This window comes from Enhydra lutris, unplaced genomic scaffold (genome assembly GCF_002288905.1).
Source record: "Enhydra lutris kenyoni isolate GAN:26980312 unplaced genomic scaffold, ASM228890v2 scaffoldscaffold16, whole genome shotgun sequence".
Taxonomy (NCBI): Eukaryota; Metazoa; Chordata; class Mammalia; order Carnivora; family Mustelidae; genus Enhydra; species Enhydra lutris.
In genome coordinates this window covers 6,455,473-6,577,368 of record NW_019154100.1, presented here as the reverse complement: position 1 = coordinate 6,577,368, position 121,896 = coordinate 6,455,473, and the positions used below count along the sequence as shown (strand labels likewise).

At 37.0% G+C, this 121,896-nt stretch overlaps 1 protein-coding gene across 1 annotated transcript; it reads right to left on the bottom strand.

The window, feature by feature from the left end:
* Positions 1–8,472: 8,472 nt before the first annotated feature.
* Positions 8,473–64,492, bottom strand: LOC111147385 (CAS1 domain containing 1). The gene is made up of 18 exons (XM_022503389.1): positions 64,191–64,492; positions 56,556–56,652; positions 55,862–55,982; positions 41,569–41,613; positions 40,512–40,574; positions 35,291–35,335; positions 34,739–34,862; positions 33,406–33,620; positions 31,360–31,782; positions 30,026–30,115; positions 24,287–24,406; positions 23,154–23,310; positions 21,678–21,757; positions 19,278–19,379; positions 16,594–16,734; positions 15,987–16,064; positions 11,617–11,709; positions 8,473–9,979 (listed from the first exon to the last, which is right to left on the bottom strand). Exons 1-18 carry the CDS (start codon positions 64,321–64,323, stop codon positions 9,713–9,715), a joined length of 2,394 nt encoding a protein of 797 aa, XP_022359097.1. The 5' UTR covers positions 64,324–64,492; the 3' UTR covers positions 8,473–9,712.
* Between the last annotated feature and the right edge of the window lie 57,404 nt (positions 64,493–121,896).

Here is a 121,896-nt window from a genome sequence, read left to right as displayed (position 1 = left end):
TGCTGGAGGAGGGAGATCGGACTATCGGTTGTGTCTAGAAGACTCACAGCACAGACATGGACCGTAGCTTGTCTTTTGCCCTGGTTAAGACTTATCTTCAGAAAGAGGCCCATGAAAATCATGGAGGACAAATTCCCTGAAGATGTGTGGATGTGTGCCCAAGACCAGGGGTGAGTGGTGACAGGTGCAGAAGTGCCCTGTTCCCATCTCCCTGTAAGAGAAGCTGACCTGAGAGGGGAATAGACAGTCTGCAGATACGGCACTGTTGTATCTGCCTCACTGTTGATGTCAAGGTCTCAATCTCCCTGGGCTGCTCCCAGCCAGCAATGAGGGGGGCCAGGGTCCATTGACCAGGTTATTCCTCTCTGACTCCAGACTCCTCTGAATCTGTCATTTTGCTCAAGGGCATCTCACAGCCTGCCGGAGACTTTGTCAGAGTTTCACTCGAGAAGAAGCCCCTCTGACTCAAATTTCCATCCTTTCCTCTCTCCTTTCACAGGTGTCCCCAGAGTCTCATGCTTTGAGGGGAATAGAGTAATCAAAATGACCAATACATTTTGAGCTTGAACATTTTTATGTAAAAAAAACCCAAAACTATAAGCAGTCAAAACAAAAGACAAATGGAAACTGGGGGAAGGATTTGCAACATTTGAGAAGGAGGCTAATAAAAATATTGAAGGCCAAAGTGCCCTGATTTTAGGGATGAAGCACAAACTTGGCTCTAGCTTTTTATCAGCAAATGTGTAAAGCCAACTCACAGTGTCCGTAAGATAGTAGCAGATGAACTGTTCAGGAGAAGCACAAATATTCCAGTACTAGGGCCAGGATGAAATAACTCTCGAGAGTCCACATAAAAAGACCATTGTGTAACATAATCAACAACATTCTTACAGTTGTCACAATGATGAATTTCATGTAACTGTTTTGTAGGGTGTCCTGCAAGGCTGACCAACAGCCTCAAACTAAAGAGATTCTAGGGTTACATAGGGAAAATGTTGTACAGGTGGTCTTTGCTAGATACTTGCCTGACTTAGCTCTGGGGTACATTTAAAGGATCTGAGGATGTGACAAAGAGCAAATTCTTAATGTTCCTTTATAAATACTGTACTGCATACCCATAGCTAACAGATATTAGGTAGCTGGGAGTTCAATGCTGCATATCCCATACGTTAAGTTAGGCTGTTCTAGGGATCTAGGAAAAAAAGTGGTCTCAGTAGGACACTGAACTAGTGTAGGAGCGACATCTTTTGGGGAAATTTAAATCTAATGATCAGGAGTTTCTGAGGGAATACTATAGAGTTTGGCCAAGATTCTCTTTAGGAAAGAAACAACATTGAATATGAACTCTCATGCAGGCAGATGGGCCATTATGTTCCAAATTTCTGCTCAATATAACCTAGTCTTAATTAATATTAGTCTGGAAAATGTGTAAAGAAGGCATAGCTAGACATAGTGGCCATTAAACCCACCCCCTGACTCCCAAAAAGCATCCATAGAAAGCCTAGCTTTGAGTACTGTGATTTCCTGATGTTCTTCCAAGCTAAATTATTTGAGTAATGTACGTCAAGGTAGCTGAATGAAGTGACCTTCTGTATAGAATTAATCAGGAACCAACTGAAACTTGGAAAATATTTTGTTTTTTCTAAATTTCAGAAGCTCTCTATATACTCAGGATATTACTTTTCTGTCAAATACTCATGTTCTAAAAATTTCGAGCCTGTATTTTTCCTATTTATGTCTTTTGGTATATTGGTTTTAAATTTTTATGTAACGGGATGAAGCGATTCTTGTTTTTATCCTTTACTTTATTCTTAATGGGTCTTTTCTCATCTTGAGATATTCACTTACACTTTCTACTTATTTTATGTCTCTAAACCCATTACTCATCTTAAATGTCTTCTGGTATATAGAGTAAGAATGAGTGTACTCTTCCCATACCCATGGTTAAGCAATCATCTTGGGGCTATTTAAAGGATATTTCTACCTTTCCCTAGAAAGTGAAATCAAACTCTTACCTTACCCAAGTATCTCCTGAATTAAAAATCTGTTTCTGTGTTTGCTATTCTGTCCATTAATCTATATATTGTGGCGTCTACTATACCACACTGATATAGCTATAAACTTAATCATGTGTCTAAACATCAAATTGTCCAAGTTCTACCCTTCTCATTAGTCTATTTAAATTTTTTTCTTGGCTATTCTTGTCCATGTATTCCTTCTTTATAGGTTCCAAGTTAAATTTTGTAGTCTCTGAGAAAGGGCTCCAGCTCCATGTCCTCTGTGTGTGTGTGGGGGGGGGGGTGTTTTCAAAGTGCTGGGCCCCTCAGACTTCAACTACATGTTTTCTTTTTCTTTTTTAAAGATTTTATTTATTTGACAGACAGAGATCACAAGTAGGCAGACAGGCAGGCAGAGAGAGAGGGGGAAGCAGGCTCCCTGCTGAGCAGAGAGCCCGGTGCGGGGCGCCATCCCAGGGCCCGGGGATCATGACCCGAGCCGAAGGCAGAGGCTTAACCCACTGAGCCACCCAGGCGCCCCAACTACATGTCTTCTATCACAGGCGGAGATGAGATGGCAGGAGGTAAAGAAGAGATGGCTTCTTAGTTCTAGGTTGCTCTTTCTAGACCAGAGCTGGCTGTCACTGCTCTTCTCCTGAATTAGGCAAGAGAAACACATCTTGCCCCTCCAGACATTAACTATCTTCTGAAACCAACCTCATGTATTCTCACAGAGGAGGATCTACTTCTTTTATAAGCAGGACTTTGATCTGATGACTTGTCGAACAAAACAAAACAAAACAAAACAAAAAACATAACTGGCTTGTTTAGGAAAAAGCTATCGTCAAAATGAAGTACTTACTGTGATGACAGGTCTATGAAGAGGACTAAGAATGAAAAAAACAAACAAAACCCCACAAAACTGCCAGATACCGAATAGAGCTTTGTTTTTACTGTATGATAAGACTTTAATATGACAAACATTTATAAAATTGGATATTTTAAATTTGAAAAATTTAAAAAGGGAAAATAACTTTAATTAGGACATTTTTCTCTCTTGAGATAAGAATCTTGATACCATCTTTTTACTAAGATGTAAATGTCAGGTTTTTCATTGTGATACTAAGTATAATTTTACCTTTGACTCCTTTAGAGACAAAGGATATGTGATTTCATTCAGTTTTATAGTTTCCCAAATTCTTCAGAATTGTTACTTCTGAACATGGATAAAATATCTGCATACTAGTATTTATATTCTAAGGCCACTATTCCTAAAGTCTACGCAGAGTTCAGGTATTCCAATTTTGTCATGTTATTAATTATAACTTGATTAATATTAATATTAGCCTATATCAAACTTTTAAGATTTTTTTTCAAGCAAATTGATCAGTAATGAATCTGACATAGGTATGGTTCTGAATCACTTGGTAACCTTAGAATTTTCTCTGAAAGTATACATAAATATAGCCAAGTAGGTGGTATTATTGATACCTGGGCTCTCAACTATAATAGAAAATGTCACAAATGAACTTTTCATAAATTTTTCTGTAAGTTCTCTAGTGTACCTTGATATACTGAGGAAGATAAGAGTTTTCCCAGTTATCCTATTTTCAAAAGCTTACTTCTTCTTGGCATGTGATTTCTGCTTATTTCTTTGGGCATGTAATTTTTGCTACATTCAGTAGATATGCTTTTAAAAGTTACCATCTGTTAAATGTTTTGATGAAATTTTTTCACTTAATATATATCTGAATTTCATAGCATTATTATTTTTAAATTTTTTTATTTAAAATCAAGTCCTGTTGAAATGTCAGGCTCATTTAATTCATTAATCTTATTTTATTTATACTGGCACATATACGTTTCTAAGTACTGGCAATGGGTTTTAGCTTAGTTTATTTCATAATGAATTTTTAAGTTGTGTTCTTTGACACAGTTAATTTTGCCTATTAAACACAGAGGAATATTTTTGACTTTCACAAAAAGCACAATCTCTCTCTCTTTTTAAAATACATGGCTTTCTTACTTCCAATAGAGATAGGAGTCCAAATAAATAATTCTCTATTACAAGAAAAATAATCACGTAAGTGCAACGGCAAAATGGCGGTTGACATATGGCCTCAGCATAAAGCAAGAAAATGAGGAATGACAGGATGGACCCACAGTGAGTAAAAGACTATATGGTATGGCTGGGGTTCAGTTCCACAGGCGGTTGCAATGGAGGGCAGAAAGACCCCTACCCTGCTGTCAACTCACTATTTACCTGGCTGCATGAGTGAGTTACATTTTTTTTAAAAATAACATTATGCAAATCAACATTCTAACAGTCAAAGACAGTATATCTTTAGCCTCTTGTCCAAATGGCTAAGGAAAAGTTTTTTTCCCAGCTGCCTCACCCTTGCATGACTGCCTACCTGTCTCAAGTGGGGTTAGCACTTGACACCATTTCCTGTGGAGTTCATGAATTCACCTAGCAAATAATAGGCATTGTTCTAAGAATTGGGGATACCATGGTGAATAAAATGGAAAAATCCCTGTCCTCAGAAAAATCAGGTTCTCATGGGGAGGGATAGAAAATAAAAAAAAAGGTAAGCAAAGGTATAAATGGGTCATAACTATGGGGCAAAAAAAAGAAGCCATTACAGTATTCCAGGAAAGAGCTGGTGATCACATCGGAGGTGACGAAAAGTGGCTGAATTACTGAATTATGGATGTATTTTGAAAATGAAGCTGCCAAGATGTACTAAAAGTTATGGTGTTAAGGTGTAAGAAAAGAGGAGTTAAAATTGTTTATCTGAACAAGCTGAAGGATGTAGCTACCATTTACCGAAAAGAGGAAGTTTGTGGTGTTTTTATTATCAGTATTGGGAAGCTTAGTTTTGGTTTTGACTTGTTATGTTTGATATGTCTTTTAGATATTCAAATGAAGATGTTAAGTAGGCAGTTGGATATTTGAGTCTAAATTGTAGAGAAGAGGTTTAGACTGAAAATATAAATTTGGTAGTCCTCAGAATATAGGTAATAAAGACATGTGACGAGGTGGTATCTCTAAGAAGTGAGTGTGGAGGTCTAAGGTCTGAGTTTTGGGGGACTGCAATTTAGAGGTTGACGGTGTGAAGAGGACCCAAGGAACAAGACTGGAGGAATGGCTACTGAGGGGGGAAGACAACAAGAGATGATGACGTCCTGGAAGCATAGAGAAGGTGGCTGGACAGGCATGCAGTAAATCAACTGTGTCAAGTACTACTTCTAGGTCAAGTAGGGTGAAGATTGAGAACTGATCATTGGATTTGGCAATATGGAGGTTCTTGTTGATCTTGACAAGAGCAGCTTGGGTCTGTAAGAGAAAATAAATGAGGCAGTAGCTCTGGGAACACAAGAGATAAAGAGGAGTTTTGTTTTTAAGATGGGAGAAATAAAGCCAGAATCCCTTGGCTGATGGTTAAGCCTCTATATGTCCACTTTGTGTCTAGCTCCTTATTAAACCCGTAAGAAATACCCTCTTGACCCTAGAGTTGTAACCTTACTGAAGATTGGTGCTAGAATAGTTTTTAAAAAAGATAATGAAAGTATTGTTTTCACAGAGATGGTGGAGTTCAAATTCTTAAATTCTTAATTCTTGAAATAAGTTGGATTTAGGTAGATGAAAAGAGTGGGAACAAAAGAAGAGTATGGTATTTGGGAATAGTAAGATTGTCCTGGCTGGAATTCATATTAAGAAGAGATGGGGTGATAAACAGAGAGAGCTTTTACCAGTAGTTAACTCCAGCTTTGTTATTTTGGCAATGGAGAGCAAAAGAATTAAATAATCCATCTGCAGCAGCTTTAGAATTAAAAAATAAAATCTTGTTAATAGTTTTCTTTTTAGTGACTTTATTATTAGAAAATTCTCAAATGTTTTCTCAATAAGGAATACAAGCCAATAAAACTAGCTGAATTTTAAAATATTGTAATAATTACTTTTAAGTATGAAGCTTTTGCCCTCTGGAAGACAAAAATACCTCTAGGTAACCACAAATTTCTTTTTAAAATGTTCATCTATCCCATTTTTATGCTCTGGAATGGTATTTTAAAAATAAGAAACAAGTAAGTCATTTCTAATTAAACCATAGATATTTTACAGTTCATGATATCAACTCTACTTTTGGAAAACAGTCTCTTGTTTATATAACTTTATAGATCTAACTTTTAAGTGAGTTGGGGGAAATCAGAGGCAGAGACAAACCATGAGAGACTGTGGACTCTGAGAAAAAACTTAGGGTTTCTTGGGGGGTTGGGTGAACCTGGTGGTGGGTATTAAGGAGGGCACATATTGCATGGAGCGCTGGGTGTGGGTCATAAACATTGAATTTTGGATCACTGAAAAAAAAACTTAAATTAAAAAATATATAAAATACTTCTAATCTGCACAAGACACTAGAAGGGATTTCATTAGAAGAAAGACAAATCTAGATTTAATGGAGCTTTTCAAACGGGCATATTTTAAGTTTTCGCCAATCGTCAAAATCACTCTTAATAAAACCAGACTTAGTTTTTGGAATGTCTGAAGTAAGTTCTGAAGATAACTACCTGAGTTATCTTTTACAAAAGGGAAGCAGTGAGGTTGAGTCATATGAAACTGCCATTATTTTATTTTTTAAAGATTTTTAAAAATTTATTTATTTGACAGAGATCACAAGTAGGCAGAGAGGCAGGCAGAGAGGGAGGAGGAAGCAGGCTCCCTGCTGAGCAGAGAGCCCGATGTGGGGCTCGATCCCAGGATCCTGGGATCATGACCTGAGCTGAAGGCAGCTTTAACCCACTGAGCCACCTAGGCGCCCTGAAACTGCCATTTTTATAGGCTAAAAATGAGTGTTGTAATTAACAGCTCAACATAAAATTCCAACTTGACTCTCCCAGGGTTTGTTAAAAGTCCCAAGCTCAAGGTGGAGGGACAATCTAAAGGAAGCCATGCATTGTCCTAGAAATTGCACATTCTTTGGAGAACTGGCTTTTATTGAGTATCCATTACATGAAGGTTCTGCCTTTGGTCCTATAGTTTATTTATTTACATTAATTATAATCTAGTAAAAAAATTAAATATAAACACAGATACACATTAAATTTTACTATACTTACAAGCTTCCTATGCTAACATTTGAAATAATAAGGCACTCGTGGAGAAAAAAATCACTCACCTTTAAAAAAACTGTAACTGGTTAACTTACCTTACAAGGGAATGGTAGGGTGCAAATGTTATTTTATACCAGGACCTAAAACAAATCATAGGATCTAGCTTAGAGGTACAGTGAATGGTTTTAGGTCAAGGCTATGAATTTTTAGGCTGTGTTGGCTATCCACAGAAATGGGAAGGTGTGGCAAAGGAAACGGAAGGATCGAGGTAGGTTTGAGTCAAGCAAGTCCCTTCTGGGACCAGATGGTAGATGTCTCAGTGCAATCTACCGTAGAGAAAATCTGAGTTTAGAGAGCCTCTGTGGCTTTATCTCAATTTTAGAGTGTCGAAATATCCTGCTAAACATCTTTTTCTGAAGAATGGTATGAATGAGCAATGCCAGTCAGAATCTGAATCAATGCAGAAAGGGTATTAAAACCTATACCATAAAGAGATGCTATCCTTATGGCAACTTCTACCACAATCACCTCTTACCCATAAGACTCATTAAGAAAACTAAATGTAAACAGAATATACTTTAATTACAAAAGGACTGTCTTGCAATTATTATATATAATAAAACTGTGGGGCATATTAAATGAGAGCACGTGATGAAGAAAGGGCTTGCTAGTTAAGTTTTAGGGTTGAATTCGAATAGGAGAGAAAACATATTCATTGGGCATCACTACTGGAAGACGTAAGTGCTTCCAAAAAACAGAAATGCTGGTCATCTTTCTTTTTCAATTGTTTCATCAGGAAGAATCTTTTTTAGGCGATAAAACTTACAAGCTAAATTAAAATGCACTCTACTCATTGGCAAGCCACACCAGCAAGGATAATGTGATTATGGTACTTGGAAGTTTTTGATTTATAACTATACTATCCTCTACTTATAAGGCTGCAGTCTAGGAGGCAGAGCAATGAATCATTACAATTGTCTATCTGGGAAATGTCAAAAGATTAAGTAAGGGCAGAAGAAGAGAGAAAAAGAAAGAACACACATTTCTATCTGAGAATTATTCCACAATTAATGGGAAGAGATCACTGGCACATAAATCCAGTGCTGAAGAAATAATAATTAAAATTTTAAGATCTTCAAGTAAGACTACTAATAAACTACAGTGCTTGAACTTCCTGGGTGGAAAGGCAGATTATCCTCTGACACCCTGATAACTAAATCATTCCTTATTCAACTATCACAGTGACCTCTCCCTATGCACAAAGAGTTTGGAAAAGCAAATTCAAGCTGAAGAAATAAATTAGAAATTTGAACCAATCATGAATGGATCCAGATTTTTTAAAAAAAGGACACATACAGTTTAATCGATACTTTGCCCATACAAAAATAAGCATCCACAGAACGTTTATTTACTGTTTAAATTACTCCATATATTCATATACCATGAACAGAAAATATATTTTATCCCACACACAATAAGAGCAAACAAGTGCAATCTTTCAAACATTAAACGTTATAATCAAATCTGTACAACAGATAAATAAATTTATACCTCTAACAGTTAGCTTGTAATAAAACAAGACAAAAAAACATATATTGCCAAAGTCACCGGTTTACTTAAAATTCTACTTATGGTTATATGTCGCAGTCAAAACAGCTTGAATCTTTACTACACTGCACCAGTTAGATTGATAAATATATATTTTTTTAAAAACGGGGGGGGGGGGGGGGGAGGTAATAGAAAATACCAAAATGATTATAAAGAGCTTTCCAAACACTGGAAGTACTAGACAGAAATTAATTAGTTGGAGGAAAACATATTAACTGGATCCACAGGGTAACTGGTATCACACTGGTATAGCTTAAGGAAAGGAAACAAATGGATGAAGGTTTCAACTGGAAAGAAAATTTGGCCTTTTTATAAAAGAAGTGACAACAACATCGACAGTGACAAAACCCTGTCATGAGCCTAAAACAACTCTGTGAGACAAAGTGTACAAAGATTTAGGAATACCTGAAAACCACAGTCCGGAAGAAAAACCATGTCAAAAACAGGTAACATCAGCACGTGAACACATATAAATTAAAGGCATACTGTTCATCGTTCCACATCATTGCACATACGGTAAGAAAACAATACTGCAGTCATTCTGGAGTAAGAAAGTTTTCAGTGAAGTAGGAACTTCCATGATGAATACAGGTGTAGACAATCTAATTACCACAAATTTAGTAAAGATCAAAACACTCAGCGGTGCCACTAAGCTAATTAAATTATGTTTTTACTGGAAAGGTAATTATTTCCCTGCCTTTGTGTTAACTTAAAATCATTTATAAATGGAAATACACAGATCCAGTAGAAAAGACGTTTCACATGCAATCCTATACAATGCACTCTGCTTCAACTGGTTTTCAGTATTTCACATTGGAGACGTACATTTCCGATAAATACAACCACACATGTTCAACAGACGCCACCGAGCTGTCCTCTTGCCACACGCGTTTTTAATTTACATATACATTTATATCTCCAGATAGACGCTTTTCTCCTCTAGGTAGACACAAAATTAGCCTGAAGAGTTTTAAGTTTCTTAGGATTTTAGGAACCTAATGCCTTGACTTATCTTGAATCGACGATAAGATGAGGAGTCCACAGAAAAATGCAGCTATACATGCCAACCTTTTCAAGAGAGATGAGTTATCTTTAGGAATAATAATCTGTGCAAGATCATTAGTGATCTGAGAAATTTCGTGCGCCACACAAACAAATATGAAAGTGCTGACAATGATGTTGAGCATAGGGTTTCCAGGTATGAGTACCAAGATGCCTCTGGTGTCGGCGGCCAGCCATATGTGATATTGGCAAATAAAGAGCTGGAAGGAGAGTATTTAAAGTTAGATATATACAGAGGGTCAATGACTACATCACAATTTTGCCTAATTTAAACATTTACTAGCATAATTATGTTAGAAGGCTTTTTCCAAACCATTTCCTTCCATTTCACTCTTGGTCCTGAAAAGCTGACTGTAGTCTGCTCTTCAGAACTCCTACTTGCTGAAGCATGGCTTCAAAGTCCCCAAGAAATCACACAGGGACCTTACAACTGGAAAACACACACACACTCATATATATATATATATATATATATATTTTAAATTTTTTTCTTTTTTGCATGACATAGAAGACAGCTGACAGAAGGATTTCTGGACTCTGGTCTTTAGACCCCAAATAAAGAGTTACTGTGGGTCTGTGCACATATGTGCATACTGCATATTTACACATATTTGTGAATATATTTCTTATGTGGATATATGAACAGGAAGTGATACGGGCATTATGATATCATTAAGTTTACTCTGCACGGCCAAATGTTTCCAACTACATTTGCCTGTTCCTAAAGTATACTGCAACTTCCATGTGAGTATACATATTAGTTGACACCACTACAACTTTCTTTTTCTTTCTTTTGAAGAGTGGTGGGCAGCAAAGCAAAGTTTATTGAGCCGTACTACAAAGCTCTGGAAGACGGAAGGGACCTCAGAGGGTTGCCCTACAACTTCCAATGTGGTTACAAATGTGGTTCTTTCATCACATTGTTTCAAAATATCAGAGAGTAGAAAAATGCAAGCTACCTCTCAAATATGAGACTATACAATTTTGATATTTTTAATAGAAATACCAAATTATAAATTCATTCATTAAATAAAAATGCTCATGCTCCCAATATTAAGGGGATAGCAAAACAAATATTCTTTTATTTACTGAATGACTTGGTAAGTCATTCTTGGTTAATAATTCTAAATTCTATTCAGTCTCACTTATGAGACAAAAAAACAATAGAACATTTATTAAGGAACTCAAAAATTTATTTTCCCTATTTTAAGGACAACTTAATAAATCTTATACTCTAAAATATATCTTTTATTAAACAGATTAAAATCTGTTCTGTTTCCTCATTAAAATGTTCTACTTTGAATAGAGTGCAGAATATTCAGAATTTTTTTTAAACCTACTTTAAGGTTTTAAGTCATAGTATTTCATATAAAATGTAGTAAGTTTAAAAAATTTTCCCAAATTTCCAATCATAATGGTGAATTTTATTAGGATAAGTATTGATAAACTAAATTCCAGTAATATTTAATTATGGAGATGAAGAACAAATCAAAATCCCTTCAGCTCGATTTCATTTATATCTATTTATAAACTTCATTTCAATCTATTTAACTTTTTTCTTTTCTGATCTCAGCAATTTAGTGCTTAAAAGCTTAAGACAATATAAAGAATATTTGAAAGTCATCTATGTCTAGTCATTTAAATAAGCTTTTAGAAATATACTACTTTATTGCTATTGAAAGTTCTGAGTTTCTTCTCTGTATTTCCATAAAGAACACAGCTTTGATTTTTTAAAAAAATGTATTTCGGATTTACACACACACACACACACACATACAAAAACACACACACGTAACACTTGGCTGTGTAAGGTTAAACAAAATATTAATGTACCAACCTCTAATGAAATTTTTCCAAACCAAGCAAAAAATGAGCTATAAACTGATCGGGCATATCCAGGGATATTCCTTATTAGGATGAAGGCTAAAATCTAAGGAAAAACCACAAAGGCAAAATAAATAAAAAATAAAAGCATTTGCTTTCCTTCAAGTGATAACTTTATTATCTATGTTCTTGAATTTGATATATACACAATGTTGTTTTTTTTTTTCGATAGGGAAAGTTTTAGCAAGTTATTTATTTTTTTAAAGATTTTTTATTTATTTATTTGACAGATGGAGATCACAAGTAGGCAGAGAAGCAGGCAGAGAGAGGAGGAAGCAGGCTCCCCGCTGAGCAGAGAGCCCGATGTGGGGCTTGATCCCAGGACTCTGGGATCATGACCTGAGCCGAAGGCAGAGGCTTTAACCCACTGAACCACCCAGGCGCTCCAGCAAGTTATTTTTGTTCTAGATTCCGTCCAAGCTAGATTTCTCAACATGTGGTCTGTATACCGGGCATTAGTGCAGATTTTAGGTAGCACATGGCTGAACAATTTTAGGTACATTTGAAAAATTATAAATCCACCTGAGGCCCTTTGTGTAGAAAGAAATGAGATATTTTGTGTAGGCAAATTTAAAAAATCCCATTATACAATTTGGCTTCTTCCATAAAGTATCTGCCTGATTGGCAGCAACATATTCCCCTCTTGCACTCCTCAAAAGCCCCTTCCATTAACAGCCATGTAAATATGCTTTGAGAAATGGCACGACTTTGAAGGTGTCCTCATGTTTGCACTATGTGGCCAGGCAGATGACATACTGAACTGCATTCACATGTCATGTATTTTGCCCTTTCAATCTCTTCTCCCTAAAGACAACCTCCAGCTTTTGGGCACCTGGCCTTCACCGTTCTCCTACATCCTTTTGTACCAGATGGAACAATCCTGAGTTTTCTAAACCTCTCATTCAATGTCACATTTAGTAACTAGTTTATCAAGCAAAGAACTCTCTTTAGAATCTACTGTACTTATAAAGAAGCAAGAAATTGTAAAGAAAAAACTGTTTTTGCCTTCACAGATACCTTTCAAAAACCTTTTCTCATAAAAAGATTGAAAAATCTATATTTCAGAGAAAAACCTCATATTCGGTGTTGATCACTCTGGGCATCTGGTCAAAGGATCTCGGAATAGGCCTCTGGGATGCATACAGGATGAGCAAGGAGGAGATCTGTGGGTCACTCTATCATTGGGAAAAAGGAACCAAAGTGAACTCCTCAGGTACTGTTAAGCTGAGTGATCTTCATGGGCAGTAGCGTCAAAGAGACTCAAGTTTGAATCTGGCGTTTGCCTTGTATTAGTTCTGGGATTGAAGGTGAGGTGCTTTATTTACTCCCTTAGGTCTGTTTCCTCATCCACATGAATAGGGATAAGATTTACTTTGAAGGTGGATGGAAACATTAGATGGGAAAACATATATAAGGTACTTATCATAACATGCATTGTGAGCCATTTAAAGAAACATATTAGGTAATTAACAGCACAGGTGGTATATATAAATGGTAAAAATCATAAAGGTGAGACCTACATAAAGCCCTCACACATGAAAGCCTTCAATGAGTTATTATTGTATTAATTATTATATTGTATTAATTAAAGTATTAATAATACTTTATTATTATAATGTATCGCACAAACTGTAAAATGCTAGAAGAATGACACAGATAAATACAAATCACTAGTCTGAGGATCAGAAAATCCAGGAAGAGCCCCAAGCAAATCACTTCCCTTTTTTCTAACTTTAATCTAGCCTTTCTCAATGTGTACTCATCTCTTTTCATATTCCAGTCTGTGTTTCGTCATACACTTAGTAAACGATGTGATCAGGGGAATAGAAAAATCAAAGATATGATAGCCATGAAGAAGACAACTGGGGCCTAGGGAGTCATCATTATTAGCTTGATAATGAAATAATAATAACACTTAGAATTTGTTCAGCAGTTGTAACTTGCTAGATACTATGCTAGCACTTAATATATATTACTTATAGTTAACCACCTGTATGCTGTTTTACAGCAAGCCTTTCTGGAAATTTCTATCCAGACTGATGGGCAAAACTAAAAGGTCAGGATTCAAGGACTGATCTATAAGAGTGAAACAGATAAAAGCGATTAAGAGTACACTATCTTTTTTTTTTTAAGATTTTATTTATTTATTTGACAGAGAAAGATCACAAGTAGGCAGAGAGGCAGGCAGAGAGAGAGAGAGGAAGGGAAGCAGGATCCCTGCTGAGCAAAGAACCCGATGCGGGGCTCAATCCCAGAACCCTGAGATCACGACCTGAACCAAAGGCAGTGGCTTAACCCACTGAGCCACCCAGGTGCTCCAAGAGTACACTATCTTGATGAGCACTGAGAAATATATAGAATTGTTAAACTATTATATTACACACCTGAAACTAATATAACACTATTAACTGTATTTGAATAAAAAAAAAAAAAAAAGGATTGATCCACAAGCAGGGCCAGGCTGAGAAAATACTTTCTAACAAAACACTGGGAATCAAAAAAAAAACCAAACAAACAAACAAACAAAAAAAAAACACTGGGAATCTTGTGCATGTTAAACTTCTAAGCCCCCTCAGATAAGTATGCTAAGGACATATAATTGTATATGAATTTTTAATAATCACATCCATACCTACACCCCCACACCTACCTCACCTGTTGGTGTCTGAGAATAAGAGTGAAACGTGATAAGGATGTAAAATTTGGGGCTCCCTGGATACCCTGCTTTTTACAACAGGGGACTAGCACTCTTGAGAAGAAGTAGCTGCCGATAAAATCAGTACTTGCTTCATTCAATTTGTGCTCCCAGTCCATTCTTTTATTCTGCAACAGAGGACCTGAAGCCCTCACTGGAAAAGTACTAAGGAAATAGGAGTGTGCGGAGGGCAATGACTGGAAAGGAAGGTGATAAGGCTCAGGAGTGCTTGTGAGTTCTTCTATAGCCACTCTTTCCCTTAGATCTCTTTATATCGTTCTGTACTGGTGCACTGTGAATGGTAACACCTCCCTTCCATCAGGAGTAACAGAGATGATATCACATGTGTTATGCAAAAAGTTATTGGTGAGCACTACTACTGTCTATAGAAGTCATGAAAACACTACATGAATACAGTACAGTGTTTAAAATTTCATTATCAATTGTATTTGAAGAGTCTGTCACGTGCTTGGTTCTACAGACTAAACAGAGGTTTAAGGGAATAAGAGTTCTGCAGTGCAGAGAACTTGAGACCTCAGAGCAGATCCTCTAGAAATCATCCTTGCTCCTCTTTACTGCTCAGTTTTTAGGTCTTGGCTTAGACACTGCTTTGTCCAGGAACCCTGCTCTGACACCAGGGCAGGTTGGAAAGAAGTCCCACGTGTTACCAAAGCACCCGGTACTTAACTATCGCCACACTACCACCATGTCCCATAATGAGCCACAACCAGAGGGACCTCTGCAAAATGCCAGGCTGATTTGAGCTGCTCTTTGCCTCTGGCCACCTCCCCAGTCACTAACACAGACTTCTCTAGACTCTGGCTCTTGGAGCTGTAGCCCAAACGGCCTTCTTCAAATTCCCTGAATGCAAATATGCTCCCTTCCCCAACGGAGCCTGAATTCCTGCTGTCTGCCTTCATCCCTCCATTCTCCACTTAATTTTCCCAGGGAAATAATTTCTGCCCCTGACCACACCTTGCTTCAACTCCAACTAGGTTGGATCCCCATATTAGATTCTCTTGTAATATCATGTCCTATTAATCATTACACATGATTCTATGATTACTACTTAGAAGAATGGAGGCTCTGGGAGGACAGGAACTAGGTCTGATTTGGTTACCACTGTATCCCCCCAGCCTGATATCTAGTGCATAGTAGGTATCAAATGTTTGTTAAATGAATAAAAAATGTCTGATGAATGAATGTTGACAGGTCCATATCTTTGTTAGAATGTAAATTCCATGAGGGCAGGAGCTGTACGCATCTTAACACTGAACTTCTTACACATGTATGTACATGTACATACAGCATGGGACTTAATACATCAATAGTTATATTTAAATAAGTAAATGAAGAAATAGGAGTAAATGAGGACAAAGCAAATATGAGGAGAACTAACATTTTTGAAGTGCCTCCTAAGTGACCAACACCAATCATTTCCATACATTTAATATAACAATCCTTTAAAAGAGATTTTAACATCCCAGGACAGTAAAGGAAGGTAGGGCTTAGGAAGATTAAGTAATATACCCACATTTTATAGTTTGATCTCAAATCTCACTGCCTCTAAAGACTGCATTCTTATCAAGAATAAAGAAAAAATTTATTTTTTAAATCAAGACAATTACCTGCACCACAGACACAGATGGATGGAGTTCATTGCACTCTGCTTTGTTTTTACAACTGCTAGCCCAGATGGAATAGGTCTAAACCAAAAAAAAAAAAAAAAAAGGATCAGTTCAAGAAAACAGGCCTTCACAAGGTAGTTTTCTCAGCATCTTTACATAGTTTTTTCTGCTTGTTACATGATACTCCATGATGCTTTTTAAAAACTTCAGTAAAAACTGCCCACACGTTTGGTGATCACTTGGTTTGTTCAACTGCTCAAATAAAAGAAAGCAGAGAAAGAGGAGCATAGGTCTGTGCTTTTCTGGAAAGAGTGATCATGACACAGTGATGGCTCTTCCTGTCAAATATCTTACATTATATTTTTCCCCAAATTTATTACAACTTTAAAAATTTCTATTTCACTGAATCCTCAGTTATTCTTCATATTTAACTTATACATACATTCTCTTGGCGTTTTTGTTCAATTAGAAAACTACAGAGTAAAAGGATCTTTAAAAAGTAAAGATTTTCTATATTAAAAAATTGATTAAATTCCTATTTCTTAAAGTTAATTTTCTGTACCATTTAGGACTTTGAAAAATTACCAGATTACATTTTGAAACTTACCAAGAAAGAAACTACTGAAATAAACAATAGAAAATTGGAAATTTTGTTTGAAAAAAGAGGTTCACCCTTTCCTTCGGAAAGTACTTGACGCTTCTGTAAAGCCAGATAGATGAAAGCAAACAACATTCCATGAAAGACTACCTGAAAAATAGGAAGAGAAAATTTGTTTTAAATGGCTATTTTTCAGTAAGTGGCATAAATATTTGGTAAATGGGGACAATATGTACAAAAATAAGTAAGTTAAAAGCTTAAAGTTTCTTTCTTTCTTTTTTTTTTTTAAGATTTTATTTATTTGACAGAGAGAGAGAGATCACCAGTAGGCAGAGAGTCAGGCAGGGTTGTGGGTGGGGGGGAAGCAGGCTTCCTGCTGAGCAGAGAGCCCGATGCGGGACTCGATCCCAGGACCCTGAGATCATGACCTGAGCCGAAGGCAGCGGCTTAATCCACTGAGCCACCCAGGTGCCCCGAAGCTGAAAGTTTCTATGAGAGACTTAAACTTCAAGAAATGACATAAAGTCAATGACTTTTGGAAACTATCTGCAATAGGACAGCAAACGGCTCTTGCAACATATGAGATAAGCTGCTTCACTTGAGCAGTCTCAGCAGCAAGTGAAGAAATAAAGATAATTTCAAAAAAATGATAAAAACACAAGAAACAACAAGTGTTGGGAAGGAAAAGGAGAAAAAGGAACCCTTGTGCACTGCTGGTGGGAAAGCAGACAGCGCAGCTGCAGTGGAAAATAGCACTGAGCTTCCGCGAAAAAATTAAAACTAGGACTTTTATCCAGTAATTCCACTACTGATACCTATCTGCAGAACACAAAAACACTAACTCAAAAAGATATATGCACCCCAATGTTTATAGCAGCATTATCTACAATAGCCAAATTACGGAAACAGTCCAAGTGTCCATTGACTGATAAATGGATAAAGAAGATATGTATATATATAAAATGGAATATTGCTCAGGCATAAAAAATGCATTTGTAATAGCATGGATGGATCTAGAGGGTATAATGCTAAGTGAAATTTAGTCAATCAGAAAAGACAGATACCATATGACTTCATTCATGTGGGTAATTTAAGAAACAAAACAAATGAACAAAGAAAAAAGGAGATAAACCAAAAAACAGACTCTTAACTACAGAGAACAAACTGGTGGTTACCAGAGGGGAAGTGAGTTAGGTGAGACAAGTGATGGGGATTAATAGCACACTTATGATGAGCACTGAGCAATGTATAAAACTGTTAACTACTATATATCAATTATACTGGAATTAAAATGAATAAAAGAACAACAACAAAAACAATAAATAAAACTATTATGGAGATGTATGATAAAATTTAAATGCTAACCCAAAATAAAACACATTTTAGGTTGATCCTTTCAATCAAATAAATCAATACTACCACCACCAAGATCATGCTTTTAAGAAGGAGCACACATACACAAGAATGGAAAAAAAATAAGATGGGCTAGATAGTCCATAAAGCTTCTTTTTCTTCTTCTTCTTTTTTTAGGATTTAGTTATTTTTCGAGGGGCGCATATGCGCACGGGTGTGGTGGGAGGGGCAGAGGGAGAGAATCTCCCAGCGGCATCCCGGCCTCCCTGCTGAGGGTGGAGCCCTCCCATGACCCGAGATCATAACCTGAGCAGAAAACCAAGAGTCCAACGCTTAACTGACTGAGCCCCCCAGGCACCCCAAAGCTTTTTTTTTTTTTTTTAAACAAGGTCGTAAAGCAAACTATCGTATCATAGTACAGTGATAAAGTTGAGAATTTAAAATTATTTGATATCAAGCCTTTAGCAAAACTTTTTCTCATCTGTGGTTTTGAAATGCCCTGTAGTACACTGGCAAGTACACACATATTAGAAACCAGAAATGGCACAGAACAGGCATTAAGAAAACATTTGTTGAATGAAAAAAAGGATGAGTGAAATATGGCAGACGAAGGGGAAAGAGAGAGGAGAGGTAATTAATATTTATTCAGTGTCCATTATTTTCCAAATGCTGTGCTAGATGTTTTACATTTTCTTGGCCAAGTGAATCTTCACTTCCCTTTAAGATTAAATTCACAGAAACACCTATGACACTGGTCTCTCTTCTTTGCATGTTTCTATCACAAAATCCACATTGCATAATTTAGCACCTAATTGTATGTAGTAATCTTGGGTTTTAAAACTGATTGTAAGGCTTAGAAACCTGCTGGTATGTCTTCTTTCTCTACTATATTCCTCACAAAACCAACATCTAGAGCTTATATCGGGGCTCAATAAATATTGTGTTGAATGGCTGAAGCATATACATGAGGGATTTTTTTTTTTAAGTGTATTTATTTAAGTGATCTCTATGCCTGACGTGGGGCTCCAACTCATGACCCGGAGATCACTTCACCAACTGAGCCAGCCAGGCACCCCTATGAGGGATCATTTATAAGTCAAAATTAGGACTCAAACAAAGGCCCCTTTATAGACAACATTTTTACAGTATTTTCCTGCTGATATACACACCCATGAACACACTTTCTCTGCTATAAAAAGAGACAGGAGAGCAGGGCTGCTTTAATTTGCCAAGTCAACATGTTTCCTTATTCTAAAACTAAAAAAAAAAAATAATAATTTTCCAAATAATTTTTTTAAGTATAATTTGAAATGGCAAAAGATCACAAGGTAAATACATACGTAACGGTCTAACCTCCATCTGAACCACCATTCATATACATTCCCTTTCAGTTCAAAACACTTGGACAATGGCCAAAGAGAAAAGATCTTCTCAAATGCACCCTAGGAAAAGGAATCCAGAACACAGATTAAGATGGTATGAGTCAATACTTATTTTCTAAATCGATTATAAATTAGTTTTCTAAAGTTAGGATTATATGAGAGTCATTTACAATTTAAAAATTCTCTTTCATTTGAAAAGAAGTTTATTTTACTAAAGGCTAACAAAGATGACTTAAAACTTTTTGTTAATTTACTTTCACTGCACATGAAAGGCTACTGAGACTGCAAAATAAAAAAAAAAAGCAAGCTAGTAACTGGAAAATTCTTCCATTTAAGGTTTTTAATCTAGTATACGAACAGCTAATATTTACTGATCAAAACACCAAAATACAAAAGACCTTAGCCAATATAATATCAATATCCTAGAGAATGATGGTTAAGGTTAAAATAGGCTTTTTTCCCCTCTAAATGTTAATAATCTATAATTAACCATTTGAGTTAAAAGAATGCTCTGAATTAGTCACCTTACTCAATCAGCCATACCCAAATGCCATTACTAGCCTTTGAAACAAAGTTTACAATTTTACTGTGGTCAACTTAGTGAATGGTACCCTCTTACTAATCTGACAAGCCTAGAAAATCTGGGAATGAAGGGGCAGAAGTCTTGGGAGCATTCCTGCACATTAATGAAGTCTTTCAAAGCAGAGAACAAAAACCTCAATTTCCAGACTAAAGAATGCAACAAACTCTATTAAGGAGTGCTCCATTATTAGACCTAATGCCACAGCATTAAAAAATGTAACATAACAGTTTTTTAAAAAGGCTATTAAAAGAAAAAAAAAAAAAACAGCATTGTATTTTAGGTAATGCTGAATCCATAGAAGTTTCTTATTTTAAATTCTCCATTAACCATTTAAGAATTTAAAATACTTATACCTTATTACATAGAGGTTCTATCAAAATCTATGCCTCAGAAAATGGAGGATGATTCTTACCAAGAGTTGTAATATTAAGAACTTACAGATCATATATATGATATGTATGTGAAATACAGAAATATAAAATATAAAATCAATATGAAACAGAAATATATAGTATCTGTTAGAGATATATGGTCTTATAGATCGGATATATGTGACACACTTATCATTTAAAATATTATTTCTGATTAAAAATTTGTTTCTTATGTGATCAATGGGCAAGTATTTAGTGAGCACCCATTTTGTGCAAGACACTGGGCTATACCAGGCCATGACTTTTCTCTTTTTTTCCAGTGATCCAAAGCTGGGGAAACCTTCTTAGTCTCGTTATTGAACCCCTGGTTCACCTTCCCTTCTCTCCCTCAGATGCACCTCAGTGTCTGGAATTTTAATGAGTAAATGTCAAGCAGCTGTTGCAGTTACCTGGCTATTTCTTCATACGTTTGCTGTCATTTCCTTATTACTTTATAAATCTCCTGTAAAAAACCTTGGAGGTCAGGCTGAAATAAAAATGCTTTATTTCTAAGTATGAAAATAAAGTATGAAAGCCTACAAAACAAACCAACAAAAACCAGCTAATAAGATCACATACGCACGCACAGACACACACACACACACACACACACACACATTCACACACGTGATGCTCATGTGGCATTTGCCCCTGACACAGTGAAGCCCAAGACAGGAAATGCTGGGGATGGGAGCCAACTGCAGAATATGTCATAACCTATAGGCATTCAAATGAAAATATTTTATGATAAATATCATGCTGCCCAAATAATCTGTTTGCCTGGTGGACTGACCAGCAGGTAGCAGCTGGCCATCTTGCTTAAGTAGCTGAGAAAACCTCAACCATCATACTAGGGGGATAAGACAGCAGAGATGCGAAAATGACCCAAAGTTTTATTAAATTAAACATACTACATCTATACCAACCCATTTGCTCTTAAGCTGGTTTTGCTAACGGCCCAAATTTTACTCTATGCAGTTATGGAAAAATCAAGTAACACTCTGATGCAATGAATAATGCACAAACCAAGCTGCAAATTCTGTCAGGAGAATTTTGATCTCCACTTAGAGTAGTGTCGTATAAGAGGCGTTCAATAAACGTCTGATTGATCAAAGTCAAGTAAAATGGATTCTGAACAATTGCCAGAGGAAGAGCTTTAAATTGCTCTTACAACAAAAACAGTGGTAACAAAAGTAGATAGGTCTCAAAAGAACTACACTGAGTAGTCAACTACAGAGTGACACTTTTATTACAGTCATTAAAAAATGAAGCTCAAAAAAAGCTCTGACTCTTCTCACATACTTTAATAGACTTGAACTTTAAAATAAAATAGAACAAAATATAAACTGAAAAGACTGTACAAACCTGAGAATATGCCAAAAAACATATACATAACAGCAAGAAGGCTAGTTTCAACAGTAAGCCAAAATGCCAGAAACAATTTCCTAAGAGAGAAAATACTTAATTTACTAAAAGGTATAAATTTACATTAGAAAACATATTAAGAGTCTCTGGTTAACATATGAACACCCTGCATAGTTCTTAAAAATCACTGAAGGCTGCCCACAGGATACATAAACTATATGTAAGTGGTATAAATTATAAGAAGGGCCAGAAGGAAAAGCTGGAGCCTCCTTGCTAGGAAGAGGCCACAACCTACGCCTGACACCCTCTGTATCTCCTGTTCATCCACTGTAAACACATCAGAAAATACCTCCTGGGTTCCATTATACCTATTTATTATTCGAGGGCACAACAAAATTTGGAACAATATGTTCAACATCATTCTAATATTCATGTTGAATATAGCTTAGGTAATATGGCTGAAACATTAGAGTTCCTAGGAGAGAGCTTAAGAACTCCCTAAAGGATCAGGGTTTAACCTTAAGATGTATTTTAACACATGCATATTTTAAGTTATGTGTTCACAGTTCATATGTATTGATTTCATTTGATTCATACGCTAGGTTTGTATCGAGGTGTTCAGTGACAGAGGCTGTTCAAAGACATTCATGGGCTTGATGAAAGGCTGGAATTCAAATCTTACCTGAAAAAATTATTTGACATTATAATGGAAGTCAGTGGAAACTATTTCTAATATACAGTTTTTTGGTTAAGTTAAAAATTATTAAAAACAACAACTTTCAATTTTTCCAAAAGAGGGAAGCTTTTATTTCAACGATATGATCTTGAGGGAAAGAAGCATTATGATAGATGCGCACGACCTCACTGTGAACATCATCAGTAACTGTCTATGAGGAGCTTGAAGGTGACGACCTTCCGGGCACTTAGGTTTCCTTGTATGTACAACAGGTTGAGAGTAACTGTGTTAAGGGTGGTCTAGAAGATAAATTATATCAGTGCTCTTTAAACCTAGCTAACACAAAAAGCCTTTTTGCAAATGAATGCTCCTCCAAAATTCCCGATATAGGTAAAAAATCAAATAAAGCAGAGCTGCCAAAGACTGGGGAAGGATGGAGGGGCCTGGAGCCCTATTTGGCTGGCTCTTCTCTCTTCTAGTGCTCTTCACTCTGGCTCTGTATAAGACGGTTTGAAAACTGTTGCATTAGCTGATATGTAAAATGACTTTGAAAATTTTAGATTAAAAAAAAAAAAAGAACACACACAGACAGTATACATGCAAACTATTGATCTGCCCTGTTATATCACTTGAATTAGCTAGCTGTAACATTTTAAAAAAGACTGTTTACGAACAAAGTTTCAAATGTCAACACTACACATAAATTTAAATTCTGTCTCAATAAAAAATAGCCTTTAACAACTAAAAAGAAATTCAGTACATTAAAAGAATATTTATTAACACTAAGAGATTATATTTACCATTTGCTTTTTTTTGGATTATTTGTGGCCATAGGGCTAAAGTAACATATATGACCATGAACCATACAGTGACCAAGGGGACGAAATAATAGAATTGATAAGGCCGATCCATCACTATGCATAACACCACGACCAGGAAATTGAGACGAAATAAGACCTATTAAAAAGGAGAAGAGAATGGTTTTCGTTCCAGGTATGCATGAAGAGTAAAGACAGATTCTCTCTGACAGAGTATAAACATTTATTTAAGACTAAAGTAATAACTGTACAAGTATATTTTACTAATCCTTAAAATTACATTTGTTCTACAATCATTGTAAAGAGTTGAATATAAAATATTTATGCATCATTATATTAACTAAATCCAAGCAAAGCACCAGCCTGAGCTGTCCTCTGGCTATAACTGCCATCTTGTTAAATGCTGGGGAAGAATCATAAGCCTCCTTCCTAGGGCTACAGTTTATAAGCAGAGATTAGATTACCTCAACAAAAGGGTGTCCGTTTCATCTCTGTTTGATGTTGATTTACCCCACTTAGGATTAAATTGAGAGTTGTCATAGATACAAAGTAATATTACTCAAATTAAAAAGTGGCTTTGGGACCCCTGTAACAGTTATTTCAGACAGTGTGATGTCATTCAAAGAACACAGGATCTGAGCAGATTGATATTAGAGCTGTACCATTACTATGTGACCATAGGCAAATTATTTAGCTTCTCTGAGCCTCAGTGTCCTTTCTGTAAACACGAAAACCACAACTCTGGGTTGTAATGTGGGGTAAATGAAATAATATTCAGACAGTGCCCAGCACAAGGTAGAAACATAATAAATATTAATCCTCTTCAAAAAGAAAACATATTATAATAATCCCAGGTAGCTGTACATTTCTACAAAACTGAACCGAATTAGCAATGTTGTCCCTTGTGTACTAGTGCCTTTATTAGGCACTCATCTAAATTACATTTTCCCTTCCCTCAGTAATAAATTATTTATCTCAAATTATTAACCACAGAACACAGAAATAACACAACTTTAAAGTGTAATTTCATAAATTCAAATTAGTCGTGCCCTTATAATGACCATATTTATATTTTCATGCCAAAATGAAAGAAAAAGAGCTGAATACATTCCTACCTGACAGACTCTATAAATCCCAAAGTCTCCTTTGATCCAAAAGTATGAGAAATGCCCGTACCCTGTCTGAAAGAGGTATGCAGCAACCAGGACCCGGATGTGCATGTACACAGGCAAAAACTGTTGACAAGAATAAATAGGAAAAATAAATAGGAAAAATAACTATACTTTGAATTATCATAGCCAATACATTTAATCAAGACAATGGATCACCGTTACCAGTTGGCATGAGCTCAATGAAAAGATTTATTTTTAAAACTTACGCAACATAGCAAGAGTTAAAAAAAAATGTAGACTTTGGAATCAGACCTCATTCAAATTCTGATTTCACCACTTACTAGCTATGAGACTTTAAGTGAGTTTTTAAAACCGCAAAACAAGGTTCTTATGAGGAATGCAAGAGTTAATAAACGTGAAACACTCTGTACATTTCCTCCACTTGGAATTAAATATATGGTATCCATAATTATTAATCACCAGATACACTGAATACAAGGTAACTATAGATTTCCCATTTTCCCAATAAGATAAAAAAACAAAACAGAAGTCCCACATTTTCGGCCCCCTCAAATACACAGACTTTAGATTTGTAAATTGTCATATAACTACTCACAATATATAATATTTAGCAAAAAATTTATATTAAAAACATATGCAAACATAATTTAGAAATATTTTCCTCCCACCTTTAACTTATCAATCGATTTTATTTTACACTCCCACATCAATGTTTCACCATGACCAAGGCCCTTAGAGTCATTTATGATGGTTTTTCAGAGTATCCTAGCTCCATTTGTAAAGTTAAATGAAATGTAACACATCTCTGATCTATATTTTATGGGAACCACTGACAATATCATCTGATTCATAAGTCCTAACTCTCATAGCTCTCGAACACTGTGGTTCACCCTGTTCATCAGCCATTGGTCCTTTATGTGGATATTCATGATCGCCACAATACAAACCAGTACTCTGTTTTTTAAAATGATCTTTAAAAGCCTTATTTAGTGACAACCAACCATTGCAATTGTAAGATCATTCTTTCAGGGATAATCCCTTAGTTCACATAAAGATGTTTTGGCTTCCATTTTATAGATTCATCTGATCACCTCTGTAACCATCCAGCACTGACACTGCTTATGGCCACTTCCAGCTACTGTGTCTTCCCCAAGTGATACTTTGTAGGAAAAAATAACTAAGTAGACACCTAGATAGATTTTACAAGTCCCTGAATATATGTATCTTTTACATATATCCTTGAATGCACCCTTGAACGCATCTTTTTTCTTTCTTGAGAAGGCAAAAATCCCTGAATTTAGACTAGGTCATCAATTCTTCACTACCGCCTACATTCTAGCCAAATTCTTAAGATTCTCTGTCTCCCATACTGGCCCTTCTTGTGTCTCCCTGTCACCTTTCCTTTGTTTATCTCTTTCTTCTACCCTGGAATGTTCTTGTGACCACATTTTGCTTATTCAAATCCTGTTTTTATTTTTATCCTATTTACTCAAATCCCATTCTTCTTTAGAGCCCTGTTCAAAATTCCCTATCTTTTTTTTTTTTTTTTAAGATTTTATTTATTTATTTGACAGAGAGAGTGATCACAAGTAGGCAGAGAGGCAGGCAGAGAGAGAGGGGGAAGCAGGCTCCCCGCTGATCAGAGAGCCCAATGCGGGGCTCAATCCCAGGACCCTGAGATCATGACCCGAGCTGAAGGCAGAGGCTTTAACCCACTGAGCCATCCAGGTGCCCCCAAAATTCCCTATCTTTACTCTCAGATGAAAGTCATTGTTCCTTCCGTGGCGTTCTTAAAGCACTCACAGTCTCTATACCAAACATAGTTTTTATTTATTGCCCTTTATCATTAGTTCTTTTTAAATGTCTAATCTCATCATTAAATCAGAAATTTTTCAGTGAAGGAGTAACATACTAGAATCAGAGTGATGATGAAAGTACAAATGTCATCTTAAAATAACCTCAAATCTAAACCTATTACCTTATTTTTGAAAGTACTCTAAAATATTCCCTTCAAGTATCTGAACTATTTTCTTTTCTTTTCTTCTTCTTCTTCTTTTTTTTTTTTTTTTTTTTTTTAAGAAGGTAGGGAAGGATGGAGCAGAGGGATTAGCAGGTTCCATAACGTAGCGTGGAGCCCTACACGAGGCTTGATCTCACAACCCTGAGATCATGACCAAAATCAAGAGTTGGATACTTAACCAACTGAGCCACGAAGGCGCCCCCTTGAACACTTTTTAATAGCAGAAAACATACAAATTCCCAAGGCAATCCATTCCATTTTCAGCTGATCATTTACTACCATAAAGTTCCTTTTCAAGAAAAGCTGAAATCTAACTGCATAAAAGCTACCAACTTCAGCTCTGTAGGACAGTGCTATGCAACTGAGATAAAATGCGAGCCACATAGTACCTTTTTAATATGGTTACCAGAATATTTAAAAAACTAAAAAAATCAAATAAAACTAATTTTAAAAATACAATGTATTTAAATATTTTTAAAATATTATCTTTTCAATATGTAATAAGCATGTAGTAAGAAATTTCATATTGTTTACACAAAGTTTTTAAACTTAGCATGCATTTATCACAATGAATCATACTTAATTGATATATCTTTTCACGTTCACAGAACATCTCAATTCCAACCAACTATACTTCAAGGGCTCAATAGCCACATGTGGCTAGTAGTTTCCATAATGGAGAGTCTAGCTCTAGAGCCATTTGTACACAGTCAATCATTTATCTGATTGTTCTGTAAGTATCTGAAAACATCTGTCCAACCTAGGCTAACTATTCCCAGTTACTTTAACCACTGTCCATAAAACATGCTTTGAAATCCCTTCAGGACTGGGGCTGGGCCTACAGAGTCGAGACTTGGTTATTACATTTAAAACAGTAAATGCTATTCATTTAAATTAAACACCATCACAATAATCTACCAAGTACTTGCCAATGTCGAATTATTACAAATTTCACATACTACTTCTCTCAAGTTTTTATTTTAACATATTTTCAGACAACAGAAAAACTGTATGAACAGTACAATGGGTACCCATCTACCATGCTGACCCATTTTAAAGAATGTTGTAGACTATATGACATTATCCTTTAACATTTTAGCAAGTATCTTTTAAGAAGAAAGAATAGTTTCTTAAATGACCATATTATCATTATCATAACCAAGATTTAATATGAATATAGCAGCATCTATTGTACAATCTGCATTCAAATATCTGATTGTCCCAGTAGCATCCTTTGTGGTTTAAAAAAAATTTTTTTTAGCAATCTTGAATCAAGGATCACACATTGCACTTAGTTGTCATTCCTCTGTATTCTCCTTTAATCCAAATTATTTTTCTTTTTATCTTTTAGGAGTCAAGTATTACAACAAAATTTTAGTATTAAAATATATTTGGAATTCCAATGGCATTATAATGAATAGCTAGACTAGCTTTTGATTCTATTCTTTTTCTAGTCCCACAAATTTTTCTTCAAGATCTTTTATTCAGATTCCTTCATGAAAGTTACTTATAAACTCTCAAAGGAAAAAAACCCACAGTGGAACACAAAATCTTCTACTGTATAAACCCAACTTGCTGTACTCTCCATATTAAATTCACAGTATTTTATCCATATTTCCTATAAATTATGTCTTAAAGGGATGTTTATACCAACAACTGCAATCTGCCAGACCATCTGGATTATTTTAATAATGCTCTGTAATTTTTTATGGTTTCTATTTTAGTATAAAAACATGGCACAGCTAAAGTTTGACATATTTTACTCAAAATAAAAACATTAAGATTAGCTAATTAAAATAACTGTGGCAGTTAAGAAGAGTTTTTAATGAGGGTAATCCCTCAAATATCCAAGAATCAAGTCCCCAAAATACATTATAACCCATGCTAATAATGCTTTGCCGATGTAGATACAGGTAATTTTTAACCACAAAATCCTATTATATAAAAGAACAGGAATATGTTAATTAACCATAACAAATGGTCTGTTAATGAAAAGTATGTCCTTCCAGAACAGGAATTTTTAAAAACTGTAGTTTAGAATATATTGGGATGTAGTCTAAGCTATATTAGAATTAGAATGCTAGCTTGGCAAATGATTATAACAGAATGCCAAATTGCCTTCATCTTTTTATGATCCAAATTCTTTCTGGAATCACTGAATTGAGGAACTTAATCTGCCATTAATTCTTTCTATCTGATTTTTTTAAATAGGAGTATCACCCTTTAATATGTCAGCAATTAATTATGTCTCTAAGTGGCATTTTCTTAAAACAAAGCCTTTTTTCCCTCTCCAATTAATCTAATCTTTATTCATATGTCAGATATTTCTAGGATTCAATATTCATCTCTACTTACTTTTAAGAGAATTTGACAGATATATCCTGCAAATTCTGAACTGGGCTTATACACTAAATCTTACTATCCTCACATCTCTTCTACTGTCTGGGATCTTCTGTAACCACGTGAACACACAGGTCCCCCTCAGCCGCTGTGTCACGGGAATTTCACTGCTGCCACAAATACACTTATCAGAGCCATACAATTTCAGTATAAATTATACTTCATTCTTTTACCTTCTGCCCTTCAAACAAACCATCCATAAAATCACTGACAATTTTTGAAAATGATGAAAAGACTCGATGAAGAATAATATTACTTTCAAATTGTTAGAGATATCTGTTAGAGAAAAATTTTTAGAGAAAATATCCTCAGTACTATTTACCTTCATAACTGCTGCTATGGAAATTTCAAAATATTTCTGTCTAGACAACACTCCCCCTCTTACCTCAATCTATCATTGATTCAAATACTATTTACAGTTGTGTGCTTATGTAAGCAATAAAAAACAGTTTGGTAGTTCTCTAATTATGAAAGAGTTTCTCAAATTTTCAAAACCCATTTTACAGAAATTAGTTTGGTGTTGTCACTATAAGACTTGTGTGAAAAGTGGTTATTAGATAGCAGGGCTCACCCTCAAAAGCTTATTTTAACTGCAATGTGGCTGGAATGTTACAACTCGAAATACATTTTTTCTACCCCTGACAAATCCGAGGTATTCCGAGACCATGAGAAACCTGTCTTTTAAGACACCTAGGGAGAAGGAAAAATGATCTTGTTCAGGTACAGAAGGCACTAGGTGAGCAAAGAAAAGGTCCTCCGGCTCATGGAGGAGGTGATACTCAGACAGCAGGGCACATCAATGGTGCAATGGTAGTCCATTAGGACCTGAGTTCTTTGAATACTGGGGCAAAGGGTTCTAAGGTTTTTAAACTTTAAAGGAGTAAAAACAGTTGGCCAAACTTCCTAAAATGCAAGTAAGGGTAGAATATAGATATAAACATCTAACTTGATTTCTTCTGATTGTAACTTGTCTATTTGGAATCCTTTGCATCTATACAGTTTCTTCCTAAGTTAAAATGAGCTGCCCAACAGGGTGGCATGAAATAATGTCTTTAGGTTATCAGCTGTTTCTACTAAATTAAGATCAAGGCCAAGTATTACAAATAAATTATTGCCTTAAAACTATACCTTCTCAAAGAGGTGGTAGGAGAAGAATGGGAAAGCATAAAGGTTGGGGGGGGGAAATAAAACAGGTCTCTAAATAATGGAGAATATAAAACACAAAACAGGTGATGCCCTGAAAGAAACAGTACAGTCCCACCGTTTCCCATGTCTTCTGTAAGTAAATTCAAAATACTTACTGTACTTGCTCCAGAGATATGGTAAATCAGAATCACAAGTTGCATCCAGCCTTTCCATTCATCTGTTTGTTCTCTATTTAACACTTTAGTCTGTGGAAAAGAACCAAAATCTGTTTTAAAATTCATTATGAAGCTATTATTAAGTAAATTTTTCTTACAGGATATAAAGAACCTGTCAAAAGAACCTTGGGGGGAAAAACAATTAAAGACTGGCATTTGATTTGATAAAAGATATAATAAAACTATTTAAAATACGAAATTTGAAAATTTCATAAAATATGAATTTGCAACTTAATATAAACTAAAAGAGAGTTTAAATATTTAAGTTGCTACTCAAGGTTTTATATTAAGATTACATTTATACTATGACAGATAAGTTTGTAAAGCTGTAAAATGGCATTTTATAATTTTAAGAAAATCTTAGAGTTTCAGCTAGAAAAGACCTTATAGTTCTCTTATACTTTATTGTGAAAAAAGGGTCTATTGGTATAGTTTATTTTCCCAACGATATTCTCACTGGAGATGAAAAAACTGATTAGTCATCCTCGTATGAGAGTTATTTCTTACTATAGAGTTTATTAATTCAAATAAATCATGCCTTATAAAGAAGTTGCACTAATACTCTAAGCAATTACAGTAATTCTAAATAGGAAATTCAGAATATTGTAAGCAGTGCCCACATTATTATGTACATTTGAATTTGTGCGTGTACATATCTGACTGTATAAATATGTAAATATAAAATGTGCATATAGGCCTTTGCTAATTATATATATATATATTTTTTTTTTAAGATTTTATTTATTTATTTGAGAGAGAGAGTATGAGAAGGGGGAGGGTCAGAGGGAGAAGCAGACTCCCCGCCAAGCAGGGAGCCCGATGCGGGACTCGATCCCAAGACTCCAGGATCATGACCTGAGCCGAAGGCAGTCGCTTAACCAACTGAGCCACCCAGGTGCCCCATGCTAATTATATTTTTCAGTTACATTTTTTTCATAACAGTATCTCATGTTTGCAGACCATTATAAAATTGGGAGCACCTCCACTTTCTCCATCCCCAAACAGGCAAAATAACACTAAGTTATGACATCTTTTTCACAGATCATTATTTACCGACTTTTCAACAATCTTCTTGGGAGTTTTTGAACTTTCTCCGAACTGTTTCAAAAATGCAACTGTCAAGAGTCCACCAGGCAAACTACAACTACATTATCCCTTTGTCTTCTATATACATGCTAGAATATTCTGGCATGATAAGTGATACTATTTATTTAATTCGGAGTTTATAGTGAGATAAAAAGGATAACATTAGCTAAAAAGAAAATGACTCTTACCTCCTTAGTATTTTCATTGTAAAATACTCCCAAAACCAGGATGTAGATAATTGGAATAAAGAAAGTTGAATGGGTATAAAATTTGTTTTCCTTCATAAATAGATTTGCACGGTCACACATATAGAAGTAAGCCATTATCAGGCCAAGTTTGCAGAAAGACTGTAAAAGTATTTCTAACGGAGACACAGGGGTATTGATAATATTTTTCTTTTCCTCTCCACTTTCCAAATCAGTACATGGCTTATTCTTCCGGTGAGCATTACGATGGATTATATAAAAAATTAAATATCCGATAATAGATAAAGTGAAAAAACAAGCAGCTAGCTTCTGTATGAGAGTAAGAGGAGGCCGAGGTTGACAACAGGAACCATCTACAGGCTTCAAAATCTTATTGCAATATACGTTCATAAGAATCATTGCACTCTGTGAACAAATCAAGTTATTTGGTTATTATCTTGTCAGTAATATATCTCACATTAGATTTTCTCTTGTGAATACTACTGACTTTTCAGCACTGAAACCAAAATGCCTTTGTACTTTTTGCTACCATTTCCCAAACACTCATGCTAATAATGGTATTCCTTCAAGCTATAATAGCCAGTTTAGGGTTTTTCTAACTTCTTGGACTAGGATCCAAAATGAAGATTCATTTTATAATGTGACCCAGAACACATATATAAGAAATAATACCTCTCCTTACTATTTGGAATGCATACTGACATTTTCCTATTCTATTCTTTTAAAAAAAAGAAACAGCCATTTCTTGGCGGTTAATGGACCATGACCTTCAGTGAAAAAAATACTGACAGATATCAAAGTCCAAAGAATTTTAATTAGCAGACTTTTAATATGGAAGATACCAGGATACTTAAGATACAGTCCCAGCCTTTAGATGTAAAAAAAAGATATAAAATTACTGGCACCAAAAGAATCACTTATTCCTAGCTAACAATATTTGTAATTTGCTTTTCATTTGGTTTACAGTTTATGGAACACTTAGGATGCTAATGTTTTAAGATTTCTAACGTTAAATAAAATGTGGAATCTTCAATGTGGTATCATTATAATAAAAATCTTCTAGACAAGCTGCCAATATTCTGCCAAGTTGAAGTTCAGTCAAATCTAGTTTCATAAAAATTTTATAGTTTAGGCAATTTTGGAACTTAAAATAATTATATGTTTTAAGCCTAAGCATTCAAAAAGACTCAACTATTTAGAAAACTCATTCTTTTAGCCCTGTGACTTCAGGAAGTTCTATACCTGGTACTCTTGAAGATACTAGCCTACAAACTCCAACCTAAGGTTCTTAATCAGTTCCAGGGGGTCCACAAAACCCCTTTAAAGTATACGGAGAACCCAGCGGCTGTATATGCAAAAACACATTTTTCTGTAAGACAGGAACAGAATCATTGCCTTTTATTGAATACTCAGGGTTATGTGATCCTCAGAAAAGATTCTGCTTTATAAGAAAACAGTAACTAAATAATATCTGTTGTACTTTGTGTGAAAATTTACAATTATGCTGTTCTCTTTCTTATTTAACCTAAAATCCCCTTCGATCCGTCAATCTGGATTTGTTCAGTAACTACTATGTACTTTGGATAATACTTAGGGTTTAAGAATTATAAGGAAATAATAAAAATGATTCTACATATTTTTAAAATGTGCTCTTCATAGAAGCTTAATCTTATAAATTCAAGGTTTAAGGCAAAGAGAACATAAAGTAATAGTTTTTAAACATGAGCGTGCTGAGAACTTATAAGCTTCTTAGGAGATAAGGTATATTAAGAGTGACTAACACTCAATAAATGAAGCTTCATTTCCTCCCTTGCATAACTACTTCCCCTTTTTACTAAAACTCTCACTAATATATTCAGCGAGGTAATGGAGAGCAAAATTATGTGTAGATATATGTTTAGACAGAATAACTAGAAGTAATTAAGATTGCAATAAAATAAATTATTTGTTACCATATTATAGTGATGTATAGCTATAACCGATTAGCTATCACAGTCTCGATTTTCTGACAGATACAAGAATTCTTACAGTTTCTCTGCTTGATTCAGGGAGATGTAAGCCATCCAATGATTCCATGATGGTTTCTTGAGCAATTAATTTGGAAACACTAAACATCTTAACATTTGATTTAGAGTTTCTGGTGCTACTATTCAAAATACTGACTGCAGCTTCATTGTAGGCATCTATCTTCTCATTAGTGATCATTTTCCTATTTTCACTTAATAGATCTTCATAAACAGGATCTGCACATGAAACACATGTTTTTAAAAACACATTTTAAAAATCCCTCTTGGTAGAAATTGTGATCATGCAAGTTAGTTGACTGCATTTCATATTTTGTTGTTAAAGTTCAGATGCTTTCAATCAATCAATAGCTCCTTCAAATTTAAAGAAGTTTTATCCCTTTTCTCTCTTATGTACATAGTTTTCAGGAAACATTTTTATGTTCTAGCGTGTCTTAAGAGTTTAAAATTTGGGGATGCTGAGTTCTACTGGGCAATGGAAATTTAAAACTGGATTGGGGAAGACTCTCTACTTAAGAGTAGCAGTCAATCTTTTTTTTTTCTCCTGTCACTGCTTTGTTGACACAATTAGGAAGTAATATTATTGAGGACCAAGGTCCTTATCACTTATCATAAATAATTTTTTCTCATTTTAGTAAGAGAAAGGTTAACAATGAGTCTATCAATAGTATAGATTGCAGAACAGACTATTGCCACCCTTGTTGTTCCACTCAACTTGACATTCAATTTGGAAATAATCATAAGAATTTCTGACAAGCAGGTCGAACTGCTAAAATATCAAAGGCAATTTCATATTATGCTACACATTAAATAATGGACATTCAATAAACTCCTGAAATGACTTGAACTAATGTCAACGTTCTCTTAAAGAATTTCATTACCAAGTATAAACTAGATGGTATGATTTAAATATATTTTGACAATTCCAAAATACATTTATTTCCAGTGAGTCTAATATTATGAAACAGACTTAATAATTTTTTCTATATTTCCCAATTATAATAAATATACTCTGTAAGAAATGAAATCAGAGCTAAACATCTTATTTGCCTTTGAGAACTTATTCTCTTTGTTATACTCTACAGCCATTTTGTATGTGGAGGCTCCTTGGAGGATATTTTTGTTTATTTATTATTTATTTTTATTTATTATATTTGTCTGTCTGTTCCTTAAGTTCAAAAAGGAAAGCAAATAACTCAAATTATTCTAATTTTACAAACCTTACTTCAAGATTTATTCTCACGAAAGGGTAATTTTGTCTCTTGAAACATGAGACAATAAAAATCCATGCCTCAAAATATATACAAAATGACATTTGTTCATTACTCATTCCTTACCTTGTAAGACCCAATAAACATCACTAGTCTTTGCCAGTTTTTCTAAAAGTGGTGCTATGGAGGTAATGTTCATTTTATATTGGGAAAGCGCTTCATTGCTACCATTGTGAATCTTGATAGACCACTAAGAAGTAAAAATTAAGCATTAGTTCAGTATTTATCATAGAAAAATTGTAATTTACTCTATTGTAACAGAAGTTATTATTTTAAGAAAATTCCCACTTTTATTCAACATTAGACTAAAGTTTGGTCAAATTATTTCATGAATTCTATGAAGGCAATTAGAAAAAGATAATATAAAATTAGACAATGTATAACATTCAAGAAGAATGTATTTTCAGGTATAAAATAATATTGACTTTTTAACACCAAGTTTACGAAGTTCACTCATTTTTTTTCATGAAAATTCATCAGCCTCACTAATTATAATAGAAATGGGAACTGAAATATAAGTACAATCAAGAATTCTATTTAACATAAATTAACTTTTTCTTAGCATGTCCTTAAGAATGAAAGAAAAATCATTATGTAAGAATATAGATAACAACTTACTGTGGCAGCTCCTGCTACAATCACATGGGGCTTTGCAACAGAATCCTAAGGAAAGAAAATCTTTATAACAGTGTTCTTTTTTTTTTTTTTTTTAGATTTTATTTATTTATTTGACAGACAGAGATCACAAGCAGGCAGAGAGGCAGGCAGAGAGGCAGGCAGAGAGACAGGAGGAAGCAGGCTCCCTGCTGAGCAGAGAGCCCGATGCGGGACTCGATCCCAGGACTCCGAGATCATGACCTGAGCCGAAGGCAGCGGCTTAACCCACTGAGCCACCCAGGCGCCCCTATAATAGTGTTCTATCCAGTTAAGGGAATTAATACAAGTAACATCACTTACTTTTTGCCTTAAATTTAAGTTTTTTCTTCCAAATGCATTTTAATTTTCTAGAGTTCCTTACTGTATTCTTGTTATATAACAAGATGCAACATCCAATGCCTAAAGCCTTTACATGGTTATGTGGTTAACAGAATGGCATGAAGCTGATACGTTTAATTCTTTGATGTGCTTAAAAAAAAAACAAAACACATCACTAAAATCTAATGTGTCCTAATATTACTCTGAATTCTGAGTAAACTGTTACAGAGTAAAGCTCTAGTAATATTATGGCAGCAAATTGAAAAAATATTCATGGAAGCTATAGGGTACATGGTGTAAATGTTAATTAAGATACAAGAAATGTCATCTTTGAGAAAAATAAATCCAATATGTATTTAACAAAATAAACTGCTAATTATTATAGATCACAATGTGAAAAAAAAAAAAAAAAAAAAACCCGTATAGGGAGAAATTTGGTAGAAATCCTCACCAAATACAAATTGTCGTATTACTAATACTACCAATTATATAGTACTTAGTAATTTATTAAGTTACCTTAAATTAGCTCATTTTAATATAGATCCTTGCCACTTGTGACATAGGGAAGAAGAAACACATATCTTATAAAATTAAGCATACAGACTAGAAAAGTTTATAGGGTATTGCTGAGGCCTGGTAGGGACAAAGCCAAAACTTAGGTCTTGTGACTCCTGAAGTGTACTTTCCACAACATCAAAGACCTGATATTATAATCATGTGCACAAGGAACAATTAAAAATAAGCAAGACATTTAATTAGAAAAAAATCTGAATCATCCATAAAATAAAAACAATAGGTATTGTCTCTTTATAAAGGTAATACATGCTGGTGTAGAAGACTATGAAAGTGGAGAAACAGTAACAAAACTTCCTTCATAGATATTCTTATTTCAGTCTAGTGTGCTTCACTTTACACTGTTATTTTAGTGGAACTTTTCCTTTAGCTCTATATGGCTCCCTTTCTCGTTCCTCACACTGGTTATCCCAAATCTTATTTCCCTTCTACAGGTCCCTCTTGCCTTCCTTCTTACTTTTAATATAAAATTTAATTCTCAAACTTCCTAGAAAAAACAGAATTCATCTGGATTGTGTGCTCTAGCCATCTTTCCTCCATTCTTATAACCTCACCAGCCCATCTTCTTGGACAACAGAATCAAGAAATATCTCCCTATTCCTCCTCATGGCTACTCCTTACTCTGTGTTTCTATAGTCCCCCTCTTTACACACAGGGCTATACCCATGAATGATCCATGTCCAACTTTCATCAATCTTGTCTTCATTCTCTAGTCTCTTTCATTCCCCCATCTATAAAATGCTAACTCATCTTTATCCTCAAAAACCTGTTCCTTCAACCCTGCCTCCTTCTCAAATCCTTCCCCCCTCACACCTTTAACCAACAGATTACACAGAAGAGCATTTTGCCCTTGCTATGATAATTTCTTTTATCTCTCATTTATTTCTTAATTGGTCATGTTCTGATTTGGGGCTTGACCTTCCCATTAAGGAACTATGGATTGCCACATTCTGTTAGCTTTATTCTACCCTCTAGTTCCTTAAGTGACACTTCTGACTGTCCACTTTTTAAAACTCTTTCCTCCCCTGTGTGTTACAATTATTCTTCTGCTTTTCCTCTTACTCCCTTTACTGCCCCTTCTCACAAGTTTCTGATCACCCATCATAAGCCCTCTTCTTTAGTCTCTAAACTCTCGCTGCCTATTCAATGTCTTCTATTCAAGTAACTTCAAGTATCACCTCACACTGTACCCAGATTCCCCAAATCCACCTGAGTAGCTCAGACTTCTTAATGACTATCACCCACTTAGAGTATTAAATCTAAATTTTTGGTTTTTTCACAGGTGAGCCTAATTTTCCCACAACTGCCCCACTATATGCCATCATTTTCTTGTTTAAATCTTTCAGAGGTTCTCCATTATGCTCAAGAAAAATTCAATCCAATATCCTTATTTTTAGTAAATAGACCATGAAGTATTTAAAGTAATCAAAAATTGATAGATGGATAAAGTGAATCTATACCACACCAAAGAGAGCTTAGGATATTATTCATGAACTAATATCTGCGTACCTCACTTCTTATCAACTCTCACTCCAGAGGAGGTACATGAAATTAATAGCCAAAACCAAACATAATAAAAGGAGCACTTTGAATTCAAGCTCCAGCCAGATTAAAACTGCTGGTAAGGTTCTCTGAATAGGTGGGGCACCTGGGTGGCTCAGTCAGTTGGGCCCCTGCCTTGGCTCAGGTCATGATCCCAGAGTCCTGGGATCGAGCCACGTGCCAGGCTCCCTGCTTACCGGGGAGCCTGCTTCTCCTTCTCTCCCCTGCTTGTGCTCTCTCTCTCTCAAATAAATAAATTAAAAAAAAAAAAAAAAAAGATTCCCTGAATATGCTACACTCTATCTTCAGTATCTTTGGATATACTACTTCCTATGCATGAAACAACCCTCCTTTATCACACCAGGCCCTTACCCTCACCACCCCCCCCTTTTAAAGATTTTATTTATTTATGAGAGAGAGAGAGAGAGAGCACATAAGCAAGTAGAGTGGTAGGCATAGTGAGAGGGAGAAGCAAGTTCCCTCCTAAGCAGGGAGCCTGATGTGGGGCACAATCCCAGGACCCTGTGATTACGAAATTGAACCGAAGGCAGACACTTAACTGACTGAATCACCCAGGAGACCCTGGACCCTCACCCTGAAGATCACTTTATCTGAAAACAAGTTTTGAAAACTTACAGTTAGTGCCTATTCTATGTAATTGTCCTACACCCTATTTTTCCCCTATTCTGGTACTTGTCACATCACTTTCTTAATTAACTCTATCTGCCACTCATCTGGAAGCTCTTTGAGGAAAGGAACTCTATTATGTTAACCAAGGTATCAGCAGTTTTTAGCCCAGTACCTAGATAATGGCTGGTGATTAATAAATATCTGTTGAATCATAGTAAAGTTGTCTAAATTCAACTTTGCTTTTATGCCTGTAGGCTTCAATAACCCTATTTTAGTTAATAAGTGTAGCTTTCTGGCCCCACAGTTCTTCTGGAAATATTATCTTCTCTGTAAAGCTTTCTTAAACCATCACCTATATCTAACCAACCCGCATACTCAGTGCCCCTATCCATGGTGCTTTCATGGTCCTTTGTGCTCAATTCTGTAGTTACTCTTCATATTACCTTATTGTTATTCATCACAAAGTGACTATCTACTAGATACTGCAAATTCTTTGAGGGCGGAGACAAGAGGCTAATTTCTAGCCACACTCATAATACCCAGTATAAAGCTACCAATACTACATAAATCATAAAAATATGGATCGCTGTATTCTTAGGATCTAGCAGCTTACTACGAAAACTGCCAAAATAAATACATTAATACATGCACGCATACATACTCTTTAAACAAATGAAATCAATCAACTAATCAATCTTAGGTAAAGACACTGCCATCTCCCTAAATAAGCTGAATCTTTCCTTTCCCCCAATAGTCACATGGAGTTTTACAAGAGAAGTTAATGTTCCAAAAATCTAGTTTTAGCAAATTATAAGAACTGAAAATCTGGATACGCAATGTATCTCTACGTTAGTAAATTACAAACGTCTTCTGTTATTTTGCAGGACTTATACATTATACCACGCTGATATTTATTTAACTGTGAATTTCTACTACTTTAATGGCTACACTTTAGGTCCAGTACAGATATAAAACATGTTTAAATCATTTGAAATATACACGTAACATTATTCTATACTTGTGCAATAAATGTATCAACAAAAACAAAATACAATTATGTGAGGCTGCAATTTATCAGAAAATTGAATTCTAGAAGTTGTTTGTATGTTTTGTTTTTTGAAAACTTAAACACATTTTGTCAAAGACACAAAGTTAGAAATGTTGACTACAAAAGCTTGTTCAGTGTATGAAGTGGCTGCCGTACTAAACATGTAATGTGAAAAGAAGCAAAGAAAAATACCATTGCAGCAGAAGTAATTAAGCAAAACAAGGTCAACAAAATTGAATATTGCTTTATCCATCCTGAATGCAAACACGCATGGGAAAGAATACAGGTTTAATTAGAGGACAGCCCCAGAGCTACATGGAGACTACTATGGAGAGTCAAGAGTGGACTTGTGAGGACTTACGGGTTTTCGAGGTTAATAGCATGTTTGTCCTTATATCTAATTTATCTCTGAACATTATGAGCCAAAATACGCCAGGCTCAACTCCTGGGTCACAAGGGTAATGACAAAAGGGAAGAAAACAGGCTGTTTAACAAAAAATAGGTTCCTAAAGAACGTGGGTATGAGTCAGAAGAAAGTGGGAAAACACTCAAAAGAATGTATGTTATGCTGGGAAGAGGCCCTGGGTTTGAATGAACTGAGCTACAGCAGTAACAGAAGATTCTGTCTGGAAAGTGTGGCATAAGCATAATGGCTGTAAGGTCAGAGTGGTGGCAGCAGAAGTCTTGGATCAAAACTCCCTCCTCTCAGTAAAGTGACAGGATCAATCCAGCACAATTCAGTTGCTACTAAGAAATCGGCATACGGACACCTGGGTGGCTCAGCTGGTTAAGCATCTGCCTTCAGCTCAGCTCATGATCCCAGGGTCCTGGAGTCTAGTCCCACATCAGGCTCCTTGCTCAGTGGGGAGCCTGCTTCTCCCACTGCCTGCTGCTCCCTCTGCTTGTGCTCTCTTTCTCTAATATATAAATAAAATCTTAAAAAAAAAAAAGTTGGCATAAAGTACAAAAGAGTGGGACAGGTGAGTAAGGGGGAGCAAAACAATGCGTGTTCATGAGCTTTTAAAATTTGGTTGCTTAAAACCAGAAAGGCCTGTATTTTCAAATACACACCTCAGTCCACACTTTGATACACTGTTTCATAGAACCATTAACTTCTGGGTGCCACAGAAAATCCTAAAAAAAGAAACATGAGAAAAGAAAAAGTTAAACTTATATCCTCTATTCAAAATAAACACGCACGGGTCTTACAGGGTAAGATGTACACCACCACAGGTCCACAACACCTTCACTCCCCTCACTTTCCCAATGTCTCATGACATTTTTTGTATCCACTTCTGCTTTCCTCTGAATTACTCTCTGTAGTAATCTTTTCAAAATCTAAATCTGATCTTGCCACATTCTTGCTTAAATATTCAAGGACTTTCAATGGCCCTCAAATAAATTCCAAAGTCCTTAAAACTGCTAAGGAGGCGCAGGATCTGGCCTCTACCAAGACATTCTGCCTGTTCTCCTGCCACTCTCCCCCTCACACTAAGTACCCTTTTGGTTCTCCTTCAGCTCCTAGGATGCTCTTTGTGCTTCTTTTTCTCCAGGACTTTGCACGTACTGTTCTGTCCACGATGCTCATAAAACTCTTCCACTGAGCCTGACTTGCTCCTACGGATCCTTGAAGCTTCAGTTAAAACATCTCTTTCTCAAGGGAGAAACTTTTTAATTCCTTGTTTTGTACATTCCCAATGTCCCACTTTTTCCTTTTTACCACCTTACTCCACATTTAATGCTTGTACAATGACTTGCAAAATCTATTAGGTCTAGGACATCTTTGTCTTGATCCCCACTGCATTCTCAGTACCTAGAAGTCACTGCAACTAGAAATTCAGAAAATCCACATATATTCTTTTACTGGTATTAATCCCGAACACCTACTGTTTCAAATTAACATACAAGATTATTTTTTTTTCTGGATTAAAAAAAAATCTGAGAGACCAAATTTTCCATTTTATTATATAAAACAGTGCATCCATTTATTCAATCATTTTAGCTATTCTTATCTACTCTAAATACATTGAAATAAATTTAGTATACACAAAGCATTAGCTGATCTACAAATAAATTAACCAATGAATAGTTTCCACACAACATTTAGCTTACTATTACATGAACTTACTACTTTAACTGCTGCAATCTTGTCTTCAAAAGGAATGTTTCCATGCTGTCATTAAAAAAACACAGAACAGAGAAATAAATATTCATGTATAAATTAGTTTTATGTCAATAATTCTCCCTTTAGCTGCTTTTATAATTTATGCACCACATCTCAATTAACTATATTCAACCTGAAGGGAAAAAGATCTGCATAGAATACCAAAAAATAAGTGATACCACATTGTTTCTATGTGATTTTTAACACTTAAGATATAATTCAAAGATAAAACCTCAACTACGAATAAGAAAATAAATATGTAAACATACCTACATAAATTACCTTTCTGCCAAGGATGCCACATTCCAGTTTAGTCCTAGTATCATTATCTATGGCAGGGATGGTTTGCTCCTCTGCATTTCCTGAGTCCCATCTCAGTCCCCGAACCCCATCCCCGGCCCTGATCCCTGTTAGAAAGAGCCACATGACTAGTTCTGGCCAATGTTATGTGCTTAGATGTGATGTGGGTCACTTTCCACTTCCCAGGGCAATTCTCTAGTCTCTGGCTTAACCTAATGCTGAGACTGCAGAGGCAGAATGTTTCAAATGGTAAAACTAGAAGAAAGTACAAATTCCAACAAGCAGGCATCCCTGATTGAGGATATAGAGCAAAGCCTCTTGCCAGCCCACCTACCACACTTAGCACTAAGTGAGAAAAGCATTTGTTAAGACTGTAGAGTGGTTTGTTGCTGCAGCAACAACTAGTCTGTTCTCACCAGTGTACTAGTACCAGCTCTGTCTGAACAGAAGTACACATCTAGGACTCTAGGTTATTTTGGGTTTCCAGTTGAAGACTGGATGTTAAGTGGTCCAATTGAAGAAAAAAAATAAAGTTTGGAGACACCTTCTTATAACCAAGCTGTTCCATATAAAGAATAGAAATCCTTTCAGAGTTAAAAATCCCGGGTGGGGTGGGGTGGAGGTGATAAAATAAAGAAGCTAATTCTCTTCCTAAAACTAAGGTTGAAATGTTTTCATTAATTTAAGCAGACAAATAGAATTTATATTTATATCTCTGTGAACTAAAGCTTGCTTTCATCTGCAGGCTAACATTTAAAATTCAAGCATCATTTCCCAAAAGGACTCTTGGGACCAATGACACTTGAAGGTGTGTTCTATGAAAGAGGTTCCTTGGTCCCATACATCTTGGAAATACTGGGTCAGACAAAATCACACGTGTGTTTTCCTCCTACTATCCCATTCCAACCTTGTTGAGGTTTTTCTTCAGAGAACTAATATGTCATGAACTTTCTTTTTCCTCCTTTTGCATAGCTCAGTTAATTCAACTCAACCTCTCTCTTTTTTCCTTTACCATTTTAATGGAACATTTGATATATACAAAAGAATGTGTCACAAATGTAATCACAAAGCACAGTAAACAAATAAGCACTCATGAGCCCATGGCACAAATCAGAGCATTATCAACACAGAGTGATCTACATGAACCTCTCCTTTTAATTCCTTGTTTCACCCAAGGGAATCACTACTTTGAATTTTATATATATTTTGCTTTCTCTTTTATCATATTGTTTTGTCACATGGATATACATCCTTAAATGATATATTGTTTCATGTAACTGGCTTGCTCTCCAACTTTTAATTTTGAAAAATGTCAAACTTAAAAATGTCAAACTGAGAGCAAAAGTGACAAAATTATAATGAGCACCCCAATCACCCTTTATCAACTGTTTATATTTTCTGTACTAGGTTTTTTGTCTTTCTCTGCACAGACATATACATTGCTTTTCTCTTACTGAACCATATGAAAGTAAACTACAGACATAGCATCTCACCTTTAAAAATTTTTTTTAAAGGGACGCCTGGGTGGCTCAGTTGGTTAAGCAGCTGCCTTCGGCTCAGGTCATGATCCCAGTGTCCTGGGATCGAGTCCCACATCGGGCTCCTTGCTCGGCAGGGAGTCTGCTTCTCCCTCTGCCTCTGCCTGCCACTCTGGCTGCCTGTGCCTGCTCTCTCTCTCTCTCTGACAAATAAATAAACAAAATCTTTAAAAATTTTTTTAAAATTTTCATTTTTATTTATTTGACAGACAGAAATCACAAGTAGGCAGAGAGGCAGGCAGAGAAAGAGAGAGAGGAAGGGAAGCAGGCTCCCTGCTGAGCAGATAGCCTGATGTGGGGTTCCATCCCAGGACCCTGGGATCATGACCTGAGCCGAAGGCAGAGGCTTTAACCCACTGAGCCACCCAGGTGCCCCAGCATTTCACCTTTAAATACATAAAGCATGCGTTTCCTAAGAACATAAATATTCTCTTATATAAGCACAATACTATAATCCCACCTAAGAAACTTGACATTGATAAAACATTAATATATGGTCCACGTTCAAATTTCCCTAATTTCACAATAATGTCCTTTCTACCACTCTTCTATTTTAATCTAGAATTCAATTAAAATAAGGTATTTAGTTATCATGTCTCTTTAATCTTTTATAATCTAGAGCAACTCCTGGCCTTTTAAAACCTTCCTACATTGAGTGGAGGGCAAGCAAGATGGTGGAGGAGTAGGAGACCTAAATTTCGTCTGGTCCCAATTTTCAACCAGATAGTTATCAAACTATTCTGAACACCTACAAACTCAACAGGAGATCAAAGAAAAGAAGAGCAGCAATTCTATGAACGGAAAAGCAACCACTTTCTGGAAGGTAGGACATGTGGAGAAGTGGATCTGAGGTGCTATATGGGAAGATAGACTGCGGGGAAGGCAGTCTCCAGTCAGCTGGCTCCCAGCAAGTGATAGAGCAGTGGAGCACAAAAGTAGAACTTTTAGAAGTCTGCTCCAGTGAGGGATGTCACTCTAGTGGCTAAGCTGGGGATGGAAACCTTGTGGGGAAAGTATGGTCTCACATCCTCAGTGTCACAGAAAGACCGCGGTGCCTAAATGTGGCAGAGCTCCCAGGGATCAGAGCCAGGAAGCCAGATGCAGAGACGGAGCCGAGGAGTGGGCTCTCAGCCCAGAGTTGCCATAAACTGTGATCTGTGGCTCAGTCGTGACACTACTCGTCAAGCAGGGACCCCACAAGTGGTAGATCTGGGAAGACCTCCCCCTTCCTTCCTCATCTGGGAGGAGTGGCACAGGAGTGTGCTGCAGGAATCTGCTGGGTTTGGAGATTCCAAACGGGGCTGTGCACCAGAGATAGAAAAACTTGGTTACAGGCTGGGTGAGCACGGACAGCAGCCAGAGACCAGGGAGATAGGAGTGATTGACTGCTTTTCTCTAAGGTTGCACTAAGGATCAGGGCCCTGAGTTCTTGTTTCCTCCAGGGCTGGAGACTGGGAGGCCACTATCTTCATTCTCATCCTCCACCGCTGTGTGGGAAGCCTTCAGGGAACAAAAGCTACCGAGAGCAAACCTGAGTAGATTGCTTAGCCTGGCCCCTGGCAAATACGATGCAATACTACTATCCAGCTAGGCAGTCACTGAAAATAGAAGGAGAGATAAAAAGGTTCTAGGACAAACAGAATCTAAAATAATTTGCAATCACCAAACCAGCCCTACAAAAAATGCTGAAAGGAGTCCTCTAAGCAAAGAGAGAGCCTATAGGTAACATAGAACAGAAAGGAACAGAGACAATATACAGTACACACACACACACACAGTCACCTTATAGGGAATACAATGGCACTAAATTTGTATCTTTCAGTAGTTACCCTGAATGTAAATGGGCTCAATACCCTAATCAGAAGACACAGGGTATCAAACTGCATAAAAACACAAGACCCATTGATATGCTGTCTGCAAGAGACTCATTTTAGACCCAAAGACACCTCCAGATTGAAAGTGAGGGGGAAGAAAAGAATTTACCATGCTAATGGACATCAAAAGAAAGCTGGGGTGGCAATCCTTTTATCACACAAATTAGATTTTAAATCAAAGACTATAATAAGAGATGAGGAAGGATACCATATAATAATTAAAAGGTCTATCCAACAAGCTCTAACAGTTGTAAATATTTAGGCCCTTAACATGGAGCAGCCAATTATATAAGCCAATTAATAACAAAACCAAAGAAACACATCGACAATAATACAATAATAGTAGGGGACTTTAACACTGCCCTTACTGAAATGGACAAATCATCTAAGCAAAAGATCAACAAAGAAATAAGGACTTTAAATGACACACAGGATCAGATGGACTTCACAGATATATTCAGAATATTCCATCCCGAAGGAACAGAATACACATACTTCCCTGGTGCATATGGAACATTCTCCAGAGTAGATCACATCCTGGGTCACACATCAGATCTCAACTGGTACCAAAATATGTAGGATCATTCCCTGCATATTTTCAGACCACACTGTTTTGAAACTTGAACTCAATCACAAGAGGAAAGTTGGAAAGAACTCAAATACATGGAGGCTAAAGAGCATCCTACTAAAGAATGAATGGGTCAAACAGGAAATTAAAAAAGAATTTTAAAAATTCATGGAAACAAATGAAAACGAAAACAACTGTTCAAAATCTTTGTGATACAGCAAAGGCAGTCCTAAGAGGAAAGTATGTAGCATTACCAGCCTTTCTCAAAAAACGAGAAAGGTATCAAATACACAACCTAATCCTACACCTAAAGGAGCTGGAGAAAGAACAGCAAATAAAGCCTAAACCCAGCAGGAGAAGGGAAATAAAAAAGATTAGAGCAAAAATCAATGAAAGAGAAACCAAAAAAAAGTAGAACAGATCAACGAAACTAGGAGCTGATTCTTTGAAAGATTTACTAAGATTGATAAACCCCTGGCCAGACTTATCAAAAAGAGAAAGGACTTAATAAATAAAATCATGAATGAAAGAGATCACAACCAACACTGAAGAAATACAAACAATATATGAGAACATATTATGAGCAACTCTATGCCAACAAATTAGACAATCTGGAAGAAATAGATGCATTTCTAAAACTGAACCAGGAAGAAATACCTGAACAGACCCATAACCAGCAAGGAAATTGAAGCAGTAATCAAAAATCTCCCAACAAACAAGAGCCCGGGGCCAGGTGGCTTCCTAGGGGAATTCCACCAAACATTTAAAGAAGAATTAATACTTATTCTTCTGAAACTGTTCCAAAAAAGAGAAATGGAAGTAAAACTTCCAGACACATTTTATGAGGCCAGCATTACCTTGATCCCAAAACCAGACAAAGACCCACACCAAAAAGAATTACACATCAATGTCCCTGATGAACATAGATGCAAAAATTCTCACCAAGATACTAGTCAATAGGATCCAACAGTACATTAAATGGATTATTCACCAAGACCAAGTGGGATTTATTCCTGGGATGCAAGGGTGGTTCAACACCTGCAAATCAATGCGATACACTACATTAATAAAAGAAAGGATAAGAACCATATGATCCTCTCAATAGATGCAGAAAAATTATTTGACAAAGTACAGTATCCTTTCTTGATTAAAACTCTTCACAGGGGTGCTTGGGTGGCTCAGTGGGTTAAGCCTCTGCCTTTGGCTCGGGTCATGATCCCAGGGTCCTGGGATCGAGCCCAGCATTGGGCTCTCTGCTCAGCGGGGAGCCTGCTTCCTCCTCTCTCTCTGTCTGCCTCTCTGCCTACTTGCGATCTCTGTCTGTCAAATAAGTGGATAAAATCTTTAAAAAAAAAACAAAAAACAAAAAACTCTTCACAGTGTAGGGATTGAGGGTACATACCTCAATATCATAAAAGCCATCTATGAAAAGCACACAATGAATATCCTTCTCAATGGAGAAAAACTGAAAGCTTTTCTCCTAAGGTCAGGAACATGGCAGGGCTGTCCACAATCACCACTGCTCTTCAACATAGTACTACAAGTCCTAGCCTCAGCAATCAGACAACAAGAAGACATAAAAGGCATCCAAATTGGCAAAGAAGAAAGCAAACTCTCACTCTTTGCAGGTGATATGATAATTTATGTGGAAAATCCAAAAAGACTCTATCCCAAAACTGCTAGAACTCATACAGGAATACAGTAAGGTGTTAGGATATAAAAACAATGCACAGAAATCAGTTGCATTTCTATACACCAACGGAGAGACAGAAGAAAGAGAAATTAAGAAGTCAATCCCATTTACAATTGCACCCAAAACCATAAGATACCTAGGAATAAATCTAACCAAAGAGACAAAGTATCCATATTCAGAAAACTATAGAATACTCATGAAAGAACTGAAAGACACAAAGCAATGGAAAAGCATTCCATGTCCATAGATTGAAAAAACAAATATTATAAATGTCTATGCTACCTAGAGCAATCTACACATTCAATGCAATCCCTATCAAAATATCATCAACTTCTTTCACAGAAATGGAACAAATAATCCTAAAATGTGTATGGAACCAGAAAAGACCCTGCATAGTCAGATGAATATTGAAAAAGAAAAGCAAAGCTGGTGGCATCACAATTCTGTACATCAAGCTCTATTACAAAGCTGTAATCATCAAGACGGTATGGTACCAGCAGAAAAACAGACACATAGATCAATGGAATAGAGAGCCCAGAAATGGACCCTCAACTCTATGGTCAACTAATCTTTGACAAAGCAGGAAAAAATGTCCAATGGGGAAAAAAAAACCAAAATGGTTGTTTCAACAAATGGTGTTAGGAAAATTGGACAGCCACATGCAGAAGAATGAAAATGGACCATTTCCTGACACCACACACAAAAACAGACTCAAAATAGATGAAAGACATAAATGTGAGACAGGAATCCATCAAAATTCTTGAGGAGATTACAGGCAGGAACCTCTTCGACCTCAGCCACAACAAATTCTTCCTAGAAACATCACCAAAGGCAAGAGAAACAAGGGCAAAAATGAACTACTGGGACTTCATCAAGATCAAAAGCTTTTGCACAGCAAAGGAAACAGTCAACAAAACCAGAAGACAAATGACAGAATGGGAGAAGATATTTGCAAATGGCATATCAGATAAGGGGCTAGTATCCAAAATCCATAAAGGATTTATCAAACTCAACACCCAAAGAACAAATAATCCAGTCAAGAAATGGGCAGAAGACATGAACAGACATTTCTCCAAAGAAGACATCCAAATGATCAGCAGACACATGAAAAAGTGTTCAACATCACTTGGCATCATGGAAATACAAATCAAAACCACAATGAGATACCACCTCATATCAGTTAGAATGGCTAAAACTAACAAGTCAGGAAACAACAGATGTTAGCAAAGATGAGGAATCCTCCTACACTCTTGGTGGGAATGCAAGCTGGTGCAGCCACCCTGGAAAACCATATGGAGGTTCCTCAAAAAGTTAAAAACAGAGCTACCTTATGACCCAGCAATTACACTTACTGGGTATTTACCCCAAAGATACAAATGTAGTGACCTGAGGGGGCATATGAACCCCAATGTTTATAGCAGCAATGTCCACAATAGCCAAACTATGGAAACAGGTTAGATGTCCATAGATAGATGAATGGATAAAGATAAAAATATAGGGGTGCCTGGGTGGCTCAATTGGTTAAGCAACTGCCTTTGCCTCAGGTCATGATCCTAGAGGCCCAAGATCGAGTCCCACATCGGGCTCCCTGCTTGGTGGGGAGTCTGCTCTCCCTCTGACCTCTCCACTCTCTCTCTCTCAAATAAATAAATAAAATTTAAAAAAAAAATCTACATATAATGGAATATTATGCAGCCATAAAAAATGAAATCTCGCTGTTTGCAACAATGTGGATGAAATTAGAGGGTATTATGCTAAGCAAAATAAGTCAACCAGAGAAAGACAATTATCATATGATCTCTCTAATCTGTGGAGTTTGAGAAACAAGTCAGAGGATCACAGAGGAAGAGAAGAAAAAATGAAATAAGACAAAACCAGAGAGGGAGACAAACCATAAGAGACTCTTAGTCTCAGGAAACTAACTGAGGGTGGCTAGAGTGGAGGGTGATGGGAGAAAGAGGGAGGCTGGGTGATGGACATTGGGGAGGGTATGTGCTATGGAAGTGCTGTGAATTGTGTAAGACTGATAAATCAGAGTCCGGTACCCGAAACAAATAATACTTTATATGTTAATAAAAAAAAATAAAACCCTTGTACATCAATTTATTGTATTTATATATATCAAATATTATGTTTATTATTTTTGTAGAGTCTAGGCCAGTTGCTACAATGCACCAAATCTAGATTATAAACAGCACTGATAGTTACCTTCCTGCATATGTTTCTTAATAAATGAATAATTAAGAGTTTCCCTAATAATAGTTCTATAGGTTCACAGGCTATACAAATGTACACCCTCACATGATAATGGACGTTATTTTCTGAAGTGTTTCTAACAATTTATACTCTCACCAGCAGTTTGAGATACAGAATCTTTAATAAATCTTGACAAACTTCATATTTTTTGCCACTGTAAAATTTAATTTGTCACTAAAGTAGGTATATGATGGTATCTCACTATGGTCTTCATTTGAAATTTCCAAATTACAAATGTTTAAACACCTTTCAGATTTACACTAGGATTTATGTTTCCTCTTCTTTGAAATGCCTGGTCATGTTTTTCTTCTTTTGTTTTCTACTGGATTGTCTTTTTTTTTTTTTTTCTGAATCCTTGTATCTCTTGGATGTATATTATAAATATCTTCTAGTTCGTAGCTTGCTTTTTCTTCTATAAGGTATCTTTTTTTTTTTAAGATTTTATTTATTTATTTGACAGAGAGATCACAAGTAGGCAGAGAGGTAGACAGAGAGCGAGATGGGGAAGCAGAGAGCCTGATGTGGGGCTCAATCCCAGGAGCCTGGGATCATGACCTGAGCTGAAGACAGAGGCTTTAACCCACTGAGCCACCCAGGCACCCCTGTAAGGTATCTTTTGATGAACAGATTCTCTTAATCATAAGGTATGGGAATTTATCCATCTTTCATTTTATGGTTAGCGCTTTTTGTTTCTTATGTAAGAAACTTTTCCCTACTTGAAGTACTGAAGATATTCCCTGAATTTTTTTTTTTTTTTTGCTAAAGGTTTAAAATATTTAGCTTCCATATTTAAGTCTAAATTTATCTAGAAATTATTTTACTTGATGATGTGAAGGTAGGGGTTCCAATTTCACCTTTTTCCATCTACATAACCAATTGCCTCAGCATCCTTAATTGGACAGACTTCTTTTTCACCAGGGATCTTTAATGGCATCTCTGTTATTTATTAAGTCTTTTTATACTCACGTATTTATTTTATGTTTTTTAAATACTTATTTAGTTGGGGGAGGCGGAGAAATCTCAAGCAGACTCCCTACTGAGCATAGAGCTTGATGCAGGGCTCAGTCTCGGGACCCTGAGATCACAACCTGAGCTGAAATCAAGAGCCAGACACTTGACTGGGCCACCCAGGTGCCCCACACATGTTTATTTTAAAGCTCTAGATCACGTTCCATTGGTTTCTTTGTTTAGCTCTACCAATACCACACTGCCTTAATTATGACAGAGTTAAAATAAATCTTGATATTGGAAAATAAGACTTTTCTGCCTTTTTCTTCAGACCTGTTGTGGTTATTCTTGGTCCACTGCTCTTCCACACAAAATTTAGAATCAGCTGGTAAAGTTCCACAACATATCCTGTCAGAATTTTATTCAAATTACATTAGATCTATAGGTCAATTTAGAAATAACTGGCATCTCTACACTATTGATTCTTCCCATTCCAGAATACAGTACATATCTCCCATTTATCATTTTAAATTATGCTAGCATAAAGTTTTATGATAATTCTACATACAGACCTTCCACATTGCTAGGCTTATTCCTATGTACCATATGGTTTTGTTAATATTATACACAGTAATTTTTAAATGAGTTTGAACTCTATGTTCCTGGTATATAGACAAGCACTTCATTTTTAACAGCTTTATTGAGTTACTACAATTAATTTTTGTATGTTCATCATGGTATCAGTTATCTAGTTAAAATTTTTAATGTATCTAGTAATTTTCTATAGATTCTTCAAAGTTTTCTTTGTAGATAATTGTATCATATGAAATTCTGAGTCTATCTCTTTCCAATCCTTACATCTTTATCTTTCCTCGGGTAAGACCTCTAATACAATTTTGAATATAAGCAGAAATAATGGACATCCTTGTATTCTCTTTGAATATAACACAAGTATGTCTGACATTTCACCATTCAGAACATTTACGGTGGGCTTCTAGAATTTTTATCAGGTTAAGTTATAAAATAAAGGAACTTATCTAGTAGAGAAAGAATGATACCACTTCTCTGATACTGTTGTGGCTTGGTTAATGGCCCAATATGTTGTCATAAAGATTCCACGTGTGCTTTGAAAAAATATATTCTCTGATTTTTTAGTGTATTCTTTAAGTATTGACCTGTTAAGTTCATAAAATCAGCATGTTACTAGTCAACTATATGCTTAGTAATTTCACTTGTTCTATCATTAAATGCATGAGCAGTGAGCAATTCTCTCACTTTGATGGAGGATTTGTCAACTCTTCACTGTAATCATATTAATTTTGCTTTATACATTAAGGTTAATTTATTTCATGCCCACGAGTTTAAAATCTTAGTGATTTGAAACTTTTGTCATTAAAAAGTATCTGTATTCTTAATAACACTTTTGCCTTACAATCTATTGTCTTATATTAATATGCCTTATCTTTCTTTAGTATTTGTCTAGTAAATCTTTTCTCATTTTTAATTAAAACCTTCCATAGCTTTTTGTTTTAGATATGTCTTTTTAAGCAGCTGAAAATTCTTTTTTTTTTTTTTTAAAGATTTTATTTATTTATTTGACAGAGAGAGATCACAAGTAGGCAGAGAGGCAGGCAGAGAGAGAGGAGGAAGCAGGCTTCCTGCCGAGCAGAGAGCCCGATGTGGGGCTCGATCCCAGGACCCTGGGATCATGACCTGAGCCGAAGGCAGAGGCTTCAACCCACTGAGCCACCCAGGCGCCGCTGAAAATTCTTTTTAAAGCCAATCAGAAAATCCGTGTTTACTTGACAAGGTTAGACTACTTGCACTTATTTTGATTATAAATGTTTTTATCGTTGTACTTTTTGATTTCTATCTCCCTCACACAGTTTTTTTTTTAATATATGTGGAATATATATAAAAATGATTTTTACATTTATGGTTTTTTACATATATGGTTTTGTATAGGTAGATACGAACACATGTGTATGAGCATATACATGTGTGCGCATGTTATGTATGTGTAGGACATATATTTGGCATTAGAGGAGTTTGGTTTCAAATTTTTTCTTCTTCTGGTTTGGAATTCATACATCCTAATTCTATCCTTTTAGCCCTTGCTCTTGATATTTTACTACCATCTTTAACTTAAGTTCTAAAGTAAGATAATACCTAAAAGAACAAAGAGGAACTTTAGAAAACTTTGTGATCATATCCCTCTGAACTTACATGCTATTATTAGCCAGTTCTTTAATACTGTCTTTTTATAAAGTGTAAAAAGATATTATCATTTTATACACTTTCGATTTACATATCTCCTTAGGATTTTCTTTAACCATTGCTTTTTATATTTCAGATCATTTTTTCTGAATTATTTCCCTTCTTCCATTTATGCTTTAGAAAATCCTTTATTATAAATCTATCCAGCAGTAAACCCTTATTGCTTTTGTTTATCTGAAAATGTTCTAAATTTTGAGAATAGACATTTGTATGCTAGGTACACAATTCTAGATAGAAATTTCCTTTGTCTTAGAAGTTTAAAGTTACTATTCTAGTGTCCTCTGGCTTCCAATATTACCACTGAGAAATCTGCTGGCCCAAAGCTTCGCCTTCTACATACAAAGCATTGCAGCCTTTGGCATCTGTCTTCAGGCCAGCCTGAACCTCCACTGAGTGCCTGCTATTATTGTTCCCAACTCTGGTTTTGACTCATGGTTTTTCCTTTTCTGGAGAGTGTCTCCCATTTCCTCAAAGTCTAGAAATACATCAACAAGTATATATTTTTTAATCCTGGATCTAGCTGGTTTGAGGTCGAAGGGGCCCCCAGAGTATCTAGTTTGTACTCTACCTGAAAGCAACACAAACAGAGCTTTTTTTGTTTGTTTGTTTTACTGCAAGGCTTCTCAAGTTTTTAATATCCCAGCCTAAAGTAAAACCATCTAAAAGGGAGACATGATGTCCAGCTCTGCCCAAATTTATTTGACCAGAGCTTTTTGCAGAACTAGTCTTCCACAAAATGGAATTTGAGAAAAGAGTCCTGTTCTACAGCGTAATTTTTTTTTTTTTTGCCTCAACACGGAGAAGAAAAATTCAAATGAATTATCTTCAATACTCCTACTCTTCCCAAAGAAACCCATACCAAGGCTAAAATAATAATAATCAGCCTCTACAATATGCCAGGTTTTGCAAGACACAAGAAATGTATTTTAAAAATAATAATGATAATACACAATCTCTGTCTTCAAGGTGTTCAGACAAGGGAACTAAGTAAAATACATTTCGGCAAATGTTCCACCAGCAGTTTGAACTAGTTTCTCAGCAACTGTTTCTCTTAGACTAGGACAAACTGTCTTTGTTTCTTTTTTAAATGCACACAAATCTAAATGTATCTTTTTTTATTATTGTGGGTTAACTGAGCACCTCTAGAAAATAAAGACTGGAAACCTAGTGTTATAACCAGGGCTCTGAAACAATGTACCATATTGTACCTACTTTTGGCTGTAAACTAAATCATAGTTTTGTTTTGTTTTGTTTTGTTTTTGTTTTTGTTTTTAAGTAACTGCTGCCAAATCCATTATTCCAATTTTCAGAAATTCACACTAGCCTAGAAATATTAAAACTGCTTCTTTGAAGTTAGAAATCTCTCTACTTTTTACAAGTTCACTGAAAGTATTTTACTTTAAAACTGTGATAATCTCATATCACGAAATAGTTTCAACCTTTCTGTATAATTTTGTGTCTATAAATACAAATGAAAAATACAATTACAGATATCAAAATATCAAATATCAAAATAGTGGACTTTATCACTTACCCTTGTTCAAATTTAAAATCTATACTAGCCTTTCCTAGTGGACAGAATCTCGAATAGCCAATGGACTCTTCTCACAGGAATAGTTCCCAAGGATGTAGTGACTATGTTGACTAGATACATACTTAGCTGGGAAGTCCCTCATTTTTCAACTCCTTACCACAGGGCAAATTGAGGGGAACAAGCAGATTTTCATCATAAAATCATTACCTATTCCCCCTACAATTCTAAACATTCTTGTATTTTACTTTTCTCTCCCTGCTATCACCCACTCCCAATCATCTACAGTTGAAGACAGGGACTGGAATTTTGGACCACTTAAAAATGTATAAAAAGAAAGACAGGATGAGGTAATCCACAAAATATTAACTAATCAACAAATTAACAAATATATGTAGAGAGATCCATTCTTGTTAGTTTTCAAAGACAGATACATTTTTAAAATCAGAAATTTTCTATAAAAAGAGCAGAAATTTGTCGCATTGTTGTTTCACGTATACAGTATAATTGCCCAGTGCTAGCAAAGCTGCAGAAAATTAGGTCCTGATGGACATTGCTAATAGCAGTGTAAATTAAAATAGTTTAGCAATTTAATCAGTAGTTTTAAAAATGTTTGTATTCTTTAACTTATTTGCATTACAGAGATTCAATTCTACAGAAATAATCTAAAAAGCAGAGTTTTCATGCAAAGATGTAATCAAGAATGTCCTTTTTTTAAATTGTAAAATTAAGAAAAAATAGAAAATTACAAAAAGAAAATTATATAAAATTATACATATATCCACTCAATAACACATTGCCATTATGAAGATACTTATATTGATTATATAATAATACGGTGAATTATGGTAAGTGGTGGGAAAAGAAGCAAGACATAAAATTGTACATGCTAAAAGATTACAAATTATCATTTTTTTAAGCGATTAAAAAGAAATATGGCAAAATATGAAAAGAAGAATGAGGGATATTTGCTCTTAGTGTTCTTTCTAAGAAATTCTAAAATGTTCTTCTACTGAAAGAACTTACTATTTCTGAAAATTAGTAGTTTACAGTATAAAAGGTTTACTAATACCTTATCCACCACTTCTTCTTGTGTTCTCCATTATGTTCCCCATTATGGCTACCATCCCTTTTCCCCTCCACCTTTCCCAAAACCAAAGTAAAACTTTTATAGTTCTCTTTGTTAATGTGGAGAGGCATATTCCTCCTATAACTACCCAGTTGGTTAACTTCTAAAACAATACCCTAATGAAGAGAATAGGTAAGTTTTACCTTATTTCCTTCTTCTTTGAATTGGGGATTGATTATTTTTACGAAAGAATAAAACAGCTGACGAATTCTTGAATCGCCAATAAATGCAATATGTTTATCTACAAGACAGTTCTTTGCTTCACTGAAATCAACAAAGAAACATTAATTGCAGTAATAAAATCAGCATGTTGGCATTTCAAAGCACATAGTTTGTGAAGAAAGTAGTACAGGATTATCATACACACACTTACGTTGTTTTAGAGATAGGTGGCCAGGTTTGTTTAACCAACCAGCCCATGGACAATAAACTAACTCTACAATGATCAATAATTACAGCCCTCATTTATTAAGTGTTTAAGAGGCACTTTAAGTGTATCAAGTGCTTTATATCTGTCATCTCAGAATAACTCCATGAGGTAGATATTCAAGCCCTAAAGCTACAGTCCTTCACTCACAGGCTACTTACTGCCTTGGGCCTGATTCTCTCTCACCCAAGTTAAAGAAGCTTGGACAATTTATTTCCCTAATGCTTTTGGCAGGAATCTTCATCTGGGCTCGCCCCCACCTCCACCCCCACCCCGACTCTGTCAGCAATTCTCTACCATCACAGAGAAAAGTACCATATAGTATTTTCTTTGCTTCAGTAACCACTATCCACTAGATATTAAGACCCATGCTAGAAAAGAAAACAAGCAACAAAATGAAGAAACCTTACCTGATTTTGTATTTATGCATCATACAACTGTGAGGTTGCCAAACTTTCTCTCCGAGAAATCTGCCACTTGAGAGAAGGTATTCGCATGAGTCATTGCCTGTAATGGTTCAACAAATAGTGTGGTAAACTATAGTCATATTTTTGTATGTTGATTATCTGACCTCATGTAAGCTCTCTGAGATGAAAAAATACAAAGTTTTCTATGCTTCACTATACGTTCTAGGTGGATATTACTCATCCATTAGAAGCACAGAAAATATCAATACATTAATATTCAAGAGGATAAGAGCCACTAATGACAGATGCTTCACTGTAGAAGGGACCCCTAATTTTTAAATGCTATATTTTTAAATGCTATATTCAGAACTGCCTTCTGCTTCAGGTCTTTTTCTAGGGACATGATCTCAAACTAGTCCTTATATCTGTTTACCACTCCTAGTTGAAAAAGAAAAGTTTAAGGAATAAAAAAGAAGAAATGGCTTCTTCAATTACTTTATTCAATTACTATAATGTATAATCCATTTGCACAACTGGAAAAGCAGTAATGAAGATATTTTATATAAACCTATTCCCTGATTTTCACAACTTCCCTGTGAGGAAGTATGCTAGCCCTATTCTGTAAATGTACAAACAGAAGATTTATTTAAGAACTTCCTATTGAGCTGACCAAAATTTCACCCTGTTATAATTTACAAAGATAAGACTTAGAACTATGTCAGCTACATGGTGGCTGAAGGTATATAGTATTGGTATCAATAACAAATATAGATTTCACAGTTATTAATATTCAGCCTCTCTACTTCTCTTGATGTTCTTGCCTTCCTTTCTGCTCATCAGCCAGCCAACTCCTCCTAGTTTGGTTGAGGCTGTCATGGTTTCATACAGAAAGTTCCACACCTGGGAAACCCTTCAGTTTTGTATAAATGGGAGAGATGGTCCCCCTTTTTCCTTTGGCCATTTTATTGGACATTAGCTTACATGACTCAAGGAGTTTAAAAGGGAGTTGGAGGCATTAACAAAAGTCCAAATATGTCAAATGGATAAGGGAAAAACAAGATATTTAGAAAAGCCATGGGGTTACAATAAAATATACGTATTATTTAAATTACTTTCTAGTTCTTTATTAAAAGTCACAAATAGTTAAGGTCAGGAGAGAGGAACACTATGGCACAAAAATGGTACTGAATCATTTAGGGTGGGGACAGAGAACACCCAACAATATTTAAAGTAGAAGAACACATCTCTTTTCCCCGCTGGTTATCCATTTATCTGGCCAACGTACAGATAAAAGGTGATACAAATACAAGATAGGTATACATAAATAATGAAGGTGCTGTTATTTCAGTGTCATAAATTCTAAAATGGAACAGGAAGAGAAAGTGAAAATACTGGATTGTTGTGCTGGTAGAAAACAGGATAGGGAAAGCAAAAATATAAATTATTTAAAATTTTGCAATTATATATGTAGCCTGTGCAGGGTTTTATTTTATTTTTTATTTTTTGGTATTTAAAGATTTTTTAATAACATCTCTGTAAGAAAACAATAAATAATCAGTTCTTAATTCTTTCCAATTATTAAAAACTAATTCTAGTTCTAAAAAACAAAATTAAGATACATAATCAAGAAGGAGTAAAGAAAGGACTATAAGAACACACAATTAAGTTTTTTTCCTAAGAACATCCTTCTGCTTCATTCCTTTATAATGGTTCTATATTAAAAATCTAGTAAATGTTTAAAATTAGAATGAAAATACCACACTTATAGCATTTCTAACTCTTTAAATACATCTACAAACCAAGCAAAAAGTTAGTAATTTGTATTTTCTAAAAAACTTAATAGAAGTTGCAAATAACTAGGCATTAATTCTGTGGACTTTTTCTTCCTTTTCTTCCTTCTATCTCCCTTCCTTTTGTTGTTGTTATTTAATTATTGTTTTTTTAATAGAATTTGAAACAGAAACACACCTTCAGCTGTGGAATTATGTTATTTGTTAAGTATCTACAGGGTTTTCAATATGGTTTTATGAAGATGGAAGTACAATACCAACATCTTAAAATAACCAGTCTTTTCTCTACCAGAAAATGTGTTTAAAAATGCAGAGTTCTTTTTTTCCTCACTACTACCACTCACACATTGTTTTTTAGTAGTTCAGCTAGTGGGATAAAAATAGCTATAGATTGATGAATCCATATTGCGCCCACCCCCTAAACAGATCTGGAGTTGCCACTAACCAAAAGGCACTAGAAACATCGTATTTTAGAAACCACTGGTCTCGGGACACATGGGTGGCTCAGTCAGTTAAGCGTCTGCCTTCAGCTCAGGTCATGATCCCAGGGTCCTGGGATTTAGTCCAGCATGGGTCTCCTTGCTCAGTGAGGAGCCTGCTTCTCCCTCTACCTGCCACTTCCCTGCTTGTGCTCTCTCTCTCTCAAAATAAATAAAATCTTAAAAAAAAAAAAAAAAAAGAAAAAGAAACTACTGGTATTTCCAGGAAAGAAACTTTTAATTTGCTACTGAATGCTAGTTGATGATGACGCTTCTTAATATATTTTATGATGCAAAGTTTTTTTTTTAGTAATCTTTGTATCTGAAATCGATAGCCTCTGTATAGTATTGGTTGAAGTTCCGTCAGAGGACAGAATGTTTATCAGCTATTTTAATAGATAGAATCTAATATAAAGAACTGTTAGAAAAGTAAAAGAACTGCTAACTAGACAACCGAAAAGGCAAGAGACTTTCTTATACTTGTCTGAAAAGTAATATAAGTAGTGGTGATAATAACTACTATTTAATCTAATTGAAGATAAATTAACCTAATCTAAAAAAGAAAACTCCCACAAAACTCCAGACTCTGAAACAAGCTCCCTTTTCCTGAGAGGTATTTTTGGACCAAATCACTAAATGTAATCTAGATGTTAAAATAAATTTAAGTCCCACATCTTTATCATGTATACTAAGTATACATAAATATCTGCTGGCACATATTTCCCTTTCAAAATCTACCCAGAAAAACCCCAAACAAAAGAAAACAAAAAAATCCCAGAAAAATCCTTTTCATTTGTCTCATATAATTTTGAGAGCTAGTTTAAAACAACCAGTATGAGATGCAAGTTGCCAAGTGCTCGGATGAATCAAGCTAGAAACAAAACCAAATAAAATACAAAAAAACTATACACACATACAACTAAAGGGAGAGAACTATCTACTTCAGCTATCTCCAATACTAAGATTATCTAGATGAATGGCTGTCCTCCTCCTCAGTCTATTATTTTAACCATAAGCATTTTGTTAATCCAAAGTCTCAGGTTTTTATGTATAATTTTTCTATAATAGAAAGATACTAAAAACAACCTGGACCCGGACCCGGACCCCAGCAGCAGCTTGCGTCAGGCCCAAGTAAGTAAAAAGACAAACACGTGTTAAAAAAAAAGGCTGAAAAACAAAATATAACAACTAAAGAAAACATCTAATGTGCTAAGTAAACCATAACTTGTTTTTCCCTTTCAATAGAATACCTCTGGCATTCTGCACCTTAGACTGCCTAAATCATCCTACCAAAGCTATCTGTTTCATACTACCAACCATGAAAATATCAGACCACAAAGTTTTTAACATGATTTGTGTAATGTTTGTTTGCCCAAAATTCAGCAAGGTCACACTTTGGTCTGTGTTGAAAAATCACCTTTTATATTTTTCTTTTGACAAACTAGGAGTGGCCTCTATTACAGATGCTGTCATACAGATCAGGATCTTTCTGGCAAAGAGAGAAAAGGCTAAGAGACCAAGAGTTGCTTCCTTCTTACTTTAATTTCTGAACTTTGAACTCATTTTTCTCCCAAACATGCCATGATATTTAATATTTGCATTTAATATGCCTGGTGACAGAAAGGAATTAGATCTCAAGAAAATTAAGGCATTTGAGACAAGTTTATCAATTAAAAAATTAAAATTTATCCAGATTGGAACTACCCTTAAGGCTATAGCTATTGGCCTCTTGTCACGGAAATGATGTTTTTAATCTGTAATCACAATATTAATGGACATTTTGTGATTTAGTAATATTAGAGATGGAGAAAATTCAGAAAAATATAGTTAATAGGATTATTATTTAAAATGTCATTCTACCACTTTATATGAAAGTAATATTAATAATAAAGAAACCCCTCAGGGCGCCTGGGTGACTCAGTGGGTTAAAGCCTCTGCCTTTGGCTTAGGTCAGGATCCCAGGGTCCTGGGATCGAGCCCCACATCGGGCTCTCTGCTCCGCGGGGAGCCTGCTTCCTCCTCTCTCTCTGCCTCTCTGCCTACTTGTGATCTCTGTCAAATAAATAAATAAACAAATAAATAAAACCCCTCTATCTTCTAAAGTTGAGATCAGAACATACTATTAGAACATGAAATTCAATGAAAACCAAAAGAACCAAATAAAAGGGGAAAAACAAAAGGAAATAAGGACTTTGAGAATCTACTTGTCCAATTATGGTTTATGGAGTTCCTTCTGTATGTTAAGCTCAGATGATTTAAAGATGCATAAAATGCCCTTGGAAGCTCACAGTTTGTGTGGGGAAGATGGATACAAATTACTATGATACAACGTAGTGTGTACTCATTGCTATAGAAACACTAGATTCCTAATTCTTATTTCTGTGGTGGTGACATTTGAATCAGACCCTGAAAGAAAAATCTGCACTTTCTTTTAAGGAGAGAGGTCACTGCAGGCAGAGAAAATTAGGTATCTGTGAGATGCATAAAAGGGCAAAGCATACTTAGACTGTGAGACTGGAGTTTAGAAAGAAGGGAAAAGATAAACATAGGTTATAAAAAGTAAGCTGGTCAGATTTTGAAGTTTTACAAATTCAACTTTTAGAAAACCATTTTACTTGAAAAAGAAAAGGAAAACTCTTGATTGGTACTGTGAGGCTGAATTAGTGTTTCTAAATGATTTAATCCATGTCCCTCTGGAAAATGCTTTCTCACTCCATCTTCTATACATCACCACTGTCTAAGGAGCTCTGAGAAAGGCAGTCTATAACCTAATGGCATGAGGTGGACTAACTGGGTTGTAAATCCTAGCTCAATCACTGACTAATTGTGTGTCCTTAGGCAAGTTAACCTCTCATGCCTCATCTTTAAAATGTAAATAATACCGTAATTCGCTGGATCTAAGACCACTGATTATAAGACACATCACTATTTTATGTAACACTAGGAAAAAATGTTATCAATTAAACTTTGACATGTAATAAAGTTTTAAGAATTTGTCCTGATTGCAGAGATGTCAAAAATGGTGGGGTGGGAAGAAATATGGTAATTTCATCTACTTCACGGAATGGTTGTAAAGACAAAAGGAGTTCAAACATGTAAAACCCTTAGTAGAGCAGCATCTGGCATATAACAAGTACTCAAAGTTAGCATGTAGTGTTTACCAAGCTTTACTTTCTTTGGTACATAATTCTTTCTTTCCTTTTGATAGTTTGTAAAGCAAGAGATACTGAAGATGGGTATTCGAGCTGCATTCACTCTACCTTGCCTGAGGCGTCTGCACACCCACACACTGGAGATTTTAACATAAAGCATAAACCTCTGTATCTAATGTAAAGTCCTTTTTTATTCTAAATTTATGATAATGCGATTCAAGTGTAGGGTTATCTTTGTGTGAAGAACATTACATCTCACTCAGTTTGACTCTGCCAAAGCAGGAGGATGTCTAAAAACTTCTTGGTAGGATCATTATTTTTCCCAAACAGTCTCTGGCTCAAGTTCTTGACATTCAGTCTGGGCAAGTACACACACCAGGTGTACTGCTTCACACTGAAGACACCGAAGCACCTACGGAAGCTGATGACTAGCTTCTGGCCGAGGCTTTATAAACAACCCCAGATTGCTACACTGACTCATAAAGTTCCATCTGACATTCTGTTTTCTCTGCTGATGACAGATCTTGAAAGGATGAAATACAGAATCTAACCATAATAATTAGTGCCCAAGCTTATCAAAAGACAAAAGCACAATAGAAAAAGAAAGGGGGGGGGGACCAGATATTTATCTTTAGCCCTGTGGCACCACAGAACATTTACCCTCACACAGACAAAATCGAGTTGGGTTACTGTCATCTTATAACAAACATAAAAGGATTAATAGTAGTTAGGAAATTCTCTTCAAAACAACCTGGAGTGCATCAACATTGCTAGTTTCACTTTACATGTGAAAGTGTCTGACTTCTGTTAGACCCACCCAGGATGAACTAAAGCCCAGCCAGCTCTATGGCTGTGACCTATAGGAGGGTGAAAGAGAAAGGCCAAAGGGTATAAAGAATTTATCTTTTAAAATCGGTTCAGTGCATTTAAATACAGAGATATTCATCCAGTACAGTACTAAAGATTTATAATCCTCAAGAATTGCAGGGGGAAAAAAAGTAGCAAAACTGCTCAAAATACCCTACACTTTGAAAGATCTCCTGGGATGAGAACAGAGCTCCCCAATACCCCACTTACTGGATATTTTGCCAAAGTGGGTGCAAAGTTTAATGGGAATAGCGTTAAATGTGCACCTGTCCATTACACATTACATCTTGACCAATTAATCTCATAGTCACCCAGAGCTGTCCAGATAATGGCTTCGATAATACTAAGAGCCAAAAATAAAAGATCCTATCATTATTAATTTCCCTCAGCTTGCCAGCCTCTCTGCTAGTGGCATTTTAACAGAGAAAATTAAAAAAAAAAAAAAAAAAGTCAATCAACAAGGACAAGTAAATATCCCTTGATTACTGAAAGATAATTCGTTTTGAAATAAGGTCATATTTCCTTTTACCCTTCACACCAATTTCAAAACCCACACGGAAGGCCTCCTTTCAAACTGCTTCCAACGTAGTAACTTCCTTGCACACCTCGACTCCTGTCAACCCAAAACTTCTTTTCTATCTGCCCCAGCGCCTTTACTTTGTAAAAAGTGTGCAACCAGACCCTTTAAACGTTTCTGAATCACAGAGGCTGGGTGATACCTCCTCCATTTGGCCAAGGGCATCTTTTGCCAGCTGTCGCCCGGGCGGCAGAGGAAAATGGGGAGGCCCTTGCCGCTGTCCAACAACAGCTCGGCTCTGCAGTACAGGGCAGAGACCGGATTAAACAAAAGCCAAAGAGCCGGACCCCTAGGGCTCAGAATAGACGACCCCAACTCTGGCAAAGGTGCCCCTGGCCGGGCGGCCTCCGCCTTCGGCATCCCCGGTTGGCCCCCGAGGTCCGAGGGTCCGACCTGGTGCACGCGAGGCCCGGGCCTGGCGCGGCTCCCCGGCCCAGCTCGCGCAGGAGCCCGGACCCCGAAAGCAGCTCGCGCCAGGCCCGGATCTGCTGCCAAGACCGCTGCGCTGGCGGCTCTGGGGCCCCAGGACCACGGGCCCTTTTCTGGGGGCGGCCCGCACTGGGGTCCGCTCAGTCGGCCAGGGGCACCCGGGCCGCAGCCGGGGGCACCTGGGGGCACGTGGGGGCACCGCCTCCCCGCCTGCCCCGCGCGCGGGCTGGCGGGCGGGCGGGCGAACGCGTGAGCGTGGGCGTGTGTTGGGCGAGGGGGGCGGCCTCCAGCCGCCGCGTCGCCTCCTCCCCCGGCCGGCCCAGGCAGGGGGAGGGCCCGCTCACCTCGGTAGCGGCGGGAGGCGAGGTGGCACGCTGCGAGGAGCAGCACGGCCACCAGCGCCAGCACCTTGGCGCTCCTCACGCTGAAGTAGTGGTTGATCTCCCGCTTGCCCAGGTTGTAGGCCAGAGCCGCCATCTTGGTTCCTCCATGACAACAGTGCGCGGCGGAGCGGGGAAGGGGCGCCGCACAGGGGCAGCACTGGGGCTGCCGCCGCCGCAGCCAAGCAAGGAGCCGCTGCCAGCCCCCGCGGCCGCCACCCGCGCCTCCCGCCGGGGAGCCTGACCCCACCGCCGCGGCGCCCCGGGCCTCCACCTGCCCCTCCTCGGCCGCGGCCGCCTCGGCGGCTTTATCCCAGCCTCGCCACCCCTGCTCGGCAGTGCCGGTTCCCCAGGCGCCCTGGACGCCTGTCTCCTCCCCTTCCTCCTCCTCCCCTTTAGCCTCCTGTCTTAATAGCGGCTGCGCCTGCGAGGGGGGTCCGGATGCCCAGTGCTCCGGGGTCGTGGTCCCCAGACCGCTCTCCGGGGTCACCGGGTCATGGGCCCTGGCGGGCGGCGGCGGTGGCAGGGACATGAGGATGTGCGTAGAGAGGACAAAGGGTCCAATTTAGCCCAAAAGCGAGTCCTGGGGCTTTCTCCTGTCTCTCTGGCCACTACCTGAGCCCAGGTTGGAGGTAACAGAACTACAGGTCACGTTATTCTACTCCCCCCTTCCCCAACAGACCCTTTTCCTTACCTTTCTACGCACCCCCCGCCCCAACCTAACCAGGTGGATGTGATATTCCTGGCGTCTGGTCAGTCTGGCTGATCCTAGATGCTTGCCAGGTGTTGAAATTGCTGATAGCCGGAGCACCCAACCCACGAGGACCAGTCAACTCTTAAACTTACTTTCTTGCTCCATTTCTCTTGAAACTTAAAAAAAGAAAAATTGCCCAGTTCCAGTGGGCGAAGGTACACCAAAGTACAGAGTAGAAGGTACAGAATGAGCCTAGCTTGGTGTAGGTGTTGAGGGGAAAAGATCCTCGCTCTTCATTTGTATTTACGTAAGGGTTGGCTAGGTGGGTGCGCCAGACATTAAAAAGTGTGCTCATGACAATCATTCCTGCTCCTAAAGTTGGTTAATGTTTTGTGGTTATCGATAAAGCAAGCATGCCTTTGCTTTTATTAAGTGTTAGCCCTCACCCACTTTTTTTTTTTTTTTTTTTTTTTTTTTTGGTCTCTCCTGTGCTGCCCTCCAGATGGAAATTTACATTGCTTTCCTATCTATTTGCCTTGTTTAAAGTGAGTCACTGGTTAGGTGGGGTGTTTTCAAGTATTCTTTACAACTTTCCCATTCAGCCGTTCCTGAACTTGTGTTTATAAACCCCTCTTAAAATTATAGAATGTAAGATTTGATGGGACTATTGAGATCTTGTCATCCCAACTCTTTTCATCCAAGAACTCCTTTTATTATGTTTTCATCCGTGGACCCCATATCTTGAAAGATTTTGTCACTTAAATGAAATCACATACATCACTGTCATGGATGTAATGCTAATAAGCAATAAAGTAAATAAGTGTACAAACACTAGGCACTGTTCCCTGGAAATGGTCGCTTAATTTTGGCTGTCACTCTTCTGATCCAAGGTTGACCACATGCTGGAGGAATTAAATCAGATATTGTAAAAACCAGATAAATAACTCTGCTAACAGCATATGGTCCGCCAATAACATCCTAGCAATTTCTATGATGTCATCAACAGCAAATTAGAATTTCTGATCAGCGTGTGATAACCAGTGTTGGCCCGCAGGATTGATTTAATGCCTGCCAAAAGTAAAGAAACTTGACATTTTATTTAATTGCAATTTCCAGAAGGCTTTCTGAAATATTGTAAATAGCTTGTGGACTTCGTTCTTCCTTCCCCCTAGTTTAAAGCTAATCCCTCTCCTCTGCTCTAAATCTCTTTCCATCCCTTTTCTTGGGGTGTTGATGACTCCCATCAGTCATCCCTATTTCAATCATCCTCTCTCTGTGTCTTCTTTAAGTTCTCCTTCTCTCCTGGCTGTTTCCCCTTCTACGAATAAGTTTCTCTTTTTAATGAAATATATTCAGGGACTATTTCTGTGTGTTTACTGCTACATTTCTCTTTCTTCTATGACAAGTATCTAGAAAGAGTAATTGACTTTGAGGTCTCCACTGGCTCCACTCCCTTTCTCCCTTCTAAATAACTCTCAAATATGAGGTCTGTGCTCTAACGTCTTGCTGTTGCCTTGGTTAAGGCATGATTTCTTGCCTGAATTTCCTATTCCTTTCACTCATCTTCCTCAATTCTGGCTCAAAAATCCAATCTTACTGCTTCTCTGCCATACCTCTAACCAGACTGAACTTTTCAAAGCTCAAATCCGATGATGTTAAAAACTAGGTGGTGGTTTCATGTTCATTTGCCTACCCCTAAACCATCCAGAATGTTTAGTAATGCTCTGCAGGTTACCTCACCCCCTAATAATCTGATAAAAAGAGAAATCATCTGCTAGGAACACTTACAGATGTGCATTACTTAAAAACAGAAACAACTACAACATTTATCCCTCTTCTTCTAACCAAATATCTATTTCTCATTTTACCACAGGAGGTCATGGGGATAAAGAGGACAAGAAAAGGAGATGAAATGGAGCAGCCAGAACAGTAGAAGGAGCACAATTTTGAGGTGAGAATCTTCTGGTATAAACTGTTTCTGTTTCACTATATCCATTCATTAGTTTATATTGATCTAATTTTTTATTGTATAGTTGACATCTAACATATTAATCTTAGGTGTGCAATGTAATAATTTGACATTTATATATACTTATATATGAAGTATTACACAATGATCTAGTTAATATCAGTCACCATACATAATTAAAAGATTTTTTCTTGTGATGAAAACTTTTAAGATCTACTCTCTCAGCAACTTTGAAATACCCAATATAGTATTATTAACTATACTTCTTTTCAGATTTGAAAAATTCCTCCCTTCTCTCCCTAAAGCTGCCTCTTTCATCTGTGTCTTGGTATATCCCTATTTGAGAACTTGGTCTCATAAGTTTCCCTTCTTTATTTCTATCTTCAATTTATTCCTCTTCACTGTTTGCCCTACATATAAGCTCAAATGTTTCCAATTTAAAACGCTTTTCTTAATTCACTACACAATCTCTCTTCTCCCTATCGAACTTTTTAAAAAATTATTATTTTTTTTAATATTTTATTTATTTATTTGACAGATCGAGATCACAAGTAGGCAGAGAGGCAGGCAGAGAGAGAGAGGAGGAAGCAGGCTCCCTGCCAAGCAGAGAGCCCAATGCGGGGCTTGATCCCAGGACCCTGAGATCATGACCCGAGCCGAAGGCAGAGGCTTTAACCCACTGAGCCACCCAGGTGCTCCCCTATCGAACTTCTTGAAGGAACAATCTGTGATTACCCTCTTTTCCTTTCATTCTTTTCTTCTCTTTCTTTTCTTTCCTTTCCTTCCTTCCTTCCCTTGCTTTTCTTTTTCTTTCTTTCTTTCCTTCCTTCTTTCTTTTCTTTTTTCCTTTCCTTTTTTCTTTCTTTCCTTCCTTCCTTCTTTCTTTCTTTTCTTCCTTTCTTTCACTGCTTAATTGATTTTTAAGAACTTGAAAACTGACTTCTACTCCTATTACTTTACTTAAACCACTTGTTCAAATGTCAACCACATCGTAAGTGACCAAATCCAATATCTTTATCCTAGCTTTATCCTTCTTCCCTGAGCAGTGTTGTTGGAATATTTGCTTTCTTAAAATCTTTTCTTTTTGACTTCTATGACACTACAGCCTTCTCTCTCTCTCCTTTCTCACGCATCTCCAAGAAGAATCCTCTTGCTTTTTCAAATCCTTATATGTAAGTACTTTTCAGAGTTTGCTTGTTTTGCTTACTTTTCTTCTTGGGAAACCTATGTTACAAGTTGGCTTCAACTATCACTTTGGATCCGTGCATGCAACCTAGATTCCTCTCATGTGCTCTAGACCTTGTTCATATATCTCAGGGATAGCTTCACTGAGTATCTCCTGGTACCTTAGATTCAACGTGTTGAAAACCAGCTTTATATAACTTCGAAACCCATTCATTCTATTATGTTTACCATTTAGTTTACTGACACTACTGTCTTCTAGTCATGCCTCCTAATTTTTGACTCATCTTTCTCCTCTGCCTTAGCAAGTATGGGTTTTTAGTTGGGTGTGTGATCACAGATGAGCCGTTAGAGAGTCAGAACAAAGTACTAAAACTTCTATTTCTAGTGAATTCCTGTTAAAAATGATTTTAAAAGATAATTTAGGTGATAAAAACAAACTTCACTTAACATCTTATGAAATGGATAGCTCCTTTCACAGAATTGCAAAATGTGGTGGAAGACAAGGAATTTTTATTGGATAAAAAAATAAAGAACCAAGGAAAAGAAAAAGAGACAATATCTAATTGGCTGGCATCACATAGTCCATTTGGGGGTGAAAAGAAACAAGAAAATAAGTATACGGTCCAGAGCTAGCTTGGCATTTGCATATTGGCTCACTGCATTTCTGGTTAAGTGGGGGCATTTACAGAGACACAAAACAGATAATTTTTGATTTGCTGATGTGGCATGTCTGGGCAGGAATGGCTTATCATAGATCTAGGAAGTTATTTCAATATTCCTAACTACAATAAAATAAGGTTTTATTACTATTTCATGTAAGTGCTTCCCTGGTACTCTTAACTTGTTCTGTATGTAGAGTCATGTCAAGTGCACATGGAGAGGAATCCTGAGGGGAGTGTGGGAATTCACATTTGTGAAGAGATCAGCAATAGCTCACTTATTAGTTGACTTTAAGCATATTTTACCTATAAGCCTAGCAAATGGATTGACAGATTGTATTATCTACTTTTATTTAAACTCACAGAATAGAAGAGGACTTAAAAATCCCTATGGTAAATGTGAATTGAAGATGATTCTAATTATAAAAGCACTAGCAAACAAGAATGTATAGAATGGAATCTTCTGCTAATAACAAGCTCTTCATCAACTACATTACTTGTTTAAAAAAATGTCTATCATATACACACATATAGATATATCAGATATATACATAGATTATGTATCATCCATGACATACGTAGACATGGATAACTTAAATCTGTAAGAAATCAGAAAAAATTTTGAAATTATCCCGATTATTTGAAATGAGAATTTACATTTGCTCATTGTAAACCACAGATCTTGCTATAAATCTGTGGCGCTTGGAGGTGAGTTACTACTAATATGAAGCCATGGAAATTAACAAGACGTTTAGAAGTTAAGCATCCAAACACGAATTAAACCACTCTCTTTAAGACCAAAAAAAGTTTGTGAGCACGTATGTTTCAAATTACATGTATTATATTAGTTTATTAATAGACCAGTACATTTTTTATGACAATAAATATGCATTAGTTGGAGGGGTGTATGCTCAAATTTTAACTAATATTGAGTGCACAGTCAAAACCCCCAAATCACTTAATTAGTGAATTACTGTATGCTGCTTATTCTGGCTTCCTAAGGCTCTTTCCTTCTCCCAGAATGCTCTGGTTCAGGCTCCAGCCTGACCATTGCAATAGGTTCCTACTGCTCCTTTTTCTAATAGCTCACATTTTCAGTCTCTCTCTCTCTTTTTTTCTTTTGCTAATTGCTGCTAGAGTTATTTGTCTGAGGCTTCTGTTTGGTCTTGTCATTTCCCTGCTTAAAACTTTGGGGGTTCCCTGTCCCCAAAGGGGGATAGAATTCCCAGCCTCTTACATTGAGGGTTGTCTGTGGTTTGGCCTAAATCACCATGTCTTCTATTTAGCTCTCATTTCCTTCAACCATGCTAACCTACAAGCCAGGGACATTATATATCTGTCGCCTTGCTCCTCCTCTAACGTTTGCTTAAAATACTTTTTTTTCCCTGCACCTCACATTCTGCTTGTTTAAAACCTGTCTTCTTTTTTCCCTACTTCAGCTCTGTTGAGGAGTGATTGACAGAGACAGTTGTTTATATTTCTAGTGTTCAATGTGATGATTTGATCTATGCAGTCTGTGAAATGATTACCACAATCAGAAGAATTTTCTCCTTTAAAGACTGCCCCATTTTGTCTCTTCCATGAAGTAAGGCAATGGCTCCCATAACTCAGATTTCTCATGGTACTTTGTTTCTATCTGTGCTTAAGTATGCACCCAGCACAGGCGCCCTCCAATCAGAACAGATATCTTCTGTGCTTGTGCAGATTGTGTGTATTGGGAAATTATCAGCTCAGTCTTTTGGGATACATCCCACTGTGCTTTATAATCTATTCAGTTATTATGTTTATCTTTGTCTTCTTCATTCCCCTCCTTCTAGATTTTATGCACTGGGGCACAGGGAGTTAGTACTTTTTGTATTTTGTAGAGAAAACTTGTGAAAGACTTAGAAACGGTCCAAGATATTGTGGTTGTCTTCAATGGGAAAGTGGGCATTGTCCAGATTATCTGATTCTACCGGGTCTCTGAATCTTTTATTGTCTTTGAGTTATTTTACATTCCTCTAAGTTATATAATACTTATAGTAATGCAAATGATTTTTGTCCATAGAAATGCAAATTGTATCTCATTGGGATTCAGTTGATTATTGCTCTGTGGATATTGAGCAGTTTTGAAGTTTTACATTTGTTAAGCAAATTTATTTCACCATTCCTAATGCCATATATGTGTGGTTCTTTTAATTCTCCTTTGAACCAATTGTAATATCTTCTGGTTCCTTCATTAATTAATGAATTAAATAAAAATTTAGACACATGTTCATTTTATATCTGTATGAAAGTCATGCTGTATCCTCTTCTAAAAATTATCTTTTGATACATGAATATGCCTTGAACTTAATAAGTAATTAATGTTTCTTAAATCTAAATTAAAGGTCATTTAATGAAGAACACTGGAGAAAATTGATACATTTTTCTTCTAAAAATTTTTGAGACTATGGGATAGATAAATATTTTCCAAACTGAATTTTGGCTTGGACAAGTGAATAATTTCCTATGGTAGATTTAAAACTTACTTTTATTACAGTGAATTCAAATATTGGCATTTGGATTCTGTGATTAAGTTGAGTGTACCCAAAACAAATCCCAAATATCCAATCTGTGTTTACTCAGGTATTCAAAAACTGATACAAAAAAGAATAAGAAATTCTAAACTATTCCTCAGTTACCTTATCATATGTTTTTAGTTGCATTTTTTTTTAATCTGGAAGATTTCACCTTGAAAAAATTATACAGAAATCTCAGTAATCATTTGGAAGTTGTATAAGGTAAAAGTTTCAAACATGATATAATAGTCTTAAATATAACAAACGCATCGTGAATGTACCTTATGTTTACATCTAACCTTGTGTTCAGATTGGGAAATGTGTGAGAGGCAACCTCAGGTTTCTGGGTGGATTTTTGTCTAAATTCTCCACATACCCCAGTTGTGTTATCTTTCTCCCTCTTTTCCAGCTTCTATCTTCTTTCCTTTTGCTCCAATTGTAGTGTTTCCAAATGTCTGTACTTCTGAGAAAGCGCTTTACTACCTGCCTTTGGATTCTCATTTACTTTCCTGGTTTCAACAAGGGTAAAATCAGAGGAAATGAGAAAAAGGTGGACAGATTAGAGACAAACTTTAGAGGTAAAATAGACAACATTTGCTGATGGTTTGTATGTGGGAGATGAGGAGGAAGAACCAAGTGTGACTTCTGTTTCTGGCTTGAGCAACTAAGTGGTGGCTTCAGGGATCATTACCAACATACGGGAGACTGAAGTGGCAGCAAGCTTAGGAAAGATTATCATAACATTGTTTTCAGTGTCTTCTTCTTTACACTGAAGGGTGTGTTTAAAAATTGAAACCCAGAAAATATAGTACATACTAAATTTTCATGTGTGAAATTCTGCTGCACCCACCACTCTCAACACCCTTTCTCTAGGGCAGAAAAAAAATGTATCTCCCACTCCATTCCAAGTTGTACACCTTTTTTTTTTCCAGGTGAAATCAACATTTTTTGTGTAAACAATTTTTAAAGATAAAGGGGGGAGAGGGATGGTAGTGTAACAATTATTTTGTCCTAGGTCTTCCTCAAAGGCTAAGACAAATTCTCCTTTCTGTAGAAGAGTTGTTTAAATTAGCTGGAAATTCACAGTTCACTGCTTTTTAAAAGGCACCCTGTCCCTTAGGGAAGGAGAATATGAATATCTCCCACCGTTTCTAAGGTGAAGGATGTTAACCATTGATCAGATCAGAATGGAGCAGCTTGATGGGGAGAAAAAAATACTAAACGACCTGCCTGGTTTCACAGCCTTCTGGCCCAAATGGTACTGACATTTTCATTAAGCAGGTTAAGGAAAACAATAGAGGTTAATTAACTTAGTGGTGTTTCAGCTGAAATGGCCAAAACTGCCCTAGGCCTCAGGTAAGTCTAATGTTGTTAGTGGCACCCTGGCCTTCCACTTTACACTGTATCACCTTTGAAGGTCCGTAAACAAATTAGAATCGCTTTTTGTGTGGGGCTGTGTAGCTCACAGGGATGTGTGAAAATGTATTAGGTAACGTCTGTAAAGCACTTTAAATGATTTATTCTTGAGCCAGTTTTTCCTAAGGGATACTTTGTCTCACACGCTTCTAATTGCCATCTAGCTAGATGATGAAGAGCAATCTTCAACGAAACACTTAGTGGGTTGCAGGAGATGACTCATAGATCTTTTACTCTATGCACACAGAACATATACTTACATTTCCCATCATGAAATTCTGCCTTTTTAACTATCATATTTTTCTTTTTGGTGACATTTAGATATCATTTTTGGTTTGCAGAAGTGGCAGGTCTAACTTTGTGGTCGTTAGGAAAAAAGTTTTTACTTCGGGGGTAGAATAATGTAAAAGAGCGTAGGTTTTGAAAGAATGTTCAGGGTTTGACATCTGGCTTCACCATTTACTAGCTAAATAATGTGGCAAATCATTTTGCCTATTGAACTTCAACTTTCTTACTTGTAAAAGGAAGATAATAATACCTATCACTCAAGATTGTTTTTATGAGTAATGTATAGTTTTTGACACTTAGGTGATGCTCAGTAAAAGATTCTTTCTTCTTTCAAAGTTCATTGTCACTGGTAAATTCACAAGCCGTTGTTCTTCAGTTTGCTCTCTCCCAGTCAATATCTATCACTGAAGGTGTATGTCACAGAGACTGGGTATTTAATAGGAAATAGTCAAGAACAGATACCTTCCTTTAGATGATAATTAAATAATACTTGATTTAATCTGTTAAGTGGTAGCCCAGTACGTTATTGAAAGGTCCTGCCACCCATGTTTTTGCTTTATTTCCAAGTTTTAAATAATTTTGCTTAATAATGTATTCTTTTGATCATAAATAACCTTTAGAGGCTGTTTTTGATCACACACAAACACACGCACACACACATCTGGTTTCATTGTGTTTGTTTACATAGTTCAGCAAAAGGTATTAACTAACCATATGTGCCTCCTTGAGCATTCAGTATTGAGCAACTATACAGGGCAAAGAACTCAATGCTGCTGAATAATTTCACTAAGGGATATAGGATTCAGTCATTTAAAAGCATCTTTTTTTTCCCCTCCTGTCCCAAGATTTCATCTTCATTGCTTATAGATTCCAGAGAATTCCTTTCTTTTTTTTTTTCTTTTTTTCTTTTTTAATTAAAGATTTTATTTATTTATTTGACAGAGAGATCACAAGCAGGCAGAGAGGCAGGCAGAGAGAGAGGAAGAAGCAGGCTCCCCTAGAGAGCAGAGAGCCCGATGCGGGGCTCGATCCCAGGACTCTGAGATCATGACCTGAGCCAAAGGCAGCGGCTTAACCCACTGAGCCACCCGGGCGCCCCCAGAGAATTCCTTTCTATTTGAAGTCCCAAATACTCTAGTTCTTGGCCAGCCAGTGAGTGATGCTGCCTATGATCTGTGAAGCTTTAACCAAAAAACAGGTATCAGACCAGTGTTCTTGGGTAGTACCTGGTGTATGGTTTCTTGCTTTTACACATAAAGTACACTTGCTCCTTAATGATGGAATTTTCATAACTGATAAAATGTCACCTATTTTCATATATGACTCTCCGGTTAGGACCTTGTGTGATGGTGTCACAACTGAAGGCAGTAAAAACTCTCTGTTGGGGTAACACAACATTTTTTTTTTTTAAAGATTTTATTTATTTATTTGTCAGAGAGAGAGAGAGAGAGGGAGAGCACAGGCAGACAGAGTGTCAGGCAGAGGCAGAGGGAGAAGCAGGCTCCCCACAGAACAAGGAGCCCGATGTGGGACTCGATCCCAGGACACTGGGATCATGACCTGAGCCGAAGGCAGCTGCTTAACCAACTGAGCCACCCAGGCGTCCCACACAAAATTTTTTTATAAGAATTTGATACTGGTGAAAGGAAAACAGTTTCTTATTAACCCTATGCAGGTAACTTTATTTTGATGTAAGATATAGAGGCTCAGTATACATAATTGGTTTTAAATTCTGAAGGAGGCACTAAGTCTTAGAAGCTATTTTTAAAATATTTCACTTGATGTTGAGAGTTAGAGAGTTAGAGGTAAGTTACCAAGTAAAAGAAAGGACTTCTTCATACAAATATCAGAAAATAGATAACAAATAACTACCATCAGTATTCCAAACCAAGGATCTATGGTTAAATTTAGTTCATTTTGTTCATTTATTTATTTATTTCTTGTTCTGCTACATCTTGGGTCATCAGGCTGCTTTCGTGAAGTCATCTGCTTCTGAAGTAGAACAGGTCTTGGAAATCCCAACCATTCCCACATATACCTGACAACTGTGCAGGCAGTGTTATCTTTACACTCTAGAGTTGCAACTCCTGAGCCAATTGTTGATATCAACAGTTAAAAGAACACTGTACAGTCCTTTCTGTGAAATTCTGAGATTCTCTTTCTTTGGTGAAGATACAAATGTTAACTTCCGTACCTTTTGGCAAGTTTCAGAAGATAACAGGAATCATGAGACTAAGTGATTATGGTTATTTTACCATGGTAATGAACAATGCCAAAATTGAAATGAGTACAATCTGTATTGAGTGCAGGACATAATTTTTTGTAATAATATGATTAGTATTTTTCCCAGGAATAAGATTGTATTATGAACAGTGAGAGAGCTGACAGATCTCCAGGACCTTTTAATTCATTCTGTTATATGTACAATCTCAGAAACATGTATGTGAGTCTTATTTTATCTATAAAACTTACCTTTTAATTTGACTGCTATTTTGATTAGTTCTTACAATAGTGTTGAGCTAATCAAGGAAATACAGAACATGTCAAGAAAACAACTATTTGGGGCATCACTTCTTTTATAAGGCAAAACAGCAAATCTTCATGAACTTCTAGGATGCTGATGGGAAATTTTCAAAGAAGTTTTACATGTAAAGAAAAATCCTGAAATTTTAATTTTTCCGAATCTGGGCTATGATCATGGGAAAGCAAAATCAAAAGAGTTATCAGAGCACTTTAGATCATCGATTATGACAGGATCAGGTGTGCCTGAGAAACCATCAGTTGGCTACCTCTTATTCAAAGTGACAATATAGTATTCTAAATGACAAGAAGGTAACACAATTGAAAGGAATCTTACATATTTCAGAAATGAGGAACTTTATGTTCTTGCTGCTTAATAATCAAGGGCTTAACAAAGTCAGCATAAAATACAGAAGACTGTTTTGATAGGATATGGAATTTCTACCATGCAGACAGATCACAGAGAATGTGAAAGAATAACTATTTACTATCCCTTGTTAAGAGAAGGACAAATAGTTCAAGATAAACTGTCATTTTAATATTTAGAAAACCAAATCTAGTTTAGCATTAATATTCTATTTAGCAGTAAAGGATTCATTAATTCCCTGCTCTACTTTTTAAATTGTTGTACAAAGAAACCACCAAAACTGAGTGAACTTTGTCAAAACTTGAATACATTTTATTTTTTTCAGACTCCTAGCTTGCAGTTTGAGACAAATAGTTCGCTTTTTTTTTTCGGCCAACTATTACTTTCTGTATCAAATGTTTGTCTCACACAATCCTCTTTTACATTCTGGAATGTATTTTTTTATTTTATTTTATTTATTTATTTGACACAGAGCGAGAGAGAGATCACAAGTAGGCAGAGAGACAGGTAGAGAAGGGGGAGGCAGGCTCCCTGCTGAGTAGAGAGCCCAATGTGGGACTCGATCCCAGGACCCTGAGATCACGACCTGAGCCAAAGGCAGAGGCTTAACCCACCGAGCCACACAGGCGCCCTGGAAGAACCAAATTTTTTAAGACAAAGCTACTCTCCTTTCCTCGAAAACAAAACACCTTCCATTGCCTTGTTTTTGGTTGGTTGGTTGTTTGTTTAGGATCTCTTTTTTTTCCCCCCAGCATTCCAAGATTCATTGTTTAGGATGTGGAGAAAGGGAAACCCTGTTAAACTGTTGGTGGGAATGCAAGTTGGTGCAGCCACTTTGGAAAACAGTGTGAAGGTTCCTCAAAAAATTAAAAATAGAGCTACCCTATGACCCTGCAATTGCACTACTGGGTATTTACCCCAAAGATAGAGATGTAGTGATAAGGGCCATATGTGCCCTTCCATTGCCTTGTATTCATAGTTGTAGTTTTCTGCGACAATTGCTTTGGTCTGGTCTTTGATTACCTGTATGGATGATAACTTTCAGTCAAATTAGCTAACTTATATTTCGTAGAGAAAACTGGAAGGGAAATGTAGTAGTATCTATCGTATACTTTAGCAAATTGGCAAAACTCCTGATGGCACACATAAAACTCTCTAGAGTCACATACACTTATTTTTGCATTTTAAATTAGCAAAATGAACACAAGCATTAACACGACCAACAAATATACCCACTGTAAGAAACAAAAGCATAGATATTAAAAATATGTTGACTGACCACATTTCAGTATTATAGTTCACCTAGAAATTGTTTAAGTGTCTAAGGTTAGGCATTAAATAACTTCATTTAAGAGTAGCCCAGGATTTTAAACTTAAATAAGTATCTTGCTTAAGTGGACATGCTACAACTTAGAGAACCATTTATCAGAATTAAAATTTAAGAATTTAGGCCCTTTATATTCACAGAGCTTGTGAGTGAGAGCTGAGATTCCCTGTATCAATTTGACTTAATAATACTTGTTCCAGGAAATTTTTGCTCAGGAGGATAAAGATATAAACCAATAAACAATTTTACTATTTGCTTTAGGAAATTCCTGAAAAGCAATTTATCCATATGATTTGTTCATCTGGCCAAACAGCTCTGTTTCCTATCAGGATAATAAATTGCTCACTTGGCCAAATAGGTAGCTTATAAAAAAAACATTTACTTATTAAGACTCATGTCAAGAAGCAGACCTTGCTATATTTCTCAATCCTAAACTAGTATGTCAAGGACTGTCCCCCGTGTCAATTAGTTTTCTGTCTTGACAAACTTGCCTTCGACCACTTAAGTCCAGATCCCCGAGCCCTATAATTATCCTCCCCTAATTTCCCCATTTTGAGACATTACTGGGATCTCTCAAGGTGGTGTTATCCCTTCCTGCAGTAGGCCTAATGAACTTAGCTTTGATTGATCAACAGAAACTGTGAGTTAATAAATGTGTATTGCTTTAAGCGTAGAAGTTTGTGATAATATTGTCATGCAGCAATAGCAAACGATTACAATTGCAGTGATAAAACCAGTGGAGAATCAGATAGCTATTTTCAAACCAAAAGTTATCAAACTCACCTAGATTGTAAAAGATGCAACTTTATTACATGAACTTGTGACAAAACTGCTTCTAACCTTGAGGTTCCTGTGAGAAATTTTTTTTTAAGATTTTATTTATTTATTTATTTGACAGATAGAGATCACAAGTAGGCAGAGAGGCAGGCAGAGAGAGGGGGGAATCAGGCTCCGCACTGAGCAGAGAGCCTGATGCGGGGCTCGATCCCAGGACCATGGGATCATGACCCGAGCTGAAGGCAGAGGCTTCTAATCCACTGAGCCACCCAGGCGCCCCTAAGGCTAGTTTTTCGTGTCCATTTTTTTTTTTAATTTTCTGAGAAATTTGGGAATATTAGAGTTACATGAGTGTTTATTTTCCCTTATGAACCAATTAGAATGGAGCAGTTTGGATTTGAGAGACCTTATTATTTATTTACATGCTCCAGAGGTAGGAGAACATCAAACACACAGTGAGAGGTAAAAGTTTTTCTCGGTTAGAGGCCTGGACTTGCTGGGAGCTTGCAGCTTGAACTCTTCCACCTCCTAGGTTAACAATAAACACAGAACCACGACAACCCACAAGTGCAGATCTCAAAGGGATGTTCTACTTTCAGTGAGAATAAAATGTTTTCTTGACTGAGCTGAGTTCACACATAACAAACAGACAAACCAAGAAAAAGGTTAACAAAACAGATTCTTCATCATCTCTCACCTAAGAGATCCCCATTATGTCCAGACAGAATCACCTAGCGGTTAGATCATAAAACCAGATTCCCCAATACTGCTATTATCAGTGAGGAATAACTTGTTGGCTGTACAGCAACCAGATTTAAATATACACAGGGGACTTTCTTGACCATGAAATTAAGACTGGCCCAGTGGTTCAATGCACCCAGTGGTCCTTGGGTCTAGCTGTGGAGGTAGGCAAGACCTGAACAGATGAATAGTCTTGGCCAAGAACCAGCAAAAGGAAACAAAAGCTCCCACCGTGTACTCATAATGATTTAGGCTATTTTAGTATTGACAAGTTTACATGGGGAGTAGGATGGCCAAAGGGACCATATTACTGATGACCTTGAATGTTAAGATGTGACAATGTTATCACTGTTTGATGTTAAAATATACTTCTTTTTATTTTTAAAAATATTTTATTTATTTATTTATTTATTTATTTGACAGAGAGAGCGAGAGAGAGAGATCACAAGTAGGCAGAGAGGCAGGTAGAGAGAGAGGGGGAAGCAGGCTCCCTGCTGAGCAGAGAACCTGATGTGGGGCTCGATCCTAGGACCCCAAGACCATGACCTGAGCCGAAGGCAGAGGCTTTAACCCACTGAGCCACCCAAGTGCCCCAAAATATACTTCTTTTTAAAAAGGTAAAATCATAACATCATACAGATATAAAACTGAGTAGATGTTAAAGATTTTATTTAACTTATTAATGAAACTGGTGAGGTGTCATAAGTTCAAGGGGGAATTATTTAAAAAAGGACATATTCATGAATCAAGAATATTGAAAAAAAAAGTGCAAATGGAGGTAAAACTGGCCTCATGGTGGAGTGGGGTGGGGGGGAAAGGAAGAAAATTGACTCCTCACCAGACAGAATTTATACAGTTATAGATGATAATTATTATGTATTGTTCTTGGTTATCTATATCTTACAAAATTATAAAGTAACTCAAGAACTAGAATCAGATACTTGGAACAGTATGACTAAATAGTTTGGGGTTTTTTGTTTGTTTTGTTTTTTGTACTGAAGCATAATATACCCCTACAATGAGACTGACTGACTTGGTAATAGAAAGTAGTGGGTCAGACCTGAGACATGCCTTAGGAATAGAACTATACAGTTTGGTAGTTGCTTAGTTGTAGTAAGAGGGAAGGAAGATTCAAAGATCATTCATTTTAAGTGTGGCAGTTGCCAAAGTGGTTAGTGGGTGCTTCATGTGGGCTAGGATAATGACCAGCGTGGCACTGGGGACAACAAAGGGAAAATTGAGGAAATATTTTAATAAGAGATCATTTTAGAAACTCAAGTTCTGTGACAGTCAAAAGAGGCCTTTTGGTTGGAAGAGGGAGGGTTGCCATCCACTCCCATTATTATTAGACCCTGCTCTTTAATGATTCCCTCTAGTAGTTCTGCAATCTAAGTAAAGTAGTATGCTTGCTTGGCCTGATAGCCCCTGGATAAGTCCTTTGGCTTTCCATTTTGGAACTGACTTAAAATATATCACCTTTTCTGATGCACTTGATTAGGAATCATTTGTGAACCTGCAGATAAAAGTCAGGAGGGAATTTAGGAAAGTCCTGAAATGAACCAAGGAATACATTGCTCAGTATTCTTCTTTCCAGTGTGAATTTGATTAGAGAATATTCTGAGTGAAAAAAGAGAAAGAGAGAGAGAAAGAAAAAAGTAGGTGTAGAAATTGGAGAAATATTATCCTCTATTCTAAAAGTTTGGGTGAAAAGGCATTAATATAACCAGGGATCTTTTTCAAATTAAAGATATGAAAAACATGAGATTTCTTGTCTATAGACATGTTAACTGTTTGCTTAGCTTAAGGTCCTTTGAAATTCAGTCCTATGTCAAATATCTGCTCTAAATTAGTTAACTTGCTGTTCTGGCTTTTCAAAATTTCACCTTAATATAATCTCCTCTGTTTATCCATACATAGAAATGAGGTAGTCTATTGCTTTGTTCCTTGTTTATGAAAGAAGAGACCGAGGAAAGGAGGAAAGGAGAAAAGGACAAGGGACAACAGGAATTCGGGAATAAGGAAGAGAAAGGGAGAGAAAGAAAAGGAAAATGGGGGGGACCCCTGATTGTAGTTATAGTTTGGTCACTAGCTTGTTATAGCAGTTAGTCTGGTCACTATTGAATTTTTTTTTAATTTAATTTTTTTCAGTGCTCCAAAATTCACTGTTTATGCACCACACCCAGTGCTCCATACAATACATGCCCTCCTTAATACCCACCACCAGAGTCACCCAGCCCCCCACCCCCACCCCTCCAAAACCCTCAGTTTGTTTCTCAGTGTCCACAGTCTCTCATGGTTTGTCTGCCCCTCCAATTTCCCCCAACTCACTTCTCCTCTCCATCTCCCAATGTCCTCCATGTTATTCCTTATGCTCCACAAGTAAGGGAAACCATATGATAATTGACTCTCTCTGCTTGACTTATTCCAGTCAGCATAATCTCTTCCAGTCCTGTCCATGCTGATACAAAAGTTGGGTATTCAGCCTTTCTGATGGAGGCATAATACTCCATTGTATATATGGACCATATCTTCTTTATCCATTTGTCCATTGAAGGGCATCTTGGTTCTTTCCACAGTTGGGTGACTGTGGCCATTGCTGTTATGAACATTGAGGTACAGATGTCTCTTCTTTTCATATATCTCTATCTTTGGGGTAAATACCCAGTAGTGCAATTGCAGGGTCATAGGGAAGCTGTATTTTTAATTTCTTAAGGAATCTCCACTCTGTTTTCCAAAGTGACTGCACCAACTTACATTCCCACCAACAGTGTAAGAGGGTTCCCCTTTCTCCACATCCTCTCTAACACTTGTTGTTTACTGTCTTGTTAATTTTGGCCATTCTAACTGGTGTAAGGTGGTATCGCAATGTGGTTTTGATTTGAATTTCCCTGATAGCTGATGATGATGAACATTTTTTCATGTGTCTGTTGGCTGTTTGTATGTCTTCTTTGGAGAAGTGTCTGTTCATGTCTTCTGCCCATTTTTTTGATGTGATTATCTGTTTTGTGTGTGTTGAGTTTGAGGAGTTCTTTATAGATCTTGGATATCAGCCCTTTGTCTGTAGTGTCATTTGCAAATATCTTCTCCCATTCCGTGGGTTGCCTCTCTGTTTTGTTAACTGTTTCCTTTGCTGTGCAGAAGCTCCTGATCTTGATGATGTCCTAAAAGTTCATTTTCGCTTTTGTTTCCTTTGCCTTTGGAGACACGTCTTAAAAGAAGTTGCTATGGCCGATGTTGAAGAGGTTACTGCCTATGTTCTCCTCTAGGTTGTTGATAGATTCCTGCCTCATGTTGAGCTCTTTTATCCATTTTGAGTTTATCTTTGTGTATGGTGTAAGAGAATGGTCGAGTTTCATTCTTCTACACATAGCTGTCCAATTTTCCCTGCACCATTTATTGAAGAGACTGTCTTTTTTCCACTGTGTATTTTTTCCTGCTTTGTCGAAGATTATTTGACCATAGAGTTGTCACTATTGTAAACTTGGGATGTCTTTTCTTATTCTACGCATGGGGTAGTAATAAAACCCCCAAACTACAACTTTCCTTAGACTCCCATTATTCTCTCATTATACTATCAATCACTCAATAATCAGCCCCTCACATGTGCCAAACCCTATACTAGAGGCTGGGGATATGGTAATGAATTAGAGCATTCTTGCCCTCTTTGAACTTTTCCTCTGATGGGAGGGCTAAAAATGTACACACATAAGTAAAATATGATTTAATACAGGATACTTAGTAAGGACCTTTTTCACTGGTTAGAAACTCCTAGGTTGATGGCAATAGCCAAATCTGAGGTTAAAACATGTGCTTAGTATTCCAGATTCTGAAGACAACAGCAAAGAAGTGGGGGCAGATATCCCTGAAAGGCTGTGGTTGCTTGAGTTAATTCTCCCAAGTGTCTGGCCATATCCTCTTTCCATTTTCATTCTACTTCTCTTAGAGAGGGGAGAGAGAAAGAAAGAATCAGTTGCCTGTAGTGAGAGTGCTTGGCTTTTCCTCTACTCCATTTGTTTCTGCTGTACTTAGCAGAGTTGGGGAGATATCCCCTAAAAGTCAAGTGAATGTTTGTTTAACCCCAAAAGCCAAGAGAGGGGAACTTCAAGATAGCCATCCGGAGAGATTGGGGGTGTCTGCAAGAAAGCAAGACTGCATCTGGTTTTCTGTTGGGTCAGGTGCTTATGTATGTCCTCTCTGATCTGCCTCTCTGCTATTTCTACATTATGGAAAAAAATCAGCAAAAATGGCAGAATAGAGAAAGTGGCCTGTCCTTTCACCTTGGCATGGCAAATATATATATTCCCCAGCTCAAATCGACACTATAACTGTAGATGGACTCAAGTTGTCCTCCTGGTGACCTTACCTGGGGAGTAGATCTTGACAACCAAGAACTTTGTGGCATACCTCCAGGGTAGCTGCTTTGGGAAAGTTGGAAGAAGTGAGCCAGAATGGGACTGCCTACGCTAGGGATCGCTCAGAGTTTTCTGAGGAACTAGCCTTTGGAGGTTTGCTGGAGGGAGAGCATCAAAGGCTAGATGGTGTTACCTAGAGAAGCCTCTGTGACCGAGAGAGAACCACCAACAAACAGACAGTTATGTAAGATCTTGGCTGTATTTTCTTCCTTTTCATCCCCAATTCCAGAAGCCCTAATACCAGAAGAATTGGAGAGGAATAGTGAAGGAAGATGCTGAGAAGAGATATCCTGAGAAGGAGAATGAGACTTGAGGTTTATAAATGAGCGGGTCTAGATTTTTAATAACTGAAAGTGACCCAACAGCTTTGAGAGCTGCCTGAGTTATTGTTAAAAGGCACGAAAGGAAAATTGAACAGTGCAAGGTTGAAGGCAATGGTTAGAAAAAAATAATGTGTTTTCATTTGTTTTTGTTCATGTTTTCCCCCCCATAGAGTACTAACTATAAGTGAACGGGTTACAAATGGGTAGGATAATTGTATTTGGGTCAGTGCCATGAAGCCAATGGAGGACTGAGTAGAAAGTAACTCTGAAGAAGGCGGGGAATAGGAGGCTCCCTTAGCTGCGGTGGTCTGGGAAGCTCTTTGGGTTGAAAACTTTCATGAGAAAGAGGCACTCATTCCAAATTCTGGGATAAAAGTGTAAAATGCTCTAAGATAAGATGAAGAAAGAAGGTCAGTGTAGATGGAGTTTAGTGAGTGAGGCTGGAGGTGATAGAAGATACTTTGGGCAAAGGGCAGAGGCCAACTAACAAAGGGCTTTGTAGGCCTTGGTGAAATATTTTGATGGTGGCTATGCTTTTCTCAAAAAATTTTCAAACATTTTTTTGGCCCTAACCTCCCTGTAGATTTGTTAACCTAATTTAACTTAATGGATCACATATACCATATAATTCTAAGTAATTCTGGCCTCAGAGGTAAGAAACTACTAAGACATCTTCCATCTGTGCTCATAACCTCAGTGCTACTACTATATCAAGACAGTTATGAAAAGTTCCTTTGTGTTATTCCAGGTTTTCTGTCACTCAGCTCTTCATACCCAAGGATTAAATCCTTGCCCATCAGGGGGATGCCCGTACTTAAGTAGTTGTAATTGACATCTAGATTCTAGATGATATATCTGCTTGTTATAAGGTCGAAGTTATGGATTTAAGTGTTGTTATAAATAGTTTATATTAATCATTCCAAAAGAAAGAACAAACTATTAATTTGTTAACATAGAAAACGTATGCAAAGCAATGAAAACATGGCAGCTAAAGGTTCTGCTCTATGATATTTATGATTTAAACCCCAGAACAGGGGCGCCTGGGTGGCTCAGTGGGTTAAGCCTCTGCCTTCGGCTCAGGTCATGATCCCAGGGTCCTGGGATCGAGGCCCGCATCAGGCTCTCTGCTCAGTGGGGAGCCTGCTTCCCCCTCTCTCTCTGCCTGCTTCTCTGCCTACTTGTGATCTCTCTCTCTCGCTGTCAAATAAATAAATAAATAAAAATCTTTAAAAAAAAAAATAAATAAACCCCAGAACAGGAAATCTTTCCTCTTGGATTGAGCTCTAAACTCCAGAGATGGAAATATCTGGCAGGAGCAGTATGCATTGTGTCTCATTAGAGTGCAGCTTTTCTGTAACCACATTAAAGAATGCACAGACAGCAAGGGACGTGTGTTCGGCCTTCTTACAGCAATGTTCCTGGCTTCTTCTCTAATGTGAATTACAGACCTCTCAGCACAATTCTTAAACTTCTCCCTGCGACACTTATGCAAATTGTCACTCGGAATCCAACATGATACCTTTTGGTTAATCCTGGGACATTAAGTATTGCAGCTGTCTCATGGAAGAAACTGAGAGAAAAATTTCTGTTCAGTATGGAAATAATTCTATAAAGCTCATGATAGATGAAGGCTTATGAATAGTATATCAGTTATTGCAGTCATCATTATAGGAGTATATTTCCTTGGGTTCTTATGGGAAATTACTTTCTTTGGCACATTCTTGGGAATTATTTCCTGTGTTCCATTAGCTCCGCGGGATGACATCCTAAAATGACGGATGCAGTTCTATTGTTTTGTTAGAGTGCTCTGTAACTGCTCTTGGGGCTCCTTGTTTGAATGCACGTTATATTCTCTTTGAATATTATCTGAGAATATGATTCATAGTTTAGTCTTAATGTTTCCCAAAAAATGACTTAATGAACATGAAGGAAGCCTGTTCTGGTGGAACAGCAGAGCAGGTAATCCTTGCTCTAGTCCTGATCCCACTGCTGAGCATGTGAACTATGGCAAATTGCTTTAGCCGTAGGGTCTGTTTCTTCATCTATAACTTCTTTTTTAAAATCCCCTTCAGCTTATGTTTTCTGCTCTACTAACATTTTCAGCACTTAGTAAATATTAACTCTGTGACTTAAAATCCTGCTGGGGAGACAAAACTGAAGTACAAAAATTATGGGAAAACATACAGTCGAGTACTGACTTCTATACTATGTTCGTAAGGGATATCAGTTGCACACAACAGAAGTTCACTGACTAAGCACAATTGAACTTACTTCAGAAAGTATCAGGGGGCTCTCAAAATTAGTTGGAGGTTAGGTAGAGGGCCAGGCTTGGGAATGGAGAATATTCCAGAGAGTTCTGAAGAACAGAGAAGCAGGAAGTACAGCCAGCATAGCACGGCTGAAACAGTCTGGTCAGGATTCTGTTAGAGGGACACTGCTGCATATGACTGTCACCCATTCGTTTTCTCCTTGCCTCACTTGCTAGCTTCAGAGTGTAGGATGAAAACATTCAATGGGTAACCCTAGGTCATGTGCCCATCCTCCAGCTGTCCTTAGAGTTGGGAACCCAGCAGGACAGGCACCTATAGTTACCCTCCAACTACGATCGTACACCAAAAGGGGAAATCGATCCCTAAAAGGACATTAGAGTGCCTTGAAGTAGAATGGTTAATGATAATCGTCCCCACGTATATTCAATCACAGAGACTGGAGAAGCTAGCTTAGTTTATACTGGAATTATTGAGAAACTTTATGAATAAATAAAAGTTGAGGTTTGTGGAGAGAGATTAAAAATGCTACACCAGGGGCGCCTGGGTGGCTCAGTCAGTTGAGTGGCTGCCTTCGGCTCAGGTCATGATCCCAGGATACTGGGATCGAGCACCGCATCAGGCTCCCTGCTCATCGGGAAGCCTGCTTCTCCCTCTCCCTCTGCCTGCCGCTCTGCCTACTTATACTCTCTCTCTGTCAAATAAATAAATAAAATCTTTAAAAAAAAAAAAAAAGCTACACCAAAGGAAGAAAGAAGCAACAACAGCAAACACACACATTCACACACACGCGCGTACACACATACAAGCAAAATTTATCTAAGCCACCAAAATTCAATCTGTGGAACTTTCAGTATTACTTCTAGTCAGCAATATTGCACCTTTTAATTCTCAGAGACTTTTATGTTCACTCCTGGGAAAGAGAACAGTATAACTCTTAGCACAGTTTATTCACCAAAACCTTGCAAAATTCCATCTGCTCATCAGAGAGCACGCTCTTTCTTTTTCCAAAGGCATCCTGAAAATGCATTCCCGGGACATTGTCCCAAGCCGCTGAGACACTGAGGTTCCTCAGTCTCCCCAGCCCATTCAGAAAATACCTCATCTTCTACATTACAAAAACAGTAAGCACAAAAATGTATTTAAAAAGAGCTAATACAAAAGATAAGAAATAATACACGTTTGTTGCGGTTATCATTAATTATTTGTGGGATGTTTTTCTGTCTCCCTTTTCACCAGCATTTTATTGATGAATGGAAATAGGATTGTTCATGTGGTGATGGTGCTGAGAGTTTCTAGCAGCGGAAGCGTCCTCTCTTTCCACAGGACTGTGGGGCTGTGGAGGGCAACAGCCATCCCTGTGTTACCGAGTTTCAAAGGCTATTTATGATCTGTGGACTATACCTAGACTTCTGTGGCTGAGATGTCCAAGTTAAATTTTAATTCCCCTTCACCCATAATAGAGTGAGAACCGAGGCTTATAGATCTTATTTCACTTTTCACAGGAAAAGGAAAACACACTTTTTATGGTAGCAACAAGAGTGAACAAATGAAGACCCCCACCTGTCTCTTTCTCAGTCTCGACACAATTTCAAATAAACACATAAAACCTCCTTCAAATATAGCATTTTCATGAATATAAACTTGGGGATTTCTCTGTGCTGAGCATGCATATTAGGAACTCAATAAATATTGGTTGATTTAATTCAAAATACATCTAGAAACTGATAGAGAAGTGCTTCTTCATGTTGGCTGTCATGAAATTACATTACTGTTGTTTGTGGTAGTCCTGTGAAGTAGAGCTCTCACTTTTCCCCAGAAACAGTAGGAAAGCAAACAACTCTCTAGATAACATGGGTAAACATGAATAAAATATATTTACAGTATCCTACCTTGATGATGGATTTGCAAATCTGTCTGCTTTCAGATGTTCAAGACAGAGAAAAATTGCACAGGAAAAAAAATCATGTATTTCCTTATCAAAACCGGTGAAAGTAAACATGTATAGTAAATTGGAAAAAGCCTATAAGTCCAGAATATTTTTTAAGTGTTATCTTTTGTGCATTAGCTTGGTGTTCTTGGTGGTGAGAGGAGGACAACAATTATCGACTTTCCCTTCTTTAATTTCGTTTTTCTTCTAAAAGTGAAAATCAACAATTGACACAAGTGGGATGAGACAACAACTGAAGTGTATTTTCCCCAGTTAGTTGTAAGGAGTGTGCTCTGTTTGTGGTACATTCCTGCACATAAGGCTGACTAGGATGCCGGCAATTGATGGGTTGCTGGGTTAACATTAGTGCACAAAAGTAATAGAAATGTGAAGACAGGCCCCATCTGTGAGAGGTATGTTGTCAGGGCCAAGCCAGCGGCTGGCTTTCTAGACACCTTACAGAACCCTATAAGAAGGCTTTATTTTGGTGAATTTATCACAATAAGTGATCCGGCCCTGAACTTGTCTAGGCTTGAAGCCCTGAAGTTTTAGTCAAATCAACGAGAATGGATGCATTTCTCAGTGACACTTCGATGTAAGCCAAGCTCACAGATTGATATCTAAAATTGAGTGCCAATTTATTAATTTTTAATGGGAAGTATAGTAGTCACACTAACCAGAGAACTCAGTCTATGACCAGTCCATTCTATTTCTGTAGATAATTATAGCCTGAAACTTATGTGATGCGTATGAAATCAGAACACAGGGAATTGGTTAAACAAACATTCTTTAACTGTTAACACACTCAGGACACAGTCAGCTCTTCTTTTCTCCTTCATATCTTCAATTATTAGTCATAATGGGCTAAGCTTAACCATTTTAGGGCCGTCTTCCCTCATTTCCCAGCTTTAGGGAGAACTTTAATCCTGAGTTCAGGAGAATTCTGTTTTCAACTTTTCCTCTAGTGGGGTGTCATTTATAAGGCATAAACTAAGATTACAGGCGCAGTTTGTGTATGTGGACAGCACATAGAAGTCACAAGTATTCTCAGAAGGCTGAGGAAAAATTGAGGAATACCGAATCTCTCAAACAATACATTCATTGTTACCCATTGCTAAAGCAAGCCAGGAAGGTGTGTCCAGTTGTGGACCAGGAGAGAGACCTGAATCTGAAGATCTTACAAATTCCCGTCTCTAAAGAAGTGTTCTAAGGTGAGAAGACTTCATTGTGCCTCCTTATAAACTGGACAAAATATCCATAAACACTGTGCTTGTAATTCTCCTTGGGGTCCAGGCCCCCACATACCTTGGTAGCAGCAAAAGAGGTATCCTAAATCGTGCAAACTGTGGTAGGTGAAATTGAACTCTGCTGGGGGTTGTGTCTGATGGGCTTCTGTTAGAAAAGTCCTATTGCATACGTGTACCCATCCCCACTTTAATTTTCCCTTACGTGTTCAGCAAAGACTGGCATGAAGGAGGACAAAGAACGTGAAGAACTTGAGGATGTTCAGTGTCTGTTTCCACATTTCCCGTCCCCAGAGGCAGAGATCCTTGTGGCACCGCTTGCACGGAGGAGGCCTGTAGTCTAGGTGTTTTAAGTCACTCCGGATACTTGGCCACACCCGGGTCATTTTGAGGGGTGCTCTAGATCCTAGACCTAAACCCAAACTGCCAGGATGCACTGGTATTACTAACAAAAACAGTGTCTATCCCTTCCATTTCAAAAGCACATTTTAAAAGGATTTTTGTCTTTTTGTCCTGGCTTTGCTGCTTCCCAGTCCCAAGTGTTTTTGTAGATGGGATTCCCTAAAGATATTCGAGGGAAAACAGTTGATTGAAGAGGAGTCTCTGTCTGAGAGGAAATAGTCTCTGTTCCAGTTCAAAGAATTCTTGCCTCAGGTGAGGGAGAAGAGAACGAGTTTATATATTTCCAAGAAGAGCAAGAGCAAGAAGGAGGGAACCTATTTGTTGAGAGGGAAACTTTTCCAAATGGGGAAAGACCTTGTGCTTTTAAGTCCCACAATCCTGTGTTTGAATCCCAGACGATCACTTACTGCTTAAGTGATTGTGGACGAGTTACCCAGCATCTCTGCCGTAGTCTCCTGGGTCTCATGAGGGAGAAAGACATCTACGTCACAAGGAAGATCACAGGAACAAAGTACTCATCAAGGTGTCTTGGCCGCTGTGTGTTCAAATGCCACTTACTTTCTTCTTAACCCATGATGTTTAACAGTGACCAGGTGAAAAAAAGAGGACTTCCCGGATAATAACCTTTTCTTCCTAGTTGATTGAAAGTTTCTCTTCCCATAATGTGATTGCCCTGGTAAGACCCAGAGAAGCGCTCTTTCACGCCTTGTCTGCAGACATCCCCGCCAGCAATCTCTTTTCCTGATTCACTTAGTGTACTTACCCTTGCTGTGATCACCCGTAAGAGAGGAGATTGGTTCAATTCAGCAATGAAGAGAATATGTCACTGTCCCACAGCGGCAGTAATGGCCCTTCTGCCCTTGGGGAGAGAGATAATAGGCGCTACTAAGTTATTTGAAACTTTCATCTATATAGTTTTATCCTTTTTCACTTTTGTCCATTTGATCTTACACCTTTTTTTTTTTTTTTTTTGAATACTTGATACCATTCAGTGTTGGGGTTTGGAAGTAGTTCATTGATTGTTATATTCTCATTTGTTTTTTGGATTTTTCAAGATGTGTTCAGCTAACTTAGCTTTTTCATTTTTTTCAAAATTAAGTAACTTCTTGGACCCTTTGATTCTTAGAGTTCTTTACCTTCTGTATGTGCCTCAAATGCCATAACTACAATATTACAGCGAGCCAACATTTTCATCAAGGAGAATCAAATCTAATCTCACTAAACTTGTTTTTCAAATGTAAGAGCCAACAATGTGATTACCTGGGGGGGCCCAAGGCATGATATGGGAATAGGAAAACAAGAGTATAAAATAGGGCAGATTGTTTTCCAACAGGAATATCGACATATAATTAAAATGGTTTTCAACCTACAGACAGAGCCTAGATTTGACTCTATCTGGGATGGCCAGGGACACAATGAATACCTTGCTTCTTTGACTAACGTTGAAAACATCTCATTAAAAAAACATTTTTTCAACAGTTATGTCCTAGACTGCAGAGCCAATCACCTAAACAGAGGATATTTGGACAGAGTATGGTTACTATGTATCTATAAAGAAATCTAATTTGGAAAATGCTGGTTATCTGATTTAAAAAGAAAAGCTAATAACTTGCTAAAGTTACTGCAGAGACCTCAAAGAAGCCATTGTATTTTTGCAGTTGAATTTAAGTTACAGAAAATTCTGGTAAAGCTTTTCAAGTTGTATTTACTACATTGAGTGAATCAGAGGTAAGAAATGTTCTAAATCAATAACCAGCATTCTAACGTGACTTTTATAGAATTCTTCAAGAGGAGATCTAGGATACCCAATGCAATGTGACTTCTAGCCAAGCCCAGACAACTTGCTAACCTGTTCTCTCAAGAGAAGGATGAACATGTGGGGATGACAAAAGGCTACCCACTTCCGATCCTATTGATTTTCACATGTTATTTTCCCTTCTGCTTGCCTCCCCCACCAATTTCTCACTCCCTGATATTTCTTTCACTGCCTGCATGGCAGGGAAAAAAAATGTGGTTATTGGTACATGTTGGTGGATATTGTACATATTGGTACTTTGAATAAGATTTTCTATTTCTATTCACAGTGCAAGAATGCACACAGAGCAGGGGAGTTTTTCTACAGTCCTAATGGTCCCTTTGGTCAGAAACTGACTGATATCCAGCTGAATTTAGAAATTGTTATTTCGAATGGCCTTTAAATGTTGCTTTACAGGTAATTAGGACTTAAATTAGATTTCAGAGAACCACCATAGCAAGTTGATTAAGGAATAAGCTCCGGAACAGACTCCTGATTCTGCATCTCAGTAGGTAACATAACTTGGGCAAATTACTTAACTTCTTTGTGCCTCAGTGTCCTCGTTTGTAACATGACACTAATCATAGTGCTTGCTGGGATAAAATATTTTGATATATAAAGCACTTAGAATATTCCTGGCTTATGATAAATGCAATTTGGCTGTTTGCTATCACAGGTCCACAATCCTTTATTTGCCATTCTAAAATTGAAAAGTGGAGGGGAAAATGGCACATCTTATGGAAAACTCCTTAAGTGGTTAAGATCTGACAGCTGATCTGTGGCAATTTATAGATTTTATTTATCCCACTTTATGTGAATATCCATATGTATGATTAAAGAATTATTAATATGTTTGATTATAAGCTAACTACCCCCCCGCCCGGGTTGTTACGTTAAATACTATCCGCAGCTTTTTAAAATTGAAGGTGTCCAAAAGACATCGTCCCAAGAGTTTTTCGAGGCCCTATAAAGCAAAGTAAAACAAGGTATGCCTTTGTGATAGTGCACTTTTGAATTGACTGTTTAAAAATTATATTTCTATGTCTCTATTTCTAGTTATTACTTTTTGCCTTAAAGATGACTTTGTTGGATCTTAGTGGTTTGTTTTTATGGTTAGTGTTTGCATTTTACCACTTTTTCCATATATTTCCTCCAACTTTTGTTTTTTTACATTTAAGGTAGTTATCTTGTAAGCAGCGTACAGATTTTTAAAATCTCTTAAAACTTTGCCCTTTAATTGTAGTAATTAGTCGCATATTTGTGTTTAAATTTACTATATTAGACTTGATTTTATTCCTTTTGCTTTGGGTCCTTCTTTTGCGTTTTCCCTAACTTTAATTTGAATTAATAAGTATATTTTATTATTTTCTTTCTATTTTGTAGCAATGCATTTAAAAATATTGTTTTGGGGTGCCTGGGTAGCTCAGTCGGTTAAGCGTCCAACTCCTGATTTCAGCTCAGGTCATGATTTTGAGCATCAGGTGCTTACTGGTCATTTGTATGACCTTTAAAGAAATATTGTACTTTGTATTGGAAGTATTGAAAACCTTGACCCATTTTGCAATTGTGTTATTTTCTTAATTGTTGAGTTGTTAGAGTTCTTTACATATTTAGGATGCATCTCTTATTAGATATATGATTTGCTAATATTTTCTTCCATTCTGGGAGGGTTTTTTAATTTTCTTGATGAGATCCTTTAAAGTTTGTACTTTAAACATTTGTACTAAAATGTGCTAAAACATTTTAATTTGATAATCTGATGTCCAGTTTATCTATTTTCTTTTGTCATTGTGCTGTGGTGGCTTATCTAAAAAACCATTGTCAAGTCTGAGGTCTTCAAGATTTATACCAGTGTTTTCTTCTGAAAGTTTTATGGCTTTAGGTTCACATAATCCATTTTGAGTTAGTTTTGAGATAGAGGTTGAACTTTATTCTTTTGCAGGTATATATGAGGTTGTCTCAGTGCCACCTTTAAAAGGACTATTCTTTTCCCATTGAATTGTTCCCATTGAATTTCCTGTCTGACTTTTTTTTTAAGATTTTATTTATTTATTTGACAGATCACAAGTAGGCAGAGAGGCAGGCGGGGGTTGGGGAGCAGGCTCCCCGCTGAGCAGAGAGCCCAATGCAGGGCTCGATCCCAGGACCCTGGGATCATGACCCGAGCTGAAGGCAGAGGCTTTAACCCACTGAGCCACTCAGGCGCCTCCCTTTCTGACTTTCATGTAGAGGTTTTCCAGTTCCTCTCTTCCAGTTTATTAATCTTTACTTTTGCCTTATCTTATTTGTTTTTAAACATACACATTGAATCTTTAATTTCAGTTATCTTTTTCAGTTATACAATTTCTGCTTTATTTTTGGTAGATTTCTGTCTTTTTGTAAATTCTTTGTTTTCTCTACTTTCATGAATATATTGAACATTGTTATTTTATTTTTAAAATTTTACTCAAGTATAATTAACATACAGTGTTACTTTAGTTTCAGGGGTACAATATAATGATTCAACAGTTCTGTGCATTACTCTGTGCCTAGCATGATCACTGTACTCTTAATTGCCTTATCTATTTCACTCATCCACACTCACCTCCCTTCTCTCAACCTCCAGTTTATTTTCTGTATTTAAGAGTCTGATTTTTTTTTGTTTGTCTCTTTTTACTTTGTTTTGTTTCCTAAATTCCACATGTGAGTGGAATCATGTTATTTTTCTTTCTCTGACTGACTTATTTCACTTAGCATAATACCCCCATGTCAATCTGTATTATTGCACAAGATCTCATTCTTTTTTGTGGCCGAGTAATATTCCCTTGTATCCATATCATATCTTCTTTATGGCTGAGTAATATTCCATTGTAGCTATATCATACCTTCTTTATCCATTCATTTATGAATGGACACTTGGGTTGCTTCCATGCCTTAGCTATTGTAAATAATTTAATAAATATAGGAGTACATGTATCTTTTCGAATTTGTAATTTTTTATTTGTTTTTTATTGTTTTTACAAAATACCCAGTAATAGAATTACGGGATCACATTATAATTCTATTTTTAATTTTTTGAGAAATCTTCATGCTGTTTTCCTAAGTAGCTGCACTGATTTGCGTTCCCACAAAAGTGCATGAGGGTTTCTTTTTCTCTACATCCTCTCCAACACTTGTTATTTTTTTATATTTTTGATTTTAGCCCTTCTGACGTATATGAGGTGATACTTGATTGTGGTTTTGATTTGCATTTCCCTGATGATTAGTCTTTTCATGTGTCTGTTGGTCATCTGTATGTTTTCTTTGGAAGAATGTCTACTTAAGTCGTCTGTCCATTGTAATTGAAATTTTTTGGTATTGAATTGTACAAATTCTTTATATATTTTAGCTATTAACCCCTTTTCAGGTATATAATTTGCAAATGTCTTCTTCTATTTGGTAGATTGCTTTGTTGTTTTGTTGATGTTGATGTTTTGCTTCACTGTGCAAAACCTTTTTTTATTTTGGTATAGTCCCAATAATTTAATTTTGCTTTTGTTTGTGTTGCCTGAGGAGACATATCTAGAAATATGTTTCTATAACCAATGTCATAGAAATTATTGCCTATGTTTTATTTTAGGAGTTTCTTGGTTTCAGGTCTCACATTTAGGTCTTTAATTCATTTTGAGTTTATTTTTGTGTATGGTGTAAAAAAAGTGGTCCAGTTTCATTTCTTAGCATGTAGCTGTTTAACATTGTTATTTTAAAGTCTCCAATGATAATTCCAATATCTGGGTCATCTTTAGTTCTACTTCTATTCTCAAATGTTTCCTAAATTTTTTGTTATACATTCCAACTTTTTATTTTCTGTATTAATATGTGATGAGTATTGGGCATCCTGAATAAAAATTCTTAGCAGTCTTACATGATGATGTCTTTCCCTTTTCATTTTGACAGGAAGATAGATACATGGAAGATCCCCTTAAACTGGTTGAGAGTGGATTTTCTACTCTGATGGGACTGGTCTACTAATTTGCCTTCATTCCTAGGACATAGATAGGCTTATTTCTAAGGCATAGGTTTGTATGCTCTCAAATGTATCATGGAGTTATGTCCTACATCCCTTCTACTTTTGTGATCCCTGAATTATAATCTGTATGTCCTCAGTAACACCATACTACTAAAATTTTTGCCTAGCTCTTTACCATACTGCTATGTCAGCTAGGTTCCTGGGAGTCTTCCCCTGTGTTTGCGCATTTTTCGAGATGGTGAACTCTTTTCAGGGAAATTGCATGCAGGATTTCAAGCTCACTTTTATGTATTTCCTCTTCTTTCTCAAGCCTTAACCCCATTGGCTGCCCTCAACTACATAATTCTGTCTCTTCAGCCCAGGAAGCATGCTGCAATTCGGGTTTGTCTTTCTGTTTAGCATCAGTTTCTGCTACAAACCTGCAGATGCCTGGAGGGGAAATGGCTCACTTTAGTGTGCTTACCTTTCCTGCAGGACTGCTGCTTCTCAAGTCCTGCCTGCCATCAGGACTCTCTGCTGTTGTCAAACTCTTGTTGCATGCATTTGGTAGTTGATTTTGGCAAGAAGAGTATTCTGATGTATGCTTTTCTATAATAGCCGGAAGCAGAGTTTCCCTTTCTTTGGAAAAATATATAAGGAAATCCCTATATTTTGCTGCAATATAATTCTGTCATATCAGTAAGTAATGTTTTTAAGAAAATCAGGTACTTTCCTGGTGTTTTAATTTAGGGTTTTGTGACCAAAAGACTTGGCACCAAGTAAATCCTAAAGAGAACCACCCCCCCATGAATGCTGTAACATTTACACAGATGTGATAATTTAAAATTGTGAAAATAGCTCTGGGTTTCTTTCTGCTACATATAAGGGACTTTAGCATATGTGTGTGATATGTAATATATTCAAGAAAAATCTTATTATATCAATATGTTGATCCACAGTTAATATGGTGGTTACCACTAGCATTTAGTTCATTATAGGTTTGTCTTAGAATGCAGAAAGTATTTCAGGAATTATAATTTGGATAAACTAGGTCTCTTTATAATGTTTCCAATAAAGTTTGAACTACTTGCTGCATTTTCCTCTCAGTAACCTTTCTCAAGGATTAACAGAATCCTTTTATTGATCTCTATTCTACCCAGAAATATTACAGCACACATAAAAATATTTATTGGCATTGCTGTTGATGACTATCAAGATGTTTCTTCTACTGAACATTATTTTTAAAGTAATGATTGACAAAATATTTTTCTCTCCCTTTATCCTTGCCTAAGTTTTTGTAACCCGTAAGTATATCTAGTAAGTATCAGAACAGGAACTAATCATTTCTGCCTACTCACTGTCATTGATACTTTGACAATTATCAAAAAGCCTTGACATTTATTATACACATGAATGATGAACATTTCTTTTAAAACAGAATCCTCAGCTTGACTTATAGAATTGCAGAAATAGCTGTGACAGTTTGAAAATTGTATTCAAGTAATACTTATAAGGGGAAATTTAAGACTTTGGAATAAGCAAAGAAAACTTCTGTCTATATATTCAACACAATACAGAGCCTTTGGTGATTATCTGAACCTATAGGAATATGCAACCTTGTCTCTACGTTATTTTACAACTCTGTACAGAGTAAAGTTAAGTTGTAGAAAAATGGCTAACATTGCAAATAATTCTTGTCTGTAGACAGGCACAGAAATTTTGCATATAGAAGGAAAACATTTCTCCTCCTACGGAAAAGCCAGTTTTGCAAATTCATGTCAATATTATTCATGATTCATGAATGTGTCTTCTTTGAGGTCTCCTTTTGAACCTATTGTAATGGGTCTCATTTAATTAACGAGTTAAATAACACCTTTGGCATATGTTAATTTTGTATTTGTATGAGAGTCGTGGTTTTATCTTCTTTTGAAAATTATCATCTAACGTAATTACTCCTTGGGCTTGCTCATTTATGGAAACTCTTATTTATTTTTATTTTATTTTATTTTTAATTCCAGAGTAGTAATATGGGATACAGTGTCATATTAGTTTCAGGTGTATAATACAGTGATTCAGCAATTCCGTATATCACCCTATGCTCATTATGACAATTGTGCTCCTTAATCCCCATCACCTATTTCACTCATTCTCCCTCCCACCTCCCCTCTGATAACCATGTTTGTTCTCTATAGTCAAGAGTCTGTTTCTTGGTTTGTCTCTCTCTCTCTTTCTCTTTGCTTATTTTGTTTCTTAAATTGCACGTGAGTGAAGTCATATGGTATATGCTTTTCTCTGACTGACTTATTTCAGTTAGTGTAATACTCTAGCTCCGATCATTTCATTTCAAATGGTGAGATCTCATTCTTTTATTATGGCTAAATAAAATTCCACCTCTTCTTTATCTAGTCGTCTATGATGACACTTGGGCTGCTTCCGTTATTTGGCTATTGTAAATAATGCTGCTATAAACATAGGGATGCATGTCTCCCTTTGAATTAGTGTTTTTCTATTTTATGGATAAATAACCCAGTAGTGCAATTACTGGATCCTCAAGTAGTTCTATTTTTAACTTTTTGAGGAACCACTGTACTGTTTTGCACAGTGGCTCTACCAGTTTGCATTCCCACCAGCAGTGCAGGAGGGTTCCTTTTTTTCCACCCCCTCGCCAACACTTGTTACTTGTGGTTTTGATTATTGCCGTTCTGGCAGGTGCAACGTGATATCTCATTATAGTTTTGATTTATGTTTTCATTTATGGAAACTCCTAGGGCATTCAGGTGTTAATGGGAGTTAGGCATATTTGAATGGGTAGAATGATGGTCTATGAAGTTGTGAAAGATAAGAGCTTGCCTCTGGTGAAATTTAAGATATAGACCTAGTCAACATAGGAAATAGATCCGAGGGGGCGACTGGGTGGCTCAGGTGGTTAAGCAATTGCCTTTGGCTCAGGTCATGATCCCAGGGTCCTAGGATCAAGCCCTGCATTGGGCTCCCAGCTCAGTGGGGTGTCTGCTTCTCCCTCTTTCTCTGCTGCTCTGCCTGCTTGTGCTCTCTCACTCTCTCTCTGTCAAATAAATAAATAAAGCCTTAAAAAAAAAAAGGGAAATAGGTCTGTAAGATTATAAAGGTTGCCTGGGGTTTTGTTGTTGTTGTTGGAGTTTGTTTCTTTGTTTTAGTAGTGCCTATACAAAATCTGTTTTTGCATTTAATCTGTTACACTGCAATTATTTTTTATTTTTTATTTTTTTAAAGATTTTATTTATTTATTTGACAGACAGCCATCACAGGCAGGCAGAGAGAGAGAGAGAAGGAAGGAGGCTCCCCACTGAGCAGAGAGCCTGATGCGGGGCTCAATCCCAGGACCCCGGGATCATGACCTGAGCCGAAGGCAGAGGCTTTAACCCACTGAGCCACCCAGGCGCCCCACTGCAATTATTTTTGATATGATTTCTTGTACTTTTTTTTTTTTTCAAAATCTGTAAATTGGTTCAGTAGCTAAAACTGCCCACACTTCTGATAACAGCTATCAATAAAGAGATGTTGAGATAGCTAGGGGCATAAGCTATCATGTTTCCAAATCCTTCAGCTGTAGGACAGTCTTTTAGGCTATTTACAAAATGAAGTTTTATTCATTTCTTTACCCTTTCCCCTGCAGCAGAAACGCAGGGAGTAATTTCCCCATCATTACTACTATACTAGTTGTCCAGGATTTTATCTCTCCCATCTTGGTTTTAGAGAAGTCCTGGAGTATCATACTCACGAGGGAGATTTCCTCAATGGGTTATTCAGTAAGAGATTAGTAGAAGTCTATAACCCAGAAGGCAGCATCCCTGCTTAAAATCAGTTGGCGAAATACTGGGTTCTAATTAAGTATTTTTGCTAAAGAGAGGATCAGCTGGAGTTGTAACATTCTCACTACAGAGTTCTGCTTGCTTCTCACCTTCCATTCTTTTCTGGGCACTAGAATAGTTCTCTTGGCAATAGTCTTTAATTAGATCTACCCACTTGTTTTTTTCCCATGTGGCAAGCTCTTTCTTGGGCTGTAGGCTCCTGGGACTCCTTCTGGTATTTCCTTTCATTTACTCACTTCTTTCCATCTTCCTTTTAGCCAGGGATGGGGGAAGGTGGTGGAAAACCCACTCCTCTCTATTCAGACTTCCCTCACAGGCGTCTTCCCTTTTCTTAAATGTAGTTCTCCTGTTTCCCTCCCCCCACTCCATAAACTTTGATGATTCATTACCCTTGGAGGTTGAATCATTAACAACCAAAACATTAGTTCTTGCTCCACGGGGAGTCTGCTTCTCTCTCTGACCTTCTCCTCGCTCATGCTCTCTCTCACTGTCTCTCTCTCTCAAATAAATAAAATCTTAAAAAAAAAAAATATTAGTTCTTTTTCTTGATATCAAAACCTGTCTCTAAGTGAGGGGAAATGTTTGTATTCCATCATTCTCCACATAAAAGAAAAGAAAGAAAAAATTAAACAGTTTGAGTTTGCATATTATAATGGCCATAAAATTGTAGTCTTGCCACAGAAAAATGCTTGATTGGGAAGCTTCAGGAGGTGGAAAATAGATATTGGAACTAAGCAGCTCCCCTCTTTATCCCTTTTCTTAGGTTAAGAATGCAGAAGAAATACTGTACTGGTCTATATTTCCTGTAAAAACCACTTGAGGTCTGATGTGTATTTCAGAATTCAAAAATTTTTAGATTTTAAAATGGTACCATAAATCCATATATTGATGGGTCCGTAATCAAAGGAGCGAGACTGATACAAAGCAAAGGTCAAGCAAAGCTTTATTTTGTGCCAAGCATCGAGAATCAAACCAACCGGTCGGGGATGCCTCTTACAGAGAGGGCGACCCCTCCCTGCCTTGCCGACTAACTTTTAAACGGTAAAGGCCGGAGCGCCTGGGTGGCTCAGTGGGTTAAGCCTCTGCCTTCAGCTCAGGTTATGATCCCAGCGTCCTGGGATCGAGCCCCGCATCTGGTTCTCTGCTCAGCGGGGAACCTGCTTCCTCCTCTCTCTCTGCCTGCCTCTCTGCCTACTTGTGATCTCTGTCTGTCAAATAAATAAATAAAATCTTTAAAAAAAAAAAAAAAGGGCAAAGGCCATGTGGTTGAACCTGGCCACACACAGGTGACCAGTGAGATTGCAACACACAGAGAAAGCTGTATAGTCATGCTAGGTCACACACAAGTGACCAATTGAATCACAGTTTACCCTATAGTAGATATTTGAACTAGCCTATCACCTTGGTCAGAATTGGCACCCAAAAGGCAGGGCCCATACTCCTTGGTAGTTAGGGAGACAGTATGCACGCCCCACTGATTGGATGTCTCCACCTGGCCTGATCCACCCTTGTATTTGGGCTCTGTTACCTGGGACTGGTTTCCTGGACATGCTTTTAAGTAAGTCCCCTGGGTGGCGGCGGGGACAGGATCAGTTTAAGTTTTACTGCATAAACAGCAAAATCACTGTTTAACTGGATGGAATTGCTCTGGCTAAATAGGTCCTTACAATACCACATGTGAATTTATGATGTAACTTCTCCCAGAGGGACCTGGATCAGCATTGCTTACTCAAAAATATGATTTTTTTGCCACTAACATAGGAATATCCATACTCTTAGTAGAATAAAGTCTTTAAATGGCCTCTTGTCAATTTAGATCTGCTTTTGCTACTAAATGATATCAGATCAGATTCTATTTTGATACCAAACAAATATAAAATTGCTTTAGATTTTCAGAGGTTTCTGGATTATGCAATTTTGAATAAGAGATTTGGGCTTATATTTCCTCAATTGTAAGATGTCACCAATTATGCCCTATCCATTTACTGATAGTTGTGAGAACCAGAAAATAAATGTTTCATTTACTATTATTTTATATGTTCTTATTTTGTTTTATGCCTTAGTTTCTACATCTAATTTCATTGCATGTGGGCAGTGAACATGGTGTTCATAATATCAGGGCTTTTTTTTTCTTTTTGTATTTTGTTGAACCTTTGTGGGTAGCACATGGTTATTTGTTGTAAACTTATTTATATTAAAAAAAGTTAATTTTCTGTGTGTAATGTGTGTGTTTGTATGTATACATATATATATACTCATGCTCTGATATATATGTATATATCATATTTAGATTATATATATGTAAGTGTATACATAGATATACATGTATATACTTATAAATATTAGCAAATGTTGTGTTATTCAGACATTGTTGATACTTATTTGAATCTGCTGGATCTGGGCACTCCCTTATGTTCATTGTTAGCTACTAGAGTGCCGTTGCTCCTAGAGTCTTTCAGTAGAAGGTAGAAATATATATGCATATATAAACATGCACACACAATATTATGATACATACATCTCTATATCTGTGTATCTACCCACATAAATATATCAAACAAACAGAAGTTCACATTGGTACCTCCAATTCAATTTCACAGCTCAGGCCTCTTTCTAGCCTTCCTCCTTTTCATATTTATAATTCACCTCTCTAACACTGTTAGATCTAGCTCCTGTTATCCTTAATACTGTTACTCTTTCCCCTCAACCCTCCTATATGCAACTAATCTCCTGACCATAGGAGCCATATCTTTGGCCTTTAGCTTCACCATCATCCCCTCATTACTCCCCTTTCTCTGTCCTCATGCATATGTGGTCCCTGTCTTCACTGGACCTCCTCAAATACATTGCTGGCCCCATGCTCCAATCACCTCTTCAGCTCCAGGCCCACTACTGCCTCCTGTGCCTTCGGCCATGCTATCACCTCCAAAGAAAGAGAAGTGGAAGAAAGGAAACTAATTAGGTAACGGGAAAAGAGGAGAAATAGAAGGGTTTACTTCTTATCTTTCATGGTCTGAAATTTTACTCTGAAGTTTCTAAACTTGGATTTTTTTCTTGTTGAATTATTTTTCTGGTAGCACTTGGTGAGCACTTTTAACAAGGAAAACTCATCACTTAGTTCTTAGAAATTCTTTGCCTCTGTTTCTCCAAGCATTGCTCTTCCTTTTTGTCTTCCGTCTTCTCTTCTGAAATTTTTTTAAATCAGTTATTAGAACTTCTGAATCTATCTGCTATATCTCCTAAAATTTCCTCCAGAGTTTACATCATTGCCTCTGTTTTATGTTCTAGAAGAAATCCTCAGCAATATATGATAGCTCAGCAATTTACTCTGCGATAAATCCAGTGTTATTCAGTCTGTTTATTAAGTTGTATATTTTAATGAGGGAATTTTTCATTTTAAAAATCTTTAACTGATTATTTTTATTGCTGTGTATTCTTGTTTCATAACTATTTGTTCTTGCTTGTAAGGCATTTGATTAAATTTCCTGCTTTATTTCTCCTATAGGATTAAATATTCTATTAACTTTCTATTAACTCACTTCCTCAGGTGTAAGTTCTTTCTTGTGAGTTGAGGGGCTGAGCTTGTTAGCTGTCTTTCATGGTGTTGCTGTGGGATTAATAAATCTCATTTAGACATTTATCTTCCATGATAGAATTCTCCTGCGTATATGTTAGGCTGTGGCACTCTCCTAATGGTATCCGAATTGACTCTCAGTTTGGTTGATGTAGTTCTCCTGATAGAACACGATGTAGCTATAGCAGGGGCAGTATATCCTTTCAGGATGACTGTCTTAATGCCTTAGCACAGCAACTGTGACATGCTCCAGATGTAGAGGGCCCAAAGATTTTTTGGCCTATAATGACTTCCAATTATGATGACTTCCGACAATAACCTGGATGCCTCCTAAACTTATGGCTGTAACTTTGGCTCATTGCTATAGCTGCCAGTCTCTTTCAGTGGCTTACACCCACCAAGAGTTTCCTTTCCTATTAAGGTTTCCCTCCATCCCTCCCTCCCTTCTTTCTGTTATTCTGTATTCTCTGGTTTTATGTGTGAAGAAGAGATATCAGCATGTGTTAGTCCGTATCATAGAACCAGAATCTGTCAATAAAATTTAGTACCTGTATGTTAGTTTATGTAAACAATGATATTTTTTGTCTTTGGCTTCATAGAGATTGAATCTATATAGTTGGAGTCTGAAGACTCTTCTGAATCATTCTCATCTATGGACAGTCATATGGAAAACACTTCCTAGGAAACTAACTTCTTTAACATGTTTAGGATTGATACATGGGCACTATAACATGGGAGAGCACTAGGATTTTGTAAGTGTTGCCTATTTGATTAAACTCATACATTCTTTTTATCTGTAATTGAATTAAGCATTTCTAGAAGTTAAATAACCTCTCTTGAAAGTCAGCCAATATTTCTGACAGATAACTATTGGAGGCCCGGCTCTGATTCTTTATAAGCATGTATCGTTTGCCCCAATCTCTCCTAGCTTTGAAAATTTGATGATTTATTAAAAAGATTTGGCAATTTCTGTCGCCTTTAATTGCATTGCCCGACTTCTGCCAGGTAATCTTTATCTTCTGCTATTGCAATGTTTCATTTCAGTGCTATTTCATAATGCAGTCATTTTGAAAGTATTTTAAATGAAAATTTGGAATCTGAATTTGTCATGTGCAATTGTATAATGTGTGACACCAGTGCAAAAAAAGATCCCAACTCGATACAAGGCTCTTCTTTTACTTAGATAAGTTTTGTCAATGTGCAGGCAATGCCAGCTACATCATCACTTCTCAAAGTTTCTTTGGTTGTAAAGTATGAAAAAAAAAAAAACTTTATTTAGTCCAGGAAATTTGGTATTTTTGTTAAATATCTAATATACTGAATTGGAGAAGGGAAAAAGACACAATAGTCACAAGGTAAGAAGAAGCAAATAAATTTGTCTATCAGATAGGTGTCCTCTGATTGTATGGGAAAGGAAGGTTAACTCCTAATAGCTTAAGAAGAACGTATTGTCTCATGGAACGGAGAATCTTGGGGTTTGATACAGGACTCAAATGATATCATCAGGGCCTAGTTTTGCCATTTCTCTGAAATCTGCTATCTCCTGGGCTTGCTTTTTCTCAGGGTAGCTCTAGACCTAACTTCTCCAGCATTCAAGTCCAGAGGAGAAGCAAGAGTGTCTCTTCTCTCGCAGTTTCCTCACAAATCCCTGGAACCATTGTAATGGGACCAACTTGGGTCATGGGATCCCCACCCAATTTCCTGGGGGATCTGTTGCCCTGACTGGCCAGGGACCAAGTATACCACCCCAAATATACAGATTGATTGTTGAGAGGTAGGTAAATAGTTTGCCACGGAAAACTGTGCAGTTTCCTTGAAGAAGTAGGATATGAATATTGGGTAGTCAAGACCAACAACAAAATATCTTAGAGACATGGGTGGATATGAAGACAGAGAGAATAGGCTAAAAGCTCCCAATTGTAGAGTCTGAAGGTGGCTCTCAGTTTCTGTTTGATAACAGAATTTATCGAGTTATGAAAATTTTTAAAGCTCTCTCATTAATTAGTTCTCTATCATCAATCTTACATAACATCCCTCTTCTCATATATACACTAAAGACAGTTTATTTAGAATCAAACTAAAAAAAAAGGGCAGGGTGGTAGAACATGCAACTCTTGATCTCAGGGTTGTTGGTTTAAGCCCCACCCTGTGGTAAGAGATTACTTCCCACAGGGAATAAGAGATTATTATTTTATTTTAAAATAAAATCTTAAAAGAAAAGAAAAAAATTATATAGGGATAAAACAGAAAAAAGTGAATGTTTCCTTAATTGATCCAGGTGCACTTATGACTAATTATTTAACATGATATCTGGAGGACTAATTGCATTGCTCCAGTTGTCTCTGGTGAGTAGGGAAATCGTTGCAAAAATTCTGTTGGCTAGCCATCTAGAGGTAAACCACACTATATTTTTTGTTTTTCTCATAAATCCCAAATACAGTATGCTCCTTCTGGTCAGAACACGATTATTGTTGTTTACTGACCCACTCAGTAGCATAAATATATGTAAAATATGATTGTAATGTGGTATTCCAGCCTCAAAGCTGATCTACTGCACCTTCCTCTTGAGATCTTAATGCAGACAAGCAGAACAGCCAGAAAATAAGCAGCTACTATTCCCTTTCATAACCAACAACACTCTTGGCCTTTCCTTGTCACTCTGCCTCTCCTGCCCACACCAGTGGGACCAGATAAACACGTGAAACTGAAATGTTCTCTTCTCCTATCATAAGATCCTAAGTATGCTTGACTGGTATCTTTCAATGTCCTAAGGCTTTGTGCTGATAGGTAGAAGGTGTGGTCTCTCTTAAGGGTATTTGCATTATAAAAGGAAATTCTCAAGGACTCCAAAGAAGCCCTAGGAGCAGTAACTGGAATTGTGGAAGGAGAGGTTCTTTGGGGGAGATGCCCCAGCCCCACATTTTCAGTGGAGCAGCAAACATAGGCCAGGTGTTTTTCATAGAGTTTCTGCCTATAGATTTAACCTCACTGCCTCAAAGTGCATCCACTTCTGGGCCTGTGTGTGTGAATGACTAAAGATACTAGAATCCTTCCCTCTTCCAGTTCGTGAGAGAGTGAATAAATAAAGACTTGGCAGCCATTTCACAGAGGCTGCTGACACCTGCTCCGGACAAATCCCAGGGCAGTGTGCTTTCCATCTTCATTGCATGTTGTGCACGAAGAAGGAAACTTTGTTTATCCTCCATACAGCTAGAGATTATATTTCATGGCCAGCTGGTTCCCTGTGAGGCAGAATTTGGCTCCTTAAATATAGTACTTGTCTAGGTAAATGTTTAAGTTGTTAAAGAACATAAAATCACTTTTCATTTTCATTATTCTAATAGGGATTATTCATATTTTTATTGACAAATTTGTTTTGTTTTGTTTTGCTCCCTGTCCTCAGAACAGTATAAAAAGTCCAAACATTTTATTACTATGGAAGGAATTCTTTCTACTTTATCATTATTCACAGCACTGTCCTCCTGAGGCTGAGAATACAATCATAATAGGCCTGGAGTTTTTGGCATTCAACTAATATAAATATTCTCAGTTAATGTTGGGGAAACGCTTTTTACTTTTTGGTGTATTTCTCTTTGGTGTTATGTAGTATCTTTCATACTCACATCTGTCGTGATAGCTTTGCATGCTTAGGATTAAAAACTTAAGTCCCAAGGGAAAAAACCTTAAGAAGTATATCAGCTTCCAGAGATCCATAAGCATCTCCCAGAGCCCCGCCGTGAATACCCAGAGTATCTCTTGCAACACCTTGCACACATGATGCAGCCTGTCATGCTTGTTATTTGAGTGAAAAAGATGTAAATAGTTTTGAATTATCTACGTTACTATCCCCAAATCAAAAATAGATTATAATATTAGCTCTTCTCATACATCTTCCGTTGTGGGTTATTTTGATGTTTATGCTGCTCATTTTCACGGAGCGCTACCCTGCCAGCGTGGGCCGGATCCTCATGAATGCGGTGGACTCAGATGTGACAAAGCTTCAGACTTTCATTATGTCCAGTGTGCCTGGTTTCACATAAAAAAGGGAGCCTAGAAGTGTCAGTCCCTGAAGATCAGAAAGCAGCCACCATGAACTAAGCTAAATGAGACACCTCTGATTTTTCGGGCATGACTGAGAAACCGACGGCGCCACAGCTGCAGAGGGAGAAGGCGCAGCAGAATGGAGTCAGGCTGTCTAGGTTCAAGAACCAGCTCTTCCCAATTACGAATGCATACTCTTGGATCAATTATTTAACATCTCTTAAGGCTCAGTTTCCTTGCTTGTGAAATGGAGATAATAATAGTGTCTAACTCATAGGGTTGATGTGAGGATTAAATGAGATCATGCTACTGAGAGAACACGGGACAGAGCCTGGCACCGAGTAGACGCTCAGTGAATGTTAGCTGTTAAGTCCTGTCTGCTGTAACTGCTTCTGGACTCTGAACTACTAAAGCTCTTGGAATCTGCCATGCTCCTTGTGGCACTTGATCTTGCATTAATTCATCTATCACCATCTATTGAGGTGACCTGAATCCCCGCCGGAGTGCTGAATATGCTTCGTATAGTGTTTAAGTTAGCAGATTGCCTATTTTAGCGCTGTTCACATCAAACCGACCTCTGATAAATATTTATTCAGAGCTCTAAGTCAATACGAAAAAAGCTAAAGGAATATTGTGTTTTATTAATGCAGAAAGAGGTCCAGTTTATAGAAGTCCTGCTTTATTCCTCATTGATAGGATATTGGGTTTGATTATGGTAAGCTATACCCTGAGAGTGACACTGATAATTGGAAGCAAGTTAGGGGGGCGTGCGGGGAGGCATCTGGCAACCTTACATTGTATACAAAGTGGTGGAAAAGACTGGATAAGGCAGGGAATAAAAGTGTCTCTTTTTTGCTGTTTGATACTAGTGGAGAGGTTTGCAGTTTTTAGATTTCTATTTATAGTCACTTTTTAATAGAAATCCCCGAGGCTGGGTTGGGGTAGTTACCATCAAGAGTCACCACACTTTAGGGGCGCCTGGGTGGCTCAGTGGATTAAAGCCGCTGACTTTGGCTCAGGTCATGATCCCAGGATCCTGGGATCGAGCCCCTCATTGGGCTCTCTGCTTAGCGGAGAGCCTGCTTCTCCCCTCTTTCTCTGCCTGCCTCTCTGCCTACTTGTGATCTCTGTCAAATAAATAAATAAAATCTTAAAAAAAAAAAAGTCACCACACTTTAGAAGCCCTTACTTTTGGGGCACCTGGGTGGCTCAGTCAGTTAAGCGTCTGCCTTCGGCTCAGGTCATGATCCCGGGTTCCTGGGATCCAGTGCCGCATTGGGCTCCCTGTTTAGTCAGGAGTCTGCTTCTCCCTTTCTCACTCTCCCTCTGCACGCGCTCTCTCTCTCTCTCTCGAATAAATAAATAAAAATCTTAAAAAAAAAAAAAAAAAGAAAGGGAAGAAAAAGAAAAAGAAATACTCTTGTAGCCACTATGGCTTTATTTCTAGGTCTAGGTCAGCTTCATTGTCCTTCCCTTCCCCTCCCCCAGAGTGCTCCCTAGAGGCTCTTCACTCTTTGCCCAGGGAGCACCTAACCAGTTTGCCAGAGGGGCCCTCAGCATTGCTGAATCCTGAATCAGACTCCCGCTGTGCCCTGCTTCCCCACAGCTCCGTAGGTTCTAAAGCACTGGATGGAAACTAGAGGGAAATTGGAACTAACAGACTGTAGATAGCCAACAGGCCTGGATTCCTGGTCAGGAAGCGAGAACTGGGTTGGACAGAGTGGATTCAGAGCTCTATCTTTTTGAGTTTGGAGACACACCCTTCGGCTTTGCCACAGAGCCCTATCCTCAATCTCAGACTGCCCAACACCTTGAAGATCCCCCCCACCCCCACCCCACCTCAAGTGATTGTGCTATATGTCTGTTTGCTGTTTTATTTTCTTAATCATTAATGCAAAAAAGAATATGGTTTTTCTACGAAATTTTAAAAAATTGGCATATTTATGCTATATTTGGCTTGGAGACTAAGTATCTAAATGTGTTGGTCAAAACTATCAATGAAAGTACCAAGAACTGCTTTCTTTCGTGATCTGATGTTTGGGATAATTGAATCTTGCACCTGAAAAACCAAGTACTTTGATTTTCTGCTCATTTTTGTTTCCGAAATCAGAGGTAAGTGTGATTTCTGGCTATTACTTCCCCACGTGGGGAAGTCCATCCCCACGTGGGGAAGTCCATCCCCATGTGGATTCTTCCGCCCTTATAAGCCTTCTACCTTCCTGACTACCTTTCATGGTGGCTCAACTGTGTGTTTGGATGTTTCGCCAATAACAGATTTGCTGTTTTCCCATTACACTAATATTCTCCATTACTTTTTGTTTTGTTCTGTTTTTTTCAGCAAGAGTTGTAATTCGTGTAATTGTAGGATGTTTGTTCGATGTAAACTCTTAGTCCTACCTGGAATATTTAAAACACTGTGTTCTTTGGAAGCGCCTAAGGAATAATATTTTAACACATAGCTTTTATTTTCGCCGAGCCCTCTTTAAGCCAAGGTAATTTTGTTCCATGTTGTGTAATGTTCTCACTTGTGATTATTTCTGCAGGTTTTTTGTTTTCTTTTCTGAATCACACAACTGAAGGGCAACAACAGCTGCTGGAGTTATGTTTGTCAGACATTTTAGGTTAGTTTTCCCCTTTGCATGAACAGGTTCCATTACCATCGCCAAAGCGGGTATATGTTGAGATTGCCACCTGCTGGTGAAACAGAGAATTTTCATTTTCACCAAATAAAACATAGTTGTTTTCTGTTTTTAGAGTATGGGCTTATACATATAGGTTCTTTAAAAAATGTATTTCATACTCCATTAAAAGAATAAAGAATTTCATTATTATGAAACAATTTAAAGCCTTATGGAAAGAACAAAAAAGCCATTATTATAAAACCATTTAGAAACCTTTATTTATATCTCTCATAGCCTCTACAAAGTGGTGAAGTGGGTAAAAAAAAAAAAAGCTTAGAATTAATTATGTCAAAGTGTTATCCGTGGTTGCTGTTGAATACTAAGATTAAGAGGGATTAAACTAATTTTTTGTTGCTTCTTTATACTTTTGTTTAGTTAGTTTTTTTTTCTGCAGAAAGCTTGTGTTGATTTAATAGAAAATATAAATCTGAAGAGGAAAAATAACTATATGTGTGTATATAAATCGAAATGTAAGCCTTCAGTAACAGCACTTTATAGAGTGTTAAAAAAAAAAAAAAAGCACCACCCTAAATCAATGCCACATTTAACTAAACAGATACAAAAGGAACAAAAGCTCTGAGATTGAACTGCGGCTTTCATCACTCCACTAGCACAAATTTTAAATTCAAATGCATACATAAGAATTTATTATGTGATAAAGATGCCATTTCAACTTCATGTGCAAGGATGCTTGGTTACCTCACATCATTTACCAAATATATTCCACATGTGAAAATTAAAAACATAAAATAAATTTTAAAATACAGAAATGAACATTTAAACTAAGCAAATCCAAAGGAAAAATTATAAAGGAAAATATTGAAAACTTCTGTATAAGAATATTACCATAAAAACAAAGGAGAAGCTGGGAAAAAATATTTATAGCATATAGAACTGACAAAATAAATATTTTTTTAAAGGCCTATGAGCATTTGAAAAAAAAAAGTTAAACTTCATTACTAATCAAAGGATTGTACATTTTTTTGAGATGAAAAATTTAGCTATAAATTGGCCAAGATTTAAAAAATACCAATGATGTCAACTATAGAGCTATTTTCTATTTAAAATTATTCCTTAAAAAGGTATTTAATGACATGAAAAAATGCCCATATCAAATATAGTTTACAAATAACAATAATTAAATAATAATGCAGTTTATAGCTCTCCAGAAAAGTATTATTCCAAAGTTTTAATAGTAATTTTTTGTAATACTAGAGTTATTGGTGATAGTATCCTTCTTTGTGCGTTTCTGTATTTTTTGACTTTTGGCAGCACAAATTACAAATATACAATATGCTCATTAAAATGCACTTGAGCACAAAATAATACAGGTAGTTTGATTACTAATTAATAAAAATAAGAGCATATGTATATATATACATATCTATATTTATAATTCATCTATGTAGATTAAAATTGTTTTAGAGTTTAATAGTGATTATTTGTATGGTTATTTGTTCATATTTCTATGGTTATAGGTGATTATTTCCTTCATCATTCATTTTGTAATTATTTTACTACTGATAAAAATGTACATTGTATTACTGAAGATCATGTTTAGGACGATCAGGAAAGACATGGAAAATATTCATGAAAATTTACTAGTTAAACGAGGGAACATATGCAGTATAGTGGTTTGGTAGAAGTAGAAGCATACATCTATTTTATTCAAACATATATATGAATAGATTTTTTAAACTTGGAAGGGCAGTGTTTTAAAGGTTTAATGGTGATTGTATTTCTATGAATATAGTCGATAGTTTTCTTATCTTTCTGACTTCTTAACTAGAAATAATAAAGTCTATCTATATATATCAAATATATACATTGAATTTTATACTTTAAGTATGTTCAATTTATTGTGTTGATGATACTTCAGTAAAGTTGTTAAAATATGTAGTTTAAAACTGCTCAGTAACAGAACAGAAACAGTTCTCATCTTTTCTTTCTGAAAAGAAAATTAAATGTTTAAAAAATGTAGCATTACTTTTAACTAGCCCAGTGTTTATTTCATCCCATTTGTAGATATGTGGAATACTCAAGACATTTAAAATTATTTCTTCGCTGGCATTTGGCACAGTAATGAATCAGCATTTTAAAACCGTTTACACAAATTTGGATCTGCACATTCTTTTCTAGGGTAGGGGGTGTGGGGTGGAATATCTCTACTTATCAAGATAATGTTAATCCCTATCATGTGCAAGGAGCCAAGTACCTTGTGGAAACAGTTATTTTTCCATTGAAAGAAGGTGATTTCTTATAATTAACAAACTTACACAAGCAAACAAACATGATTTGACTTTTCAGAAGGAAACAACTTACTCAGATATTAGAGTCTCATTAACGCATCCTGTGCCTCAGCAGTAATTTTATTGATTATGTGAACTGTTAAATAGTCCATCTGCAATGCAAATGTAACTTTAAAATTAAAAACCTGACATCAATTTATTTTCCTCCAGCAACTTCAGAGCTAAATTAAATAAAACCCTTGATTTGAGGCAGCCAGCCTTTTCTGATAAAGCTTTCAAATATCCGGCATGTTAAAAGTGTGTTGCTAGGTATGTGAAAGATGATACTAGACAAAGAATGACACTGTTTCAATCATTTTTTAATAAAGGAAAATATATAACTCTCCTGTGTAGCTGCACACTGCTCGACTGGTGGGCAATACTAATATGTGTCTGGAGATACGATGATGTATCTGCTAGTCTTGCCGAGCTCTGCTGAGACCTCTTGTCCTGACGCTCTTGTGTGACAGCTGGCAGTGTCGTCGTCCTTTCTGCCTTACTTGTAAGGCTTGCACTTGAAAACCCAAGCAGCTAATTTTAAAATAGTAATGCATGGCACAGGCATAAAGAATGAATGAAAATACTCATCCCTGAGGCATGTCATGGGTTGATTATAATAAAAATTCCTTAATTATTTATTAGTAGTTGCTTTATAAATCACTCTGGTTTTGCTGAAGGGTATAAACTATGAGATGGGAGAGCAGAGCTAGAGAGGTGAAATTGTCAGGGGACACCATAGTGAAGGGTTTCATATACCACACAGATGCCTTTTGACTTTATCCTGTAAGTGATGTGGAAACAGAAATCTCTTAACAGGAGATTGAAAGGTCAGATTTGTGTTTTCTCTGTGTGATAGCAGATGGATTTGAGGGAGACAGAAAGAGAGGTAGCAATTAAGGTGAAAGACCATGAAAGCCTCAAGTTGCAATATGGGGGGGGGGGAATGAGAGGAAGCACCAAAATTTTTGAAAAGGAAAGCATGTCGGAAAAACATTCAGAAGGATTTGGTAGTTGAGTGAATATGGGGGCCAGAGGTAAAGTCGAGGAAAGAATTAAATTTTCTTCTTTGTATAACTGATATTGAAATCACAGGTGCTGATAGTGATGAGAAGGGGGAAACATAAGTAGCTGGTTGACCTACTTTTCTAATGGAGACATGCAGTCACTCAGAAATTTTACAAGAGCAAATTGTATAGACAGACATACAATAAACAATGACAGTAAAATTACAGACAAAACCCTCCAACTAAATCACAAAAGGCCAGGAAAGCATAAGAACCTTTTTATGAAGCTGATGTCAGAGACATGAACAAAGATGGAACAATCAGGTTGCATTAATTGTATTTGTTATGTTGCAACGGCAATGATTTTACTCCAGCAATAATGAGGTCTGTTATAATGGGCATTCACCTTGTATCCCACCTATTCATTCATTAGAATGAGTCCACCCCCGCCCTTGACAAAGTAAATACACAATAAGATCAAATAAATTTTGATGATTGCCAACAGATGGTGAGGGGCTCAACCTCAGACCATCTGATCTTTCGCTTTTCAGTTCTTTCCGGCTGTTCTTTCTACTTAATTACCTTCCCCTCACTTCCTAATCCCTTCCATGTAATTCGACACCAAGATTGGGTCTAGCACTCTCTATTAATTTTCCACAGCCTACACTCCTTTTTGATAAGATATTCTTTCTTTATAGCTGTGTTGCTAATGGATCTAAACAGTCTGGTTTTAGCAGAACCTTTCAATCCTACTTGAACCATGTCTTTGCTCAATGTATTAATTCAGTTTAATGCTGAGAATTTAAAACCGACTCTTACAGTTTAATCTCATTTCACATCTGACACAATGGATCAATGACCAGTAATTTTACACAATCAAAGAACTATTTTAACTGACCTGTCTTTTAAATCCTTCTCCTATGAGACATTTATTTTTTCCAATCACTAAAACAGACTTACCAGAGTGATATATGTGTTTCGGTGAGAAATTTCCTTTATTACATGAATGCGTCTATGCATTTTTTATGAATGGAGCAGAGAGTGTATTGCTATAATAGGTATTTTAATGAAATTTTAGGCAAGTGCATAAAGGATAGGAATTCAGGGAAGCTCAGAAGGCATCGCCTAACGTAATTTACTATAGACTCTGCATATTTACATAATCCATATCTAGACAGAACCTTCTTTTTTCTTTTGACAAGTACATTTTAATGTCCAGTTCAATATTAGGAGGCTGCTTCTGTGTCCTATTCAATAGTCCCTAATAACACTGCTTTCTTGAGGTAGACTAATAGAATTCTGTTGATTGAGACTTCCTGCACTCCATGTATGTTCTCGTGTTTCTGTCATGTTTAGCAGTAGTTTGTTTAACCAAGTGCTTGTTCTTTTGATACAGAGATTGTGCATCAAATGCTATATACTGCTAAGGATTTGTAATAGAATAAGGCTTGGTTTTAAAGATAGCATCTATGTTTTGTGAGTGCCATTTAAAAACAGTCACTATTTTTTTCTGATAATGAAAGCAATAAATGTTCATTTAAAAATTTTTTTTAAATACAGAAAAATAAGAGGAGAAAACTCCGACAATACCCATCATCTCTTTAGAGATGATGGCTATTCAATTTTTGCATATACTCTTTCTGGATCATGTATGCATATCTGTATAAAATGAAAATTCTAAAGCAGTCTTAGACTTGTAGATAGTGATTTTATACAGATAACCATTACACACATTTAACTTATGTGAATTTTACTCTGTGTGCATGTGAGAGGACAACAATTTAAATAGATTTTTAAAAATTTCCCCTTCATTTTGTTCACAAGTGTATGCCCCAGAATAAGCGCGAGATGGGTGATAGGAATTTACTGTTTCCTTAGTCTCTGTATCTCAATTCCTGTGTATCTTTTATGGTATGTGCATCTTGCTACAGTGACCATGACTCCAGTGGTTAAAAATACATATTTTTTCCTACAACAAGGTCTAAACTCAGACCAGCTGCTTTGATGCTCAATCACAGACACAATGACCTATTCTAATGCTAAAAAGAAAAACTATGATGCAGTTATGGTATTTGCTCTCCAACCTGGAGATTTTCAAGGGTAATGTTAACTATATGAGATTTTTTTTTTTTCATCGTGATTTAAAAACCTATCTCCTGCCTGAGAGGCAACTTCACTGTAATCTACTTGTTTATTTTAGTATATAGTTACTAATTCCCCCCATATCACTGAGTATTCCTGGAGAACATTCTTCATAACCTCATTGCAGTCCATCATCTGGATGTGCCATATCTACTCTAACCAATCCACTATTATTAGACATTTGGTTAATTTCCAATCTTTTGCTATAATAAGGCTATGACAACTGTTGCGCCTGAGATATGATACGAGAGTCGATCATCATTTTTGTGCAAGTACTTATGCTGTTGTAGTGTCTTCCCTTTAGGCCCTTCTATCACGTTCATGCTGATAGGATATAGGAGGCGGGAGAATGTGATTTCACCATAGCCAGCTGGGGATTGACTTCAGTGGAAGAGGAGGTAGTCAGACATATATTTATGAGTGCAGCCTTTTGGTGTTTCTTGGAGACTCCTTAGCAGGACACCTTCTGTTCAGATGGTTGGATTGGCACTTAAGCAAGCGAGCCAGTTCAAAGAGTGGATTTGCTGTGGCTTTTTTGAGAGCTCCAGGGTTCTGGTTCTGTCAACTTCATGATGCAAATAGCCATGGCATTTCTCAAAGTTTGAAGACTTCTGTGATTCATGGGCTTGTCTTTCACACCAGTATAGCGCTCCCTCTCCAAGCTTAGGTTGCTCTGGGCAGCTGCATGAGAGGACAGCTATGTGCTTAGATTTGGACAAGGGAAGAAAATTAGAGTCTCACTCTTCATACAAACTCTGCTTGCTCAAAAGTCTTTAGAAAAATTAAGGATTCATTTCCTAGGATACATTCCAGGGTGTGGAATAATAACTGCTCAAAAGTGTAAAAATATTTTTAAGGCTTTTGGTACATACTGATAAATTGCTCCCCAGAAATTTTGTACTGATTTATACGCATGCCAGCTGTACATAAGACTGATATTTTGGCTAAAACACTATTATTTTTAAAAGAAGGATAGTCATTGACCAGTTAAGATTGTACTTTTTGTTTCTTTATTAGACAAGTTGAACATTTTTTTTGTATATTTAATGACATTTTGTCTTTTTTTTTTTTTTTCTAGAAAAAAAAAATGTGGTGTTCCCACCACCCAAGTTTTTTTGGTATAGGTACGTGTTTTTTTAATGTCTAAGAACTTTTTGTGTTTTACATTCTTATCTGAAGACAAAGTACTCAAACCACATGAAATAAGGTACATATTTTTCAGGAGGAAGAAGTGACAGGAAAAGAGTGAGAGGATAGATAGGCTGCATACCTCCAAATAGAGATGTTGTTTATGGCCTTTCATGCCCTTGCCCTCTTGAAAAACCACCCCACCCATGGCTTCTGATGCCTAGGTGGCCAGGTGTTATACAACATGACATTAATGATCACAGTTGATGGGATGTCTGCTCAAAGGTCATCAGTTAGTAGGCTGCCAGGGGATTTATGAACTGCACCGAAATCTCTTCCTAAGGAATTAGGGTAGCAAGGGGAAAAAAAAAAGCTGCCAATTAATAGTAGACCTAAAAAGACAAACATGTGGAATATGAATGAACCAGATTAGTGGGAGAGCTGCAGAGAAAAGAGTCACAAATTCCTGCTCCTGAGATCTCTAGAGCCCCCTTAAATAAAGAGGCATTTTCCAGCTCTGGTTTCAGCAAAGCTGTTTACCTTTCCCACTCTATGTCCCTGCTGCATGAGCTTCCCTGAGTCATCTCTATTATTCACAATTAAGTGAACTTGAAGAAACAGAATGATTCCGAGGCAAAGTACTTATGCTACAGATTTAAAACTATCTCAGTTAGAATTCCATACATATCCCAGCAGAGTCATTTTTTAGTTAATTCTTTGATTTAACAATTTGTTCAACATAAAATCATTGAGCATACAGTCTATATTAGGTTTTGGGCTAGGTGATAAAGGAGATACGGAGACGAATCAAACAATCTCTGTGATCTTGAAGTATACAGTTCCATCATACTTTTCTACATAGTGTGGTCTTTCATTACTGCAGAGTGTCAGATCAATGGTGACCAACTAGTTGCTAGGCAACTTGAAAGATAGGAATACAGATCTGAGGCAGCTCCATTCTGATATGTATTTTTCTTCAAAATGTTTGTCAAGAACTGTGGAGGGTCTGAAATTGTCTCTGCTTTAAAGCTGAGATGTTATCCAGCTACAGTTTAACAAATGCTGGCAGAAGACATACAACTTCTAGATCAGAGACAAAGGAGATGTTACTCACAGCAAGGCAAGCAACAGAAGCTTTATGTTTGCTTCCGGTTCCCTTGCCCCCAGGGCCTGTGGGGGCAATGCAGAGCAACCCAGCTGGACCCGCCACAAAAGAGGAACACAAAGCATAGGGAACCCGAATGTTTTACAGTGGACTGCAAGCAAACCTGCCAGACATTTGCCCTGTAGGGAGACATTATCTTTATTACATTGGACGGTAACCTGTTCTCCACTCTGGAAGGAGACACTGTCTCCCTCTTTCAGGGCTGTTCGTTATCACTCTACGAACATCCTTGAGAAGTTAGTCCAGAACAGATGTTATCAGTACCTTTGTCTGCAAGATATTTTGTGGCACTGTCTCCCTACAATATTTTTTCTCTGGTAATGTTTTCGGGCCATTTAAATTTCTGGTTCTTATTTATACTAACTCTAAGTATCTCTTTACTCTAAGATAGCCCTATAGTCCTCTGTTTTTGCTGTTCACTCTATATCTGTTTACTAGGTGTATGAGTTAAAGATTTTTGTTTTATGTAATAGAAATCAACTTTCCTCTAACTTAGGTGAAATAGATAGTGAAAGGATACTGGGTTATTTCATAATTCAAAGCATAACCCCAAACCTGCTATGGTTCTACGATCTCATCAGCAGAAGTTTATGGCCACCCCTAGAGTGCTGCCATTAGCATGCCTCAACTTCAGTGGCTCCCAGTCTCTGTCATTCTCCACTCCAAGTTTTACATTCTCAGGAAAAAGGAGTCAGATGGCCCAGGTGGCTAAGGATCTGCCTCTTCTATTTTTTCAGTTATGGAAGGGGAAAGGGCCGTAAAATCATAGACCTAGTAAATCTTAGCTGTTCCCAAATTAGGAGAGATCATTTTGGGGGAGCTTTGGAAGCCTTCCCATTTGCTTTCTACTCTGTCTGGATTTGTTTTGATTGATATTCCATTGCTTGTAAGAGAAATACGGTTATTGTATGCAATTTCTTTTTTTAAAATCAATTAAATACAGTTTTGCTTTGCCTATTATTTTCTTGGCCATCTCCTGCCATTTCTCAAAAAAAAAATTTTTTTTTTGAGTCATTTTCTAACCTGATCTAAACCAGTTTAGTGATTCAGGAGTTTTAGATAAATATAGGTAGCTTCTAGTGGTTGGAGACCAATTGGACTATCTGTCTTTTCTTGTCAATCTTATTATTAAGTGGCAGGCTGCTAGTAGAGCAAGGCTTAGCTCAAATTTTGTTAATATTAAATATTAAGTAGTCATTTATCTTAACAACCATTATTTCAACAATAAAAATTTACTTTTCACATCTTTTATGCTAATTAATATATCCCCTGATGTAGCTTTCAACAATGCCCATTTGAAATGGCACAGCAGCCACTTCTAAAGCTTGGGTTTTCCTAAGTAGGGTATCTCCAAGTTCACTCATCAGCCCTGGAGTGTGGACTAATGTTACCTTATGCCCACACACACATACATACATGAGTTGTCCTGTGGAAGTATTTTTTAAAGTAAGTTACCAGACCACAATATAATAGGTCAGAATTTAGGCATTTAGTCATGCACTCATGCTAATTTCCATACTCCCTTGTAATTAACATTCCTCCTAACTGGATTAATTGGGTTTGCAATAAGTAATCACATTTATAATACTGCAACTGTTCCCAAATTAATTGCTCACGAGTTCAATGAGCCATTACATGTTCTCATTTAAAGCAGCTTAGAGCCCATGATTTTAAGCTGTGGCCCTAAACATTTCAGGGAGAGGGTCACAGAGTCATCCAAGAATATGTCAGTAATACAGTGACACAACTAAACCAGTGGTTCCCAAACTTTGAGAATACATGGGAATCACCTCAGTGGTAGTCATTGAAAATGAAGATACCTTGACTCCCCCCAGCAATTCTGGTTAGGTAGATACTGTACGGGCTCTGGAAAACCTTTAAGTATTGCACACCATCTTCCAAGAAAAAGGCACATTTGCACCCACTTCCAACTTCACCAGTGATCTTAAGGGAGCGTTTCAGAACCCTGTGGCATTAGTCGAGTACAGTTTTCCTTACCGCGCTGGCTGCATATTACAATCACAAAGGGAGTTTTAAAACAATATTTCAGACCAATTAAATCATAATATGAGTGGTGTAGGGTGACTAAACTGTCTGCATGGTTTTCTCCCCCAACCCAGAATGGAGATTAGAGGTTTTCCCCAATGAATCAATCTATTTTACTGAATTAGACTCACTTGACAGATACCTAGCAAAAGTGATAATAAAAAGAAGCCCACTTACCCTGTAAATCTTACAAAATACACAGTTTAATTTGTGTATTGGTGAGAAGGCCCATCATTTTTGGCATTGATTTGTCTTTCTCTCTTCAAAGGTTCAAAGGATTTAGTGGACTTTGTACTCTGTTTGATAGATAGCCCTCCCACGCTTGGGAGAAGAAAAGCAAGACTCTTTTTATAATTTATGGTGACAAGGTGAGTGTTTATTGTGACATTTTAGTTGAAGATAATCTAAGAATACATGCGGAGCTTCACATTAGCCAATGTGAATATACTATATTGTAATATTTAACGAGAAATAAATATTCATTATGAATAAACCCAGAGGAAGGGTTATATAGATAATTTTCTAGATGTTATCTGAGTAAAGTCTTTTTTTACTCTTTTGATTAGGAACATATCTTATGATGAGCAAAGTAGTTGATGGAAACTTTAATTTAGTGACATTGATAAGGCTTAAATTTTTTTAGACTTTTGTGTTATAAGGAAGAGGAGACCTATAATCAGGGATAGAAAAACCATGTTGGAAATGACTATAATCCAACTTCTTTGAAGGATCCACTTATAATAATACTCATATAGACATTCAAAGCACTGGCTATAATAGGTGATTTAATGATGTTTAAAGCCCTTGAGTAAATTCATATAGGCCAAGAAATTTCCCCGAGGACATGGATTTAATAATTACGATCATCGCTTGTGCTGATAACTCTTGAGTTAGAATTTCTGCTGCCAGAGACAAAGTTTTAGAAACTCGAATTATGAAAATTAAGTGTCAGGAGTTTGGCTAATTCAACATGTATGTATGAGTGGTAGTCCATTTGTGTACAAGAACGGGCTTCCAAGCGAGCAAAGTGCCATTGTCTCTGCTCAGAAAGCTTTGTCTCCCAAATCGGATGAACCTATTAGCATACGGCAGAGCCTAGTTGAATTAGAAAAAAAAAATTTTTTTCAGAAGTTTTACTTTGTGTTTTTACTGTTGAGGTGGGATTTTTTTTTTCTTCATAAAAAATTGAGAAGATTTTCAGGCTTCTAATAAAAGCTCAGTACTTTTTTTTTATTATGTTAGTCACAATACGGTACATCATTAGTTTTTGATGTAGTGTTCCATGATTCATTGTTTGCTTTTTTATTGGATTGTGGAGATGGATTCACCAGAACTGTGAGGGTTTGGAAGTTTGCTGGAATCCATTTGTCGTGGGAGAAATGGAAGTGTCACCGAACTGTAGATGTGCTCGTGGTTTGGCCACTGTCCTCAGAGAAGCGGGCGCTCCTGGAAGGGTGAGGGTGGTGCTCTAGGCTGCAGGGAAGATGCAGCCTTGAGGGGACTGGGGCCGAGGCCACAGCGGTGCTGCCTGCTCACTGCCCACCCACCCCCAAGCCGCTGTGCCTTCCCGTTTCCAATCCCAGCCATCCGGTGGGCAGTTCATCGTTATCCCCATCTTACAGAGGAGGAGATGGTGGAGACAGGGCTCGTAGGCAGACAGCCCTGCCACCCAAGCCCCTGTTCTTTCCGTCACATCCTGTTGTATCCATTCTGTGTAATCCCCAAGACTCCTTGCTTCACTCCTGGAGTTCTCACTGCATTGTGGGGCAACGTTAGTAGCACAGGACAGCTCTACTCCCCCAGAAGGCCATTCTCCCATTCTCCCCTTGAGCTTACATTTGCCTACTTGTGACTTCCATTTTACCTCTCTCCATGGGAGAGAGATTAAGGATAGATTTAAAAGGGTAAAAAAATGGCGGGAGCATTGAGGACATGAAGGTAGGCTGCCACAGAAGCTGGAGGGAAGGCTGTGTGTCTGGGCAGACAGGAAATAAGCACAGGAGGCCATTCTATTTTCAACTCTGAGATCTGAGTTTTCCTTCTTGGATGGTGTGCCTGTGGCTGCAGTGGAAGACTGGGGTGTTCTATTATCCAGTCAGCAGGGGGAGCAGTGAACTGAAAGTGACATCCCGTAGGGAGAGAAAGGCCATCCGCACAGCACGGTGGTGTATGAGTAGGTGTTCTTATTCTGCCTAGCTTTAATAGAGTCCATGAAAAAATTGTTTCTGCTTCCCCCCACCCCCCATGCTGTTGATGGTTAATTAAGTCATTGGGCACCAAGAGCAATGCTACACTAGAAAAATTTCATTTTAGTGGCATTTTGTGTTTGTGAATTTCTTTAAATATGCAATGAATTGCAATTTTAAGGATGCCTTTCTAGAGTCCATGAGGATTGTTAATTCTGGCCAAAATTCTTATAGCTTGGGGAAATAATAGCTCTGTTTAGAAAGAGCCAGATGAGAAGGAGACATTTGGTTCTGGGGGGATTTGAAGGTCCCTGAAGAACATGTTCCAGTTATTGTCCTTACAGTCTTTTATCATACCAGGAATTACAATTTCTTTGTGGTTAAACTTCTTTTAAAAAAAAATTAACATATGCATATTTTACTTAAAAAGAATAACTCATTAATAACTTAATAACATAACTTCATTAATCAGTCTCCATTATTGAATTTGTTTGTTCTTATTTGTTTGTGGACAGGTGCACTTTGATATTGGAAAGTCCAACTCTGGGTCGTAAAGCATCTGCCAAGCCTTGTTAAAACGTGGGAGAGAGGGCCCATGGCAGGGAAGTGGAAGAATGAAAAACAAACCTCAATTTTAGTTTTTTAAATTTTTTTTCAAAGATTATTTATTTGACAGAGAGACACAGAGAGAGAGGGAACACAAGCACGGGGAGTGGGAGAGGTAGAAGCAGGCTTCCTGCC

Excerpts from the sequence above, each read along its gene's own strand:
- LOC111147385 (XM_022503389.1), bottom strand. The coding sequence starts at position 64,323 with ATGGCGGCTCTGGCCTACAACCTGGGCAAGCGGGAGATCAACCACTAC. Across the intron at positions 16,065-16,593 it reads TTTCAGTAGTTTCTTTCTTG|ACCTATTCCATCTGGGCTAG; the intron begins GTAAGTTTCAAA and ends TTTTTGGTTTAG. Across the intron at positions 9,980-11,616 it reads TTGGAAAAATTTCATTAGAG|CTCTTTATTTGCCAATATCA; the intron begins GTTGGTACATTA and ends CTCTCCTTCCAG.